Source organism: Dromiciops gliroides, chromosome 2, assembly GCF_019393635.1.
Source record: "Dromiciops gliroides isolate mDroGli1 chromosome 2, mDroGli1.pri, whole genome shotgun sequence".
NCBI lineage: Eukaryota > Metazoa > Chordata > Mammalia > Microbiotheria > Microbiotheriidae > Dromiciops > Dromiciops gliroides.
In genome coordinates this window covers 582,588,489-582,732,667 of record NC_057862.1, presented here as the reverse complement: position 1 = coordinate 582,732,667, position 144,179 = coordinate 582,588,489, and the positions used below count along the sequence as shown (strand labels likewise).

The window sequence follows — 144,179 nt, the reverse complement described above, 5'->3', positions numbered from 1 at the left end:
TGACCTCCCCCTTCCCACTACAACAATCCACCACACTGTTGCCAGACTTAGTGTGGGTACTAGATCAGATTAGTTCACTTCAGCTCAGGAGATCCATCAGGTCCAGTCTCCTCAGGATCAGGCTTCTTACTTAGCCAAGCAAGTGACTCTCCTTGATGGTGGATAGCACTGAGCCTCTTTCAGGGACCCTTGGAAAGACCATAGATTCTTTAGGACTGGAGGAAGGAGAAATGTTGCTCCAATTCTAAAAAATAGAAGGAAGAAGGGAAGGAAGGATGAAAGGAAAGGAAGGGAAAGGAAGGGAAGGGAAGGGAAGGGAAGGGAAGGGAAGGGAAGGGAAGGGAAGGGAAGGGAAGGGAAGGGAAGGGAAGGGAAGGGAAGGGAAGGGAAGGGAAGGGAAGGGAAGGGAAGGGAAGGGAAGGGAAGGGAAGGGAAGGGAAGGGAAGGGAAGGGAAGGGAAGGGAAGGGAAGGGAAGGGAAGGGAAGGGAAGGGAAGGGAAGGGAAGGGAAGGGAAGGGAAGGGAAGGGAAGGGAAGGAAGGAAGGAAGGAAGGAAGGAAGGAAGGAAGGAAGGAAGGAAGGAAGGAAGGAAGGAAGGAAGGGAGGGAGGGAGGAAGGAAGGAAAAGTAGAGTTTACAAACTATAGGCCAGTGAGCTTGAAATTGATTCTTGACAGAATCCTAGAATGCCTTGTGTGGAGGCCAGGGAGATTTAGTTGAGCCAGAATGCAGCATAAAAGAAACAGTGATTTTGTTGCTGACAAATATGTTTCTTAAAGGCAGAAATGTGGACCCTGCTTGCTTCACCTAGCTTTTGTTCTTGTTTCTAATTTTCATTTACTTCTCAATCAGAGAGATATCTTGGGATTGTAACCCCCATTAGATTGAAAACTCCTTGAGGGCACGAACTGTCTTTTGCCTCTTTGTGTAAGCCTGGTGCTTAGTGCAGTGCCTGGCACATAAGTATTTAATAAATATTGATTGATTAAAGTAGGTCTTATCTCCCATCCTCTCACAAAGGTCCTGTGAGGTTTGGGGGTGAGAGGTAGGGAGCAGAGTTCAAAAATATGTTTTGGAGAAAAAGACTTACAATCAGGGCTTTAATGGGAGTTATGATGAATGTTCTAACCCCAAATCAAGTAGTTGTCTGGCACTAAAGTCCTAGAGTCAACACCAGAAAAGGGTAGTTAAAAGAGCAGTCTTTAGCCTGTGGCATTCTGCAGGGTTTGATTGACTATCTGCTTGCCTGCCTGCCTGCCAAAGAGCACCTGCCTTCCCTTGTCAGGGAAAGGCTTTTAGTCACTGCACCTCAGTGGAAAGAAGCAGGGAACAGTAGAGATCCCTGAAGATGAGAAGGTTAACGGGAAGGAGCAAAGAGTAGCTTGGTAATCATGAAACCAATGGAGAATTAACACAGCACCTAACACAGACAACAGGATTTCTGGCAAGAATGGAGCACCAGAGAGCCCTTGGAGGTATGCCCTCTGCCTATATTCCTTGGCCACATGTGTGCCCTTCCCTTCCCCTCTGGAAAATTGTGGTAAAGTGTCCCCCATGTGTACATGGAAGTAGCTTTTCTTATTACTACTTTATCCGCTAAGCTGCTTGATTAAATATCTTTTGTTTTGAGCTAATGTATCCTCTGGCTAGCTAGTAAAAGGAAACACATCTGTTGGGGCTCATGAACTGTGGCTTTGAGTGTTCACTGATTCAGAGTATTTCAAACCTGAGGCAGCTTTTCTGGAGGACTAAGGGACTATATACCATGAAATGGATAGTAAACATCTTTAAAAGAAAGTGTTGATCGCAAAGAGCTAGCATGGCTTCATTGAGAACAGGATATTCTAGACTAACTTCATTTTTGACAGAGTTACTAGGTGACCTCTGAGGTCCCTCCCTTGTCTGAAATTGCGTAATAATGACACCTGCATAGCACTGTATAGTTATAGAGCACTTGCACAATCCTCATTCTCTGAGGAAAGATATTTTTAGCTTCATACTTTACAAATGAGGAAATTGAGGCTCAGAGAGCTCAAATAACCTGCCCAGTCATACAACTAGCTAATGGCTTATCTGGGACTAAGGGCCCAGGTTATCTGGCTTCTTTCTTGATACCTTTGGGTCTGGTCCTTCCATCAGTTTGGTTGTCTGTAAATGGACCGAGGTGAAAGCTTTTTGTCTCACTCTGTTTCTCTATATCTCTGTCTCTCTGTCTCTGTCTTTGTCTCTCTCTGTCTGTCTGTCTTTGTGTGTGTGTGTGTATCTGTGTGTCTCTCTGTCTCTATCTAGGTCTCTCTGTTTCTGTCTCTGTCTGTTTCTCTCACTCTGTGTGTCTCTGTCTCTTTTTCTCTCTGTGTGTTTCTCTGTCTCTGTCTAGGATTCTGTTTCTGTTTCTCTGTGTGTGTGTGTGTGTCTGTCTGTCTGTCTGTCTCTGTCTCTCTGTCTTTGTCTCTGTCTCTCTGTTTCTGTCTCTCTCCGTCTGTCTTTCTAAAGCATCAGACTAATTCCAATCCTCCAGCCCAAGAACTCCCAGGGGGTGGGGATTGGGGGGTGGGGGGCGGGGAGGACTTCTGGGAAATTATTTGGAAAAACAGGAAAGTCATAGACTAGTAGCAGTACTATTTTTGTTGCTGTTTTTTTAATATATCCAGAAAACTCCCAAACAGGCAACCCAGTGCCAGTCTCCTTGAGCGTGGGCAAAACTAGTATGAGTCACTGCACTTTCCTACCCAAAAGAAAAGACATGCCCCCATCCCTGGTCCATCTGTAGGACGTGCATGTTTTCTCCATTCCCAATGTCCACCCACTCTGCCTCAAGTTGAAGGTGGTGACTACCGCTGGCAGCCCGCGTCCCTATTTCCAGCCCTAGTCCTTTTATGATGAGAGAACCTCCATCCAAATCCAGAATGTAGTCTGTCGGACAAGGACCAAGTTCTGCAAAGGCCACTAGGTGGCGCTCGGCCTCCTTGGTCAAAGCAAGACCCCAACAGAAAGTTCTGAGGGGGGAAAAAAATAGTTACATTCCCAGGCGACTTGTTATTTCAGTTCCCTCAGAGTTTCCCATATTACATATTCCAGTGAGAAAATGTTACCAGGAGCATATGTCCAGGTCCACAGTTGCTGGACACCCTGATTTACAAGCACTTCAATCTGCAAATTGGGCATTTGTGGGGTGTGAGCTGAGTCTGACCCACTACTTTTAGGCTAGTGAACCTGAGGAGTCTTTACTGGGCTGGACATAATTTTAAGAACAAAGAGCCTTATTGAGTATCTTCCCTGTATCCTCATAGATAGAGGTAAAGCGCTCCCTCCCTCTCTCTCTCTCTCTCTCTCTCTCTCTCTCTCTCTCTCTCTCACACACACACACACACACACACACACACACATCTATGTCTCTCTGTGTTTCTCTCTCTGTCTCTGTCTCCATCTGTCTCTTCTGTCTCTATCTCTCTCTCTCTCTCTGTCTCTGTCTCTGTCTCTCTCTCTCAGGACAGCTCTATAGAGCACACATACCAAGAAAACATTGAATGATTTCCAAACTCTGAGCCAAGGACTGGGAAGGACAGCAGGCCTTCTTCCTAGAACGATTTCTAAAACTGATCCGAATCCCCACTGTTAATACATGAAGGAGACAATAGTTCCTCTCTCTAGCAGAGTGAAAACTAAACTTGAACTCAATAGCTTGACCATTATACCCGTTCTGGGAGGAAAATATGAGTCATAGAACCCACTCTCAAGGGATGGATGGATATGGGTTCATATTTTCTGCCTCCAAGAATAAGGACTTAGGTTGCTGCTAATTGGGCCTAGAGTCCAAGGCCTTGAGTTCAAATCCAGCCTCAGACACTGACTAGCTCTGTGACCTTGGGCAAATCACTTAGCCTCTATCTCCCTCAGTTTCCTCATCTGTAAAATAAGATAATAATAGCACCTACTTCCTAGAGTTGTTATGAGAATCAAATGAAATAATGAACGTAAAGCAATTCACACAGAGCCTGGCACATCATAAACACTATATAAATGTTAGCTATTGTTAACATTAAATTAGATAATGATTATAAAGTGCTTAGCACAGTGCCTGCCACTTAGTAAGTACTATATGTTAGCTATTATTATTAGTCACTATTGCTGTGTTCTTTCCGTATGCTGGAATGAAAGAACTTTAGCCCCTAACTCAAAATCACCATTAGAGTTTCAAGTTTTCATTACTTTTTTTAAACTTTTCTTTTTATTGTGAACTTAAACACCAAATAAAATGGGCATTTTCATATATGTAATAGAACATAAAAAAGAGGGTGGTGGGTGAAACTACATTTTGGGGGGGCAGGGCAATGAGGGTTAAGTGACTTGCCCAGGGTCATACAGCTAGTGTCAAGTGTCTGAGGACAGATTTGAACTCAGGTCCTCCTGAATCCAGAGGCAGTGCTTTATCCACTGCACCACCCAGTTGCCCCAAAACTACATTTCTTTAGAAAAATTTCTAGCGAAGGATTTGCATTCTCTCGACTTGCTATTTTCATTTCATTGAGTATTTGACCTTGTTTGTGTATGTCTAATATTGCTTATTGGGATTCCTCTATTCTTTATGAGTCTTAATTAGCTCACACTATTCCTGGAGAGGTAAGTAAGCAGCATAAAGCTTAATGGACTAATACCCAAAGGATCAAATTGCTTCTGGGGGGAGAAGGATCATAGCTTATGCTATTTTCATCAAAGAAATGAATGATTGAAAAGGAACATGAGCTGGCTATGTAGTGAGAATGAATGACAACTGACACCTACTCTGTGTGTTCCATTGGTATCCTTGGGATATCACAGAAAGTCAAGCAAGAGCCCCAGGTCACTGAATGGAAACTTCTGAGGCAAACATAGACAAGTGCCTGGCAGGATGGGCAAGCACGGATCATAGAACTATAGCATTAGGTCCATAAGGGAACTCAGAGGTCACTTTGTTCTAAAACTTGGAAAACTGAGGCCCAAAGAGGTTAAATAATAGGAATAATTTGAGAAAATCCCATCCCCCCCATACTTTAAAAAAAAATCCTCATTTGAGCCTACCATCCCCACTAGCTTGTATCCTATAGCTTTCCTCCCTCTCAAAGGTAAAATCCATGAGAATGCCAACTACATTCAGTGCCTCCACTTTCTGTCCCCTCCCTCTCTTCCAAACTCTCTGCAATTTGACTTTTGACCTTATTATTCAAATACTCTCTCCAAACTTACTCTTCTATCTCCAAAATTCGCCAAATAATCTCTTGTCGAGTCTTTTCCCAATCTTCATCTTCAAGCATTTGATGCTATTGATCACTTTACCCTTCTGTATGTTGTTTGTTTGTTTCTGATGTGTCTGACCCTTTGTGACTCCATTTGGGGTTTTCTTGGCAAAGAGAATTGAGTGGTTTACCATTTCCTTCTCCAGCTCCTTTTTTTTTTGGCAGGGCAATGAGGGTTAAGTGACTTGCCCAAGGTCACACAGCTAGTGTCAAGTGTCTGAGGCTGGATTTGAACTCAGGTCCTCCTGAATCCAAGGCCAGTGCTTTATCAACTGTGCCACCTAGCTACCCCTCCAGCTCCTTTTATAGATGAAGAACTGAAACAGAGTTAAGTGACTTGCCCAGGGTCACACAGCTAGTGTCAAGTGTCTGATGCTGGATTTGAACCCAGGTCCTCCTGAATCCAAGGCCAGTGCTTTATCTACTGTGCCACCTAGCTGCCCCCTCCAGTTCCTTTTATAGATAAAGAACTAAAACAGAGTTAAGTGACTTGCCCAGGATCATACAGTTAGTAAGTGTCTGAGACCAGATTTGAACTCAGGATAATGAGTTTTCCTGACTTCAGGTCAGGCACCCGATCCACTGCACCAACTAGCTGCTCTCTTCTTCTGTATACCTTCTCTTTACTAGGTTTTCATGACTACTTTCTCCTGATTTCCCTCCTATCTATATAACCACTCCTGAGTTTACTTTGCTAGTTCTTTATCCAAGTTTCACCTGCTAACCATGGGCATCTTCCAAAGCTCCATCCTGGGCCCTCTTCTTTTTTGATCTATACTGTCTGATTTGATGCTCCCATTAGCTCCCATAGGTTCAATTATCCAGCCCTGGTCTTTCCTCTGAGCTATAATTCTGTATCACAAACTGACTTTTAGACATCTCGATTGAGATGTTTTGCAGGCATCTCAAACTCATCATGTCTAAAACAGATGAACTCACTGTCTTCCCCTTAAACCCTCTCATCTTCTGACTTTTCCTATTACTATTGAATGCATCGCCATCCAGTTTCACCCTTGACTCATCACTCTTGATCACCTTAAATATCCATATGTAAACTACGTTACCAAGGAGGGATCCAAATCTCAGTGAGCATAAGATGTAAGAATTGAGAGAGGAAGAGGTTTAAGGTGAAAACAAGTTTGTTACTGATGGAACATGCATTCCAGCTGGCTCAGTGGAAGGAGTAGGTAGCTCTAAAGTAGGAAGCTAGGGAGGAGGCTCAAATTGAGGGGCACAGGAATAAGGGAGTGAGCAATAAGGGTTGAGGAATGAGGTTTGTACTATGATAGCTGGGAGTTCAGATTCACTAGGACAGGGAGAATATGATGAGGTGGGAGTTTGTTAATCACTAAGGAATGAGTGTAGGTAGGTTATGATCATCCACAGAGGGCTAGGAAGACGGGGGTAGAGGTGAGCCAGGCTAATAGGAGAGAGGAAGCAGTGAGGTTGGACCTTTTCAGGATATGAGGTTCCAGGTAGGGTCTCATACCATAATGTGTAGCTGGAAAGTGGGGGGAAATTAGGGTGGGAAGAGGGAGGATAAGCAGGTATAGAGTTGTAACAGGCCAGATACAGTACTAAAAAGGTTGATGAGATGAATGACTGACCCAGGCAAGGATCCACAATAAAGGAAGAATAGTAATTGAGATACTCAGAAGTTCCCATGAGACAAAACACAAGAAAGAAGGCAGTGGTAGACAGCCCATGGCCTCAAATGATTACACACAAATGCCCAAAGTTTAAATAACAAGAAGAACCAGAGATCCTAAAATAAGGAAGCAATTTGGCTTCATACATATCACTGAGACATTGTGGGATGAAATCTATGACCAGATGTACAGTTCTGGTTGGGTATACCTTATCTAAATGAAAACAGGATGGGCAAAGGGGAGAGGTTAAAAGAGGAGAGGATAACATTTTATATTGAGGAAGAAAACTCATATGAGAAAATCCAGGAAACAGAACAGGGAAACACAGTGGACAACATGGAAGTGATTTTGTCGTTGTCATAGAGAATACAGATCACCTGAATAGAATCAGGAAATAGATGGAAAGTGATAGAGTAGTGTCAAAGGACTTTAATTATACAGGCATCTGCTCAGAGTTCTCTCTCTCTCTCTCTCTCTCTCTCTCTCTCTCTCTCTCTCTCCTAAAAACTGGTCAAATAACTTTTTTTTTTGGTGGGGCAATGGGGGTTAAGTGACTTGCCCAAGGTCACACAGCTAGTAAGTATCAAGTGTCTGAGGCCGGATTTGAACTCAGGTACTCCTGAATCCAGGGCCGGTGCTTTATCCACTGCGCCATCTAGCTGCCCCTCAAATAACTTTTTGATTCATCTTGGTGATCATTTCATCCTTCAAAAGGTGGAAGAATTCTATTCTGGGAACTATTTCTGGATCTGATTCTCACTAACAAGAAGGAACTGGTTACTGGGACAGAAATGATGGAAACCCTGTAAAGAAGAAACAAACAACTCTCTCCTAGGGTTCGTGTTAGAAAAGGAGAGGAAGTCCAAGCATGGTCTGACATGTGCCCTAGATTTTGGGAAAGCAGATTTTAAAGACTTCAGAGAAAGGATGGCTAAAGACCTTGTGGTCTAACATTCTGCAAGGGAAAGTCAGTCCCAAAGGGATGAGAGATGCTCAATAATAAAACTCTGAAAACATGAAAGTAAACCATTCTAATGAGGATAAAAAAATGGTATATGTCTGAAGATATTGACCTAAAAGGGGCAGCTAGGTGGTGCAGTAGATAGAGTGAAGGGCTTAGAGTCAGGGAGACTCCTCTTCCTGAGTTCAAATCTGACCTCAGACATTAACTGTATGACCCTGGGCAAGTCACTTAACCTTATTTGCCTCAGTTCCTCCTCTGTAAAATGAGCTGGAGAAGGAAACAGCAAATCATGGCAGTATCTTTTCCAAGAAAACCCCAAAATGGGGTCACAAAGAGTTGGACATGACCAAAACAACTGAACAACAACATTAACCTAAATACACAGAGCAATCACCAACCAACTTAGATTTAAAAAAAAATAGAAGGTGGAAATAAGGCCATGAAGGGACAGCTAGGTGGCACAGTGGATCGAGCACCAGCCCTGGATTCAGGAGGACCTGAGTTCAAATGTGACCTCAGACACTTAACACTTACCAGCTGTGTGACTCTGGGCAAGTCACTTAATCCCAATTGCCTCACCGAAAAAAAAAAATTTAAAAGAAAGAAAGAAGGCCATGAAGATGAATTGAAAAGGGTGGTCCATTCCTATTAAAATTGCTTCAGGAGTGCTAAAGCTCAGATTGTACCAAAGTTGGTGAGAGAAGCAAATGAAAAATACCAGAACTCAAAATGGCCATGAGCCACACAGCAGATCTTCCTAAGAATCAATAACCTGGGGGCAGCTAGAGGGTGTAGTGGATAAAGCACTGGCCCTGGATTCAGGAGGACCTGAGTTCAAATCCCATCTCAGATACTTGACACTTAACTAGCTGTGTGACCCTGGGCAAGTCACTTAACCCTCATTGCCCTGCAAAAAAAAAAAAAGTCAGGGAAGAATCAATAACCTGATTACTTTCTATATCTACATAAGAGAAGGCATAAACCAAGGCCAAAGAAGGTAGAGAAGGGATATCTACATTAGTGGTCTCAAACATGAATAATAAATAACTAAACTGTACATAAAGATTCCTGTAGGTCACATATTGATTTAGTTTTCTTTCTTTTTTTCTTTTGTGAGGCAATTGGAGTTAAGTGACTTGCCCAGGGTCACACAGCTACTAAGTGTTAATTGTCTGAGGCCAGATTTGAACTCAGATCCCCCTGAATCCAGGGCCGGTATTCTATCCACTACGCCATCTAGCTGCCCCTGATTTAGTTTTTAAATGTAATGTTATCTATGTTTTAGTGTATTTTTATTTATTTTGTTAAAGATTTTCCAATCACATTTTAATATGGTTCTCACTGTGCTGAGGAATAGGGTGGGCCAATTGTGGCCTGTGGCTACATTTGACACCTCTGGTCTAGAAGACCTTGACCTCCGACTCCCTTCATTCTTACCTGTATAGACATTATTGGTGCATCCAAACTGAGGATGGGGAAAAGGAAATAGGGTCCATTACAGCCACAAGGTCCTTTGATCCCAAGTAAATGAGCCCTGTCCTCCTCCTCCCACTGAATGCCCAAGACCAGGTGAGAAGGGAAGAGGGGGGAGTGTAGATGTTATGATGCAGGCTGCTCTTCACAATTCCAGTGTGAAAGTTGTTTCCCTAACATGACCTGGAAACCAGCTGAGGAAACTGAACAATGGGTAAGGTCTGCTCTGAGGACCACCTTTCACAGCAACGTAGACACTGGACACACCAATGTGTCCAAGTGTTCTCCCACCCTGGTAGGAAGATGGGTGTGGAAGGAAGGAAGGAAAGAGTTTTTTGGGTTATTTTGTTTGTTTGTGGGTTTTTCGCGGGGGCAATGAGGGTTAAGTGACTTGACCAGGGTCACACAGCTAGTTAAGTGTCAAGTGTCTGAGGCTGCATTTGAACTCAGGTCCTCCTGAATCCAGAGCTGGTGCTTTATCCACTGCCCCACCTAGCTGCCCTCTAGTTCTTTGGTTCTTCTCACCTGGGCTGTGTGTATCTTCATTCAGTGGAGTGAGTTTCAAAGGCTCCCAGAAAATTCTGTGTGATACAGTTTTCACAGATGCTCCCTGCAAAGAACCAAGAGCTTGATGGAAGGAATGACCCCATGGCAAAAGCAATCCTGCTGCCTGACTTGTGGCCAGACAGCTTTTCCTGGTTCCTGGGAGTCTTATATAGAAGAGGGGGGAAAAGTATTATCCCTTTGGTGCAGACACAAGAAAACTGGTGTCTTTCAAGTCTCCTTGGATCTGGACATTTTCCAAATGTTCTTCCTTATCCTCCCAACTTCCTAAAGTGGGAGGCCTATCCTGGAAAGGGAAAAGACTATAGGAGGCTCCAAGGAACACTGATCCTTGCACGTCTCAGACACAGAGATGAGTATTCAGATCTGGTTACACCAATCGGCAGCCAGGGACAGGACCAAGGTCAGGGTCAGTCACATTTTTAGGTGGTTAAAAAGACAGCTTCAGGACTCCCTCCTTCCCCACCCCACCCCCCAGTGTCAGCAATACTAAAGAGATTTTCATGGATTAAATCAAGGTGGTTTTTTTTAGTTTTAATGATATATTCAGCACAAAACCCTTAGCCTGCTTGCAAACTTCATCCTTGAATTCCCTGTCCCTTTGTATTCCTATTTATATATTGCCAAGCTTGAAGCCTCTTCATTTTATTCCTTCCTGTCTCCTTTTGGGAGCTTGCCCAATCATCTATGCTTACCTCCAGAGGCATCATAGCCCTAGAACCACAAGGTCTTTGATCCTAGATAAATAATATATTTAAAACATGATTGCCTACTGTGCTTGCCTTGCACAGAGACAGCACCTAGAAAATAGTTGTAATATGATTAATTTGCTCAAAGTCATTCTTAAAACAATACCGCTATAACTGTATACAATGTTAAGCACTGATAAATACATAGAAATACATATAGAATAATTTTACACACACACGTGTGTGTGTGTGTCTAATGTTATCCATCTCTAGGGAGAGGGGGGAGAAAAAAAGAAAAAAAGAAATTTACATGATAACTTTATTATATATTTAAAAGGAATAACAAGTTGTATATAATACATTTATAATTACATGCGCAATCATCTTTTTATTAAACTATGTTATGAAAATGCTTGTTTTATTCTATAAATTTAAAAAATGTGAAAAAAGAAAATAATAGTAATAGTAGTGACTGAAACAAAAACGATCTCACTTGACCCTCACCTGAACCTTATTTGGAAGTGCTGCAGATGTTATCCTTGTTTTATCGACAAGCAAATTAAAGCTCAGAGAGATTGCAATTTGCCCGTGGTCCAATCCAACAAGTATTTAGTAAATACCTACTATGTCCAAGGCACTGTCCTAGGTCCTGAGGATAAAATGGCAAAATGAAATAGAGCCCTGCCCTCAAGGATTCTACTGCAGGGATAAGAACAGGACAGGAACTAGGAGTAGATCTGTCATTCATCAGTATAAAAATTAGACAGCACTTTCTCTGTCACTTATAGTCAGAGAATCTCCTAGAGCACGGATGGATTAAGTGCCTGGCCCAGGGGGTGCAACATAGGAGCAACATGTGCACATATGATCTACCTATGTACATATGTGTATGTTTGTGAATGCCCGTTTGAAGAGACAGCATCAATGGCTAGAGGGAAGCAGGAGTGGCTTCCTGTGGAGGATGGCCCATGGGCTTAGCCTTGAAGAAAACAAGACATTTAAAGAGGGAGGAAGGAGGACATCCCAGGCATGGGAATAGTCTGTGTGAAGTCTTGGAGGTGGGAAATAAATGTCATGTTTAGGGAAATAACAAGGGGGCAATTTTGACTGGAATTCAGAGTGTACAAAGGTAAGAAATGTGCGATTAGCTTGGAAGTGTGGTCTGGGGTCATATTATAAAGTAGGATTTCTATTTTATCCCAGAGACAATATCAAGCACTTACTGTGTGTCAAACCCCCATGCTAAGCACTAGGGTTACAAATGCCTGCAAACCCCACAGTACCTGCCCTCAAGGAATTTACTAAAGGGTAAGACAATGTATAAAAGGAAGCTAAAGGTAGGAAAGGATGGTTACATTGACTGAGTATGGCAAAGGAAGTGGGCTGGGGACCTGCTTCCTACCCTGATAAGGTCCCAGACTCATCCATCAGAGCTGATGGGAGCCAGGGGTGGAATCCAAGTTTTGGATGGGGTGGAGATGGCTGGAGAGGGAGACCGAAGTATGTAGATTACAGGTAGTGAGCAGCGAGTGACTTAACATGGTGACACTTGTGCTTTAAGAGTATCATTTTGGAGGCTCTGTGGAGAATGGATTGGATAGAAGAGAGGCTAGATACAAGGAAACCAATTTGAAAGCTCTTCCAGTGGTCCAGGCAAGAGATGATGGGGGCCTGAACTCCATATTACTGGAGAGAAAGGGACCCTGGGAGATGGGCTGTGATCACATGGCTATGAAGGGTCAGACACAGTCAGTATGCAGAATCAGGTCTTCCTGACTCCCAGGATGATACTCTAAATGGTTTTTGGGTTGAATTGAAAGATTACCTTATTTGTCCCAAACTCTGAAGTCATGAACCCTCTGTTTCCTTATCAGCATCAAATCAAATCTTGTAAGACAAAGATTTAAGGGGACCCACCCAACCTAGGACCCACTGAATAATATCTGGCTCTGGAAAGGAAGTAAAGAGTTAATGGCCTCAAGCAGAGCTGACTGGCCTTGCCCAGTGCCCAAGCCCTGGTTTGTCTGGGCCAGATTGGCACAACAAGATGAAGCTGGAACTTTGAGGCATGAGGTAGGAAGAAACAAAGACCAAAGAAGAGAATTAAGATTAACTAAGGGCTTTGGGGGATACAAAATACGGGAGAGAGAATGACCCTCTGGACATCATGGGATTGAAATGTTCTATTAGCTGTCGTGTACCCACATCTATTTGAGTCAAGAGCCTGTGCCCCCTTTAAAGTAGAACTACAGCATGACAAGATGGTTGCTTGCCCAGCTTGGATCTGAAGGCGGCATAGAGCTCTATCTTCACAGACTGTCACACACAGGTCTGATTTAGGTGCTTCTGGGAGTCAGGAGTCAGAATGTAATTAATCAGTCGTGTGAGCCAGGTTCAGTCCTAGTTTTTCAAATGCTTGTATCAGAGTCTATAATTGTTACCGCCCAGGTAAAGTGCTCAGAGACATGGGCAGGAGAGGAAGTGAGCTACACCAACAAGGGAGAGCTCTCCCTTTTAGATTTCCTTCAATTCCTGCCTAATTCAGGGTTTTGCATATAGCATGAGCCAAGGTCGGTAGGTTGGTAGTTGGCCATTTTCCCCTTTTCCTTGTCTGAATTCCAAGTGGTTTGAACAAAGGTTGGGCAGTAGGGTACATAGTTACATAGGGACACTATCTTTTGGAGGTCAAAGAGGTAAGACTGGGATAATAAAATGCTGAACGTAGAGAAGGGGAAGGAGAAGGAAATAAACTTTTATATGGTACCTACTATGTGCCAAGGACTTTCTAAGCACTTTTATAAATATTGTCTCATTTGATCCTCACAACAACCCTGGAAGGTAGATACTGTTATTGTCCCCAGTTGAAGGAAATGGAGACAAACAGAGGTTAAGTCAGGGCTTCTTAAACTTTTTCCATTCATAACCCCTTTTTGCCCAAGAAATTTTTATGTGACCCCAGGTATTGTTGCTGTTTGTCCTTTGTTCTTGAAGAGGACCATGACATTGGGGTGATGTCATGATTTGCACTGAATTGGATTTAAGTGAGGGAGGGCTGTGCAAGGTCACCTACTTCACTCCTCCAGAGCTATCTGGGTCCAGTTGCAAGATAGATATCAGGATGACTGGAGACAGCTCTAGATATTTTGTAAGGCAATTGGGGTTAAGTTACTTGCCATGGGTCACACTGCTAGTAAGTGTCTGAGGTGAGATTTGAACTCATGTCCTCCCAACTTCAGGACCAGTGCTCTATCCACAGTGCCACCTAGCTGCCTCCAGGTATATAGTTATATAAAATAAATATACATAACCTTTTACTATTGCCAAATTTTTTCGCAGACCCCCACATTCAGTTACATTTAAGTTTAAGAAGCAAGGGGTTAAGTGACTTGCCCAGGTAGTAAACATTTGAGGCCAGATTTGAACTCAGGGCTTTCTGTCTCCAGGTCCAACACTCTTTCCACTTCACCACCAACTACCTCTGAACATAGGTCCAGGAAACCTGGGTTTAACTCTGCCCTCAGACTCTTACTATCCGTGACCATGGGCCAATCACCTCACTTTTCAGAGCCTTTCTTTCCTCATCTGAAAAATTAGACAAAATTACTTGGATTAGTGATTTCACAAGGTTGTTGTGAGAGAAGAATTTCCCAAACCTTATATTGCACTATACAAATGAGTCGTTATTACTTAACCACCAGGTGGCACTATTAGCCACTATCTTGATCTTGTTTAGCAAAATGATCTAGCCCTGGGGCATTCCAAACTCACCAAGGCAGTTCTGCTACATGACTCTCTTAAGCAGAAATTCCAAGGTCTTTATGGTTCTCAGAGAATAGGATATCTTCTATCCCCCAGTTTCTCCTCCTCTGGGTGGATGTACCAAAAAACAAAACAAAACAAAAACCCTGTTATCTAGGACATATGAATTATACTATGGATTTTCCCATTGAAAATTCAGCTCTTGAACCCCTACCTTAACCCTAACATCTTGCTGTTCTTGCTTTATTTCATTGACCCCTAATAACATGTCCTTGGCCTAATGGAATCACTTTCCCACAAGAACAAACTAAAACATGCTTGGACACTATATTAAGTAAGCCCTTTACACTTGGCACTGAGACCATAAAGGCAGTACAACAATGTAAGGGGCAGCAAGGTAGCACAGTGGATAGAGTACTGGCCCTGAAGTTGGAAGGATCTGACTTCAAATCTCACCTCAGAAACTTACGAGCTGTGTGAGCCTGGGCAAGTCACTTAACCCCAATTGCCTTAAACATCTGGAGCCATCTCTAGTCATTCTGATGTATATCTTACCACTGGACCCAAATGGCTCTGGAGGAGAGAGTGAGGCTGGTGACTGCACAGCCCTCCCTCACTTAAATCCAATTCACTACAAGTCATGACATCACCCTGATGTCATGGTCCTCTTCAAGAAGGAAGGACAAATAACAACAATGTATAATAAAAAAGATGCTATTTGGTCTTACTCCACACCCTATCCAATACACAATCAACCCCCTGATGATATACTAGGTTGCTCCAAACCTAGTAGTTTTAAGAAGTAATCAGTTCAATCAGCTTAACCACCATAGCCAAACCTCCAAAAAGCAGGCAACACGTGTAAACAATGCAACACAATTCCCAACTGATGTTTAACTCATGTACACAGTAGGGCTGGTTGCTTTGTGAAGATTCAAGAACTCTTGGACCCAAGACCTCTAGCGGCATAACACTGGGGGTGAACCCAGAACTCATCATTTGGAACCTCTAATGGTCATTAAAAAATATCTAATTAATGAATTCACCAACTACTTAATTAATTGATTTAGAATTTTCCATTCAGTGTTTAGACATTGGCAAGCGATCACCGGCTGCCTCTTACTATACTCACCCTTCTAGAACAGAGGTTTGGGCAATAGCAGGCCAGAAACAGTAATATTTTCCCTGCTCCACTTGCCAACTTGCCTCCTCTGTCCGCCTCTTGTCTCTGTCCTAGAACCCTGAACTTCAGGTTTCCAAGTGCAAAGAAGTATGCCATATCCCCTTCTAATCAGCAACTAAATTTGACCACTCCCTCCCCAACCCTTCATTCCTATTATCCCACTCACCACTGAAATAGATAACATGTCTGACTACAAGTCAGAAGATTCTACAATCAACTCCTGACTGGAGCCTTTGGAAGGAATCATCTTTATGGGATAGCTACGTGGTACAGTGGATAGAGTTCCAAGCCTAGAGTCAGGAAGACTCATCTTCCTGAGTTCAAATCTGGCCTCAGATACTTCCTAGCTGGGTGACCCTGGACCAGTCACTTAACCCTGTTTGCCTCAGTTTCCTCATCTATAAAATGAGCTGAAGAAGGAAATGGCAAACTACTCCTGTATCTTTGCCGAGAAAACCCCAAATGGAGTGACAGAGAAGACTGAAAAACGACTGAACCGCAACAATAGTAACTGGGTGTTGGGGAGGTTGTGGATGAACTTTTATCCAGGGTTCTAGATAATCTGGTGGTGACCCTATCTATATTCTGCTTCAATTTTGTAACTCATCCCCCAAGGAGAGCAACCCAAAGTCCTAAGTAGTAGGCAGGGGAAAGGTGTCTGTGGCCCCAACCACTACATAATAATACTAATACTATGCATTTGTGTAGCACTTTACAGTTTTCAAAGCATTTTCACATAAATTATCTCATTTAAACCTCATAAAACCACTAGAGGTAGATAGAGTAGGTATTATTAACCCCTTCACACTCTTTTTTTTTTTTTTTTTGCCTGCACCTGAGATTACACTTGTGTATGGAGGTGAGGAAACATTCTACCAAACAAAACACTTGTAAGAAATTCTGGGGGCGGCTCAGTGGCACAGTGGATAGAGCATCGGCCCTGGAGTCAGGAGGACCTGAGTTCAAATCCGGCCTCAGACACTTAACACTTACTAGCTGTGTGACCCTAGGCAAGTCACTTAACCCCAATTGCCTCACTAAAAAAAAAAAAAAAAGAAAGAAAGAAATTCTGGCACATGGTAGGCAGTATGGAAATGCCTATTTCCTTTCCTCCTCTCCCTGCCTCGCCCTGCCCCAAACCCACCAGTGCGGATCTGCAACGTTCTGCAAGTCCAAATCTCAGAGAGTTGCCTGGGACACTGGGAGATTAAGCACTTCGCTCAGGGCCACAAGCCAGGCAGGGTCAGAAGCAGGATTTAAGACCAGGGTATCTTAATCCTGAGGACTGCCCTCTATCCACTACAACCTGCTGCCTCTCATCCCTGTCGTTGGTAGGAGGAAACTGAAGGAAAGAAAGTTGAATGATGTGCTCAAGGTCTTGAGAGCCAAGATACACACCTAGACCTTTGGGCTCCAATTCCTGGGCTCTCTCTACAATACCACCCACAACTCAAATTGCTCCTCTTCCTGCCTCCCAGAGAGCATAGATTTAGAGCTGAAAGTGACCTAAGAGGCCAGACTTTCAAAGATGAGGAAAACAAGGCACAGATCAGTGAATATCTGAGATAAAATTTAAACCCAGGTCTTCCTGACTCCAATGCCATTCTGCTTTCAATGATGACCTTGGTAAAGTTGACCTTCTCCAGGAAAGGAATGGGATGGAAACTTTCCCTAAGAATTCTCTTTTCCTTAAAACTATGGGTCTGATTCTATGGGTCCTTGGCAATATTCCCACTCCATTTTTGCTGCGAGGTCTGGATTGCCCCCAGAGGGTAACTGGGCATTCTTCCAAGGGTCCGTGGGTTGACCTATGCTTTTGGCATTTTTTCCAGGAGGACTGGAACAACCATGGCCTCCTACCCTTGGAAACTCTGTCTCACGGCCTGGCATCCTGGGGATTTGGCAGGCCTGCTTTGCTGAGGTCAATCCACCCAGACCACAGGGCAGGCCAGAGGCGAACCATACAGCTGGAAAATTGAAAAGCAAAGTGAATCACCCCAAATGACACAACCAGTCCTTGGCAGAGCAAGGACCTGCCTCGGTTGCTTCTCTCCTAAGATGCTTTTTAGGCTTGCCCCTGAAACCTTGGGTTAGCCTGTTTCACTTGGGCAGCTCCATGAGGAGGATAGTGACTACCTGTGTGATCACCCCACTGTTTCTGATTCACTGATTAAATCTGCAACAAACTGGGTAGCATCAGGGTGATACCTCTGTCCTGTCTTCTATGTATAAAGCAGATGCCCATGTCACTCCTCAGTCTTTATCCCCCACTTTGCATTAGAGCCTGATCCCCAGGCCAATTAACCAATTAATTAACCAAAAAATATTTATCAACTGCCTGCTATGTGCTAGGCACTGTGCCAAGTGCTAGGAATACCCCCCCCCAAAAAGGGTAAAAGACAATACCTGCCCTGAAGGAGTTTATAATCTAATGTTCTTCAGATTGGGATCAGGGCTCAATGGAAGCAGGGGAAGTTGTAGCCCATCCCTAACAGAGCACATTCCTAGCATGAGCACATAAATACCTTTAGTTGGCATTTAAAGCCCTTCCTGACCTGGCTCCAACTGGTATTTCCAGTCTTATTTTACATTATCCCCCTTCATGGACCCTTTGATCCAGATAAACTGGACTTCTTGCTGTTGTCATTCATCTCCTCTCCTGCCTCCACGTCTTTGCATTGGCCATTCCCTAGGCCTAGAATACACCTAGTACACACCGCTACCTCTCAGAATTAATAATACTAGCTAACACTTATATTGTACTGTTTTCAAAGTGCTTTAAAAACATCATCGGGGAGGCTAGGTGGCACAGTGAATAAAGCACCGGCCCTGGATTCAGGAGTACCTGAGTTCAAATCCGGCCTCAGACACTTGACACTTACTAGCTGTGTGACCCTGGGCAAGTCACTTAACCCCCATTGCCCCGCAAAAAAACAAAACAAAAAACAAAAAAACCCAAAAAACAAAACATCATCTTATTTTATCCTCACAGCAATGTTAGAAGATAGGTACACTATTATCCCCATTTTACAGATGAGGAAACTGAGATACTTGCCTAGGGTCACACAGTTAATAAGTACCTCAGGCTAGATTTGAACCCAGGACTTCCTGACTCCAAGTCCAATGCTCTATTCACTACACCATCCCCTAGTGGCCTCTAGAATTCCTACTTTCCTTCAAAGTTCTACTCAAGGGCTACGTCATAAGGTCCCCCCAGAGGCCAGTACCTCCCTCTACACAATTACCTTGTATTTATTTTATCATATTTTGTATCTACTTATATAGATACATGTTTTGTTCCCCAGTAAAATGTTAACTCCTTCAAGGAAGACTGGGAGTAGTTCACTTTTCTCTTTATTACACCTAGTACCATTAGCACATTATAGACTTTTTTTTTTAATGGGGCAAAGGGGGTTAAGTGACTTGCCCAGGGTCACACAGCTAGTAAGTGTCTGAGGATGGATTTGAACTCAGGTACTCCTGAATCCAGGGCTGGTGCTTTATCCACTGCACTACCTAGCCGCCCCCACATTATAGACTCTTAATAACTCCTTGTTGACTGGTTGATGAACTGCAAGGACACATCATATCCCTAATAGATGAGAAGATCTTTGAGGATGAATACTTGGTTGGTTTTCATCCATGAGTGCCAATATCTATGTATGCCTTCCACAGAGTAGGTACTTGACAAATATTTATGGAATTCAAATGAACTGAACAAAACAAAACAAAAAGAATTCAAATGAACTGGGCAACCCCAGTTGTATATATGGATTGGATTGGAATGCCTTCTCCCCACCTCTCCATTGCTTGTCATTCATCTTTACAACTCTACTTCAGGCTCATGGCTTCCAGAAAGCCCTTTTTGATGGATCTGACCTCCTACTTTGTCTCCAAGTATATTGTAATTTTCTCCAAGGCAGAGGCTATGCTTCCTACTGAAAGACTAAATCAATCATTAAATATTAATGCTCTTTTCTTATGGAGCTATTTAATATTGAAAGGGTCAAAAAGGCATTCTTGTGTAAAGAAAAAGAGTGATATCAACCGGTATAGGATGTAAGTAGAAAAGGAACTTTGGATTGATAAAAATTGCTAAAATATGTGTATGAAGAAATACAATTGTCAGGTAAGATTTGAACAGTTTAGGACAGAAAATGAATTGTGGCACATATACAAAGACTTAAATCACCTTGTGAAAGACATAGGGTGACGTCTCATTTGTTTGTAACAAACTGATGGTTTAACAAGTCAGAGAAAGAAATTTTATTTGTTTAGAACTGGAAAAATTAAAATTGAAGAAAGAGAGTTTCGAGGACACAGAATGGGATAGTAGGCCATATTGAGAACTTAGAGGTATAAAGCATTCTAGTCCTCTAGATCATTTCCATATAACTGTTTTGAGATTCAAAAAAATGAATAATCACACTGAAGAATGCTTAAATAAGTACTGTGGGTTTTATTTTGGTAAGTTGTTATTTTTTAATGAATTAAAAAAATTTTTTGAGGCAGTTGGGGTTAAGTGACTTGCCCAGGGTCACACAGCTAGTAAATGTTAAGTGTCTGAGGCCAGATTTGAACTCAGGTACTCCTGACTCCAGGGCCGGTGCTCTATCTACTGCGCCACCTAGCTGCCCCTAAATTAATTTTTAAATTAAATTTTATTTTTCTAATCAATGAAAATCTTCTCTTCTTCCCACCTCCTTCTTCAATTATAAGAAATACAAAATCTATTTTACAAACATATATGTGTACATATTTATACATATGCATATATAAAATGTGTGTATATGTATGCGTAAACAGGCAGATGTATATACATGGCAAGAGAGGTACCAGTTGGCACTTATTCCTACATCCTACCCAAATTTAGGTCCCCTTTTGTCCTTCATTTGAGACCTCTTCTTCTCCTGTTGCACAGCGCCCCCTTGTGCTTGAATGCTCTACATGCCTCTTCTTGGCTGGACCCCATCCCCAGTGTCCACAAACCTCTCTGTCTCCCTATGCCTACCTAAACTGGAAAAATTACTCCCTCTTATTTATTCTTGGATTTCCTGATCAAACTAGATCTGGTAACTTTTTTTAACTCTTGAAGGAGTTGTGGAAGAAAGTGCGGATGTACTTTTTCCTTTTCTTCTGCTATCTTGGCTCCACCTCCCTTACTTTTTCATTACAAGGTATGTCACTAAGACATTAAAAGATTTAGAAGGCTGAGACTTGTACTGAAGAGTGGAAAACTGAATAAAGTGAAGACTGAAGAAACTGCAGAGAGATAAAAAGCAGCCCTGTCAGAGCTGTGTGTGAAGAAGCAGGTGGAGCAATCATATGATGGAGGCTTGAGTTTCATTCAATTTAATTGGGGAGAGACTCACCTGTATCCAACAAGAGCCTCAGTTACCTTATTGCCCCTCAAGATCCTCCAGAACTTAAGAAAAATGAAGTTTTTCAGAAATCCTTTTTGCTTTTCTTTGCCCCACCGCATACCTCCAAAGTTTGAGAAAAGAAAAAGGGAGAAAGATAGGCTTTAGAACTGCTCCCACTGATGCTAAGATTTAATTAGATGATCCAGAATCCTGGTGAGTAACTATCTGGCTAGACTTGTTCCTCAGAGTCCATTTGAGCTGTGACCTCAGTTTTACTACAATCTGATTGGACAACCCAGTATCCTGGTAAGTGAAGAGCCGGCTGCATTTAGTCTCCATTGCCCGGAAAACACCAATTTGATGATCTTTGCAGTTTTCTAGCTTAAATGGAATGGCTATCCAAATGAAAAGATAGCACTTTCTCAGTGCCTTTTAAAGGGTGATTATAACTCTAAAAAGGATTTGCCTAGCTAGAAGCCATGAGGACCAGGGAGTCCAGTGGTTCATAAGCAAGTAGTTTTAACTAGTGCAGAGGTTCCTAAATGATTAATGACATCACTGTGAGGGCTGAGTTGCCTTAAGCCCATGGGTTTTTCCTCCCTCACATGCTTCCCTGCCAGGTCACTGTATCATCCTACTTTCCCCCAAATAGTTAATATGTTGGTAGGAGAGTGTGATGCAGTTTTATGTATACATCATGATATATTTCATTAAAGCTCTTGCTTTAATATATAACCTATAATATTATTGCTTCGGCATTATTTGTGTTTTGCTAAGGAAATGGCTGTGTTTAAGATCTAAAAGTATTGCTATTGAGAATGGATGGCTTGTGTAAATATAAACATATTTGTAGGGACTCAAGAACCAAAGTGGTAAGGGGAGTGTATCCTCCCAAACAGTGCTACCCCCTCGGACCCATTAGTGTAACCATGTGGTGATGGTCATTCTCCGGGAATCTAGATCTGCTAGTCTGAGAACAGGTTAGACTAAGCAAGCCAACCCAAAGAGTAAGTAGGCGTCCACATTCCTATGTGAGAGGTGTGAGGTGCCACAGAGGGCGTAGACACTCCAAGAATTATAGTAACATCTTACTATTCTATGGATAGTGTGCCAACTCTCTGGATGTTTTCTGGGACAGCCCTCACTTTAAGAAAGGTCAGGTGTTCTTTAACTCCAGCTATGCTTTTCTTTATTCCCAGACCATCTTCTAGCCAGATTCCTTGGCCCCAGACCAGAAGACTCAACTCTGCCAACTCAGAAATGGATTAACCATTTCTGTTCTGGAACTATCATTCTCTAGTCCAGTGTTGTATTAATCGGTGAATACCTCACCATGGCCCTAGATATTGGGAGGGGGCAGCTCTGTCAATGCTTTACTTTGGTCCCTAGCCCTCTACTTCCTTCCTCTTCCACTCCTGGCTTCCAGTTCTGGAAGTATAATCCAATACTGCCATTGCTACTGGAAGGGGTATGTCAGCTACTGCTCTGGCTCCACTCACCATCCTACTAAGTTACTAGTGCAAAATATCACACAATCCCAAGTGGCATAGTAGCTACAGTGCTGGACTTAGAAACAGGAAGGCCTGAGTTTGAATTCTGTCACTGACGCACCATCGCCACCACCACAGTTAAGATTTATATAGTGCCTACTATGTGCCAGGTGCTTTACAAATATAATCTCATTTGATCCTCACAACAACCCTGAGAGGTAGATTTGTTATTATTACCATTTTATAGTTGAAGAAACTGAGGCAAGCAAAGCATATGTGACTCACACAACTAGTAAGTTTCTGAGACTGGATCTGGATTCAGGTCTCCCTGACTTCAAGCCCAGCATTCTGTCCTATGTACCACCTAACTGTATGACCCTGGGAAAGTCATTTAACATCTCTCAGTCTCAATTTTGTCATCTGTAAAATGGAGATAATAATAGCACTTAACTCACTAGTGGCTGCCAGGGTTAAATTAAATAATATATGTAAAGAACTTTATAAACTTTAGAGTTATATAAATGTTAGCTATTCTTCTTATTATTGGCCACTACTCTCCTTTATTTATCTTCTTGAGGACAGCAACTGTCTTCATTTTTGTATTTGTATCTCCAGTACTTGGTATAGTGCTTAACTCATGGTAAGAGGTTAATAGATGCTTTTTCATTCATTTATTCTTTCAATGAGGCTTTACAAAAAAAGGATATCCTTTCCAGAACTGCTTTTTATCCTGCTTTTGGTTTCAGAAACAGTCACCCTATGGAACTGTGGGACATACAAGAAAGTCTAAAACCCACACCATACCCCAAGGAAACTTAGTACCTTATTAGAGGAGTATTCACACATGCAAGTGAAACAAGGAAAAAACAAGATGGCGCCATACAGGCAAGTCAATTCCCATTCATGTCCCTCCCCAAAGGTCTGAAGTCATTAAATTGACTCTGGTTGAGTTTTTGAAGACAATGACAGTGGAGTGCAAGTTACAGTAGGTCCAACTACACTGCAAAGGGTTTGAGGAAGGCCCCGAGTCACAGCCTCTATGTCTGTCATTGAAGGATCAGTCTAGCCGAGTTAGGGAGGCTCATCCCCACATTAACTACAGGGGAATAAATTTTAGATTGTCCTCTGAGCTACAGAGTTGTGATCTCTGTCAGTTGACGTAGGCGTCACCTACAGTAATGAAAGCACAGATACTTAAAGAATTAAAGTCATCATACCCAGTATCAGTATATAAGATGCTGATTGTGTATTTATAAATAGTAAATGCAAAAGGAACTAGAGAAGGGAGAAATGCACAGGAGGGTGGAATGATACAGTGGAAAGAGTAGGGGATTTTGAAGTCAGAGGACCTGAATTCAAGGACCTGAGTTCTAATCACTAATCTACCATTTTAAAAGGGGTGGGGAAGAATTGTGGCTCTGCTATTCCCAAATCATATAATCTCTCTGGGCCTTGGTTTTCTCATCTGTAAAATGATACAGTGGCACTAGTTGACTTCAGAGGTCCTTTCCATCTCTGAAAAACTCCATGATCTATGATCATATTGTCACCAGGGAATGTTTCACAGCTATAACAGAATAGAACTTTTATAAATTGGTTGGGAAATTAAGAATACTTAGGAATACTTCCAAAGCTACTTCAAAACAAATGCAAATTAACTTCGCATGAACTGCCTACTCATTCTGGGGGAACAGCTTAATGGGTTATTCAGAGATGCATATCTCCCCATAAACTGATCACCCCATAAACTGCCCCTTTTTCTTCTCTGCAAATCTAAGGCTTTCCAGTCTCAGGGGGTTGAGCATTTGTGGCTCCCACATGAAAAGAATTAGCTCTTGTGGAAAACTTCTTATTCTTCCTCCCCCCGGATGTTTTTAAAGCACAGTCCTGCTCAACCTCTCTCTTCTATTGATAAAATATTCTAAACAACCAGCAGCTTCAGAATCTAGATTGCTGTCTTACAGGAATTGAGATTTCTATTTTTCTCAACTAGTAGGAATCAATCCTTGAGAAATCCATTCCATTTGTACTTGGAAGATTGAGCCACTTGTAACTGGCCATTCAGTTGGAGGGTAAAAAAAAAAATCAGACTGCAATTCAGACAGAAGCAAGTGAATACAGTATAGGACCAGACAAAGGCCCGATTAGAAGAATCTGGGACTAAGTAGAAACAGGGGGTTTCAGTGGTAAGATAAAGGCTTCTTCAAAAGTATTGCTCTAGATGGATCAGAGACCACAGGTCCATGAAGCAATGGTAAATACATTTTGATTGATAGTAAGCATCTTTATGTACATATCTAAAGTAACTAGGTGGCACAGTGGATAGCACGCTAGGCCTGGAATCAGGAAGACTTATCTTGGTTTCAAATCTGACCTCAGACACTTACTAGCTGCGTGACAAATCACTTAACACTTTGCCTCAGTTTCCTCATCTGTAAAAATGAGCTGAAGAAGGAAATGGCAAACCATTCTAATATCTTTGCCAAGAAAACCCAAAATGGAGTCACAAAGAGTCAGACATGACTGAGCAATAACTGAACATGAAAATGTATATTTCTCAAATTTACATCTTACCCTTTTCTCTTTACGCCCTGGCAGGGCTACCCTAGTCCACAGAAAGAGAAGTCACTATGTAAGAACTTTAGTATCTACCATGCCTCATTAAGTGGCCAGTCCCCAGAGAGGCTCAAATCCCTCAAATCACACTCTAAATTAAGCCGGCAGTAACTGTCCAAAGTCCCTTTGGCAGCAGGAAGTTTGAATATTATTTGTCAATCCCCCAAAATTCGCACTCATTCTCCCATCTAAAAATCATCACTGGCTTCCCCAGGTGCAGGTGCCATGTTCCCTCTTCTCCCCACAATGCCTAGTCTACTTGACCCTGAGAAGAATGCTTTGACAACCCACCAAACTTAACTGGTTTAGTGCCTCCTTCTACCAAGCCCCTAGAATCTCCAGTGTTCTTGTTTCCATAGTCCCTGCCTGGCATCTTTTGTGAGTACTTCCCCTCAATAAGGCATGCTTGCCTTATTTCCTCTCTGCTAACTCCCACTTCATACTGTGTCCTGTCTTGGAGGGCTCCATCCTTCCTTGTACTTTTTAGAATCCTGGACCCCTACTCAAATTACATTAAGTCAGGGCAGGAGATGTGAGGCATGGAATTCTGAAATTCTACCATTAGCAGAGACTCAGTCCTTTGGGTTACCCATACTTCTCTCCTCAAAAACCTCTTTTAAATTATCAACACTTCTAGAATGGGTAACTATTTATCACTAATGACCTTATTTCCATGTGTTAACAGCTTCTGTTCTCCTTTGATAGCAGAGGTCCAGATAACAGGAGTGAAAAAAGAGGATATTGTAAAGAGGGGAAAGGTCACTTCAGGTGAGATGGTGAAGGAGGAAAACAGAGTTCCCAAGGATTCAAACTAGGGCTGGCCTATGTGCTACAGAATCAGGCAGTTGAAGTAGAAATAAGCAATGTTAAGGCTAATTTAGGAAAATGGGTTGGGAGGCTCTAATGGGGCTTTCCTCTTCTCCACTGCAAATTGCTAAGGGGTTACCATATGAATTAAATCTTTCTAACTAGGCAAGCTTTACAGAGCTGAGAGGCCTTCAAGGGATTCAAGGCAGTAGTTTCCAACCCTGGGTTTTTGGCACTTCAAGATGCTCTGGTTACCTGAAGATAACCTATAAAAATAAATATTCCCCTCAATATTTCAAGTACCTGTGATTTAATAGATGTGGGCTCTTTCTCCTCAGATAAGTAAATATGAAAGTATTTAGCATATTCAAAGCATTGTGCAAAGTTCTAGGGAAACAATATTTTTAAAATTTGATAGTCCCTTCCTACAGGGAGATAACAGTCTAATAAAGGGAGATAACAGATATAAGCCAAGGGAAGTGTTAGGGTCATTGGAGTGGTGAACCAATACATAGGGTAGTCATTTACTAAGTCCTTTCCATAGGCAGTGATAGTATTAATTGTATTATTATTTCCAGAGCAAGAAGTAGAATGGAGATGGGGAAGAGAATGCCCATCAAGGCTGATGGTGAGATGACCAAAGTGGACAGCTGGACAGGATGTGACGCATGATCTGGGAAGGGCCAGATCTAGTGGGAAATAAGTAAGTTAACACTCTACTCACACCGTCCCCCTAATCAAGATTGCACATTCCCCAGGGAAGGTGCTCCAAGGTTGTGCAGATTAATTATTCTTCCATCCCTCTCTTCCATGCACAAATATACATTTGGGGGCATGGGTTCTGCAGAAGGACCTGGGAAAATAAAAAACTAGCCTAGATGAATGGCAGCTGCCTCCAACCCCACTGTGTACCTTCTAAACTCATATTGGTCTGATCAGTCACAACCAAACACATTGTACTCAGACTCCAACATTGAGATGTCATCTGTCTTCTCCAAAAACAAAAGATGAACAACAATTGCACTGCAACCTGGGTATGCCATACATAATCAAAGTCTTTCTGGCTTGGTGGGCACTGCCACAGCTTGTCTTTGACTAGCATAGCCTTGCAAGAAACTAAAATCTTCTCCATGACATGGTGGGGCATCAGAGCAAGACATTAGTGGAGAAAAGTGAACTGAGAACACTCTAACTTTTTTAGGAATTATTGGCCTTAATAGTTTTAACCCAGATTAGAGATATGTGTGTGTGTATATATATATACACACACACAATATGACTACAACATTATAAATGAGAACAACCACAAAGCAACAGAAAGTGAAAGCTACAAAATTACAAAGAACTAATTTGGCCCCCAAAGAAGAGACAAAAGAAGATACTCCTTTTCAGAGGTGAGGATCCGCAAGTGTAGAACATTGCATACATTATTAAATTTTCCCCAGGTGTTGATCAGTTTTGCTCAATTGTTTCTCTCTTATTACTCTTTTGAAAAATTATTCATTTTAAGTGACATGGGGGTTAGGACATATTGAGGAATTAAGGGACTATAAAGTTTAAACTGGCCTACTAGACATCAGGAGGGACACACTGAAGAAGTTAGGGGAGATTAAATTCTATAGCAGGAAAGTAAATCAGTTAGGCGTGGCTACTACCTGAGCTAGGAGACAGAGATAACTCCAGAGGCCAGGACTATCATTCCAAAAGAAACTTCCCCCTGACTCTCAAGAATCTTTCCCCACCCCACCCCCAAAAGGAACTTTCCATTGTCAGGTGGTCACCCCATCCGTCCTCTATAAAAGCTTTGGCCTTTCTTCCATTCAAAGAAGCCATCTCCTCCCGGTGAAAGAAAGTCTTTGACTCCCCTCTCGATCTCTTTCTCCATCACCCAAATAAAAGACAATTTTATTCTGATTGGATTGTGTGTGAGAGTTGTAATTCTTTACAGAGGAATACCTAAGGAGCCCTACTCCCTATTTCCCCCATGACATAAGGAAGGACTCTTGGAATGTGGAAGGGAAAGGATGCAGGGTGAAATTTAGGTAATAAAAGAACAAAAAAAAATGAGTCTAATTTTAAAATTTTGTTTTAAAAAGATATAACGTTGAATCCTCATTGGTCCCTTGGTCCCCACCCCACCCCCAGCCTCTTGTAGAGAGGCAGGAGGGTGGGGTGCTGGGCCTTTGACCAAAGAAGCAGCTTTCTTTTCTCTCCCTGTGGCAAGTAGTATACTCTGTCTCTAGCTTTCCTAGCAGTAGGGAAGAACCTCACTGAATGCTGGACCCACTCAGAAAGAACCATTTAAAGGCCTGAAGGACATTATAGAACGGCATTTGGGGGTTGGTTCAATGTGCTCCATCAGCCATAAAAAAACCAAAACAACCTGTCACTGGGCACAGAACACGGCAGTCTAGTGATTCCCAATGGGAGCCCCTTTTAATAAACAAAAAAGTGTGAAACCTTAGGGCAATTTAGTATAATGCTCATAATATTCTGCAGTTATTATTGCTTAAGGAACTTTAATGGGTAGATATTTGGCTCAGTGGATAGATAGAGCACTGGAATTAGAATTAAAAAGACTCTTCTTCCGGAGTTCAAATCCGGCTTCAGACACTTCCTAGCTGTGTAACCCTGGGCAAGTCACTTTAACCCTGTTTGCCTTAGTTTCCTCATCTGTAAAATGAGTTGGACAAGGAAATGGCAAACCACTGAAATATCTTTGCCAGAAAAAACCCAAATGGGGTCACAGAGAGTCAGACATGGCTGAAACAACTCAACAACAACAAAGAACTTTAAGTGGTTTACCCAGACAAAGATAACCACCAGTATGGTAGAAAAAGCACTAGCTCTGGATTCCAAAGACCTGGGTTTGAATGTTGATTTTAGCTCTTAATAAGTCTGTGACCTCAGGCAAATTACTTGGGCTTCAGGTTTCCTCTTTTGTAAGATAAAGAGGTTGGCCTGGTTGATCTCCTCTCATCTCTAAATGCTTTGATCCCCTGTGTGCCCTAGGGCATCTGTTCTGTCTTAAAGCACCAGTGCCCAGACAGGTTTTTAAGATGGCAACCTTGGGTTATAATGGGACTCAAGAAGTTTTCTGGTATGCCCCTCTGGCCCAGCACAGAAAAGATGTGTTCAGTTCATGGGGAAATGGAAGGAGAAACAGAGACGCTTCCACTAAAAGTCAGCAAAGGAGCTGGGAATTACTGTGCCCTGATCCCTTGATCTTGGTACTCAGTCCCACAGGCAGCACTGCCTAACTGGGGTCAGGCTTTGGAACGTGTGTATATGCTGTGGCTTATTACCATGGCAACAACTGCCCCCCCACTTTCAAGTTGCTAAACATCTGGTCAGGGACCAACTGGGCCAGCAGAATAAAAAATGAGAAATTAAAGTCTATCTTGGTGGTTTCTGACATAGCCCTTGCTGAGTTTCATCTGGAAAAGGAATATGGAAAGAATGAGAAAAAGGGATGGAGAGAGGGATTTGATGTGGGTTGTCTGTGGATTTAGGGTGTTAATTTCCTTCTACTCCCCCCGCCAAATTAAGAGCTGGATGTGCAAACATCCTGAATCAAGGACAGGGAGGAAGAGTGGGAAGGGCCTTAGGTGAGATTAAGAGAATTAAGCCCTTTCATAGTCTGGTTAACTATAAACTGAAGGCCTGGTACTATGCATCATTAAACAGGAAAGTGTGAGAATTCTTGAGGACGGTTTTAGGGATTAGTACTTGGGGTAATGACATGAAACCAAGAAACAATTTGTTTGAAGAAGAAAGAGCTGCTCCTTGACAATAGAATGTTTGTTGGACTGTGCGGTGTGTAAAAGTACAAAGACTTAGAAAGAGGTGTACCTAAAAAAGATTGAGTTGGAGAAAGGTGGGGGCAGGCATATGAATGTTATTAAATAACCCAGAGCTATAGTGACTTCTCTATTCCTAGTGCCCTCCTCCCAGACCCCTTGAAATGGCAGTGCTGCCTGTTGGCTGTTGCTCCCCTCTATTTTTGTAAATGACCTCAGGATAACCTTCAGGGCTGGGGGAAGGGTGCTAACTGGAAAGGAGAGACCCTGGTTTGCTCTAGACTCCCTTAAAGATTGTGTCATCAGAACCCTAAGGGGGCCTTGTAACTTACGTGACTCATCTATCTTAACCCCAGGTATTTGAACTAGTCTAGGAATTGGGCTCTAGTTGGAATGACTCTCTCAGACAAGCTAAACATCAAAGTTAATTCACTGAGACTTACACTTAGTCTCTAGTCCTGAGACTGCCCTTATTTGAAGGCCAGAGACTCTCAGAACTATGCATATGTGGCCTGTGCAGCCAGAGATTTACAGGGAGAAGCCCCATTGGTAAGCCACTTGGAAGTTCCATGGCATAAATGGCAATGCTCTTAGGTAAAAGAGGCCTTTATAGTATTGTGACATGTCCCAGCTCGATAAAAACCTATCAAACTCTATTTGGAAGTGAAAAGGGAGCTGGGGTACATGTCAGAGTGCAGTTGTCATGTTCTCTGCATGGCTGACTCTGAACCAAATTAGATTCAACATCACATCCCCAGTGTTCTCTAAGCCAACAGGCCTGAAATGTGGGAAGGGTATTCATAACTCTAGTGCACAGATTGGGCAGAAGGACTGTATTTAAGTCACACAACTGCTCCCAGATGGTCTGGAAATGAGGCCGAAGCAGTCAACAGTGCCGGGGTTTTCCTCCTACAGTAGCTAAATATCTAATAACAATAAACCAGAAGGGTAAGGGACAAACATTTTCCTAGAAACACATGACCTTCTTGTAATCTGTCACTGTTCACCGCGAGCTAACTTCTGCATGCTCTGGATTACGGTCATCCTCATGGCCAGGGATGACATTACAAACCACAAACACTTCTGTTTGTTTGTTTTTGTGGTCACCATGTACCCAGCAGCCCTCTAGATATCAGTTACTCCACAGGCTTCCTTCCTTCTCTCCTTTTCGGTTCTCCTAGGGAGAGGAGGCAGGGATAAAAGAGAGGGCTCACCACAGACTGATAGGAACACTGACAAATATCATACCACGTTGACTTTGTTTGGTATCAAGATGTGTCCTCTTCGCTCCCCTTTACTTTACCAAGTCTTCTTTCTCTCCATGCTCATTGGCTCCTTTGCTCTCTGTGACTCATTCTTGGCTTAAGACTCACTGACATAAGACTTTTTTTGGCTCTTCCACCAAGAGACCTGTCCTGTAACCTACCCTGCCACCCTCCCCCATCAGCCCCAAATTTAAGAGCAAATTAATTAACTGTCTCTGCGTGAGGCAGCACCAGCTACTGAAGCTCAATCAATAGCCAGAGAGGTGGCTACAGGTAGCAGGCCCTGTGCTGTTCTATTTTCTCTTGGTTATCTGATTTGGATTTCAGAAGGAAGTGGGTAGATCAATCTAGTTGTATTACACAGAAATAAAAAAAAGCAACAATGCTCCACCATTCTGTGCTTTGTCATATAGTTAGCCTATCATTGCCAATCTATCCTCCTGACACTGGATCCTCTCTGTTCCCTTCAGTGAATGCTTACTGAGGACGTATTATCTGCTCAGACTCCCTGTATCTCTGTCAGCTGGAGTTAGTCAGACATGGAGCCAGGGGAAGAGGTCTGTCCTTCAATTCAAAAACATTTTCCAACTTTCATGGGAATCTGCAATGATTGGTCAAAGCAGGAACTCAAGAAAAATTCAATAAATGAAAATAATCCTTTCTAAAATTTGGTTTTTGGGGGATAGTTAGGTGGCACAGTGGATAGAGCACCGGCCCTGGAGTCAGGAGGACCTGAGTTCAAATCTGGCCTCAGACACTTAACACTTACTAACTGTGTGACCCTAGGCAAGTCACTTAACCCCAACTGCCTCACAAAAAAAACCCTGTTTTTTGTTTGTTTTCCAGTTCTTGTCCTTCTTGACCTCACTTGTAGCATCAAATGCTTAACTTGCTTATATCTTCCTAGTTGAAGCTTTCTCCTCCCTTAGCTTCCATGATATTGTATCTGTGAATTCCCAGTGCCTAGAATGGTGCCTTATCCCTAGGGCAGCATTGGAGAAGTGGTTAGTAAATTTTAATTGGAATTTTATTGAACCACAATTACTTCTTAGCTTCTTTCCTCATGTTGTCATCTTCCCAATTTTGAGAAGAAAATTTTTTCTTCCAATTACTTTCTCCCCAAGCAATGTGATTGTCAATCACAACCGCCCCAAACTTCTCAAGATGTCCTGTGGCGAATAGTCACAGTGCTAAGGTGAAATTTTTAGCATTTTAAAGAAAAAATTCTGATAATGTTTATACATCTGTGTTATTTAGAGCAGTGGTCACCAAAATTTTTTATGGTATACTCTATTAGTGAGCAGTGGAGTATACCCTCTTAGTGGTTCAGTGGATAGAGTACCAGACCTAGAGACAGGAAGACTCATCTTCCTGAGTTCAAATCTGGTCTCAGACACTTACTAGCTATGTGACTAAGGGAAAGTCACTTAGCCCTGTTTGCCTCAGTTCCTCAATTTGAAATGAGTGGAGAAGGAAGTGGCAAAGCACTCTAGTATCTTTGCCAAGAAAACCCCAAATTGGGTCACAAAGAGTAAGATGCAATTGAAATAAATAAAAAACTAGGGGCTCTGAGTGCTATATTACATTTGAAGCTCTATGATCCTCTACAACAGGTGGTATAGAGCGATGGAGAGGAAACTGACTTGCCATCAGTCAGAATAATCTGGTTTCTAGTTCTTCTGCTTGCTTCCTGTGTCACCCTAGCTAAGCCTCAGTTTTCTTACCTGTAAAATGGGTGTATTAATACATCCTCAGGATTGTTGTGGGCTCAAAAGCTAAGAATAACAGCTAACATTTATAGAGTACTTAAATGTGCCAAGTACTTCACAAATATCACATTTGATCCTCACCACAGCCCTGAGAGGTAGGTGCCATTATTACTCCCATTTTACAGATGAGGAAACTGAGGCAAGCAGAAGTCAGAGGGACTTGCCTAGGGCCACAGAGCTAGTAAGTATCTGAGGCCACATTTGAACTCAGGTCTTCCTGACTCCAGACCCAGCACTCTATTCAATATGCTACCTAGCTGCCTCAAGCTGGCTCAAATGCAATACTATATATAAAACATTTTCTAATATGCGCTGAGGTCATCATCACTAGATAAAGGTAATTAGCTATTGTTCAAAGAAAATATAAAAGATAGGGGAGAAAGATTCTTTTGTGCTCTTCCTCTGACTTGGAAGGATGCTTTTGGAAAATTATTATAAAGATCAGATTTTAAACGTTTAAAAGTTGGCCCAATTACTGGAGGCTAAATATCCCAAACATCTTAGTAATTAATAATAGCATTTTCAGATTAAATTATAATTACATTTAAATGGTCATGAATGCCTTTTGAAATTCTGATCACCCTCTGACCTAGTGGGAGAAGAGAAGAAAAAATCATGTTGCATCACCAGGGCTGATGCTATCATGTCAATGTCAGAGAAATCTATTCCCATCCTTCTGCTTCTACCTCCCTGACTTCCACTGTGTCTACAATCTACAAATACACCCAGGAAAGGCATATTGAGGAAGCTGGGGTGGGAAAAGGGTGGGGAGAGGTGTATAAATATATGTGATAAATTAGCTCCTTCAGCTAATCTGGATAGTAATAATCTTGTTCAGTGTCCACATTAATTACCTGATATATACCAGGGTCTTGACTGAATCTTCCAAATGGTTCTGTAATTCCATGTTTTGTAGTAATATGACATTGGTCAGCAGCTATTATGGTGGTTGATATAACCCGCAGTAGCAGTTCTAAAAGTGTGGTCCATGGACCTCTGGGGTCCTCAAAAGACTCTTTCAAGCGATTTGTGAATTCTTTTTATAATAATACTAAAATATGAATTGCTTGTTAAAATACTCTTCCCCTTTCCAACTACATATCTATGTGAGGCCAGATTTTCTTCATGTACTTCAACGAAAATAACCTATTTCAACAGACTGACTACAGAAGCAGATATAAAAATCCAGCTGTCTTCTATGAAGTCAAACATTAAAAAGATTTGAAAAAATGTATAAAACAATCTTCCTCTTCTCACATTTTTTTGTTTTGGAAAATATAGTTATCTTTTATTTTAAAATGTTATTTAGGTTAGCATGTAATGGGGTTTATTTTAAAATGAACTAATAAGCAAAAAAATTGAAATTGTATTGGTTTTAATTTCTAATATGATGCACATAAATGAAAACTTGGTTTTAATTTCTAATGTATCAAATATCAATAGATATAATCCACATAAACAAAAACTCCATGGGGTCTTCAATAATTTGTAAGAATATAAGAGTGTGGGCAGCTAGGTGGCACAGTGGATAAAGTACCAGCCCTGGATTCAGGAGGACCTGAGTTCAAATCCATCCCCAGACACTTGACACTTACTAGCTGTGTGACCCTGGGCAAGTCACTTAACCCTCATTGCCCCCCCCCAAAGTAAATGTAAGAATATAAAAGAGTCCTGAGGTCAAAAAGTTTGAGAACTGATGTTTTACAATAACTATCATCAAAGCACCAGCAATACACTATTTTTCCTCACATAGTTCATAGCTCAAATTTATATTGTGTTAAGATTTGCAGGGGGCAGCTAGGTGGTGCAGTGGATAGAGCACCAGCCCTGGAGTCAGGAGTACCTGAGTTCAAATCTGGCCTCAGACACTTAACACTTACTAGCAGTGTGACCCTGGGCAAGTCACTTAACCCCAATTGCCTCACTTAATTAATTAATTAATTAATTGAGATTTTTTAAAAAAAGATTTGCAAAGAGTTTTAGATATTTTATTTCATTGATCCTAACAAGCTATTAAGATAAGGACTATTAATTTGTCTACTTTTTGTTGTTGTTCAGTCATTTCAGTCGTGTCCAACTGACTCATCATGGCCCCATTTGGTTAGTTGCGGTTTTTTGGCAAAAGATATTAGAGCAGTTTGCCATTTCCTTCTCCAGCTCATTTTATTTTTTATTTTTTTTTAGTGAGGCAATTGGGGTTAAGTGACTTGCCCAGTTTCACACAGCTAGTTAAGTGTTAAGTGTCTGAGGCTAGATTTGAACTCAGGTACTCCTGACTCCAGGGCCAGTGCTCTATCCACTTCGCCACCTAGCTGCCCCTTCTCCAGCTCATTTTACAGAAAAAGAAACTGAGGCAAAAGAGTGAAGTCATTTGCCCAGGGTTACATAGATAGTAAATGTCTAAGGTCAAATTTGAACTCATTAAGGTGAGTCTTCCTGACTCCAGACCTGGCATGCTATTCACTTTGCCACCTAAACTGTTTTAGAAATGAGAAAATGAAGGCCCACTGAAGTTAAGTGATTTGGGCAGGGTCACACAAGAGTCAGGGTCAACAAATATATGAGACAGGATTTGAATTGTCATCTTCCTGACCCTAAGTCCAGATCTCTATATACGATAGCATGTTGCCTCACATAGTCTAGTCATAGCTGCTTCAAAGCAACTCTTCCATGCCCATGTGAAATGGCATGTGTCTATTATTGCCACCAACTCCCATGACCTTAAATGTCCCCTTAGGGTCTTTACACATCATCTAGTAGCATGTTTTCCATCCCACTGAATTCTAATACAAATTATTGCTATCTAATTTTAATGAAACATATTCAACATAGAATTGTGCCAGTCCAAGGTTTCATTGCTCTTCTGCTACCTCCTCCATTAGCGTGATGGAATTCACCATGATCAGCCTGTCCCCCAAAGTTTGGCAAGGAGAGGTAGTGACTCTCTGCATATTTCACCCAGATGCTATCTAGCTTATTCTCTTCTACTGGTCCAGAAGTACAATGTCTTCTACTCTGACCTCCCTGAGGAAAAAAAAAAAAAGAGTTGTGATGCTAGGTGATCAGTTACCCAATGGGTGGTACCAAGAATCTCACTTCCCAAGGAACACTCTCTGGATTAAGCCTGGACCCATTTAATTTCCCTTTAGATTATGTTACTGTCTGAGTTTATCATTTATCATTCTCCAGTCTCGGAGATGAGGTCATTTAGTTCAGGATGGGTGCGGTCAGTGTGGAGTTCTATTGCTCAGGAATATGGATTCCTTTGCCCATGATAGCCTCCTTCACTTCAACTCTCCTCTGTGCTTGGAAGGTCCAGGTAGATGAATTTTGTTGGGACCCATGATGTTGGTGCTCATTCAGTAGATTTTTTCCAGACCAGGGTTTCCTAATCTGCCAAAGAAGGAAATGTACAGATTAGGTACTAGGATTGTTTAGATTTCCATGTTGGTTGGTTGGTTGTCCTTCATTCTTGAAAAAGACCAAAATGACACTATGTTGGAGTCAAGGTATAGTGTGTCCAGCTGTGACTGATCACACCAATATGAGCTCAGAAGAGATCTCCATGCATTTAGTCATTAAAGGATTCTATTAGTCTTTATCCTTCTTATTGGTGGGTAACACCTATAGGCAGAGTTCTGATCTTTGTGTAACTCCAGTCCCAAAGTCCATCAGTATGGGACAGCCCATGCTACACATATAGGGGATGGTCCTTGATATATATGACACCTCATGTGTACATGTGTCTAAGTGTAAATATGTGACATAGGAGCCTGTTTCTCCCCCAAGAAGAAAGAGACAGAGACAGAGGGAGAAAGACAAAAAGGTGGGGTCAGCTAGGTGGCGCAGTGAATAAAACACTGGCCCTGGATTCAGGAGGGCCTGAGTTCAAATGTGGCCTCAGACACTTGACAATTACTAGTGTGTGACCCTGAGCAAGTCATTTAACCCTCATTGCCCCATACAAAAAATAATAAGAAGAAGAAAGACAAAAAGGCACGTAGAGAGAAAGAGTGCATGTAATATTCTGATAGGGAGCAGTACCTAATTTTTGTCTGGCACTGCCTCCAGAATTATGAAATGCTTGTTGTTCAAAAAATGGTGAGGAGAGGAACCCTCCCCCAATTGTCTGGCCTTCTTCCCAAAAACAATAACAATAATCAAAAAAATAAAAAACTCAAACAACAAGAACCCAACCCCACAAGCACCTAATATTTCCTTCTCTAATTTAGAGGGATGTGTTTTCCTCTTTTCAATAAACATTAGCCAATCTTTGTGGCAGGAACCTTATCTTCTACAGTTCTGTCACCCCTCTGATCTTTGGTCTGCTTAATAATTGTTGAATAAAGGAGTGGGCGGAGGGGAGGCTTTTATACCAACTCGGTGGGAATCCTGCCAGGCCTGGTGTATGTAGCAATAGCTTTGTGAGAATTCTGTCCCTGAGAATGCCACAAATGGAGGAGGAGAGGCTGAGGCATTTCTGGGTTTCCCTACCCTGAGTCCTGCTGCCACTAGAAACCAGCATTTCCAGTTACCTAAATAAATTTGAATTTTGTCATCATGCTAAAGAAAATGAGATCTTGGGGTGTGCTGAGGCCAGCATCTCAATTAGTATCAATCAATAAGCCTCAGTTTCTTCATCTGTAGCATTTATATAATACCACACTTGGCACTTACATAATGCTTTGAGGTTTGCAAAGTGTCATTTCACAACAACCCTGGGAGGTAAATGCTGTTAGCATTTCCATTTTACACTTGTGTAAATTGAGGTAGATAAAGGTTAAACAACCTGCCCAGGCTCACACAGCTAGTAAAGGTCTGAGATTGGAATTCAAGTCATTTTGAGGCACGGTGCTTTGTCCACTGAGCACCCTAGCTGCCTCTAGCCATTTATGACAGGGCTTTTCATTTAAAATATTTTCCCTCTAACTCTGAGGGGCTAGTTTCTTTACTTAAGTTGATTGATGAGTAAAATTCTCTCTGTCCTTGATGCCTTTTAATTTGCGGCCAGCTGGGTTATTTAATTAAAATACAACATCCTAGAGTTGCTGTGATGATCGGATGAGATAATATAGGTAAAGCATTTAGCACAGTGCCTGACCCATGGTAGGTGCTACATAAGTGCTAGTTTTTATTATTACTATTATCATAAGCAGCCTCCTTTCTGTGAGAATTTACTGATGCTTCATTTTAAAAATAAATACTACTAATATCTTATTTTTATGCTACCTTCACTTCCCAATATATCTTTCTTCCCTCCACTCCCAGAGAGCTATACCTTAGAGCAAAAAAGAAAAAAAAACACAATTCAGCAAATCTAATATGCTGACATGTCCTGCCACTGTGTGGGCACAGTGTCATACCCCTAGTTGCCCACCTCTGCAAAGGAGGAAGTGTCTTCTCCTGGTTATTCTTTAAGGACAAGTTTGATCATTATAATTTCACATCATTTAATTTCTATTGTTCTGTGGTTGCTCTTTTCACTTACATTGTTGTGGTCGTGGTGTATACTATTTACCTGGTTCTGCTTACTTTGAATGAGTTCACGTAAGTCTTTCTATGTACCCCTGAATTCATTGTAGTCATTGTTTCTTATATTGAAGTAATATTTCATTACATTGATAGAATGAGCTCGTTTAACCATTTCCCTGTTGATGGGCATCCACTTTGTTTTCAGTTCTTTGGTACTACAAAAAGTCCTGTTGTAAGTATTTTGGAGTATATGTGGGCTTTCTTTTTATCGTTAACCTTTTTAGGGGTAATGCCTAGTAGTGGGATATCTGGGTCAAAGGGTATGAACACCTCAATCACGCTGTTGGTTTAATTCCAAACTGCTTTATGGAATGATTGTATCAATTCATAGCTCCATCAACAATGTATCAATGTGCCAGTTTTCCATAGCCCATCTGATATTGACTATTACCATAGTCCATCACTATTAATAGTAGCTAAATCTTGTACAAAAAGCTAGATTTTGTAGTAGATAGAACATTGGGCCTAGAGTCAGGAAGACCTAAGCTCAAATCTAGCCTTTAACACTTGCTGGCTAAGCGATCCTGGACAAGTAACCCTGTTTGCCTTAAGTTTCCCATTTGTCAAATGAGCTAAAGAAGGAAACGGCAAACCACTACAGTGTCTTTGCCAAGAAGATCCCATATGATGTCAGAAAGAGTTGGACACAACTGAACAACAACAACAAAAACTTTAATATTTATAAGGGACTTAACATATATTGATTTATTTGATCCAATGAGGTAACTACAGATATTATAATCTCCATTTTACCAATGAGGAAAGTGATTACATAGATGGCAAGTGGCGGTGGCAGGATTTGAATCCAGGACTCTTTGATCCTAAGTCCAGAACACATTCCATTGTTCCATCCTCCCTTGTATTTATTAATTAGAGCCATGATGAATCATTATGCTAACCCCAGAGCAAGTGGATTGATAAGGCTTTGAGGGCTGCCTTAAAATTTTAAAATAGAGCCATCGAATGATCTTTTTGACTAAGAAACCTGAGAAGGATAACCACCACCTTCAAAGGAAAGAACATACACTAGTTTACTCATTTGTTAAATGAGCAAATTGTACTAGAGGTAGTGTGGAGTGGTTGATAGAGCGTTCTACTTGTAGTCTGAAAGACCTAGGTTTGAATCTTGCATCAGTCACTAACTCACTGTGTGAACCTGGGCAAGTCACTTTTCTAGACCTTAATTAACTTCCTCATCTATAAAATGAGGCAGTTGGGCTCAATGATGTCTAAAGTCCCTTCCAGGTCTAAATCTATGATTAATAAGCATTTATTAAGCACGTTCTGTGCTAGGCACTGGGGCTACAGGTGTGGAGAAGGAAGCAATCCCTACTCACAAGGAGTTGACATTCACCCTGTGATCCCTCCCAATTCTAAGTCCATGTTTCTTTGAGCCTGTGACAAGCCGGCAGGTTGGCAGGAAGAAAGTGAAACACCTTAAAGAGAAATGAGTGTTTCAAGAAGTGTCAGTGTAAGACACATCTCAGGTTCTACCTGACTTCTTGACTCTCCCCTTCCACACCTGTTCACAGCAGTGTGAACTTCTGCCATAGGAATGTGGGCTCCTCCCTCTGTGCTACTCTCCCAGGACAAGCGCACTACATCCACCTCTGATGAAAGAAGGGCTCTCCCTCCATCCTTAGCAGGGATGCCCTCTCTGCCGCCTCATCTTCTTCCTCATTCCCAAAAGGGTGAGTAACCTGCACTCCTTTTGTGATGCCTGGCATCATTTTATGATCTGAAGTACAACCTTGCCTTCCAGACTTCTTTCCATCAGCTGTGAGGAATTCACTTCCTCCTTTCAATCTGAGATTGTCTTGTGATCACACAATTTCCTTCTCTGTGTCCTCCTCCTCCTCTTTCCCACTGATACGTCTTTCCCCACATCCAGGAGAGACAAAAGGCCACAAAATAGGTGTGGCAAAATTCTAAGTACTACAAAGCAGTTAGCCTGGCAGAGTTTTCAGGGAATCTGCTCCCTCCCCACAACTCTGGGCAGCATAGTTCCAGTTTATTCCTTATTGTCCTTAGGACAAATAGCCAAATGCTGGCTTACCTTCAAAAGTAGTAGTAGTAGTAGTAGCAGTAGTAGTAGTAGTAGTAGTAATAGTAATAGTAGTGGCAGTAGTAGTGGTAGTGGTGGTGGTGGTAGTAGTAGTAATGGTAGTGGTGGTGATAATGGTAGTAATAGTGATAGTAGTAGTAGTAATAGTGCTAGCAACAACAGTAATAGCCATTATTTATATAGCACATCATGGTTGGCAAAATGCTTAACATCTATTATCCCATTTGATTTTTCATGACTCTGTGATGTTGGTATTATTACCTCCCTTTTTACAGATAAGGAAACTGAGGCTGAGAGATTAAGTGATTTGCCTGGAGTCATAGAGGTTTCAAAATGAGATCTTCCTGACTTCAAGTCCAGTACCTCAAGTCTCTCCCTGTTGCAGGCCATTACTTTTACTCTAGAGATCTAAGATATAGGCCATCCTTCATTCAGCAGCCAAAGTGGTCTTTCTAAAGTGCCAGTCTGACTCTGTTACCCACCCAGCTCTGCCCCAATCCAGACACTCAATAAATTCCAGTAACTTGACCCTTGACACTTACTAGCTGTGTGACCCTGGGCAAGTCACTTAACCCCAACTGCCTCACCAAAACAAAAAACAAAAATTCCAGTAGCTCTCTATGATTTCCAGCATTAAAAATAAAACTCTCTCTCTGTGTTTGGAATTCAAGGCCTTTCACAACCTGGGTCCTTCCTTCCTTTCCAGTGTTTTTATACTGTCCTCCCTCCCCTCCTCCATACACTCCACAATCCAGCTACAGTGGCCTATTTGCTCCTCCTCCTACACAACACGCCATGACTTTTCATTGGCGATCCCCAATGCATAGAAGGCTTTTCTTTCTCCCCTTTGCCTCTTGACATCCCTGGCTTCCTTTAAGATTCAATGTTAGTGTTTTCCTTCTGATGTTATCTTCCATTTACAGTTTGTGCATGTGTATATACACACATGCGTGCATACATCTATACATGTGTGTATAGATGTAGCTATGTGTATACACACACATATGATCTTGTACATACATAGTTATTGGCAGCCATCTTCCCCATTTGGGTGTGAATTCCTTGAAGGCAGGGACATTTTGTTTTTGCTTTTCTTGTATCCTTAGCTCTTAGTATAGTTTTTGGGACGTGGTAAGCTTTTTTTTTTTTTTTTTTTTTTTTTAGTGAGGCGATTGGGGTTAAGTGACTTGCCCAGGGTCACACAGCTAGTAAGTGTTAAGTGTCTGAGGCCGGATTTGAACTCAGGTACTCCTGACTCCAGGGCTGGTGCTCTATCCACTGTGCCATCTAGCTGCCCCCGTGGTAAGCTTTTAATCCATGGTTATCAACTAACTGCTCTATCCACTCTACCAAACCTCCTTCTTCCACACTTGTCTTTTTCCTTCCTAGTCTAACTAAGTAACCACTTCTGGGTGCAGAGGGCTGGATTGCCAGATCCACTCTCTCTCTCTGTGCTAAGGGCCCTTCTCCTAAGCACCCACACACTGGATTCAATGCAGTTCAGTCCTGAAGGAGCCTGGCCTCTGATGAGAGGGGTGCCATACTCTTTTTTTCCTCCCTCTTTGGTTCATCCCCCCTCCCCTTGGCGCCTATCACCCAGAGTCTCTGCTGAGACTATGGAAGTGTTAGCTCCCTAGAGTCCTACATCCTAGCATCCCTCTTGCTCTAGGCTGAGGACTCTAATAATGAAGGATGAGACTTAGGGCAAAGTATGAGAAAGAGGAGTTTTGTGGGTGATTTCTGAGATTTAATCTGGACATGCCTTCCCGGTGGAACGGCTGGACTTTTCCCTCTACCCTAGGGTTCATTCCCAATTACTCTGTCTTTTGGGTCATAGAATTACATAGCATTACAGAGCCAGAGTTGAAGGGGACCTCAGAAGCCATCTAGTTCCCTCCCCTCATGATGAAGAAACAAGTCCAGGGAAGTTAAATGTCCTATTTCTCTGTCATTTCAGTTGTGTCTGACCCTTCATGACCCCATTTGGGATTTTCTTGGCAAAGACACTGGAGTGTTTTGCCATTTCCTTCTCCAGCTCACTTTACAGATGAGGAAACTGAGGCAAAAAGAACTTAAGTGACTTGCCTCGAATTCCATGGCTATTAATTTGTTTGAGGCTAGATTTGAACTCAGGTCTTCCTGACTCCAAGCCCAGCAGTCTATTTACTGTACCACCTAGCTGCCCCATCCTACAAGGAATTAGGCATCAGCGGCAAAATTTGAACCCAGATCCTCCAACTCCAAAGCCAGTATTCTTTCCATTGTCTCATGTTGGCACAGCTTCATGAGACCTATAAGTCACCGTTCTGAACATGTCCACTGCCTTTTGACTGTGAAATGCCAATGGAAGTGAATACAGGTTTTCTGAGGTTTGTGTTGGGTGTGTGGCAGAGGGATCAACCTGTAGACTCAAGGAGATGGGAATATGAGTCTCCTTTTTAAAAACCTCTAAAGAATTAACTTCCAATAACGACCGATCAAGTTCCATGACCCTTGTTTTTGTCTCTTCCTCACCCTTCCACCTGACTTCCACTTTTCCTTACTTAGTCACTATCATGACGACATTCACCATGGGGACCAAAGCGTGCCGGAAGGTAAGACATCCAGGATCCGTAATGGAACTCCTCTGCCTGACTTCATTGCCAAAGCCAGCCTCAATTCCTGGCTCTCGTTCACTTTACATATCCGGTCCCTGAGGAAGTTTGTTACTTCTAGGTCCACGACATCTCTCCTATGGATCCCCCAGCCTCTACTCTTACAGCCACAATCCCCGTTAAGGCACTCTTTGCCTCTTGCCTGGACCATTGCAGTAGCCTTACAGTGGTCTCCCCTCCTCAAGTCCCTCCCTGCACCAGTGCATCCTCTCCTCAGCTGCCAAGGTGATTGTGCCAAAGCATAAGCTTGACCACACCACCCTCTCCTACCTCCCACCCTGCTCTGGAAGCTCCAGTTGCTCCCTATTACTTCCAAGCTATGTCTCCTAACACCTCACTCTCCTCCATATACTACAGTCCCAGCCTGCTTGCAGTTCATTTTACAGAACACTACTTCTCATCTCTCTGAATGCTTTACTCCTTCAACACCACCTCCTAGTTTTTCTGGCTTCCTTCCAGGCTCGGCTAAAAGCCTACTCCTTATGGGAAGTCTTCCCCATTCCCTCGGTGGCTAATGTCTTCCCTCTGAAATTATTTTCCATTTGCATTGTATATATCTTGAAAGTACAGAGCTACTTCTGAGTAGTCTCTTCCATTAGAGAGTATGTCCCTTGAGGTCAGGGACTGTGCTCTTCAAGGCACTTTCCTCTCCTTTCTTTGTATCCCCTACACTTGGAATGGTGCCTGTCAATTAATAAGTGCTTAATACATGTCTGTTTGATCTAAATTAGGACAGCAGACTCTTTTGGAGCCTTATGCCTATATTTGCAAGTCACATCACTAGGCCCGAACTCAGAAAGAAGCTGGGAACAATTTGGTTTTACATATATTTTGGAAAATAAAATTCTATTCAATAAAAAAAATTTTTTAAGCATATGGGGAGCTTCATAGAAAGGAAAGTCCTAAGGTATCCCTGACTGTCTGTGATTGGAGAGTTGAAGAGGATGGGTCTGATATCATGGAACATAGACTGAGAATGAGATGCTGTTACTGAAAGCTTCATTCTGCATATTTAGATGGGAAATCGGGTGTTTGACTCCACGTGGAAAGAAATCATAGCTGGATCTGAAGTGGATCTAATCCCAATGGGCTACAGTAGATCCCCAGGCCAGCCACCAAGAGAATAATGAAAAGAAATGGAGACAACACAACTGACTCTTCATTCACCTCATCTGCCCACACACTGAGGGATAGCGGCACCACCCTTTCCTCCGTCTTCTTCAAGCTGTTTCTTCCCTATCCAATACCTCCAAGAGCTGAAGGGAGATTGCCGATGTGTATAGGGAAGTCACAGAATAATTCTACTGCTTTATTCTCGCATTATTCATATTGTATTTGGTGTTAATGAAAAGCTTAGTTCTTGCATGGTCTATGATGGGAAATGTTGCAATAGTGGGGGCTCATATACAATTCATAAAACTGATTTTCCAAAATAGCCCACACCAAATCTTGGAAAAGTAGTAATGGATTCTAGAACCAAAGTAAGAGGAAGATCTAGTACTATATAGGCAAAAACCTTTAAGACAGTTTGTAAATGCCAGCCCCTTATCTTCTGGGGCATTAGTTATAAGGAAGATTACTTCACTGTGGCTAATTAACAAGACCTTAAGCCTTTGGTCTAATGTTTCCATAACCTTTGCTATCTTCCTCCAAAGTCTGTCTTTATATTTGACATACATCCAGATAGGTTTGATCCTGTCTTCTTAAATTATTGTGCATCCAACTTGTGAGCTTCTAAGTCAACAACATTGCCATATTCCCAGGAATAAAGTTGTTTCTTCATCAAATAGGCCTTCATTAGCAATGGATGAATGTTTCTAAAGCATTGATTGTAATAATGATTTCTCTCTTTTCTGTCTCAGGAGGCAATAAGGAAGATGCTGAGCCTGGGTGTATTTCTTTGCGCCCTTGATGTCACCCATAAGATGCTACAGCCAAACACCTGAACCAAAGCAAGCTTTTCTTCATCAAGCATGCAAAATAACTAGATGCCACCTCCAGTTAAACAATTTGAAAGGATGACAATAGGAGAGTTAGTTTGCCTTTCAAATGACCTGAAATTATATACATTCTCTTTCCCTTAGTATTGAAGCAGAGTTAAGGGAGGGGCAAGAAAGAGAGAATGAAAGGAGGAACCAGTTAATGTGTTATAGTCATTGGCTATTGACTATTTTGTTACCTTGTGGACCTGTCCAGATATGCCACTTTAGGTGAATCTTATGAGTAATTCTTCTCCTAGAACAATGGTCCCTTCTATAATTAGTCAAGTACAGCCGAATGGGTTGGACCCAGCATTCTGCTACATTCCAAAGGGATGAGCCAACTGAAGGCTGAATATGAGAAACTCAGCTACTTACCTGTCTTCCCTCTCTCTCTCTCTCTCTCTCTCTCTCTCTCTCTCTCTCTCTCTCTCTCTCTCTCTCTCTCTCTCTCCTCTCTCTCTCTCTCTCTCTTTCTCTCTCTCTCTCTCTCTCTCTCTCTCTCTCTCACACACACACACACACACACACACACACACACACACACACACACATACACACACACACACTGCCCTTGTAGAAAGAAGCCAGGGGGGATATAGCCATTGTTGGTAAGTAGAAACAATGGTTCATAGCCAGTTGGAGTACACCAGCTAAGGGCCCACAATTGAGGTAGCAGGTTTCACACTATTTTGAGTATGCCAAGGTCCAGTTCTATAAGTTTGCTCAGCTTCAAGGTATGGCTTTAAGCTCCCTGAGCTCAGAGCTAGACTCACAAAATCATTTCTGATCACTCTCACCACACCACCTCCTCCAAAAGATCAATTGTTAGACTAGAAAAAGTAAATGTGTGGGCAGCTAGGTGGCACAGTGGATAGAGCACCGGCCCTGGAGTCAGGAAGAGCTGAGTTCAAATCTGGCCTCAGAAACTTAACACTTACTAGCTGTGTGACCCTGGGCAAGTCACTTAACCCCAATTGCCTCACTAAAAAAAAAAAAAAAAAAGTAAATGTGAATCTAGCAAAGGAGCTCCTTAGGAAAAACAATCCACTTCTGCCTCTAGAGTCAGACAATCCTATGCCTCTTCCTTCTTCACTGGATTAATTAAAATAGGCCCTCTTCCATGCAGAAGGAATGAGGAAAGAAGAGCTTCTCATGAATATACATTGCCACCCATTTTCCTCATTGGTGCTTTGGGATTTTAACCTTCCTCTCCTTGATGGACACTCTGAGCTGCTTCCTTGAGATCCCCTGAACCCCATGATTCTGTGGGGAAGGTAAAGGGAAGAATATCATCACATATTTCTTAGTCTATTCCCCAGGTCAAACTACAAAGCTAGAATAATCACTTGAACAAGAGTGTCTTCAAAAAGAAAGGCCAAAATCAGAAAGATGCAAATGGTTGACTAGATTTAATGCCATGTCTATATGAATTTTGAAAGGACAGGTTTCTGAAATAACCCACCCGTAGTCATGAAACAAGATTATTTAATCCTAGCCAGGTTGTCTATTTCCAGGCTTAGGTTCAGAGTAACCTCTATCCCCTTCCTAGAAAAGGGGCATTTGAGCTGGGTGAGGTTGAACCAAGATGCAGGAAGAAAAGCTGTGACTCTCCCAGCTCTGGAAAATCTGTTCACATACCTCCAAAAATAATGTGATAAGACAACTCTTGGAGCAGCATAACCCACATAAGAACAGAGTGAGGCTCTTTTCCAGCCAAAAAAGGCTTAATTAGGTGACTGGGATCACCTGCTGTTCAGGCTGAGAGAGGAGAGTAGCGTACATAGCAGGACCAGCTTAGAGCAGGCAGTGCCTCCAAAGACTCAGAATCTCCAGCTGCTTCTTCTGAAGCTCAGTTCTTGGATGGGTGAGGTGGTCCAGTGTTTGGGGGGAATAGCTGGGGTCTCTGCTGGAACTGGGGTGGGGCACCCATGTTCTGAACCAGCAATCAAAGTTGAGGACAGCCACTCAGTGGGGGAGGGGCACAGGCAGACCAAGCTTCTGCCCATAGAGAATCAGATTTCAATCAGACTTCTGTTTCTGGGTCAAAGAGAAAGTGGGTCTTGGTTACTCATGGGTCAGGCAAGCTGAGAAAGAGCCCAATCACCCCCTGGGCCAAGCTATAGCTTGGAACAGTGTGTCCTGGAATCAATGCTACACTTTAAGAAGGCATTAAAAGCCAAGAAATAGGGGATCAAGATGAGTAAGCAGAAAAAACAGCAGACCGTTGAAAGCTCCTTTGGGGGTAAGCTAGACCATAATACACCCCTCAGCAGAAGATAATAACAGTTAAAGCTCCTGCATCCAAAGCTTCCAAAAAAAAAATATGAATTGGTCTTGGAAATGCTCAAAAGGGACTTTGAAGAGAAAGTAAGACAGATAGAAGGAAGATTTAGAGAGGTAGAGGAAAGAATGGAAAGAAAAAATGAGAGTGATGCAGGATAGTCATGAGAAAAAAGTCAATAGCTTGAAAAGCCAAATGGAAAAGGAGATACAAAAGCTCTCTGAAGAAAATAATTGCCTAAGAATTAGGATTGAACAAATGGAAGCTAGTGACTTTATGAGAAACCAAGACACAGTAAAGCAAATCCAAATGAATAAAAAAATAGAGGGCAATATGAAATATCTCCTTGAAAAAACAGCTGGCCTGGAAAGTAGATCCAGGAGAGATAATTTGAAAATCATTGGACTACCTGAAAACCATGACCAAAATAAGAGCTTAGTCACCATCTTCCAAGATATTGTCAGGGAAAATTGCCCTTATGTTCTAGAAACAGAAGGTAAAATTGAAATTGAAAGAATCCACTGATCACCTCTTGGAAAAGATCCTAAAAAGAAAACTTTCAGGAATATTATAGCCAAATTCCAGAGCTCCCAGGTCAAGTGGAAAATATTGTAAGCAGCTAGAAAGAAGTAATTCAAATACTGTGGAGCTCCAATAAGGATAAAGCAAGATCTAGCAGCTTCTACATTAAAGGACCAGAAGGCATGGAATATGATATTCCAGAGGGCAAAGGAACTGGGACTACAACCTAAAATCACTTACCCAGCAAAACTGAGTGTAATCTTTCAGGGGAAAAAATGGGACTTCAATGAAAAAGAAGACTTTCAAGCATTTGTGATGAAAAGACCTGAACTGAATAGAAAATTTGACTTTCAAATGCAAGACTCTAGAGAAGCATAAAAGATAAACAGGAAAAAGAAATCACGAGGGACATTAAAAGGATAAACTATTTACATTCTTACATGAGAAAATAATACTTCCAACTCATAAGAACTTTCTCAGTATTAGGGCAGTTGAAAGGAATATACTTATACAGAGGGCACAGGGGTGAATTGAATATGAAGGGATGATATCTGTAGAGTATTTGTCCTTGTTTTTTATATGGCAGGCAGGGTGGGGTGGCTTATATATTGGGTTGGATTTGGGCTCAGGGCCTCCTGGGTCCAGGGCTAGTGCTTTGTCCACTGTGTCACCTAGCTGACTCATGATGACATCTTCAAAATGAAGTTAAGGGACAATGGCGGCAGGAGGAAGATGGAGGCCCACCCCGTGTCTGCGGTTTTCCAGTCTGTGGGGCCTCTGAGCCTGCTCCTCCTGCTCCTGCTGGGCCTCGACACCGCCAGCGCTAGTGCCGGACCCCGCCACACCCTCGTGCTGCTGGAGAACATCAACCTGCGTGAGACCCACTCACTGTTCTTCCGGAGCCTGGCCGATCATGGCTTTGACCTCACCTACAGGACTGCTGATGACCCTAGCCTGTCCCTTATTAAGTATGGGGAGTTCCTCTATGACAATCTTATCATCTTCTCTCCTTCTGTGGAAGATTTTGGAGGCAATATCAATGTCGAGACCATCAGTTCTTTTATTGATGGAGGTGGCAGTGTCCTGGTAGCCGCCAGCTCAGACACTGGTGACCCACTGAGGGAGCTGGGCAGTGAGTGTGGGATTGAATTTGACGAGGAGAAAACAGCTGTCATTGACCATCACAACTATGACATCTCTGACCCTGGAGAGCACACACTTATTGTGGCAGACACAGAAAATCTCCTCAAGGCCCCAGCCATCATAGGAAGGACATCCCTTAATCCCATCTTGTTTTGAGGTGTTGGGATAGTTGCTGATCCCGATAACCCTCTGGTACTGGATATTCTGACAGGCTCCTCTACCTCATATTCCTTTTCCCCAGATAAACCCGTTACACAGTATCCCCATGCAGTGGGGAAGAACACCCTCCTGATTGCAGGGCTCCAGACCTGGAATAATGCCCGAGTCATCTTCAGTGGCTCCTTGGACTTCTTCAGTGATGCCTTCTTTAACTGAGCAGTGCAGAAAGCCAGCCCTGGCTCACAGAGGTACTCCCAAATGGGCAACTATGAATTGGCAGTTGCCTTGTTCCGATGGGTGTTCAAGGAGGAGGGTGTGCTTCGGGTAGGGGCTGTCTCTCATCATCGAGTAGGGGAGAAGGTCCCACCTAATGCTTACACTGTCACAGACCTTGTGGAGTATAGCATTGTCATTGATTAGCTCTCAGAAGGCAAATGGGTGCCCTTTGACAGAGATGACATTCAGCTAGAGTTCGTCCACATTGATCCTTTTGTGAGGACTTTCTTTTTTTTTGTTTGTTTGTTTGTTTGGGTTTTTTTTTTTGTGGGACAACGGGGGTTAAGTGACTTGCCCAGGGTCACACAGCTAGTAAGTGTCAAGTGTCTGAGGCTGGATTTGAACTCAGGTCCTCCTGAATCCAGGGCTGGTGCTTTATCCACTGTGCCACCTAGCCGCCCCTTGTGAGGACTTTCTTGAAGAGGAAGGGTGGCAAGTACAGCGTCCAGTTCAAGTTGCCAGATGTCTATGGGATATTCCAGTTCAAAGTGGATTACAATCGGCTGGGCTACACTCACTTGTACTCCTCCACTCAGCTGTCTGTGCGGCCCCTCCAGCACACACAGTAGGAGCGCTTCATCCCCTCAGCCTTCCCTTACTATGCGAGTGCTTTCTCCATGATGGCCGGGCTCTTCCTCTTCAGCGCTGTATTTTTGCATATGAAAGAGAAGGGAAAATCTGATTGAAGGGGCAGAGCCCTTGGACCTTCATGGGCAGTTGGTTTGGCAGGTGTGGGTGGCCTGGTTCTGCCTGCCCTCTGTAGGAGACAATTGGGTTACCAGGGGTGGGACATCATTTCTCCTCCGGCAAATCTGCCCCTGGATCTTTGGTGGCTGCAGTCACCCATTCCCACTTGTGAAATAAAAATGGGTCGCTGCCCTAAAAAAAAAAAAAAATGAAGTTAAGGGGTAAGAGGAATGCACAGGAAGAAAGAGAAAGGGAGAGGTGGAAGGGTGTAAAGTAACTCAAATAAAAGAAACAAGAAAAAGCTTAAGAAGTGGAGGGGAAAATGGGGAAGGAGTGGGGGAGTGAGTGAGCCTTACTTTCATCAGAATTGGCTCAAAGAGGGAATAACATAAACACTCAAGTGGGTATAGTAATATATTTTGCCCTGAGGGAAAGTGGGAGGGGAAGGGGAAAAGGAGGGGAGAGGTAAAGGAATAGAGAGCAGATTGGGGGAGGGGGTAGTAAAAAGCAAAACACTTGGGGAGGGATAGGGTGAAAGAAGATAGAAAATAGAGTAGATATCAAGGGGAGGGAATAGAATGAAGGGAAATACAGTTAGCAATAGTAACTGTGAAAGAAATGATGAGCAGGATGCTATCAGAAGGATGTATGAAAAATGCAAACCATCAACAGCAGAAGAACTGATGGTTTTTGAATACAGATTGAAGTATAATTTTATTTGTTAGTTCCTCTTGCTAAAGTTATTCTGTCTATTTTCTTTCACAGTGAGTAATATGAAGATGCTTGGCATAATTGCACATGTATGACATATTGAATTGCTTGATACCATAGGGAGGGTTGAAAAGGGAGGGAGGAAGAAAATTTAGAACACAAAGTTTTTTAAAAATCAGTGTGTAGAAATGACGAGCAGTTGGATTTCAGAGAAACCTGCAAGGACTTACATGAATTGATGCTGAGTGAGATGAGCAGAACCAGGAGAACATTGTACACAGTATCAACAACATTGTCTGTTGATCAGCTGTGTTAGACTTGACTCTTCTCAGCAACACAATGATCCAAGATAGTTCCAAACAACTCATGATGGAAAATGCTAAGTCCAGAAAAAAAAAGAACTGTGGAATCTGGATGCAGATTGAACCATATTATTTCTACTCTTTTTGTTTTCCTTTTATGAGGTTTTTCCCTTTTGCTCAGATTCTTCTTTCATAGCATCACTAATGCAGAAATATGTTTAATGTGATTGTACATATATAACCTATATTACATTGTCTTGGGGAGGGGGGAGGGACGGGAGGGAGGAAGAAAGATTTGAAACTAGAAATCTTATAGAAATAAATGTTGAAAACTATCTCTACACATAACTAAAAAATAATAAAATACTATATTAAAGAAAAGGGGCATTGTTAGGTCTAAAAGACCCTGATCCCAGTTTGTTTCTATGCCTAACCTAGGAAAAATAGTTCTTTTCAATCCTGCTCTGAGAACCTCTGCATGCTCAGCTGAGAGAAGTTCATTATCACCTTCTGACCCAGAAGTGGTTTCACTAGGCAATGTTCCAGATGAGATTGGCCTGGGAATTGACATTGTGACCCCTTGAGCTAGGGTTTATCCTGGGTTAAACACCTTGACTGGAGGTGCTTCAATCAGGATAGGGCTTGCCATTTGTAGGCGTCTGTGGGGCAGGTGCCCCACTTAGTCCTTCTGTTCCTCTCACCCCAGGGAGACACCTGTGCCCCAGGCAAGCACAGTGATATAATACAAGGACCAGAAATGTTTGCTTACTAACTCACATCTGATAGGAGGTGAGTTCCCAGGGTACCCCAACTCCTGTCTTAGCAAAGTGTATTCCTCTAATGTCTAGGAACCATCAGCTCTTGTGAGCTGTCAGGTGTCCTTGTATTGAAGAAGTCCTGCACCAACTCCCCAGATTGGTTCACTGGGCAAAGTATAAGATGGTCCCCTCTTCATTCTCCCTACTCAGAATTTGTCTTCTCCAGCTTGTTGGGAAGCATCAAGATGCAATATGACTGACTTTGTCTAGATGTGAGATTGGAATCTTGCTAAAAAGCGCTGTCAGGCCAAACAAACCAGCTTCTCAGGGTATCAGGGTGGAGGAGCCCATCTCCATAGCAACAAAGTGGTAGTGTTTTATATTTATGAAGAACCACAGCCGCCCCTGGTGTGTTTTTTTGTTTGTTTGTTTGTTTGTTTTGGTTTGGTTTGGTTTTTTACCAGTGTAAAACAGAGAAATCAACAAAGCAGAACAAGGCTCCCTCTACAAAGAGCTAGCATTCCAGAGGCGGCCCTATCCCAAGAAACAGGGTGTGTGTTTGTGGCTTTATTGAGGTTCAAAGGCACCAAAGATAGGGAATCCAGTATGATCTGAAGGAGGGAGCAGACAATGCCAGAGGTGTCATCGGGATACTGGAGGTGGGTCAGGAGATTTGTGTGGTTTTAGAGATCCGACAATGGGCACTCCCACGGCATTTTTAAATGTACACCGGTTTCACAAGGAATGCAGTCTGCTGGGAGATGGGGTAATATCCTTGATGAATGTACGCTGGTTACCTCATCACCCCCCCACCTCTGGAGACAGGGATCAGGGGACCATTGTAGATGATGAAATATAGATGGGTTCTAAAGTTCTTCCAGCCCCGCCAGTTATTTCCCAATGTCTCCTTAGTGCCATGACCTTATTGAAGACAATGGGTATATACATTGGCACCTGAAGACATCTGTCTTTCACTTAAAAAATAAACAAAACAAACAAAAAAAAAACCTTTCTTACCTTGAGTTGACCCTTTAGGCTCAGATTGGTTTTTCTCAGGCAATTCTGTGCTATTTAGAAAAAGTTTACTAATTATTAGAGCTATCCAGAAGAGGAAAGAACTGCCTAATGAATTAGTGGATTCCCCCTCCCTACAAGTCTTCAGACTGAGGCTAAATGACAACTTGTGAATCATATTCAAATAAAGATTCTTTTCCAGAAATTGATTGGAACAGATGGTTATGGAAGTCCTTTTCTACCCTAAATTTTGTGATTCTTTATTAGAGACAATTAGAGACTAATTACAATTCTACTTTATCCATGATGTTTCCCAAGGAAAGAGACATAATGCCGACACCACTTACACTTTAATGGAATAGCCATGCCATAATGATATGATTTCTACCTTCTTGCAGTGTGGTTGGAATGTTTATATGATTTATGGGCAGAAAGGACCCTGAGACCTGGCCCACTCTCCCCCTTCATCATGATGGCTATCTTACGACAGAATAGAACTATACAATATAATCTGAAGGAACTGAGAAATAATACTGACAGAGAGTAAGAGGCTGGAGATGAGTTGAGTTGTTTGAGTTGCTTAGTTTCTCTTAGATGTAAAACAAGAAAGGTAGATGAGCACAGATTCTTGGAATCATAATTTTCCATCTTACAGATGGTGAGTGGATGGTTTGGTAGTTAAGCTCAGAAGTTTAGGGTATCACTTGTGCTCTCTAAGGCACCTGAAGAACTGTCATTAAGGAGCCAGATTCCTTCTAGAACTTAAATTGCTTTTAGGCAATAAATGATTTCAGTACTTACAAAGATCTGTGATTTTATCAATGTGACCACTCCCTCTATCAATGCAGACCACACACCCTGTCACACCTCAGATAATCTTCATGAGTTACTGTGACTAAAACAATTTATCCACCACTGATTACAAGTGATAAGAATTTGGGGGAAGTGGAGAATAGAACCAATTGAATTGTTAGCTCCTCTTCAGTGGACTGAGCTATGGATCAGGTTCTCCATTCTAGTTTCATCTTAAGCCTACCTTGCAATACTATTCTTCCATTCCCTGTTTTCCCATCTCTTGGAACTATAATATAATTTTCCATCTCTAGGGACCTATTATGACCATTCATTATAAAAAGGGCATGTCAGGGGACAGCTTAGGTGGTACAGTGGATAAAGCACCAGCCCTGGATTCAGGAGGACCTAAGTTCAAATCCAGCCTCAGACATTTGACAAGAGCTTCATGACCCTGGGCAAGTCACTTAACCCTCACTGCCCTGCCAAAAAAAAAAGGGGGGGGCACGTCAAACAAAGGCCAAGAATCTCAAGGGAATGAAAAATAGTAGAATGGAAAGGAGACAAACAGTACCAGATTTCAATCTATACAACAAAGCAGTAATCATCAAAACAAAATTCTTTGTCATGTGGAAACAATGTGGAAAAACATAGGCAATGTAAAATACACATATACATATAAAATACATACACATACATAAATAAAAGAAATATACATATATGTCATTAGCCATTTATTTTTTCATGATTTAATGATCAATGATAGATAAGATGCACAACATACAGAAGGAAATGGACCTAATAGTCTAATGTCTGATAAACCTACAGACCTCAACTACTGGAGTGAAGACTCACTCTTAGACAAAAACTTCTTGGAGAAAACTGGAAATTAGTCTGGCAGAAATTAAGTTTGGACCAACACCTCATACCATCCCCCAAGATTACCTCTAAATGAATATATGACTTAGATATAAAAAAGATTACATTATAAAAAATTAGAGAAATAAAGATGAAATTTCTTTTCAGATTTATGTTTATGATCAAATAAGACATTGAGATGATCATGGAGGATAAAACGTGCAATTTTGATTTCATAATGTTTTTTAAGTTTTTGCATAAAAAATTAATGCACCTAAAACTAGAAAGGAAATAGTTAACTGGGGGATAATCTTTGCATCATGTTTCTCTAATAAAAATTTCATTTCTGGAAAGAATTGATTGAAATTTACAAGGAGAGTCATTCCCCCATTAAGAAATGAACAAAGGCTATGAATAGATAGTTCTCGAAACAAGAAATCCAAACTACCAACAGATATATGAAAAAAATGCTCCAAATCACTAATAATTAGGGAAATATAAATTAAAGCAACTCCAAAGTTTTACCTCAACACCCACCAGATTGGCAAAGTTGACCAAAAATGGCAAATGAAAAATGTTGGAGATGCTGAAGAAAACTGAAACACTAATTTGATGTTAATAAAGCTTTGAATCGGTAGGATCATTCTGGAAAGCAATTTGCAACTGTGCTCAGTAAGTCACTAAATGGAGCATACCCTTTGACTCATTAAAACCTCTACTGGGCTTCAATGACTCAAAAAGGAGAGAGTGAGGCTGATGATTTTTGAGAGACTCTGTTTCACTTAAATCCAATTCATGGGCTAGTCAAGACACCATACTGATGACATCATTGGTCCTCTTTGAAAACAAAGAACAAACAATAGCAACAACTTATACTCCAAAGAGATCAAAGAAAAAGGAAAAGAGCCGATATGTAAATATATGTATATATATTTATATTTATATTCGTAGTAATTTGGGAGGGCTAGCAAAGAACTAGAAACTAAGGGAATGCATATAAATTGGGAAAGCGCTTAACAAATTATGGTATATGAATGCGATTAAAAATACTCTTGTGCTATAAAAAATGACAAAGGGTTGATTTCAGAAAAACTTGGGAAGACATGAAATGACACAGAGTAAAGTAAACAGAACTAGGTAAACAATTTGTAAAACAACAACAACCTCATAAAGACAAACAACTTTGAAACAATTTTGAACTCTGATCAATGCAGTAACCAACCATGATTCCAAAGGTTTGATAAGGAGCTATGCTATCCACCTCCTCATAGAGATGCAATAGATTCAATATGCAGAATAAACCCCACATTTTCGGGTGGGTAATTTGGGAATTTTTGTTTGACTTAATATTTGGCACAAAGGTTTTGTTTTTCCTTTTTTTCCCCCCAATTGGGTAAAGTGGGAAGGAAAGAAAATAAGCATTTATTTATTTTAAAAGAAAAAATGATTTTTTAAAAAGAGTATCCTGGGGGAGCAGGTAGGTGGTGCGGTAGATATAGCACCCATCCTGGATTCAGGAGGACCTGAGTTCAAATCTGGCCTCAGACACTTGACACTTACTAGCTGTGTGACCCTGGGCAAGTCACTTAACCCTCATTGCCCTTAAAAAAAGTATCCTGTGACTTCCCAGACTAAAACATTCTTCCCTAGCTACTAGTCTTTAGTATGCTTTGGTTTCCCCTAAAAAGCCCTTTGAAGACAAGGACAAGGTCTCAGTACCCCCAATGCTCCCTGTAATAGTTAGCACTTAGTAAATACTGAATAAATTTCATTCATGCATATTCACTTGCTGCAGGGCTTTAAGCAAAGCCCTGATCCTCAGTCTCTTGCCCATAATCAGAATGACTTCACAGCAAAGTGTTCTGACTCCGCCTCCTGAGACCTGCAGCCCCTTTTCCTGAGATCATCTTCAGCATCTTTGAGGTTCTTTCCTATCCTTACTGGCCCGGGAAGTGGGTAGCGACGTGTAGCGATGCCTGCAGGTAACTAGGCCAAGACGAACCAAAAACATCACACTTGCCGCAACCATCAGGACAACTATAAGACAGACATAAGAGTGAGGTCAGGGGTAGAAAGGATAGGTCCTGTTGTCTATATTGTAGAAAGGAAGGAGATGACCCCTGACAGCCAGAAAAATGGAAGGAACAAAGGCTAGGTGTGCGCCCTCGGGCTTCATAGGTGTGCATGGGAGGGAACTGGAAGTGTAGGTCAGAAACGGTTCCACACAGGCCTTACGTAGACCTGGAATAGAGCTGAATACAGCAGGGATGAAATTTAGACATCAGCTAGTCTGTACACCTTGTATTTATTTTTTTGTTTGTTATTACAGAATTTGAGAACCTGGGAACTGAAATGAACCAAAGTCATAGTACTAAGTATTTCCATCTTCTGACTCCAAAGCCAGTGCCCTTTCTACTACCCCACACTCTATATACCTTTGCATTGAAAATCAAGGTAAATAAGAGTGGTCGTCTCATTCCAATGGTTTGTAGGCATGTGATAGAGGTGCACCAGATGTTGGGGATGGCTTATAAGACATTTACCTGCAAAGATGTTGTTTGTGCTTGGAGCAGATGTATTATAGTGCTGAGCAATATTTCCAAACAATGCAACCATGACTACCGGGTACACAGTGAGGATGTAATGTACGTATTTATCCAGAAGGAAGTTTTCCAGGTAAAACCTAAAGGAGAGAAGCGGTGACAGTACTTATGCAATAAATACCTTTGTAATTCTCCCAATTGACTTTCTGGACTTCAGCAGAGCATCAATCTATTAAGTGCCTACTATGTGCCAGGCACTATGCTAAAGGTTAGGGAATACAAAAAGAGAGAAAAGATAGACCCTGCCCTAGAGAAACGTACAATCTAATGCAAGAGACAAGAAGCAAATATATACAAAAAAAGTTATATACTGGGTAAATAGAAAATAATTAATAGAAGGGAGGCACTAGAATTAAAAGGAGTTGAGAAAGACTTCATGTAGAAGGTAGGGTTTTACTTGGGACATAAAGGAAGCCATGGAGGTCAGTAGCTGGAGTTGAAGAGAGCATTCCAGGCATGGGGGACAGCCAGAAAAAAATGTTTAGAGCCAAGAGATGGACCATCCTGTTTATGGAACAGCCAGGAGGCTAATGTCACTGGATCGAAGAGTACGCTTTGGGAGTGAGGTATAAGAAGACTGGAAAGGGAGGAGGGGACTTGGTTATGAAGGGCTTTGAATGCCAAAAACATCAGTGTTGTCAAGGAAAAGAACCAGAAGGGCTTTGGGGAAGGGGGGAAAGATTGTTATTTTTTCCCTGTTTAAAGGACAGCCCACTGTGTGGCAGAGAAGACCTGCATTCTGGATGGGGAGTTGGGAAAACCAGTGCCTATGCTATCTCCTCTCCACAGTAACCAGTAATGATTACTTTCTTGAGGGGATGTCTTAGGGATGCCCTTAAGTTCAAGAGTTTGGGGATCAGATCTTAAAGAGCCAGGGTCCTTAACCTGGAGTTGGTGGAATTTAAAAATATACAGATAGATAGATAACTATTTCAATATAATTGGTTTCTGGCTGTGTGACCCTGGGCAAGTCACTTAACCCCAATTGCCTCACTAAAAAAACAAAAACAAAAACAATATAATTGGTTTCCTTTTATCTCTGTATTTTGTTCTATGCATTTAAAAACATCATTCTGAGAAGGGATCCATAAGCTTCACCAGACAACCCAAGGGGTCCATGACACAGAAAAAGTTAGGAACTCCTATTCTAGAGAAAGAACGGTATTTCCTGAGCAGCATTACCTCTTAGGAAAAATTGAGGATCCTGTGGCATCATACTCTTCAACTTTCCCGTGCTGGCCCTCCCCTTCATAGCTAGGAGAGCAGTAATAGGGATTGAGGAAGCAAAGAACTTGGAACTTGCTATAATGGTGAGTGTTTCAAACAGCAAAAGTACAATAGGAAGGAATGATGCTTATTCAACTTAATATGATTGTCTTATTGGGGAGTTCATGGGCAATTTGAGTGCTTTATTATATTTTCTATATCCGCTTATTGGTTCTTATGAGTCTTTTGCATCTTTTGTATATTCTGTGAATTGAAATAAAGACTTTCCTGAATGATATGAATATATTATCTGGAGTGTTTGCTCAAGAGCTTGAGACCTTGTTGTCTATATTTGAAGAAACCTAGATAAGAGCTATTCCTAAGCTATATTTTGAGATCTGCAGGCAGGTGAGAGCATAAGGAGCTAAAGAAAGAAGGTGATCCAGGTTGGACCTGATCCACTAGGACCCAGGGACTTTGGGGACCATAGGCTACAGGTTACAACATCAAAAACATCAGAATTTAGAACAAATGCAGTGATCAATACTGTTCTAGAAGAGTTCTACATTATACATTAAGGAAAAAACAACTGACCCAATGAAAATTAGTTGGGAAGTGATTTGCCAGTATTGGGAATTTTATATTACACTGTAAAAACAAAAGCAATCAACAAAACATTTTTGGAAGAATAGAAAAGAAAAAACTGGAATTCCTTCCTTCCCTTTCAGCCTTCTCCCTTTCCTTCTCCTTGGCATTCCTGACTGGCTTAACCCAGTCATATAGGAACTGGACATTTTCACATCAGAGAGTGAAGAGTCCACTTTGGTCAAAAATGGAGCCAAATGGGAGCCCATAAGTTAATTGTTGTTATATAGTAGAGCTAGATATAGCCATCTCTGAATCTAATTGATTCCATCTAGAGCTAGACAAGGAGTTTTGAAATGAAATTTCCTCCTGAGAAAAAGGATAAGACACCATCCTTCTCCTAACTCTGGTGTCCCAGCCAAGAATATTATTGAGCTTTGCATGTAGATGAAATAGGAGTCACTTTCTCACTGGAGGAGATGCAAAGCGTGAAATCAGAGTTGAAGGGAATAATCAGGAATGAATAATATGGCTGAAATTCCCATGAAGGAAGATAACAGATGACAAATAACTGAGCCTGGCATGTAGTAGACACTTGAAAAATGCTTGTCAATTGATTGACTGGCAGAGTGAAAAGGCTTTATTTTCACTAGGGTCACCTTGGGGTCAGCAGCCTTGGAACAGAGGGGCAACAATATGACTGATTGGGAGAGGCCAGTGAAGGAGATTTTAGTTTTTCTTTTTCTGACCTGAGCCTGAACACTGGGCCCAATGTCATTCATGGAATTCCTAAATCTAGAGCTGGAAGAGACCGCAAATGACGTCTAATCCAACCCTTTCATTTTACAGGCAGGGAAACTGAGGTCTAGAGAGGTGAAGTCATTTGCCAAGGTCGCACAGCAATACATAAGGTCCAAAAAGCACAAACCCATGGTATAAATGCCAGAGATACCAAGGAACAAATTTGGAGTGGGGCTTTCATGGCAATAATCTTGAAATAACCCTAAACCATTTCTAGGTTCTACCAGCAGCCTATTAGGAATTTATCCACACCCTACTTGAACTGATTTATATTTTCAATCCATGATGTCTGTTTTACTATCCCAGAACATATCTATTTCTCTGTGTTTAATACTTACTATGTAAATTCACCTTTAATTATCCCACTTTCAAACCAGTTTCAAACTTTTCACAAAGCGTAGTCTGGTAGAATGGAGTAAGCACTAAACTTAGAGGAAGAACACCTGCGTTCAAGGTCACCTGAAGACCTGTCACTAAGTAACTATGTGACCTTGAGCAAGTCCCTTGTAACAGGGCTGTAACTTCCTTATCGGTAGAATAAAAGGGGTGGATTAAACAAGCTTAAAATTTTCCCTGTAAAACCTGATAGAGAAAAAAAAAAGGATAGCACTTCTCACACACACACACACACACACACACACATATATATATATATATATATATATATACACACACATTTTAAATTTTTCCTAAACTGAACTGGCCATGTGGGATATAGGAAGAAAAACCTACAGGAGAAATAATCTTAGTGCTGTGGAATTTAAGGAGTGTCTTCCTCAAATGAAACAATATTTGCAAAGTGCATTTAGCAATGCCTGGAACATAGTAGGTAATTAATAAATATTTATTCCCTTTGTTCCTTCTCCTCTGGTTCTAGAAGCATTGGAATTTGGTGCACAAGTTGGTGTTAACTCTATCCAGATCTTTCATGATTCTACAGGCTTCAGTTCTATCACTTATCAGTCTTTATCTTTCCAGGATTCACAATATGCAGCATCAGTCCTAGTCTATGAGATGCAAAAATTTTAAATAAAATACTAGCAAAGAGATTACAGCAATTTATCACAAGGATCATATACTATGACCAGGTAGGATTTATACCAGGAATGCAGGGCTGGTTCAATATTAGGAAAACTATAATTGACAATATCAATAACAAAACTAGCAAAAATCATATGATTATCTAAATAGATACAGAGGGGACAGCTAGGTGGTGCAGTGGATAGAGCACCAGCCTTGGAGTCAGGAGTACCTGAGTTCAAATCCGGCCTCAAACACTTAACACTTACTAGCTGTGTGACCCTGGGCAAGTCACTTAACCCCAATTGCCTCACTAAAAAAAACAAAAACAAAAACAATAGATACAGAAAAAGCCCTTGACGCAATATAGAACCCATTCCTATTAAAAACACTAGAGAGCATAGGAATAAATGGAGCTTACCTTAAAATGATAAGTAATAATTATCCAAAACCATCAGCAAGCATTATTTGTAATGGGGATAAGCTAGAAGCCTTCCCAATACAATCAGGGGTGAAGCAAGGATGCCCATTATCACCACTATTGTCTAATATTGTACTAGAAATGTTAGCTATAGTAATAAAAGAAGAAAAAATTAAAGGAATTAGAATAGGCAATGAGAAAACAAAACTATCACTCTGCAGATGATATGATGTTATACTTAGAAAATCCTAGAGAATCAACCAACTACTTGAAATTATTTTATTTTTTTAGTGAGGCAATTGGGGTTAAGTGACTTGCCCAGGGTCACACAGCTAGTTAAGTGTTAAGTGTCTGAGGCCGGATTTGAACTCAGGTACTCCTGATTCCAGGGCCGGTGCTCTATCCACTGTGCCATCTAGCTGCCCCTGAAATTATTAATAAATTATTAGCAAAGTCGCAGGGTACAAAATAAACCTACATAAATCATCAGCATTTCTATATATTACCAACAAAGACCAGAAGCAAGAGATAGTGAAATTCCATTTAAAATAACTGTAGACGATATAAAATACTTGGGAGTCTACCTGCCAAGACAAACATAGGAACTATATATGAACACAACTATAAAACTTCTCACAAATTCTCACATAAAGGTCAGACCTAAACAACTGGAAAATGTTCATTGCTCATGGGTAGACTAAGCCAATATAATAAAAATGACAGTCTTACCCAAATTAATCCATTTATCTAGTGTTATACCAACCAAACAATCAAAAAATTATTTTATAGCTCCAGAAAAAAATAACAAAATTCATCTGGAAGAAAAAAAGCTCAAGTATATAAAGGGAATGAATAAAAAAATTGCAAAATGTGGTCTAGCTGTACCAGATCTCACACTGCTTTTATAAAAAAAAAATCAGTAATTATCAAAACAATATGGTACTGGCTAAGAAATAGAAGGGTGGATCTGTGGAATAGAATGGGTACAAGTTGCACTACAGTAAATGATTATAGTAATCTAGTATATGATAAACCCAAAGATCCAAGCTTTTGGAACAAAAACTCATCATTTGACAAAAACTTCTGGGAACCCAAAGGGCTATGGGGCTGTGCATACCCTTTGACCCAGTAATATGACTACTAGGTCTGTATCCCAAAGAGATCATAAAAAAGGGAAAGGGATCCACATATACAAAAATATTTATAGCAGCTCTCTTATTGGTGGCAAAGATTTGGTAATTGAGGTGATGCTCAACTATTGGGGAATGGCTGAACAAGTTGTGGTATATGAATGTAATGGAATACTATTTTGATATAAGAAATGATGAGCAGGCAGATTTCAGAAAAACCTGGAAAGATTTAAGTGGACTGATGCTGAGTGAAGTGAGCAGAACCAGGAGAACATTGTACACAGTAACAGCAATACTGTGCAATGATCAACTGTGATAGACTTAGCTCCTCTCAGCAATACAATGATCCAAGACAATTTCTAAAGGACCCATGATGGAAAATGCTCTCCACATCCAGAAAAAAAGAACTGTGGAATCTGAATACAGATTGAACTTATACTATTTCTACTCTTTTTTGGTTTTTTTTTCTTTTTTGAGATTTTTCCCTTTTGTTCTGATTCTTTTTTCACAACATGACTAATGCAGAAATATGTTTAATGTGATTTAATGTGATATATAACCTATGTCAGATTTCTTTCTGCCTTGGGGAGGGGGAGGAAAGGGAAGGAGGGAGAAAAATTTGGAACTCAAAATCTTATAAAAACAGATGTTGAATACTATCTTTACATGTAACTGGGAAAAATAAAATACTATTAAGATTGAAAAAATACTCCTGGGAAAACTAAAAAACAGTACACCAGAAACTAGGTATAGACCAACATCTCATACCATATGCTAAAATAAGGTCAAAATGGGTACACAATTTACACAAAGGATGATACCATAAGCAAATTAAGAGGGCATGGAATAGTTTATCTGTCAGATTTATGGACAGGGAAAGAATTTAGGACCAAAGAAGATATCGAGAGCATTACCAAATGTAAAATAAAGAATTTTAATTATATAAAATTTAAAAGATTTTGCGCAAACAAAATCAATGCAACCCAAATTATAAGGCAAGCAGAGAACTGGGAAAGAATTTTTGTAACAAGTATCGCTAATACAGGCCTCATTTCTCAACTATATAGAGAACTGAGTCAAATTTATAAAAATACAAGTAATTCCCCAATTGACAAATGCTCAAAAGATATGAACAGGCAGTTTTCAGACAAAGAAATCAAAGTTATCTATAGTCATATGAATAAAATGCTCTAAATCAGAGAAATGCACATTAAAACAATTCTGAGGTACCACTTCACACCTATCAAAGTAACTAATATAACATAAAAGGAAAGTGTTAGATGTTAGAGGAGATGTGGGAAATCTGGGAAGCTAATCCACTGTTGGTGAAGTTGTGAACAGATCCAACCATTCTGGAGAGTAATTTGGAACTGTGCCCAAAGGGCTATAAAACTGTGCATACCTTTTGATGCAGCAATACCACTGCTAGATTTATATTCCAAAGACATCCCAAAAAAGAGGAAAAGACCTATTTGTACAAAAATGTTTATAGCAGCTCTTTTTGTGGTGGCTAAGATTTGGAAATCAAAGCGATGGCCATCAATTGAGGAATGGCTAAGTAAGTTGTGGTATATGAATGTAATGGAATACTATTGTACTATAAGAAATGACAAGCAGGATGATTTCAGAAAGTCCTAGAAAAGCTTAGATGAACTAATGTATAGTGAAATGAGCAGAACCAGGAGAATGTTGTGCACAGAGACAACAATATTGTTTGAAGAAGAGCTGTGAATGACAACTATCCTCAGCAATACAATGATCCAAGACAATCCCAAAGGCCTAATGATGAAGCATACTGTCCACCTCCAAAGAAAGAACTGATATTGATTGAACACAGACTGAAGCATGCTATTTTTTGTTTTCTTTCTTTCTTTCATTCTTTCTTTCTTTTCTTTCTTTTCTTCCTCCCTTCCTCCCTTTCTTTTTTCTTCCTTCCTTCCTTTCTTTTTCTTTTATTCAGGTCTTCTTATGCAAAAGGACTGATATGGTAATGTTTTACATAATTGTACACATATAACATATATCAGATTGCTTACCATCTCAGGGAGGAAGGGGGGGAACAAAGGGAGGGATACAATCTGGAATGCAAACTTTAAATAAAAATGTTTATTAAAAATTATAATATTAATTGCTTAATATTAGTTAATTGTGTTTATGTCATCCCTCTGCTAGAATGTTAGTTCTAGGAAGGTGGGGACCATACCTTAATTCAATCTTCAATATCAGTATTCTACAAATAGTCAGCACTTAATGTTGAAACGACTTGATTTGAATTGACTGGCGTTGAATGGAAAGCCAGAGCCTTACTTAGTCAACGAGGGATGAATTACTCACCAGAGCACCAGCAGCACAAGAAGAACAGACAACACAACAGTAGTGGAAGTTTGGTCGGCCATTCCCACAGTGTATATCAACACAACTGCAAAGTTCAATAGTGTTGCCACTGTGGTCCATGTAGCATAAAGTGCAATCCCATTCTGCACCTAGAATGATAATGTGATTTTTTTAAACCCACACCCAGACACAAACCCTCCAGCCTGAGAGATTTATAACAAAAGTTTTTATCACAAGAGGTTGATGTTGTTATTCACCAGACCTGTGATTTCACTGAGTTCTCTATGAAATCAAAGTGAGGAAACTTCCTTCACCAATGCAGATTGCGACTTGCAACTTAGAGTCAGAGAGTTGCCGGTGGGACCGAAAATTTTAAGTGATGCAATCAGCATCACACAACTGGTATGTGTCAAGAACCCAAGTCTCCTTGCTTCGCTATTAATTACTACAGTACAGCTGCCTCTCCTGCTATGATTACTAATGATAATAGTTTTGGTCTTAATCTGTGATTTTATTAGTGTGGGGATCACCTAGTGTAACCACTACCTGACTAATGCAGATCTCTGTTATTTATGCTCTTAGAGAGAAGCCTGGGGCACCATAAGGTTAGGTGACTTACCTCTGGTCACACAACTACTAGAGGTCAGAATCTGACCTCACATCTTCCTGATTCCTATTGTGGCCCTCCATTGGCTAGGCCCTGATAATGCTCAATGATTTTTTTAAAAAATAGCTCATGTTTACATGGTGCTTTAGGGTCTACAGATATATTCCTTACAACAATCTTGTGAAGTAGATAGCACTAGTTTTTTTAAATTATTTAACAATTAATTTAATTGATATCTTTTATTTTTACATATCCTAAATTTCCCCCTGTAAGCCTCCTCCTCTCCCTTCCTAGAGAGCCATCCTGTAGTATATATCGTAATTTTCTAGTTGAGAAAATTAGGGGTCAGAGAGGAAAAATGACTTGTTTGATCATGTAGTTGCAAGCCAGTGTTCTGTCTCCAAGTTTGGGGTTCTATCCTTTACCGCAGGCTGCCTTCCTTAGGATGTATCAGGTCATGGATATGTGAAAAGGTTGGATTATGTGAGGGAGGAGGCTTCCAACTTCTTTCCCAAAGAGGACAATGGAATCATTGAAAAGTCCCGTGTTGCATCAGATAATTTGGAAAAGGGCGGAGGAACTTTGGGGGCCCTGAAGCATTGGTTTTGTGTGTTGGGCATTGTTCAGGGCTAGCAAAGGACAGTTTGAGAAGTTGCTTGGATAATAATAATAATAATAATAACAACAACAACAATAATAATAATAATAAATACCTCTAATTGAATTTCACCTGCTGCCATTTCAATAAATGTAAGCACCTTGAGGGTAAGAGCTATTTCATACAGTAGGCACTTTATAAAGGTTTATTGATTATTTATCATTATTTATATTTCATTTATTAGTTATATATTATTGATTAGAGAGTTTAAAAGGACGCAGTTTGATATGTTCAATTCAATATAATTCAACAGATATTTATTAAGCCCCTACTAAGATTAGCCATGCCAGGCCTACTATGTGTCAGGTAGTTTTCCATCTCTTTTTTATAACCTCTAATTCCTACTCTTTGTCCTTCAGATAATCTTCTTGTGACCTTAAACCTTACCCTTACTTTCCACCCCCAGTCTTTGATCCCTCTCCCTTTTCATTGTCTCCAGCCAACCCTTGCCTTTGGAAAAGTCTTCTGGAATATAAATAGCATCTCTTATTAGTCACTGACACCATAAACTTGGAGTTTGGCTTCAGATCTCAAGCAAAGTGAGACTGGGTTTGCTCATAGGGCCGGCTGGTCTTGGGTTTCTGTACCATGACTGATGGAGCTGACACAGGATGAGATGCAGATTCTAGCATTTGTATTGTTTTGAGGGGGCATGAGACATAACTATGTGGGTTGGTATGAGAGAAAGAGAATCAGTACTTTCTCTAGCTTATCATTAAAGTCCTGTTGACCCCCTTTTTAAAAAACTATTTATTTTCACCATTCTTTTCTTTTTAAATGTCAAGTTCCAAACTCTCTCCTTCCTTCCAAACCCCTTCCCCGCCCACTAAGAAAGCAAACAATATGATATGAATAGTACATGTGAAACCATGCAAAACATTTCCATAAATCCTATTGACTCCTATTGGTGTAGAGCCAAAATGAAGCCAAGATGAAGAAAAGCAACATGGGCAATTCCTGATTCATATATTGAATCTCAATTGATCTGCACAACAAGCTTGAGATATAGATGTTATTGAAATCTCCATTTTAAAGAAGAAGAAACTGAGTCTGAGAAATTAAAAGACTTACCCAGGACCACACAGTTGAAAAGGATTTGAGGTATTATTTGAAATCAGGTCTTCCTGATTATCCATCTAGATACTTCAATGAGAGGAAGGGTACTTCCTCTCTATTGTGCCCTCCCTTACCTGAAGTCCTCCCCACAGTCTCCTTTCTTGCTTCACAATCTTCTGCTAGCTTGCAATGCTGCCATGCAGTGCATCCAACCATGGGCCACACACTGCTCCAAGCCAGGTCCTGTTGCTGTGGTGCCCATGGGGTAGAGCCACCTCCCCCCAACTTCCATGGAGGCAAAGGTCTCTCTCCCAATATAAATAAACCCATAAACAGAATGTCCTCTCTGCAGACAATCTCCCCTCCCTTCATCACATATCCCGCCCCTCTGCCCCCCCCCCCAAGTAAAAATAGTTCCATTCATGCCTCTGTTCTGCAAGACCATAGCTGGCCTACCAGAATGCGGAGGAGCCACAGGTCCGTCCTGCGGTGATTCTGAAGCCACGTTCTATGGGAATGGAGTCCTTGACAAGCCAAGAAGAGAATCACGCAATTGGAACTGGTGAGCCCTGTGAGGACAAGCAGAGCAGGGCTGAGGAATCTGAGAAGGAGAAAGAAGCCATGAGACGCATTGTACCTGCCCAGCACCCTGCTCATTTGCAAAGAAATCACCTGAATTTTCAGACTAATCCAAAAGATCTACACTGGCATTTCAACAGTTAACTAGAACCAATTGCTATGACAATTCAGTTACTAGGCCTGAACGGTGTGTGTGTGTGTGTGTGCGCGCACGCGCGCACATGCGTGCATGCGTGCCCTTGACGATCATATGATAATAAAAAGTTGGAGCTAGAAAGAACCTTAGAGATGGTCTTTTATGAGTCCCAGGAGGTAAGGTGAGATATTTTCCCTGAAGCCACACAGGCAGCAAAGCCAGGATTCAAATTCAGGTCTTTTGACTCCAAAACCAACACTATAATTCTTATCCAAAGCTCAGAAAAGGCTGTAGTCTGGTGTCTCATTTACAGAAGTGTCATCTTCCAATGATATCAGACGATGAAGGATTTGGCAGCTCTGCAGTAAGGCTCTCTACCAACCCCTGAGCACACATGCTTCTGATGGGGAGGGGATGATCTTCCTTTACCGTCAGTAACAAACGCAGTGCAAGTGAGAGCAAGCTGACAAGGAGGTCTGTTGGGTTGGTCAGGCAGAAAAATCACAGATGTTTTTGATGGTGATGATGATTCACAGTCGAAAAACTTAACAGTCGGAAACATATAATGGAGGATTAGGAAGTGTTGAGTATTAGTCAATAAACCTTTATGAAACACCCACTTTGTGCTTAACATTATATAAATGCTGGGGATTAATATATATGTATGTATATTTTTTTTTTAGTGAGGCAATCTGGGTTAAGTGACTTGCCCAGGGTCACACAGCTAGTAGGTGTCAAGTGTCTGAGGCCCGATTTGAACTCAGGTCCTTCTGAATTCAGGGCCAGTGCTTTATCCACTGCGCCACCTAGCTGCCCCGGTGTCTTCTTTTAAAAATATTTTTATCAGGGGGCAGCTAGGTGGCGCAGTGGATAAAGCACTGGCCCTGAATTCAGAAGGACCTGAGTTCAAATCGGGCCTCAGACACTTGACACCTACTAGCTGTGTGACCCTGGGCAAGTCACTTAACCCAGATTGCCTCACTAAAAAAAAAAAAATTAAAAGAAGACACCTCCTGCCCTCAAGGAACTTGCAATCTAAGGAAGGGGGAAGACAAGACACAAAAGGAATCTGAAGAGTGAGGTTGGGTTGGGAGAAGTTATACAAAGGGGGGCATTAGGGAAATGTCCAGAGAATTCCAAATGAGTGCAGCTAGGTGGGAAATAAGGAGGTGGATGGGCTGGACCCCCTCCTTAAATGGAGTTTCCATATTTTTAGGCATAGACCTATCTGAAAAGATCCTTAGAAGTGACTTGCCCAGGGTCACACAGCTAGTAAGTGTCAAGTGTCTCAGGCCAGATTTGAACTCAGGTCCTCCTGAATCCAGGTACAGTGCTTTATCCACTGTACTACCCAGCTGCCCTACAGCCCCCTCATCTTGCAGAGGAGGAAGCTGAGGCTAGAAGAGGTAAAATGATTTATACAAGGTCATGTAAATCATTACCGGCAAAGTCAGGATTCGAACCCAGATCCTATAACTCAGAAGAGAATGCTCCTTCGCCAAATTGGCTCCTCAAGATTTAGTTCTATTGACTAATTTCTAAATTCTGGTTTGAGGAAAAGTGACTAACAGCCCCACAGTCTCATGATGAGAAGCCTGGGGGCCCAATTCCAGTCAAACCAGTTTATTCTCCCTTCTGTTATCCTGCCCTTTGGCACCTCCACCATCATAATAATGATCCTGAAGTGCCTTCTGAATCATCCACAATTAAGTTGCTTTCATTATAATTTTAGCATTAAGCAGATTTTATAATATTCTCATTCTTTGAAAATTAGAAATCATAGAATGTTGGAGACCTTGGAGGTTGTCTTGTCCAACCTCTTCTTTTAATAGATGAACCCCAGAAAGATGAAATACTTTGCCCGAGGTCACAAAGCTTTTAGTAAACAAACAAACAAAACATTGGCCTAGACTCCAGGTGTCCAAACTGCTGGTCCAGGTCCTTAGAGAGACAGTGTTGTATGGTGGAAAGAGCTCTGGATCGAGAGTCAGAAGGGCTACAATGAAATCCCACCTCCGCTATCTGAAGTTATTTAACCTCTCTTGTCCTCAGTTTCCCTATCTGTAAAATTATGGGGTTGGACTAGATGACTTTTAAGATCCCTTCCAGCTCTAAACCTATTAACCTAAGTGTATGTAGGTATCTAAAATCCCACCTTCTACAAGAAGCCTTACCAGATCCTCCTTAATTCTATTGTCTTCCCTTTGACATTATCTCTAATTTGTCCTGGAGATAGTTTGCTTGTAATTAAGTGTTTTTATTCTTTTTCCTGCATCATTACACAGCGAGTTCATTGAAAGATTTCTCTTTATTGTATCCCCAGCACTTAGCACAATGCCTAGCAGACAGTAGGCACTTAATAAATGCTTACTGATTGACTGACATACACACATATCTTTAGTCGGGTCCATGATTTCATCAGTGTAATGGAGCTCCTGGTATGTAAACTCCCTCCAACACTGCACCACCAATTGACTTAGAGAATTACTTAGGTCAATGGCAAGTTAAATGATTTGCCATGGTGACACAGCTAGTGAGTGTACAGAAAGGATTTGAATGCTGGTTTTCCTGACTCTGAGACCTGTTCTCTTTGTATGATGCAATGGTATGTATATATTTGTGTGTATGTGTAAATACATACATATATGATTATGACAGAAAGGTTTGGACAAGAGTCACACAGGATGAAAAAGCAATCAATCAATCAACCAATAACAACCAATAACAACCAGCCACTGTTCTACCCACCTTACAAATACATCATTGGATCCTCACAACAACCCTGCAACGTGAGTGCTATTATTGTCTCCATTTTACACTTGAGGAAGCTGAGGCAAACAGAAATTAGGTGACTTGCTGAAGATCTCACAGCTAGTAAGCAGCCAAGACTGAATCTGAACTCCTTTCCCAATTCCCCGCCCAGTCTTCTCTTCACTGTACAACCTAGTTACCTCAATCAACAAGGATTCATTAAGCAATTAAGCATCAACATTATTTTCCAGGCACTTTATCTGACCCAGAAAATGCAAAGAAGAAAATGAAATAGTTTCTGTTCTTAAGGAGCTTACTCTACTGGAATAAACACTTTCACAAATGTCAACTAATATCGAGTATGCATAAAGTAAATACATGTAAAGGGTGGGGAGAGAGAAAGGGACTGGCAGCTGAGAGAATCAAGAAATGCCTCATGCAAGAGCTAATTCTTGAGCTGAACTTTGAAGGAAGGGAAAGTACCCACACCGTTTAGAAACACTGAAGCTCCTATATGTATAAAGAATGCTGTTTGCATGTATATATATGTGTGTGTGACTGGGTGTGTGCGTTCAATGGCGTAGGGAATTCCTAGTGAGAAACTTCCTCTCTAGCTATAAAAACCAGCAAATTCTCCACCACTTTGCAACTTAGAAAGTTGATTTGGGACACCGAGGGGTTAAGTGACCCACTCTGGGTCACATGGCCAGGGTGCTTCAGAAATGGTATTTACACCCAAGTCTTCCTGACTCTGAGGCTGAGGGACTATTCACTATGTCATGCTGATATAAATATGTAATATTTATGTATGTATGTGTATATATACAGATTTGTATGCATGTAAGTATATGCATACATATGCATACTGTATGGGCAGCTAGGTGGTAGAGTGGCTACAGTGCCAGGCCTAGAGTCAGGAGGACCTGAGTTCAAATCTAGCCTCAAACACTTACTAGCTGTGTGACCCTGAGCAAGTCACTTAACCCTATTTGCCTCAGTTTCCTCATCTGTAAAATGAGCTGGAGAAGGAAATGGCAAACCATTCCAGTATCTTTCCAAAGAAAACCCCAAATGGGGTCACAACGAATTGGATGTGACTAAAATGACTAAACAACAACACATGTATATGTGTATGCATATGTGTATGTATATGTATTGTGTGTGTGTATACATAATCTTTTAAATGCTTTATTAAGGGGGTAGCTAGGTGGTGCAGTGGATAAAGCACCGGCCCTGGATTCAGGAGTACCTGAGTTCAAATCCAGTCTCAGACACTTGACACTTACTAGCTGTGTGACCCTGGGCAAGTCACTTAACCCTCATTGCCCCACAAAAAAAAAATGCTTTATTAAACAGGTGTTGGATTAAACAGAACCCCTGTTTCCTGCCTATACCAGACAAAACTTTGCAATACCATTTGAAAGATGGTACATGTGACAACAGAGGCCCCAGGACCAGGAGTCTGTGAAAGAAGCAGTCATAAATGTATGGTTTATTTGATTATTGCTTTGTTTCGTTTCTCCCATGAGGTCAAACCTCCTTAAAGGGAGGGATCATATCTCTCCTTTATCACGTAATCCAAGAACGTGGACTCATGGCAGTGTTTTCTACAGAAACTGCCCAAGAACACATGACCCCAATTCCTCCTGTTGCTGGCCTGAAACATTCTATCCCCTAGCAACCACAACCCAGCCTGTAGTCTAATACCTCCCTCCACCTGACTCGGTAGACTGAGCCCATCTTTTTCAGTGCTGCCAAGGGGTGACTGATACCCACAGGACAAATACTGTCATCTTGAAGACTAAGGAAAAAGAACAGCCAACACTACAGAGGGAGACTGAAGCAGGGGCCACCACATCCACTGCTGGAGAAATAACAACCTATATCTAGTATGAGCACTACAGATGGGCCAGTGGATGGACCAGGGTTAGAGCAGGAGAGGAAGGAGGTGGGGCAGGTTTACATCACTTTTGAAGACCGTGCTTTCAATCAGCCTAAGAGACTTGCAGCTGCCAAAGCCTGTCTCTTTGACGCCAATGTTTCTCTAGCAACGTGACAAAGTTGTGAAACACACAATAGCAGCTAGTACCTTCTCAAGAATCAAAACTTCCAGAGACCTGAGGACAGGGGTTTTTAACCTGAGGTCTCTGAATTTGGGAAAGGAGTCAGAGACAGAGAGGGAGACAGAAACAGAGGGACACAGAGACAGAGACAAAAAGAGAGACAGAGACACAGACAGAGATAGGGAGAGGGTGAGAGAGAGACAGAGACAGAGAGTCAGAGACAGAGATAGACAGAAACAGAGTTTTTTATGCTTACATATTATATTGTATATGTTTGCATATATTATATGTATATATTCATTTCATATCTGTGTATATATGAATAAACATGTATATAACTATTTCAATATAATTGAATATGTAACTATTTCAATACAATTGGAGAGTGAAGTATTTCAATATGACAGGCTCTTTTACAGACTTATGTATTTTATTTTATGCATATAATTCTAAGAAGGGGTCCCTAGCCTTCACCAGACTGCCCAAGGGGTCCATGACACAAACTAAGGTTAAGAATCTCTGCCCTAAGACAATGACAAAGTGCATGGCTGATGTAATAAACTACAGCACAATATTCACAACGACACATGTATGTGAGGAGGCCCAAAAAACATCATCAAATGCATGTATGAAGGGCAAAGGGAGTGACCATGCTCACCATCTCTACCAACCACAGTGGGGTAAGAAGCTGCATGTAGTTGTTTTCTCCACCCTGAGCTGGATGCTCTATCAGAGGAGATAAGTAGCTGAAGAGATACCATGGAAGACTGGCCTCAACACAGCCCAGTGATAGGACACAAAAACATGCATTGGGATTCATTATAGTTTTATCATTCGCTCACAGTCATACTAGTATGAAGAAAATTTTCCCCTCAGAAAAGGATCCTGAGGCCAAGTTCTCTGGAAGGTCAAGAGTGACAGGAATGGGTGGAGCCCCAGTTGCACAACTTTAGATTTAAACGGAATTTGGAACCATAGGACCTGGATTCAAATTCTGACTCTGTTGCTTACTATTGATGTCACCTTGGGCCAATCCCTATACTTCTCTGACTCTGTGTTCTTATCTGTACCATGCAGAAATTGGACTATTCTGTAATAATGAGACACACGTATCCCAACACATATCGAGATGAAAACAGGGTGAAAGCAGGAGAATCCGGCCAGTCTCTCCCAAATGATTTTCTACAGAAGACAAAATGTTCATAGTTACATAATTTGCTGAAAGGTGTATAGACTATAAAAGCCTATTTTGTTTATTTATTATAAAACCACAACACGTGTTGACTTGATAGAGAAGAATGAAATCTTTCAGGTGCTCCTCTAAAAAGATGTTAGGATCAATACGAATTTTGACTCTGCTAACTGTGTGGCTATGAACGTATCATTTAACCTCTCTAGAAGACTTGGACTAGATAAGCCTTCAGACCCCTACCAACTCCACATCATTCATCTTATCACATTCTAAGATCCTTGATCATCAATTCAGACTTCCAGAAACTGTAGACGGCTGCACTTTTACCATATGCAAAGTTGTTATTCAACCACCCAAAAGATGTAATAGATGTCCGGGTGTGGTGGCCCACACCTTCAACACCTGATGCCATGGAGGCTGAGACTGGTGGAGCCTGGAAGCCTGGGAATACTGAGCAGCGTTGGGGTGGCTGAGGAGGGCTCCACGCCAAGTTTGGCAGTAACAGAGTGAGCTCCCTGGAGCTCTTCTGGGCTCCCAGGCTGCCTGAGGAGGAGGGAACTGAGCCAGGAGGGAAACAGAGCAGGTTAAAGATCCCAGGATGATCAGAGTGGAACTGGCACTCCGAATGGCCACTGTGCTATCAGCCTGGGCAAGATGGAGAAACGCCATATAAAAAATATATATGCATGTATGCACATGTGCATGTATGTGTGTATGCATGCATGTGTGTATAATTTAAAAATAGATGTGTTTTTCTCTAGCTATCTTTTAAATTAGAGATCAGGAAGGAGCTTTTGTGTGAGTCTGAGTCAAGTACGGTCAGGAATATACTGCATGCGGCCTGCTTGTGCTGACTCTGGAGAGCTGGTTTTTAAATGTTCGATATAAACACTTTACACCCCAGAAATGGACAAATGCTTACAAATCAGGGCTTGAGTCATTGGTTTGTTTATTATCTTCTTAGTGGTTTTTTGATATCACTAGGCTCTTGGTTTAAAATTGAAATCAACAAGGGATCCACTATACTATGCATAGGGATCCCTGCAGCCACAGGGCTCCTTAGCAAACTATATAACATTATTTATGCTTTATTGTATTTTATTTATTTGTATTGTGTTTCCCAGGGGTTGGTTTGTTGGTTTGTTTGTTTGTTTGTTTTTTGCAGGGCAATGAGGGATAAGTGACTTGCTCAGGGTCACACAGCTGGTAAGTGAACTCAGGTCCTCCTGAATCCAGGGCCAGTACTTTATCCACTGTACCACCTGGCTGTCCCACCACACACAGTTATATTTCAATCTAATTCAGTCTGGGGAGTGCTGTAGGCCAAATGGGACCCTCTGGACTTGTATTTGACACTTCTGGTTTAGGCTTAATTGTTGGAGAAATTATTAACAATGCAGATTAAGCTTAAAAGTGTATCATGCTGGGGGCGGCTAGATAGCACAGTGGATAAAGCACCGGCCCTGGATTCAGGAGTACCTGAGTTCAAATCCGGCCTCAGACACTTGACACTTACTAGCTGTGTGACCCTGGGCAAGTCACTTAACCCCCATTGCCCCGCAAACAAACAAACAAAAAGTGTATCATGCCTGCATCCTCCTATGTCTGGAGAGTTATTTGTTAAACATTGACTAGCACACCTGTGAACACATTCTTCCTTCACCATTATGCTGAATTTCTTCTAGCATACTAAACTTGGAGTGGTGGGACATGGGTTCCAGTGCTGACTCCTCCACTTACTTGTGTGACTTTGGATAAATCACAACATCCCTCCCCCAAGCCTCATTTTCCTCATCTGGAACAGGAAGAGACTGAAGTAGGACCTCTAATATCCCATCTGGCTTAGAATGTGTCATATGCTACACAAAGAGATTGAGGCAAAGGAAAAGCTAAATCAGATTCCTCTTGGTAGCTTTACTGAGGATGTATCAGAAGGCTGGGAGAGGCTGGGATCTTTACCCTTGAAGTGCTAATTCGTCTCAGAGTGGTTTGATGGCCATAGTGCTGAATTTGGTATGAAGACCTGGATGCGAATATCAGTTCTGCCACTTATTACCTGTGTGGTCCTGTGCATGTCACTTAACTTTCTGGACGTCAGTTTCCTCATCTATATGTTTAAAAAAAAGGAGGGAGGGGAAAGGGATGGACTAGATCGGTGGCATCAAACTCATATAGAAATAGATCCCTGTAGGCATATATTTATTGACTTAGAAAACCACAAATTAATGTTATCTATATAATGTGTTTATTTTTTTAAAAACAAAACAAAACATTTCCCAACTGCATTTTAATCTAGTTCTGGAGGTACAACCTGCAAGGGAGAGTTTGATACCTTTGGACTAGGTGACTTCCAAGGTCCTTTCCAATTCTAAGTCTAAGATCCAAACTAACTGGGCCTAGGGTCAGGATAAACTTGGAGCTCTATGATTACTTAGGTCTACACTGCCTATGGCAGATTTAGTTTCAGATTTAGGCACCTTTCTGGGAATCACTTCTCATATCACTGCCACTTACTCTTTGTCCCACAGAAACAGCCACCCAACATTCAAGGCGTTATTCAGGATCCACACCAAGTAAAACGGAGTTGGCAAGACATTTGGTTTCATGTAGAACCATCCAAGTTCATTTCTGGCCAAAAAATAAAAAGAGTCCATTCAGCAAGACTTACAGTCAGCTCTCATTGGATGCAATGAACCCACCCACCCCTCACAGATTACCAGTTCAGTGACTTACACACATTCCATTTCGTCTTAATAAAATCTGCTGGGCTCTGACTGGAGGCCATGTACAGTACTCACAAACATGTTTTGCCTCTGTGCAACACGTCTCAGGATTTATGTTTACGGTGAAACCACCCTGAAGGACCCCACCCCCAATGGAAACTCCCTGACTTTCACAATTCAGTCCTCAGGTTCCCTATTTGACTTAGTAATAAAGATGAAACTCTCCCAAACAACCTGTCCCTTTGGTGATGGCTTAATTATCTCGTGTAAAACACGTGTGAAAAGATTCAAGTGGGTGGGATGACCACTTCATAGAAAAGTGGCTCTCAGACATTTTTTGCTCCCTATTTAAGGACATGAGGACTCACACTATGTTATGGGAGAGTTGAGGGACTTGGCCAAGTGATCAGAAGTGTAAGTTCCAATCAACTTTTGTTACACTTGTATCACAACTCTACCTTTAAAAGTCATTGATAGAGAAGACACAAAACTATCACTTAGTTAAACCCAATGGCACCTTTTGTATGAGCTGTCTTTAAAAAAAAAAAAAAAGATGCTCACCACAAAGATTAGTCATCTTCCCATGGTGCTAGACCATAAGGAAAGAGATTTGGGGGCTAGGGGTAGAAGAGACAGAAGACACTTCTCTGCTATCCTTCCATGCATAATTAGCATTATAACAAAAGCACAGGTTATCCTGGATTTCTGAGAGTTCAGTGCTTAACATTCTTAAATGTACCCTAAATTGTTCCTCTTGGCTCCACTCCTATGCTGTGTAGAAATGGGTTTCTCTCATTTGAGAATCACTGATTTGGGGAATGTTGGAAATTCACAGTACCAGCACCAACAACCAGAGAGGTCCTGGTGAAAAAACTTGTCTGATCCAGACCCTCTTGGGGCCCTCCCAGGGTGGGAGGGAAATACTACCTGAGGTTGGCTCCTTTGCAAATACAGTACCTTCTGCAGATTCCAGAGAGAGCGTAGCCAAGCCAAGCTAACTGCCACAAATAGATGACATTCCAAATGAGGAAGGTCCAGCCAGCTGGGGTCAAGTCAGTATTGTACTTGTTGGAGATGTTTCCAACGGTTCTCTGGAATATACCTGAAGCAATTGACATGGCAACAAACAAACATTGCAGCTACTAGACACAAGACCCAACATTTCCTTCCTCATCCTCCAACTGTGGGGGCTTCACTCTGCCTTGATATCAACTGACCCTTATTAGAGCACAGTTACATTGGGCTCTGACCTGATAGGTTGTCTCTAGGTAGCCAGATGTGGCTATATAATACTGATTCACATAAATAGGTCCAATTTTAACCAAGCCATGCCCAGAAAAAAATAGAACCACATGCTAAATAATAATTAAAACTAGACAAACCAGCCCCGCTGGTCTCTCAGATGAGGGTGCAAAGAAACTTCAGAGAGTCAACAAATGGAGTCTGTCAGACTGAAGCTTCAGATTTCTCAACCATGTCCACTGAACCACAAGATCGAATTCTATTAGTTAGGTGATTCCCCAACGTTTACCCATTTGTGATATCTTGATCACTCTTCCCCTTTGTATGGGTAGGAAATCTTTGAGCAGGAGGTTGGTAACCAAGGATTTTTTTCAAGTAGTTGGCTGAAACAGCCAGGATACAAGTTTGACTCAGATACTTAAAGTGGGAAGAGACTTTAGAAATCATCTCATCCAAAGTCTCCCCACCCCACCCATGTCCCTCTACATCATCCCTAAATATACAGCCACCCATCCTGGACTTGGATATTTCCAGTGATGGGGGGAGTTCACCACTTCACAAGGCAGCCTATTCATTTCATCGCTGATGAACCTTAGTTGCTTTCATTCAATACGCCCTCTTTTATGTAGCAGGCACAAAGGTGGTCCCTATGTTGGGGTGAAATCTGCTTTCCTGTCATTTCTATATATTCACTGGTCCTAGTTCTAGTTACAGAATTCCTTAGACTCCCAACCCATCGGTAAGCTACCTCCAACTAACTGCCTTGAAACAAGCATTGGGAGAAATGTACCCACTGTGACATGGCTCCAGCTGAATGGATCAAGTAACTATGGAAACGTTCTATAAAAGCTAAACACTGATCATTCCCCTACCTTTGAAGGCTCCAGAACCTGCTGCACCATTCATCACCACCATAACCACAAAAGTGGCCATACTCAAAGAAATGAAGAAAACTTTGGCCTTGTTGTGTGTAGACATTTTGGAGACTGAAAAAAAGCCAGAAAAGAGCATGGAATCAGTGTCATTGGAATCACACTGTGTGTTCACCCAAGTCAGTTTCCTATGTTAATGGGAGGAGGCAGATGAGCTGTTGTTAAAAGGCTTCTGATGATCCATCAAAATGACATGTGCCATTTATGTTTAATTGGAATATGATCTTTTGTAATTATGACATTGGGAGAATTTCATTGAGTGGAGCAGAGGTGCTGCTTGGAGCTAATCTTGGGGGGCAAAATCTAACTGAGCCCATATCCCCTTAGGATAAGATGCTCAAATTTCTAGGAAGTGCCCATCTGAAGAAGGTTCCAGTTGGGTGGAATAAGTCAAAAGTATACTCTGATTCTCAATCCATAGAAAATATATGAGGAGGGGCAGCTAGGTAGTGCAGTAGATAGAGTACCAAACCTAGAGTCAGGAGGACCTGAGTTCAAATCTGACCTCAGACACTTGACACTAGCTGTGTGACCCTGGGCAAGTCACTTAACCCCAATTGCCTCACCAAAATAGATAGATAGATAGATAAGGAGAAAGGAAGTATTTATCAAGTACCTACTATGTGCCAGGCATCATACTAAATGCTTTATAAATATAATATCATTTGGTCTCTGTAAGACAGGTATTCTTTTATTTCCATTTTACAGTTGAAAAAACTAAAACTCAGAGTCTGAGGTCACATTTGAATTCAGGTCTTCCTAACTCTAGGCTTAGCACTCTGTCCTCTGAACCACATAGATGCAAACCCATATTCAAAATTAAAAGAACTCTGTACAGAAATCCAAACTTACAACCTAAATCAATTAGAAAATGCTTTTCAATATAAAAAAACTTCTTAAATGATTTCATGTAATATTCTTTTAAATAACAAGCTTTACTGAACTTAAAATATGAATTATGAAAAAAGTTTTCAGGCTCTCTTCTATTACACAGAATGAAACATACCTACATTGCAATGTTTTGGGGAGAATGTCGAGCAATTATTTTCATAATTGTAAGGATAAGGCACCATAGTATAGCTTAATGAATTATGGTCATGGAGTCAGAAGACCTGAGCTCTCCTTGACTCTGATCCTTAGTAGCTATGTAATCCTATGCAAGTCACTTTCCCTAGTGGAGACTTTATTTCTTCATCTATAAAATGGGCATAAAAATGTTTGCACTCCTTTCCCACCAGGTTGTTTGTGAGGAAAGTTCTACGTGCAAACTTAAATGTCGATGAACATGTGATATCAAGTGGGACACTTGAGTTACATCCTTTACAAGGATCATCCTCATTCATTCTGTGTTTCTCAACAGAGATGGTTGGCAGTCAAATCCAGGGACCCCAAAGAGAAGGTGTTAGAAGTCAGATCCACTGAGAGCAAACTCTCAGCTCCTCCCAGAAATTTAACTCCACTGGTTGCCTCCCAATTTCCTGAGCACCTACAAGCAGGGATGAGTGGTTAAGAGATACTGGAAGCCAGCCTTCTTGACCTCTTGAGTTTGTACATCCCTTTTCCCTGTGCATAAATGCTTAAACACTCAGAAGGCTTCTCTAAGCAATATTTCCTTCTTCTTCTTCTGTAGGAGACCAGACTTCCAAGTTCTGCTTCCAAAAGAGATTTCATCACTCAGAGAAGTGAAATGGGATCTTTGTTGCCATTTGTTTCTCAGAACAAAGTCTCTCCCAAAGAATTTAGGACCATGGGTTTGCTCAGAATTCCCATTCCTTAACTCTAACTGTAAATGATTTAGAAAAACATACCTGGGTAATTCCAATCTAGTGTCATTTTGGGAAGAAGAAGCCCTGTGTTCTCACCTTGGCTGGCTGTTAAGTCCTGTGTCGTTTGAAATTAGATGGGGGTGCCTATCTCAGTCTCAAGTTTTAGGGAATTTAGCTGGGGTTTCAAATATATGGTTACTTAGAAATTAGATGCTATAGCACCAGTTTGGGGCATTAAGCATTTGCTAAAGCATATTAAATATTAGTAGAGAGAACACCTGGTTCCTAAAGTTTAGAAGCCCTACACACCTAGGATAGAGAGCAAGAGCCAGAGGGCAGCATGGGAAAGGGATGAGCATGCAAAAAGAGGGCAAGAGACCCCTCTCAGGGTTTTTAACCTCTCGCAGGTAGAGGTGGGTCACTTTACCTTGATTCAAGCTAATTGGCCAGTAACATTCAAGTCCATGGATTGACTTGAGAGTATTCTTAGGTGAGTTAACTTCCTTTAGTTAGTCAGGAAGGCTGATCTACATTTCCTTTGAAATTCTCCTGGGGCAGCTAGGTGGCACAGTGGATAGAGCACTGGCCCTGGAATCAGGAGTACCTGAGTTCAAATCTGATCTCAGACACTTGATGCTTACTAGCTGTGTGACCCTGGGCAAGTCACTTAACCCCAATTGCCTCACCAAAAAAAAAAAAGAAAGAAAGAAAGAAAAGAAAAGTAATTCTCCTGACTCTGGACTGGCCCTGCAAAACCAGCCAGAGTTCCTGTGTGTGTGTGCGTGTGTGTGTGTGTGTGTGTGTGTGTGTGTGTGTGTGTGTGTGTATGTATGTGTATGGGGAGGGTCTCTGAGTCCCCAGAATACACCACTATTAATAATTTTCTCACAGTCCCCTTGCTAGTGATGTTGGGATTCCACTAGGTGTGAACAGGTTCCTCTTCCTCTTTCTTTTGCTCCCTCAGCATCCTTTGCTCCAGAAAAACTTAGAAAAATTTAGGAATGTCATGGTGGGCAAGGGAAAATCAATAGTGGTCTTGGTTTTCTAAGACTTCAATGAAGATTCTGAAGATTAAAATGGAAATCTCCTTAGGATTTTTTTGGGGGTGAGGCAATTGGGGTTAAGTGACTTGCCCAGGTTCACACAGCTCATAAGTGTCAAGCGTCTGAGGTCGGATTTGAACTCAGGTCCTCCTGAATCCAGGGCCAGTGCTCTATCCACTGTGCCACCTAGCTGCCCATAGGGTGCATTTTTAAAACTTGCACTGGTACCAGAAACTTAAGAATTAGAGAACTCGGGGCACTGCTTCCTATTACTAGAGGACACAAATCCTATACTTCTGCAAGAGATAATCTGTTTTGAGAAGACCAGCTCCCAAAAGAGGGGTCTTCTCTACACTGGATGGGCAAGCAATTCTGTTAGGTAAGGCATTGGGAGCCAAAATCTGATAGTAGTCTATATATTAACTGACTTAAGTCTGGGAAACTAAGAAATAACATGGCAGGAGTATTTGGGGAAAGTAAACATAAGAAAATATACTTAAAGGTGTCTCTTCTCACCCCTTTTCCTAAAACTAGACAGAGGTGGTATTTGATATTGCGTTCATTTGAGTTCATTTGTACCCAGGATGCTGAAGGCAACAATGGTCATCTGGACCCTAAATTTCCTTTTTGATGGTGATGGAGGGAGAGATGGGTGAGGTAGGATGAGAAGTAGACTATTCTCCTTTGTTCTCCACCCAATAGTGATATCAACAGTAGGAAAAGCATAGAATCAAACTGAGCTTGATTCTTGAAGAGTCATCTGAGACTGTTAGAATCATGAGAATCTAACTATGGCCACTCTTTCCCCACCAAACCAAGGGAATGACATGGCTCCACTTAGCTCTCACACTTAGCACTGTGTACAACATTGAGCTCATGTGGGACAGCAGGGTCATTGTCAGGCGTCTTGGTCAGCATCTTGCCCCTGGACTCAGATGGCTCCAGAAGAGAAGGTAACTTTGCACAGCCCTGCCTCACTTAAATCTAGTTCACTGCAAGTCTAGACATCACCTCCCGATGTCACAGTCCTCTTTGAGAATGAAGGACAAGCAACAACAACATGTGGGACAATATGGAGTAATGGATGGAGTATGCCTAGGATACCTACTTGCTGTGTGACCTTGGGCAAATCATTTAGCCTCTCTGCAGTTCATCTTTAAATGAGGTGGTTGGACTAGATTATCTTTAGAATCCATGTCGTTCTTACTTCACAATGGTATTATGAGGCTTAAATGAGATAATGTGTATAAAGCACTTTGCAAACCTTACAGTACCATGTAACCATCAGTTCTTATGCTGTACTCAGTAAGGAAGTTCTAACCTTCCCCCACACACACACTTTAGTGCCAAGAGGTGGTTAATTGAAGCAATGGGTTTTTTTGTTTAAGGGGAGAACAGTTTAGCCATTTTGAGGCAGTTGGCCTTCCTTTTTAGCATAAAGAAGGATTTATTTAACTTTTGGCATAGGCTTAGGAACAGTATGTTTAGAAAAGGCACTTTCCCAATTTGTGCCAAGATATGACATTTGTACAGTGTAACCATGTGTTCCAGATTTTCCATGGCCATACTAATTACAAAGGGGCAGCTAGGTGGTTCAATGGCTAGAGTGCCAGGCCTAGAGTCAGGAAGACCTGAGTTCAAATCCAGCCTCAGACACTTACTAGTCAGGCAAGCCTAGGCAAGTCACTTTACCCCATCTGACTCTGTTTTCTCATCTGTAAAATAAGCTGGAGAAGGAAAGGGCAAACCACTCCAGTATCTTTGCCAAGAAAACCCCAAAAGGGGTCATGAAGAGTTGAACAGGACTAGAAACAACTAAACAACAACTAATTACAAACTACCGATTGACTTGTAATAGGAAGTTTGAAAAAAAAAATACTTTGTCAAATCATGAATTCTGTTTGGGAAAATATGGTGACTGTAGGGCTACAGGTAGACACAACTTGAAAAATGATATCATCAGCACCACCACCATCCTAATGTGTTACCAAGGGCTCAGTTAACCTTTCTCATATCAGTTTCCTGATCTATGTATATTCCTTGGAAGGGATGGGAGGAAAGGGAAGGACACTCCTGATCAATTTGATTTCTCCCCAATGAAGCTAATGTAATCAAAAAAGGAAGACAAATAACTGACAGCAAGGCACTAAAATAAAGTACAAACACTGCCTGTGATTTGATCTGTTACCCTGTCATGACGTATGAAGTTCTCCTTAATGGAAAGAGGAAGTGGCTAGCTATTGGCTGGTGGAGAATAGACCAAGCTCTTGGGCCACCTTTAAGAGGCGAGACAGAGTGACTGACCTTAGCCATAGGACGGGCAATGAAGCAAGCTGTCCATCTCCTAACAGACAGATGGACAGATTGTGGACTCAGATGCAGGGGACATGAATTTTTGGACACAGACAATGAGTGAGTTGGTTTTTGTCTAACTATATTTGTCATAAGACCTATTTCTCTTCTGTTTTTCAACTGAGGGAGGGATTTGGTGGCAACAGGAGCTAGTGATAATGTCACCTCCCCCCTCAAAAATAAAGAAAAGGGGGCCTTTGAAGCATTAAAAAGAAAAGCACAGAAAAGAACAGAAGGAAATGCATAGAGCAGAGCAGTTTTGAAAATAGCATTGTTGTTGAATTTAAATGAGATCAAACGGGATAATAATTTTTAATGTGTTTAACAGAGTGCCTGTCACATAATCATTGTTATATAAATGTAAGCTATTAGTAATTATTATTTGTAGTAGTTGAGTTTTAAGCTTTTAATAACAGAAAACTACACTAAAACTTGGGAGGCCCTAGATTACCTTTGTTAAAAAGCAAGCCATATGTAATAAAGATTGACAGACTCACATACAGTCATTTTTTTGTTGTTGTCGTTATGGATTTTTTTTCCTTTGGTGTTTGTCTATAATAAAATATTTTTTAAAAAAGACATTTCATTATCATAATTCAATAGGGAAGAACTTCTTGGATATTACATATTTTTGTAATCTGTATTTCACAGATTTCTGTTTTCTCTTGCTTTGTCATTACTAGCATGCTGTACAGTCAAATGAAATGATTGTAATGTTGCCAAAAATAAAAATGAAAAATCAAAAGCAGGACACTCTCTCTAGGAAGACAACAGTCAAGGAAAGGGAACAGTGCCCAGCAGTGGAGAAAGAACTCGGCTCATAAGAGGGAATCAATTCTTTGTCCTTTGCTTTGCACTTCTACCACAGAGTCACTGTGGAAGAGGGGATTTCTTCCCTCCCCCCTTCCTCCTCCACACTGGCCACAGAACACTGTGCAATGTAGCTACTCCCCTAGTAGAAGTTACTGCCCCCAACACTGAGCTGACGCAAAGAGAGTCAGTCAATTAAGACAGCTCCGAGGAATGTGACCTTTGGCAGTACAGAAGAGAGTTAACCCTAGCAGCTGGTACCAAGCGACAGGCCCAGAGTGTCCAGCTGATGAACCTGCCGGGCAGAATGCTACAGCTCTGAGAGAGGCGTGCAATGATACCTCAAGAAGCTAAAGGATATCGAATCCCCGTAGTACTGGAGATGTGAAGGCCTTCTCCAATAGGTGCTCTCTACCCAATACCTCTCTACCTGTGTATTCTGTGTATGAGGCCACACTTGTCACTGAGGAAAGTGTGCTGCAGATTTATATGGAGAAGCACATTCCTATGGGGGAAAGAGAATGGTTTTTAGCTTCTGTTCTTTTTTAAAAAAAAAAATTTATTTATTTGTTTGTTTGTTTTGCTGGGCAATGAGGGTTAAGTGACTTGCCCAAGGTCACGCAGCTAATAAGTGTCAAGTGTCTGAGGTCAAATTTGAACTCAGGTCCTCCTGAATCCAGGGCCAGTGCTTTATCCACTGCGCCACCTAGCTGCCCCCTTAGCTTCTGTTCTTAACATGCCATCTCAGTAAATGCCTGTTTGAATAATTGCGTGTACTGACTGCCTACTAATGAGAAGCATGCTGGTGGAGGCTAGTGAGCATGTGTGGACCTACAGAGTACCTTGAACCTGGGGTAATAGTCCTATAGATCCAACCTGTACTCTGCCAAGTTGGGAGAGGAGGGAGAACCTTATGGGTTAGAGGTGACCAGGCTTGTTGGTCATTGAGGTCCTTCACAGTTCCATATCTTTAATCCTACAATCTCTCTGGGGCTCTGTTTCTTAATCTGTAAAATACTGGTTGGATTGGGTTATTGCATGAGGTTCCTTTCAACCATAATTCCTATGATGTTCTGAATCTTCACTGTAACACATAGAACGTGGCAACATGTTGATGATTCTGTGATCTCATTAATGGGAGTATATCCCCTAAATGTACAAATTGGGACCTGACCCTGGCTTCTTACAAGGAAATTAAGTGATACAGTGGATAGATTGGAGGGTTTAGAGGCAGGAAGACCTGAGTTCAAATCCTGCCTCAGACACTTACTAGCTGTGTGACCCTGGGGAAGTCACTTAATCCCGTTTGCCTCGGTTTCCTCATCTGCAAAATGAGCTGGAAAAGGAAATGGCCAACCACTCCAGGATCTTTGCCAAGAAAACCCCCAGTGGGGTCACAGAGAGTCAGATGGGACTGAAACAACCAAACAACAATGATAGACCTGAGTTCAAATCCTGCCTCAGACATTCACTTGCTGTGTGACCCCCATGCAAGTCACTTACTCTCTATCAGCCTCAGTTTCCTCAACTATAAAATGGGAGTCCTAATAGCTAGTACTTCCCTCTCAGAGCTATTGTGAGGATCAAAAGAGATAACAAATGGTAGCTGTTATTAGTAGCTTTTAATTCGCCTTATGCAATTCTGGTTCATGTCATTCTATAAATCCTGCATGGAGAATATAACTAATGAGCTCAAGACCTTCCTGGAACTTTTTAAATATTTCACAGATACTTTGTTCACTAGGCTCCCGATCTACAATCCATCATTATCACCATGACTGGGTCAACTCCTCTTCAGACCTGATCTGTGACAAATAGTCTTTAGACCAACTTTTCCATGTAAGTCATCAGTGGCAATGTGACCCCACTGACCAACACCCTCCCTGGATCTTTCCATTGCCCTTTTGGGACACCACAGTTTTGAATCTTCAACCATCATCAGCTGCATCACTGGGAGAAGAGTGTGTGTGTGTGTGTGTGTGTATGTAAGGGAGGAGTTTGGGATTAATCAATCAATAAACATTTATTAATTTCCTACAGTGTGCCAGGCAGCTAGGTGGCCTTAGACACTTACTAGCAATATGATTCTAGACAAGTCACTTAACCCTGTTTGCCTCAGTTTCTTCATCTGTAAAACGAGCCATAGAATGAAATGGTAAACCACTCCAGTATTTCTGCCAAGAAAACCCCAAATGGGATCATAAAGAGTTGGACATGACTGAAACAATAGAATAACGACATGTGTTCCAGGCACGATGTGCTGGAGTACTGAAAATACTGTATAATTTCCTCTAATCAAATCCAGCCAGCTCTCCCCCTCCTCTTTAATTCTTGGCCGTTCGTTGTCATGCAACTTGATATCACAAAACAAATACCAAACATGGAGTAAATATGACTGAGCGGAAGTTTGTTAATCATTGACCAATGAGTTTAGGTGGGTTAGAGACATTCCCCAGCATAGGACTCCAAGGGAGAGTCCTCTCATGGTGTTAGGCAGCTCAGGAGTTCTGAAAAGTTGCATAAAGTAAATTTGTGTTGAGCTGAGCTGTTTCCCAAACACTAGGGGAGCTCACTGCTGCATATGGAAAACAGATTCTCTGGTAAAGCAACTAGGTCTTCCGTGATGCAAATGATTAGCTTCTAGCCCGCCTCCCCTTTTCATTTTATTTTCATTCAGATTTTTATCGGTTTTCTTCTAGGATCATGGCATGCCAGAGCTGGAGGCTTAGCTCTCATCATTTTGCCCACATGCCTCCTATTAAAGATCAAGAAAGTCAGCCCCCTCCCCCAAGACAAGATGGGCCTTGACCAAGAACACAATTATTGTCCCATACACCCCTCTGTGAATTCCTACCTGGAGCCAGCTAGCTTATGCTTCCTCAAATGTGGTGGGAAGGACAAAGAGTGGATTTTTGCAAAATATGAAGGGGATATTACTAACTGCATATCTTGCCCTTAAATGTTTGCTCGTTGTGAGGCCTTTGTGCTAGGTGGCCTCTTTGAGAAACTTCCCAGGCTCAGGGAGCTTTTTATTATCTAGATGTATAAATGAAATAGAAGGATTTAAATTTCTATTAGCTCAGCCATTCAGTTAATAACTCAGGCCAGAGGCAGATTAAGACCTTCTAGGCCCCTGAGCAATAATAAGAGGCCTTTCTTCAGCATTAGTAAATTTTTTTAAATACTGATCTTTTAAAGCATTTTAAAAATGGAAAAGTCTTGTTATTCTCTTTATAAATATTTAATGTCCTTTTATATTTATATTAACATTACAGAATATCAGATATGGAAGAGACCTTACAGGCTGTACTCCAAAATGTGACCAAACAAAAATGACCACACTATCTATCTGTCATTGGGGCATGGAGGTAACCCTGAGTCCTTTAAGACTATGCAAGCAGAGCACGGTGAGGTGAGTAAGAGCCAGTATTTATGTAGCATTTTAGGGTTTGCAAAATACTGTGGATATTATCTCATTTGATCCTCACAACCATCCCAGGAGGAGGTAGGTGCTTGAGGAAACTGAGGTAAAGAGAGGTGACTTGCCCAGGGTTACATGGCTAGTAAACGTCTGAGACAGGATTTTAACTCAGTGGATAGAGTGATGGCCCTGGAGTCAGGAGGAGCTGAGTTCAAGTCCAGCCTTAGACACTTACTGTGAGACCATGGGCAAGTCACTTAACCCTGTTTGCCTCAGTTTCCTCATCTGTAAAATAAGCTGTGGGAGGAAATGGCAAACTACTCCAGTATCTCTGCCAAGAAAACCCCCAAATGGGGTCACAAAGAGTCAGACACGACCGAATAACAACAACTTCCTGACTCCAAATCTACGACTTTATCCACTAGTCCAGCTCCTTAGCTCAGGCATTTGATACAATATTGGAAATCTCTGAGTACTGGCCAAATTAGATAAACCACATGTCTCTTGTCTGAAGACCAAACTAACTTAGGACTCATGGCCAGGTTAGCCAAATGGGGCCTTTTGGGGGCACAGCAACCCTTAAAGGCCATTTTCTGGGTTACAGATCTACTCTGTGATCTACTCTGGCCAAAGGAGTACCTACGTGGATAAAATGACAAAACCTTTATGTTTTGAAGTATTAAATTCATATCTTAAGATTGAAATTTTTAAATAAGCCAATAAATAGCTCTATTGTATTTTTAGACAATAAGACTTGCAAAATTGTAAAAATTCTATATTTAGAATATGTAGAATGCTAATGATTTTGTTTTTAAATGTAAATTTTAATTAACATCAAAGAAAAGTTGAAAAATTTGACAAGCATTAAATGAAATTTTAAAATCTTGACAAAATAATGTACTTTCCCTAAAATAACACAAGAATAATGCTCACACATAGACAGAGGACTGGAAAAATATACAGTATATAAAATTAGTTCATTAGCCTTAGTATTAGAAAGTCATAGCACATTTGACCCAGTTCATATGTCATGAATATGTGATTGTTTTGCATATAAAATTCTATAAAATCACAATTTAAATGGATGTATTGTTTTTATTTTCTACTGTAAATTTAAGAGAAAACCTTTTTAAATGCTTTTTAAAATATCTTTCTCATAACTTTTGATTCCTTTAATCATCAAAGCCTGTAGAAATTCCCAGATAAATACCAAAGTCTACAAACCAGAATTCAGGTCAAAGCTATCCTAGTTATTCTTGGAAATGTGCCAACGAGATAAGTTAAGGTGTAAACAACTTCTCTAGGGAGATGGCTGAACAAATCCTATGTTGGTCCAAGGGTCATTAACAAATATCCATGCAACTACTATGTTTATTCCAGACCAGGTAAAGGTCTTCTGTGTCAGGTACACAAAGAATAGACCATTTAAAACCTGTACCTCTCCCCAGTAACTCCAATACCGACCGCGTTATTACCTTGGAAAGGCCTACTCATGATTTTAACCTTGAAGGCTCTAGAAGTGTCACCAATGTTCTCTTTGACTCATTTATCTCTGGCTCAGAAAGTCCTTGCACTTGGGCTTCCATTTGGGGTGCAGGTGGCTGATACTTAAATGGGGTGAAGTGTTGATCAACACAATGACCAACTACAGGGCTTCCAATGAAGCATTCCACTCACCTTCTGGAAGAGAGACAATGGTTTCGGGGTGCAGAATGAGATGTATTTTTGGACAGGGTTACTACAGGAATTTATTTTGCTTGACAATTTGAATATTTGTTACGAGGATTTTGTCCCCTCCTCCCCCCCCAGCCCCCCCCCCGCCAAATGGGGTAGGAGAGAAGAGAGGAAGAGAAAATAATTTCTATTAATTGAAAAAAAATAATAAATGGAATGGAGTAGTATTTGTTTTATAAGGCCAATTGAGATGAAAAGAAAAATACACTCAGTGTTCTTGCCCGAGTAAATATGTATGTGTGTGTGTATATATATATATATATATATATATATATATATATATATATGTGTGTGTGTGTGTGTGTGTGTGTGTGTGTGTGTGTATGTGTGTGTATGTGTGTGTATACACACATATGCTAAGTGCCTTACAAATATCTCATTGGCCCCTTTCTCTTCTGTTGTTGTTCAGTGGTTTTCAACCCTTCATGACCCACATTTGGGGTTTTCTTGGCAAAGACAGTGGAGTGGTTTGCCATTTCCATTTCCAGATCATTTTACAGATGAGGAAACTGAGGCAGAGTTAAGTGACTTGCCCAGGGTCACACAGCCAGTAAGTACCTGAGGCCAGATTTGACCTCACATTTTCTTGACTCCAGGCCTAGCGCTCTATCCACTGTACCACTTAACTGCTCCTTCTTTCTCTTCTATCTGCCTGTTTATCTAAAGGCTTCAGTAATCAGAGACAGAGAGAAGAGAAGGGAAAGAGGGAAGGTAGGTTGAAACTTCTTTAGAGAATATCCATTGCTAGTTTGATGCTTATCTACTCCTGGTCACTTCACCAGAGATGGCACCAATCTCTGAAATCCCCTTTGTGGCCTGTCACATGGTTTCTGTCAGCAGGTCAAGAAGGACCTGACCCTCCAGGACTCCTATTTCCCTTTGTTCAGAATCTGGCACACACACAACCTGGCTGAAAATCAAGACTGCTCCGTGAGCCTCTAAGGGCCTTGAGAGCTCACCGGGAAAGAGGACCTTCATGGGAAACAGAAAATACCAACCTGACATTCCTGTCTTCTGCTGCCTATTTTAAACATGCTTCCTCAGTGCTGTGAGCGGTACAGTAAACCTGTTTCTAACTTCATTCATGTCCTTTTTAAATTTGATATGACTGAAGACTCTGTGTGTGTGCACATGTGTATATGCGATGTGTGATTTTTAACATTCTGTCTATTGTCTCATGTAGGTTATATTCAAAGGGTTTTGAGCCTTTTGAACTTCCCTGGAATTTATTCATATTCTCGTATGCAACCCTGGCCTGGGACATATGGGAAGAACAGCTGATAACTGTCCTACCCTGGGCTTTTATAATCGTTCCTAGAGTCCCACCTTAGCTTCACTAACTAAAGAAAATTGCCCAGTCCCAAAATAAACAAAAGCCCAGCTGGTCATGGGAAATGAGCCAGGCTGCTGTCTCTTGGTTCCTAGTTCAGAAACACATATTCCTCCCAGATGCAGAAGCTCCTCTCTCCCCACCTACCCAATCCTTTTTTAAATTTTGGCATCTCAGAGTCTGATCTAGTTCCCTCCCTCCACCTCTGAGCTCTCTGTCCAAGAAATACTTGACTTGCCAGAAACACTTGGGGGAAGACCAGAGTTCAAATCTTGCCTCAGATATATACTAGCTATGTGATTCTCTGTACCTCAGTTTCCTGACCTGTAAAATTGGAGGGGTTAGCCTTTAAGATTCCTTCCAGTTCTAAACCTGTGATCCTATTATCTTTCCAGTACCAGCCTGCCCAACCCCTGGCCTCCTCTGTGTGCCAGTTTTAGCCGGGCGGGTCTACAATTCATGACAAATAGGGTGGTGGAACTACCTTAGTCCTTGGATACCTGAAACTCTGAATCCACTTTGGAGTGATCTGTTCAGCAGCCCGAGAGCCCACAATTCCCAGGCTCCTCCCAAGGCCTTTGTATCCCTGGGGATGGGCAAAGGCAATAGTGACTTCAAACTAGAGGCATTGGGGGTGGGGAGTGGAGAGATCTTAAGGAAATGTTGTTTTTCCTAGCTGCTTCCCCTCAGTCTAGGCTGGCCCATAATAGCTTTAACTCTTTTCCTGGTTAATTATTTGTAGTAGTCTTCCTACTCCACTGCCAATCTTCCAGCAGTTTAAAAAAAAGTTACTCACAGTATTTCCTTTTCTCCTCCTATAGGACGATGTTAAACACCCTCCAGCTTTGGTTCAGCTGCTTCTTCCCCGGTTACTCAGACTCACTAAGAGCTGCACCTCCCAGGCAGAACTTTTGTCACTGCCCCCCCTTCAACCCATCTCTTAGGAAACTCCCATGATGCTTCTCAAAAAAATATCCTTTTGTCAGATTCCTTTGGGGAGGATAGTCTCTGATTGACTGAAAGAAAACTCTGAACCACAGGAAACTGGATCCTTAACTTGGATCCAGGGCCAGAGCCTAGATTTCCTTTTCCCAAGAGGCATGGTTAATACTATTGCAGAGCATTCTCAAGGCAAGACCATCAGATGGTCCTGTGACATTCCTTTCCTTGGAAACAAACAACTTTGGGGAGTAATTGTACTTAAGAGGATTGGGAAGGGCCATGTACATTAACGAGACTGTATTAGGTGTATATAAATCATTCCGAATTTCTTGCGTGTTAATTTCCAGGCTGAGCTTGTTTAACAGGGGGAAAAAATGATGTTTCCAGTCACTGTGTCTGCTGGTCCCCTCCCCCAAATCCCTCCACTTCCGTTATTCAAGACACGCTGGAAGGAACAAAATGTTCCTGAAGTTAAAGGGGCCTGCCAAATCCCTCCCACTTTCCAGGGAGCTTGTTTTCTTGTTTTTTAAACTGAGTTCTGTAAAAAGCACAAGCTACAACACAAGGGTTGTTTCTCCTCTACTCCCTCCAGTGACTCAGGGACACAGCCTCCTTCACTCCCTAAATGCATTACTGCAGTGCAGTATTCCTGGCACATTTGCCAGGAGCGACTTCTCCATGCCACAGCTGCATTGGGATCCAGGCCAGGAAGTGAGATGCCTGAATTTGCTGATGCAGAAAATTTCAGTAGAAACCTTTGCCACCCATGTGGCAGAGAGGTTTTCCAGCCCTTTCATTTCCTCCTCTCCTTTCCTCTCCTTTCCTCCTTTTATCCTCTCACTCAATCTGAGGGTCAGAAGAAAAACCGTGGTAGGTTTTCTAGTCTTCTCCCCCCATTCTTGATCACAGACACAATTAAGCCATCCTGAAGAGAAAAGCATTTTTTGTTTGTTTGAAAAACCTCCAAGGGGGATTCCACAACCTTTGCAATTCAGTTCCAAGATAACTTTAAAATATAATTAGATGAGACTAGAATATAATCATACCCCACTTCTGGTGCCCATTAATAGGACCATACTCCAGTGAAAGAATGACAAAGTTTGACTTCATTAAAGGAAGGTAGCTTGGTAGTGGATGGAGTGCTGAAAGTAGTGAAGAGATCTGTGTTCAAATCCTGACTGATATTTAGTAGACATGTGATAATAAGAGGAATCACTGTAAAATGAAGATAACATACTTGCACTTAATACATTCCAGTGTTGCTGTGGAGAAAGTCTCAGCTAATGTCCTGCCTTCTATAAAAAGCCTTTCCTAATCCTCTTTAATCTTAGTGCCTTCTTTCAGAGATTATCTGCAATTTATCCTGTATATATCTTGTTTGTAAATAGTTGTTTGTATGTTAGACTGTGAGCTCCTTAAAAGCAAGGACTGGGCTTTTTTTTCCCCTTTTTTGTATCCTCAATGCTTAAGCATAGTGCCTGGCACATATTAGTCATTTAATAAATACTTTTTGACCAGACTTGGGTAATTTCAGTGTTCTACATAATACAAAAAACTTGGATTACATTTAAGAGGATTTCTCACCTCTCTGTTTTCCTGTCCTCAAACAGAAAATCTGGGAACTTCACTATATGACATCACCCAGTATGTTGTCACCAATGCCCCCTTGCAAGCACACCATTCACAAAGCCCAAGGGAGAAAAAAGTTGATACCTATAGGACAAAGGAAATAGAGCTCATATTAGAGCTCATGGAAAATATCCACTCCACTGAAAAAGCAGCTCTTCCAGACCTATATAGATTCGTTCATTGATAGTCATGGAACAGTAACCGATACTCCAGCAGGCATTGCTTCTCAGGGCTCCTTAGCATGTGCTGTCTTCTGCAGCAGCTGTAGGAAGTAGCATTTCTAGCCCTCTTCCAGAAAACAGGCTTTGTACAGTGGACCTCCCATCTCGGCATGGCTAAGTGGAGATACTTCAATTTCTTCATTATTGCAAGAGATACAAGTCCTCTCTCCATGTTACACTTCAAATATAGCTCTAGACCAGAGTGCCTCCACTCTCAAATATTCCCTTAAATTGTGGTTCCTACAACTCACTGCTGGTCTCATGTGAAATATCCACCCCAGAGTCAGGAATACACCCTGCTGCTTTTAGTTCTGAGCTAATCACTAGAACTGATACTGAATCAGAACATAATATGTAGATTACATAGCCTAATGTTCTTTTTTACTCAACATCAAGTGCTGTTTCCTATCTACATCGGTATTTCCCCCCAAAAGCTTGACAAAGCATCCTAATTTCTCTCCAATGATCTCTCAAGTCATAAAAGTCCTTCCAGACTGGTCAGGGTTATTCAAATTATATGGGACTGCTTCCTGTGACATCCAGGGTAAAGACACAGGAAAAGAAAACCAAGTTCTCCTCGTGTGTTACCTAGCACTGGAAATAAAAACATTCAGTACCCATTAGATTTATAAATCTTAAAGCATGATATCGAGGCAGCTAGGTGGCGCAGTGGATAAAGCCCTGGCCCTGGATTCAGGAGGACCTGAGTTCAAATCCGGCCTCAGTCACTTGATACTTACTAGCTGTATGACCCTTGGCAAGTCACTTAACCCCAATAGCCTCACACACACAAAAAAGTATAATATCAATATGAGTTATCATGAGAAATGTGGTAATAAAGAGAACACTAAGAAAAATTAAACAAGAGCAAAAAAAATGAGGAGTTTGGATTAGAATTTAGGGGTTCTTAACTTTTTTGTCTCATGGTATCCTTAGGCACTGTGATAAAGTCTATGGACTCCTCAGAATAATGGTTTTTTTTTTCTTCTTAACTCTTTTTTTTTTTTGGTGAGGCAATTGGGGTTAAGTGACTTGCCCAGGGTCACACAGCTAGTAAGTGTCAAGTGTCTGAGGCCAGATTTGAACTCAGGTTCTCCTGACTCCAGGGTCGGTACTCTATCCACTACGCCACCTAGCTGCTTCAGAATAATGTTTTTAAATGCATAAAATAAATCTTTTGGTTTACAAAGGAAATTAATTATATTGAAATAAAGATATAATGGGGTTTTTTCCATCTAAATTCATGCAACTTCCAAAAGCCATCTATGAACCCCAAGTTAAGAACCCCTAGATTATATGATCTTACAAAGTTCCTTCCCACTCAGTTTATGATCCTGACCCAAAGATAATTTTAAAAGAAAAACAAGAGATCCTCTGAGCACACTCCAGAAATCGTTTCCCCAATCCCAGACACTGGAGATAAAAGAATCAAGAGCTGGGAGGTAGACAGCTGCACTTACAGTTGAAGGGACCTCTGAGGCAGGTTGAAGCTCAGTTATTAACCTTCCATTGGCCCAGGCCTGTGTTTCAGGTGCCTAGTTAATCCCTTCCATAAACCAAGGGCTTCCCTCAGAAAAGGAAATCCCAATCTTGGTTCAGTTTGGTTTTTTTTTTTTGGGGGGGGGAGGTTCAGTTTGAATGAATGAGTTTGTTCCCTCTTTGAACTATGAGCTGTTTCAGTTGTTACAGAGGCATCATATAACAAATTATAATGTGTCCAAAATAGAATTTATTCTACTTCCTAAAAGAAACCCACCTTTTCCTAACAATCACCCTTCCAGTCTCCCAGGTTTTACATCCTCCTAGAACTCTCCCTCTCCCTCACCCCACATATCCAGTCAGTTGCCAAATCCTAATTCTACAACATCTCTCACACACAACATCTTGTACAGCCAGCTTGACTCTACATTCCTTTTCTAGGATTATATATTATTCTCCTGCACACACACTCTGTTCCATTCAAACTGACCCTTTGCCTTTTCCTCACATATGATTTCATCTCCTATCTCTACACCTCTGCACTGGCCACCCCTCATGCCTGAAATGTATTGTGCCCCCTCTTCCTCTTAGAATCCTCTGCTTCCTCCAAGATTCAGTCTAAGCAAAACCTTCTGTTCAAAGTCTTTCTGCTTCCCCACCCCCTCAGTTCTACTGCCCTTCTGCCCTGAACCTCATATTTATTTTGTGCTGTGGAATATTTTGCAGCTAGGTAGTACAGAGGATAAAGCACTGAGCATGGAGTCAGGAAGACTCATCTTCATGAGTTCAAATCTAGCCTCAGACTCTTACTAGCTGCATGACCCTGGGCAAGTCATTTAACCTTGTTTGTCTCAGTTTCCTCATCTTAAAATGAGCTGGAGGATGAAATGACAAACCACTCCAGTATCTTTGACAAGAAAATTCCAAATGGGGTCATGAAGAATCAGACAAGACTTAAAAACAACAGAACAACATATTTTGACATAAATGCATGTTCTTTTTTTTTTTTGCCTCTGTATCCCTAACCCCTAGCACAATGCCTAGCAAACAGTAGATGCTTAATAAATACTTAATGATTTATAGAACTAACTTATTTAATGTGATGGGAAAACAGCAGAAGGAACCCTCCATATATTGGCCTCATACCAGGGATCTTCCTGAAAGATTGTGGCTATATCAGAGTGTATTGTCCCCTCAGGGCTTGCATGATCATTACAGAAGTCATTTGTCTTCATTGCCTATCGATCTTGCTTTGGCCAAAGGCACCTAATATTCAAACTTCCAGTTTCTTTGCTCATCACCCTCTCTCTGCCAAATAATTCACAAGAAATTCCAGGAAGGGATCATAGAGATTATCTAATCCAAGCCCCTCTTTTTTTTTTTTTTTAGTGAGGCAATTGGGGTTAAGTGACTTACCCAGGGTCACACAGCTAGTAAGTGTCAAGTGTCTGAGGCCAGATTTGAACCCAGGTACTCAATGACTTCAGGGCCAGTGCTCTATCCACTGCACCACCTAGCTGCCTCTCCAAGCCCCTCATTTTACAGAGAAGGAAACTGAGTCCCAGAGAGGTACTGAGTTGGCCATGGTGGGAGAAGGAATAAATGGATGAGAGAACATTTGAACTCAAGTCCTTGAACTCCAAATTCAGTGTTCTTTATTAAACCATGCTTCCTTTCTAATGATTGTGAAACAAACATCTTCAAAGTAAATGTAGGGGCAGCTAGGTGGTGCAGTGGATAAAGCACTGGCCCTGGATTTAGGAGGACCTGAGTTCAAACTCAGACTCAAACACTTGACACTTACTTGCTGTGTGACCCTGAGCAAGTCACTTAGCCCCAATTGCCTCACCAAAAATAAAACAAAACCAAACAAAAACCAAAGTAAATGGATATGTAAAAAAGGAACCCTTGTGAATTGATTTTAAATTTAAAAGCTTCTCTCTTGATGCCCTTATGTGGATTTTCTTAAGATGGCTACTAAGGAGGATTAAATTGTTGTTCTCAGGAAGGAAGAAAATCCAGAGGACTGAGACGGCTAAGGGGGTTGAGTTTTTGTGTATCTGGTTTCCTATGTAGAAACCACACTTTCCACCAGTATGCCGGCCCCATTGTGGCCTTATGGACTCCCTGAGGTCTCTAAGGCCTTTTTCCTATAGTTTCAAGTGTGCCGGTTGTATGTAAGTCATTTTAAGTACATGAAGTTCCCTCATAGCCTTTTACTCAATTGTTGTTCATTGATCCCACAAAAATGCCATATTACATCAAATGCCTTTGCAAGGTTCATTAGTTTCATAGAAATAAGGTAAAAATGGGCAAATGAAGTAATGGCATGGGGCAAGAAGAGGTTGACAACTTTACAACGTGGTTTGGTTACACTATATTAACTGCCCTGATTAGGACAACCTTATGCAGTATATGCCCACATTTCTTAAATCCTTTAACCTCTTCTTCTACAATTAAGTTTTTCTGTCTATTGTTTTACTTTATACAATTAAATGACAGGTCACTTCTCCTTCACTATGCAATTCTCCCCTTATATTTGTCCATTCACAGAAATCTTGTAATGTTTAACCCAAATGACTTCAGTGCAAAGGCAGACATAGGGGAACAGAGTAAAATATAAGTTGGAACAATGGCTTTGTATCAAGAAATAAAAGGGGTCAAAAGCCTATAGACCAAACATAATCCTTATTCCTATACGTCATACTTTTTTTCAGAAGAGAGTCATGAGGCACTGGTTGTGGTAGACACCAAATAACATCACCAAAAAAAATGAAATTGACTAAATCTTTTTTTTTTTTTTGCAGGGCAATGGGGTTTAAGTGACTTGCCCAAGGTCACACAGCTAGTAAGTGTCTGAGGCTGGGTTTGAACTCAGGTCCTCCTAAATCCAAGGCTAGTGCCCTATCCATTACGCCACCTAGCTGCCCCCGAAACTGACTAAATCTTAACAGTAAGGAAACAACTGGTTGACAATATGGGACTGATTTCCAAATCGGATGTCTTCATCAGTCACCCCATTGACTTGTTATGACAAAGAATCAACACCAAATTAGAAACATGTATTTAAAACAGCTCCAATCAGACCTAAAAAGCTATTGAAATTTAAATAAGGGAATTGGATAAAGCAACAAACGTTTAGATAGCCTATCACCATTTCCTAAGAACTTTTAACTGATGTAAATCTATCACTACAAGGAGAAGGCTAAAAGAGCCCAGATGAATTTTAGCCAGCAAATACAATCTCCTTGCCAAGTAGAGAAACTAATGCTAATGCCAATGGAAAAGAGAAACTTATTTGTAAAATCTTACAAAGGAAGCACAATCAATTAACCAGCATTTATTAAGTGTCCACTATGTGTTAGGTACTATTATAGTCACCAGGGATACTAAGAAAAAATTAAATCCAGCCTACTCTGAAGGACCTTACATTATATCAGATTAGACATCATGCATGTACAGAAATATATACAAAATACATACATAGTAAATGCAAAGTAATTTGGGAGAAAAAAACAACAGTAGCTTGGATGGTCAGGGAAGGTCTTAAGTAGGACAAAAATAGGTGAGCTGAACTTGGAAGTGTGAGATTAAAATTGGATATTAGATCATAAATCTACTCTACTTAACCTTTCCCTTAATTTATCTCCCAGACTAGTAAATGGAAGAAGCTTCTGGTTTTCTAGATAGAGCCTTTATTGTATGGTAGTCACAAGGTGATGTTGATTAGAAGGATAGGAAAGTCGAAATACAATACAAATCGTCTTAAGTCTAGGCTTAGTCTATATTCTGTATAAAACTCACCAAAAGCAGAAGGCCACCTTTGGGGAGAGAGACCGAGTCAAGCACGTGCTGTTAACCGAGAGCCGGGCCGAGTCATACTCCAGTCCCCGTCTGTCTGTGCAGCGCAGCCAGGAGACCAGCGGAGCAGGAAAAAAAAAGGCCCCACTTCCGTTCTCTCCTTGCCTTTTAAGCTCGCACCCCGGAAGTCGAGTGCTCAGCAGGCAATCTGGCGTGCGTCGCAGGCGGACTGGTGTGCGTAGCTCATGCTGTTGGTCTCCTCCCCAAAAGGATGGTCCTAAAAAAACCTGGCGTCTCTCCATTATCTAACCGACTGTTAAAACTTTTTACCACAGAAGAAAACTAGTGATTCTAAGAGACAAAGGTGAGGAGTAATTTCCAAGCATGGGGGACAACTTATATAAAGGCATAGAAATGGGAAGTGGATGTTGTGGGTGAAGAACATCACAAAAACTGGTTCTGAGGTACCTTGGAGTTCTTGAGAGAAGTCATGGATGATAAGGCTGGAAAGCTATATTGTATGTAGGTTGTGAGGTGATATAAATGCTAAGCAGAGGAGTTTGTATTTGATCTTAGAGGTAATAAGATGTGGTGTTTATATACATTGTCAGATTTGTGCATTAGGAATGTCACTGTGGTAGGTGTGTGGAAGATGGATGGAAATGAGGAGCATCTTGGGTCAGGGAGGGTAATTAAGAGATAATTATTAAAAAACCCGAGAGATAATTGTAATAGTTTAGGTGACAAAGACTTGAACTAGTGTTGTGGTTGTAAGAATTGAAAGAAGAGGACAAATGCAAGACAGGTTGTGGAAATAGGATCAGCAAGACTTGACAATTGATTGGATATATGGGATAGGGGAAGTTGAGGATGACTTGAAAGGTGGAACTTGGGTGACTGGATGAGTGATAGTACCCTCAACAAAAATAGGGAAGTTTGGGGGGCAGCTAGGTGGCACAGTGGATAAAGCACCGGCCCTGTATTCAGGAGGACCTGAGTTCAAATCCAGACTCAGACACTTGACACTTACTAGCTGTGTGACACTGGGCAAGTCACTTAACACTCATTGCCCCGCAAAAAAAAAAAAAATAGGGAAGTTTGAAAGAAGGTTGGATTTAGGGGAAAAGATAATAGGAAAAAGTTCTGTTTTGAACATATTGAGCTTGAGATACCTATAGAATATCCAGTCTGAAAAATCCAATAGGCAATAGGCAATTGATGATGCAAGACTAGAGCTGAGGAGAGTGCCTACGATTGAATATAAAGTCCTGAGAACCATCTGAGTAGAGATGACAAAAACCCATTGGAGCTAATGAGAGAAAGTAAAGAGGAACAGGATAGAGCCTTGGTGTACACCTAGTTAGAGGAGCAGTCAGACAGGTAGGAAGAGAACGCATAGATAGCATTGTCATCTAAAAACCAGGGAGAGGAGAATATCCAGGATGAGAGGATCTGGAAGGAGATAATGGAAAATTATGTATTTTATCACCTCAAAAAAAGGAGAGGAGGAGAAAAAATCATTTGTAGAAAGCTTGGCATAAGACTCAGTTAAGTCAGATCACTCCAAAAGCATTTAAGAATGAAATTGGGCCAGGGGGAAGCTAGGTGGCACAGTAGATAAAGCACTGGTCCTGAATTCAGGAGAACCTAAGTTCAAATCCAGCCTCAGACACTTGACACTTACTAGCTGTGTGACCCTGGGCAAGTCACTTAACCCTCATTGCCCTGCCAAAAAAAAAAGAAGAGTGAAATTGGAAGACAATAGTCAGATAAAAATGGAAAAAGTATTTACAGATTTCCAATAGTGAAACCTTTTCTTCATCAATAGCATTGTAGCTTCCACAGCTGAATTCTAATATCACAGTCCCCAGTGTACTACATGAAAAAAAAAAACAGGAAAGTACTAAAAAATATTAATTTAAAAATTTTAAAACCTTGAACAGATAAAGTATATGTAGAGAGAGGAATTCTGTGCTGAGTGACATAATGTCGAAGGCACTAAGGGATAGCTTTTCAATACACCTAAAAGGAGAAAATTATTGAATGATTAGGGAGGAAATCACAGATATTACTATTAGAAAAAGGCAGCTGAGTAGATATATATAGCTTCTAACCTCTATGTCTATTGACTCATCACTTATTAGCATACTGTATACATATATCAAGGGTATCTTTAAAAAATATAAGAAGGGAGGCAGCTAGGTGGCACAGTGGATAGAGTACTGGCTCTGGATTCAGGAGGACCTGAGTTCAAATCCGGCCTCAGACACTTAACAATTACTAGCTGTGTGACCCTGGGCAAGTCACTTAACCCCAATTGCCTCACAAAAAACAAACAAAAAATATATATATAAATATATATATAAGAAGGGGGCAGCTAGGTGGCACCATTTTTAAAAATACCCATCCTTACTTCTACTACCCAGCAGAAGACACTTTGCAACAAGGATTTTGAATGCATTTCAGCAAAACCAATTAACATATTAACTATAGCTGACAGCATATACAATATTTCATACCCATAATCACCTACCTTCTTCAAAGAAGAGAGGGTGGTGCATTTTCTCTATTCTTCTCTATAGCTAAGTTTATTCATTATAATTATGCATCTATTTGTAAGGTGAGGAGGAATTATTCTATACTCCTATCTCAATTAATATAATGTGTTCAGTCTTATTGTCATTTTAAATGTGTAAATACAATGGTTTATGCTCTATGATCACTTTATGAGGTGGGAATTCCTTTGATTGGATGAAGAAGGGAATCGGTGGTTATCTAATCCAACAAGTTAACCACCCTGCTGGAGGTTTTAAATAGCTGAAGGTTTTTCAGCAGAAGTTAGTGGTACAGCAGTCAAGCAGTAAAGGATTCCGGACTCAGGACCGCCTTGAAGAGACCCTTGTACCTGTATCCATGTATCCAAAGAGAAACCCACCAAGGACAAACATGGACATAAATAGACACAAAAGAACACAGATTCAGAGAGTGTGACCTCTTACAGTAGAAAGAGTGATGGCTATGGATTCTAGAAAAGTAAGTGGCTACCCTTTTGTATCTGTCTGTGTCTCTGTCTATGTGTGTCCTTGGTATATCTTTGGATGTACTATCTGCTACCAGTCCAATCTTTCCAATAACTAGTGGGAGGGAGCTTTATTGTGGGTTTTACTTTATTGTATTGTTGGGGGGGTTGCAAGCCCTCCTCATGCTATATTATCACTTTTATTTTGTTTGCCATTATTCATATTTTTGTGTTATATCAATATGCATATACTGTTAAGATTCATTCATGTAACATATATCCTGCATATAATCTAGATTTGTAGGGACCAAAGCAGCTTGTCAAATTGTATTGTATTGCATCTGTTGCATGTATTGTTTATGTATATTTGATATGAACAGCACTCTGAAGTGATTACCGTGGATGCTGAGTTAATCATTCCTGTCCTATTAAGTGCCAATGAATTTTTTTTATGTGATACTGCATAATTTCACATCAGGTATCATCCAGATAATTATGCAAGGGAATGCAAAACAAAAACAAACAAACAAACAAAAAAGATTTGTAAGTTCAGAGGTACAAACATTTCCTTGCAACCCTGAGTGTTATTTGAACTACAGTGATTCTTGAGGTAGCTAGGAAAGGGGCATGTGGTATATCCAGGAATTTCAGAAGGGTCAGACATAGCCTGTGAGAAAACAAACTAAGAGGAAGGAGTAGGGTGGCCACATCCCCAGACCAACCTTGCACTTCACAAGCTGAACCATAAAGTTTTGGCGGTACAGGGGCAAAAAGTAACAGACAACACGTAAGAAACTAAAGGAAAAACTGAAAGGAATGTAGAGCTTCAGTAGAAAAGTGAGAGATCAGATGGGCCATGGGGATTCTAAAGGCATCTTAGAACAAAGGATGAAAGCTGAGGCTACCAATTAAATTCAACTCTCCAATGACAGGGAGAAGTCCCCCAAAAAAGCTCCACTCTTTATCCAACTTCCCCACCACTTGCCTTTTCAGTAAAACACTGTTCCACTTGATTTTTTAACCTAAATATTTCCTGTATACTGATTGTACCTCAAATACAGAGAAGCCATGGGTTAGCTGGAGATACACAAAAATTTAAATTAGGGTGGAGAGCAAAACTTCTGCTTGAATGTTAAGAATTTTTCTAACCGGGGGCTCTGAGTTATTATGATTGCAGTACTAACTTCTCATTTACACAGACTCCATAAAAGAATAAAGATGGGGAGCACGTGGGCCTAAGGACCATAATATTGGTCCTAGAATAAAAATTCAGTTAATTGTTATAACAGAGTATGGCTGAGTAAATTTCCAGAGAGAAAGGGAGTAGGGAGGAAAGGGGAGTAGCTCAAGAGGTCACATCCTAAACTATCTCCCAAGGAGGAAATAGAGAAGACCTGAAAAGTATTCAGTTTTAGTCCTTTTAAGGAGGTGAGAGAAGAAAGGATGTAGTACCAACCAGCCAACTATTCATTCTGTAGTGATACTCACCACAATTCCAGTTCAATTCCTTTTTTCTGTTCCTTCTATGCACATGAACAAGTAGAATTTTATTCATGATATTCTACTGCAGACTAGCCTTTACAATTCCACATTTGACTGAAAGGTGAAGTAAATACAGTATCTTGCTATGCTTGTAATATTTACTTACAATAAAAAAGTGATGATTCAGTATAGCATAATTCAGTCTTAAAGACTCTCTTCCAATAAGGTATTGCTCATAAACATCTTAATTCCTAACAAACTTCCTTGATAGATACAACAGACATAACTTTGTTCATCAATCCATTGATTATTAATAGGAAGTTGAGCATAAAATGAAGAGATGTATATTTGATGAAGGTATTTGCTACCGTCTTGGTACATGTCTAGAAAAGAGTCCATACAGAAGATGGATTCCCTATAGATGGTGAGGTCCTTTTGATATCCTTATTTTCAAATTATATTATGGTTATTGCATTAAAACCCAGCCTACAACAGAGTCTCTTAAACAAGATCTATAATTACTCAAAAATGTTGTCTTAACTATCGAGAGAAAAAAATAATGGGTAAAGAATGTCTAATTTTTGGATGATTATATGCATAGATATATCATTGGGCAGCATATGAGATTGGTCCACTAGTACATGCATCTTGGACAGATACTGAAGAAGGACTATGAACCTAGAATTCAATAAGAGGAAAAGAATAGAATAAATGACATTTGAGTAATTATGTAGTATTTTTAGGAAGAAACCAGGAGTTATTGAAACTAAGCCCTATCTTTTAAACATTAATAGTCATCAAAATCAAAGAAGGCCAAAACCATCAAGGAATCAAAATTGTAGGTCATTAAAATAGCATAATGGCAATAGAGATGCCTGTGGTGTGTATATACACATATAATAAATAGGTAGGTAGATGTGCTATAGCATATTACTAGTGACAAATTACAGACAAAAGTAACATGAAAGATGTTATTAAAGAGGCATGTAACTGGAAAAGGAGGTGGTTGATCATAAAGTAAGAGGGAGGAATAGAAAATGGAAAACACTTTTGTTGTCAGTACCCTTGTAATATCAAGAGACCCAGAGCAAAGATGCCAAACAGGTGTCCAGGATGCCTCATCACAGTCCACAACACTTCCAGTGCAGCCTGAACCAGATTAAAATAGAATTGGAAAATATTTAACAAAATAAATAGAAATACAATGGAACTTAGATAATGTTAATATGTGATTTTCTAACCACATATTAAGGATTCCACATGTCAGGGGATCCTTATATATGGCTTAGTGGTTCATTTCTATCTGAGTTTTATGCCACTGACCTAAAGGAAGGTCTTCAGAGCTTTGAAGGGAACCTGTGTGGAGGATTTATAAGCAGACATAGCAAAGAGTTAGAAAAAGAGATAGAAAGATATGATTGGGTGGAAATAGACACTTTTGGAAGAAGTAGCCTCATCAGTGAATTTAGAGATTCAATGAAATGTGCTATTTATCATTACTTTTATAACTGGTCTAAGTTTCCATGGAATATTTAGAGATATAGTCTACGAAAGATGTTAATGTGAGGAAAGTTGAATATTGCTTGAATTGAATTCAATTGAATTGAGTATTCAGGAGAAAAAGGATGAGTTAACCAATTAGGCAATGTAACATTTAGTCTTACATCTTGTTCACATTTTATCTGCTCTGAGAAACTCAGTTAGCTGGTTGAACTGAAGTTGCATGTTTGAGCCCCACAATGCACCTACCATGAGCTTGGCAGAACAGAAACCAATGCCCCTGATTTTTGGAAACCAACATCCTAGCAAAACCAGATGAGCAACTATTAAGCGAACTCTCTCATGTTTTGTGAGTTTAGGGTGGGTGTTTGCTGGTGTTTCGGGTTTTAGTTTTATTGGGAATTGTAGAAAGGGTGGAGGAAAGTAGAATCATCTGTCATGCTTTATGGAACAGGAATTCAATTGTCAGGGTGCTCTCTGAGGTGAGCAATATGACTATCACATCAGATGCAAACCTTTCTTGCACCCTCTAGGCCCTGTCCTGAACCGTGAGTAATAAAATCACATGCATAGAGGTTTTTGTTCATATGCAGCTGACGGGAATTCTAGGAGTTCATCTTAATGAGGAAACAGAAACTCAGAAGTGAAAGGACTCACTCATGATCAGAAAGCAAGACAGGAGCACGGTAGAGAGAGAACCTGAATTCTAAATCCTTTCACCGCTCTGTGCTCTCTTTCCCTATTCAGTCCTGAATCATCCTGCACCCTACTTTTCCTAATCCTACTCTTCTCCCATTTTTGTCTTGCCCCTGCTTAAAGTGGGGGCTCCCCTTATTGACCCCTCGTCGGCTCTGGCCCCTTATACACACAGCCATTTTTCTGTGTACACCTGTAATTCTAGAATTATATAATGATACCATTAGACTGAATTCTTTCCCTGAAACCTTTAAGGATTAGGGGAAAGGGAAAAAGGAACAAATATTAAACACCTGCTATGTGCCAGGCACTGTGCTTAGTGTTTTATAAATATTCTCATTTAATCCTCACAATCCTGTGAGACAGTTGCTATTATTATCCCAATTTTATAGTTGAAGAAACTGAGGCAGACAGTAGTTAAGTGACTTGCCCATGTCGCCAGTCCTCCTGACCCATGTCTTGCCACTGGTCTCCAATGACTCTGGAGGAGAGAGTGAGGCTGGTGACTTTGCACAGCCCTGCCTTACTTAAGTCCAATTCACTTGCAAGTCAAGACATCACCCTCCTGATGTCATCAACATCATCTTTGAGAATGAAGGACAAACAACAATGACTTACCCAGGATCATACAGCTAGTAAGTATCTAAAGCAAGATTTGAACTCAGGTCTCCCTGACCCCAGTCCCCGTGCTCTATCCATTGTGTCACCTAACTAATTAGAAATCGCTATTGGTCTGGGATCACTTTAAAATCTAGTCCTGCTTGGGGGCATGGAAAAGGACTAACTCATTAACTCAATCCTAGTTCTATAGTTCTTTCAAGTCACCCACCAGTGAACTTCCAAGAGAGCTCATTGGTGGTATTCTTTGTAAAATATGAAGTCAGAACATATCTCTGCTGTCAGTAATTAGAGATGGAGAGCAACTGATTAAAGGCCCAACCGAAGAATGCGATTGCTTTCTAACTTATAAGAACTTGACTATTATCTTGATCCTAATTAGTTGTGGTATAATCTGTCAGCTCCAAAACATGTGGGGTTTTTTGAGGTCAAGAGAAGTACACTCATTACTAACTCTCCAGAAGATCTGTTGCCATCTGAACTCTGAGAATAGTCTCCTCCAAGCCTTTTAATTCCTGCCTTGTTCATTGTCAGGTGGGGATGTCCCAAGTCTGATCTCTAGGCAATTCACATGTATTCAATCATCTTTCACGGGAAGCTAAGCCTCAGGCAAAACCCTCTCATCAGGGGCTTCTGAGTAGTTTAAGGACCATCCTATGGGATAGCTAGGTCATCATAAGAGGTTGTATACAAGCTTTTTTGTGTTGCTTTTAAATGATACACCCATCCTACAACAGATCGGTGATTTTATCTAGACAGGTAAACTTGACACAAATACCTATTAGCATCTCTTCATGCTTTCTCATCCTACGCACTTCTTATTCATGCCCTTATACACAGACTCCAAGGAAGAACTATCCTATGTGTTGGATGTCTTCCTCTAGGCCTTTTTCTATTTTATGGGTAATCATGCAGTTTTCTAGCAGTCCATCTGTTAAAATCACACTCTCATCACATGAACCACCTGCCATCTTTTATGATCATTCCGTCCCTTTAAGAGAGTTTGGTGTCATGATATGAAGTCAAACAAGACCAAGGTTTAAATCCTATATGAACTTCTGCAAGTCACTAACCTCTCACCTAATTATAATAATAACTAGCATTTATATAGCACTTTAAAGCTAACTTTACAAACATCTCATTGGATCCTCACAACAAACCTGTGAAATAGATGCTATTATCATCCCCTTTTCAGAAAATGGAGGCAAACAAAGGTGAAGTGACTTGTCCAAGGTCCCATAGGTACTAAGGGATGGATTGAAGTTCAGGTCTTCCTGACTGACTGTAGGCCCAGTGGCCCATCCACTATGCCACCTAGCTGCCTAAAAATGGGGATAATAATACTTATGCTACCTCCCTCATAGTGTTGAGGATTAAACAGGGATGAGGAACAAATGAGACTATGGATGTGACATGCTTTGTAAACTTTAAAGGGCCATATAAGTGTCAGCTATAATTAATATGTCAAAACCTCAGTTTTCTCACCTAATAAAAGAGCGATAATACTTGCACTGCCTACCTTAAATGGTCGATGTGAGGAAAGCCTTGTATAAACTTTTAAGGGCTATATAAATGAGTGAGTCGGTCAACAAACATTTATTAAGCATTTGCTATGTGCCAGCCACTGTGTCAAGTTCTAGGGATAGAAAAGAAAAACACACAATCTCTGTCCTTTAAGAACTCAGATTCTAATGGGGGAGACAACATGTAAACAAATATCTGTATGCAAGATGTATAATGTCAGTGGGCAATAATCTCAGATGGGAAGTACTAACTATAGGGGAAAGCTCTCTTACAGAAGGTAGGATTTGAGCTGAAGGAACCTAGGGAAATCAGGAGACACAGGTGAGGAGGGAACAGGCTCTTCCAAAATATGGCACAGAGGGGCAGCTAGATGGCACAGTGGATAGAGCACCAGCCCTGGAGTCAGGAGTACCTGAGTTCAAATCCGGCCTCAGACACTTAACACTTACTAGCTGTGTGACCCTGGGCAAGTCACTTACCCCCAATTGCCTCACTAAAAACAAAAAAACAAAAACAAAATATGGCACAGAGATCTCAAGGGATAGAATGCCATTTTCCCAAGTAAAAAGGAAACCAGGTATTGCTAGCTGAAGTGGTTTCTGGATTCTTTTGGCCTCATCATTATAGCAATTGTTTCTATATCCGTTAGACTGCTGTTAATAAATGGTCATAATGGTTATAATCAAAATCTATTTTTTAACTTAATCCATTTATTATTTTTCAAAGACAGCAATTTTAAGATATATGTTGAGTTGCAATTATTATGAATGCATAGTGATGGCTAACTTCCTAATGTAGAATTGATTTTGACCTTGGCTCTAACTAGTTGGTGGTTTGACTGCACATGGCAGTGTGGGCATTCTGAAAATCTGCCACATCAGTAACTGGTCATTTCTTGTCTGTTAAGATATAGTCAATTTCTTTTTTTTTAATTTTGGTGATCAGTCCTTGCCATGGACAGTGCCCTCTGGCTCTCTTCTTGAAGTATTCATGATACATGGTTTAAGATTTCTAATATTCTGTGAAGTGCTGGCCTCTTCCATTTCCTAATTCTCAATCATATTTTCCACTTTTTAATGTTCTTTCCTTGAACCATATTTGCATGAGCAGTCACTGAATATCAAGGTCGATGTCAACTTGGTTTGAAGAATCTTGTCAAGTTCTCCATAGAGTTTTTCTATTTCACCCTGTGCAAGAGATGTTAACCCAAGAAATGAAACTGTCTTCCTTATATCACTTTTTCTCACACTCATCATAAACACAGCAAGATATGCTGTTCAAGTGTCCATTTAGATGACTTCTCTTATTGCCTTTGGGCACACAACAAAATCATCTCCTTTATTCTGCTCTCCAGAGAATCTGTGAGCTGTCCTTCCATTCCACAGCTATTTATTTCCAATATAACAAGAATGTCAACATTGATGTGGTTCATTTCTTCTAGAAGTATATCAAGGCATTATCCTTGGACAAAGAGCTCTCGTTTAGAGAACCAACAAATTAAGGTTTGGAGAGTATCTAAAAGCTGAGTGATTCTCCCTACCCCCTATCTGCTATGCTACCACCATCACTGCAAAAGCAAAAGGGAACAGAATAAGACTAAGGATCCATCTGCATTTTCCTCCATTTCAAATATCATGGCCAATGGCTTTATCATCTAATATACCCTAGCTTCTTAAACTGTAACTGAATGTAGAGGGTCACTAAAAATTTGGCAACAGTAAAAGGTTATGTGTACCTATTTTATATACCTATATACCGGGGGTCACATAAAAATTTCTTGGGTGAAAAGGAGTCGTAAGTGGGAAAAGTTTAAGAAGCCCTGGTTTAGACTCTTCATGGTCCCATATGGAGTTTTCTTGGCAAAGATGATAGTTTATCATTTCCTTACTTCTCCAGTGGACATTAAGTGACTTGCCCAACTAGTGGGTATCTGAGGCTGGATTTGAACTCAGGTCTACTTGACTGCAGGCCTATCAATCTATCCATTAAGCTGTCTAGCTGCCTCCAGGTGCTATTATTATCCCCATTTAACAGTTCAGAAAACTGAGGCAAACAGAGGTTAAGTGACTTGCCCTGGAGTCACATAGCTAGTAAGCATCTGATCTTCCTGACTCCAAGTCCATTGCACTATCCACTGTGCTCTCCTAGCTGCCTAAAAATGAGAATAATAATACCTGTGCTACCTCCCTCATCAGACTGAGTATCAAATAGGGATAAATATCCAATGAAACAATACATGTAACATGTAAATATTAATGGGCTAAATTTTCAAGGGAGAGATTTATAGGGTCACCAAAAATATTCCGAGTGGCCTTTATGTGCTGAAGTATCTACCTGAGAAACTCCTTTGTTTTCTGCTAAACAATTCTTACCATTTAAAATAGAAAAGCAGTGGAGAAAAGAAGAAAGAAAAGGAGAGGAGAGATGAGAAGAAAAGAGGGAAGACAAAAGAAGACAAAAGAAAAGGGCAAAGAAAAAGAAAAGAGGGTCTTCATTCAGGACCTTTCTTCTCCCTTTATGATCCGCACTCCAATTCCAGTCTTTAGCTCAGCGTCTGTGGGCAGCTTGTTTCTTTAAACGGCTCTGGAATCACTTTTACATTAAGGGAACCCAGAATAAATTCAGTTCCTAACTAATAAAAACACCAGGCGATGACTAATTCCATAAGAGCCATGTACTTGGTTTACACCATTGTTTTAATGAATTCATCTTTCCGTTTCCAAAGTAAAAATAGAGAGGCTCCAAATGGAACAACTCATATGCTTCTAACTTCTCAGATGATTTCAGAGCTCAAGGAGCCAGAGCTTCCTGGTGGAACATTCACAAGGTTTTCCCCCAGAAGCCTCAGACCCATCCTTACATGACTGTACATGATGATAAAAGATTATTCGTGGCTTCAAACTTTCTAACTGGGGATCACTGGCAACAGTTGTAAAGGTCTAGCCTTCTCTTTCTCCCGTGTGAGGATGAATCATCACACTACGTGTGCCAGATATTGAGTGAGGCAACTCTTTTTTTATCAGTCAGATGGTAATTGAACCAATGCATATTGATCCCCTACCATGCCAAGGCATTGTGTGAGAAATGCAGGGGTACAAAAGACAGGTTTGCTGCCTTTGAGGAACTCCAAGAATAGAAAGAAATGAAAAGAACTCTGATCAATACAATGATCAACCATGATACCAGAGGACTAATGCCCACCTCTTGACAGAGAAGTGATGGACTCAATATGTAGAATGAGATGAACAGTTTTTGACCTGGCCAATAATAGAAACTTGTTTCATTTAACTTTGCATGTTTTTTATGAGGGTTTGGTTTTTCTCCCCCTTTCCTCCCACCCCCCCCCCGCCCTGCCATGGAAGAAGTGAAGAGAACAAGAAAAGAAATTAAATAAGTACCTGTTAATTGGGGGGAACAATTAAGAAAAATAGCTGGGGCATTGTGATGCAGTGAAAAGGACACTGGAATTGGAATTGTCAGCTAAGGGGCACAGTGAATAAAGTGCCAGGTCTGGAGTCAGGAAGACTCCTTTTCCTGAGTTCAAATCTGGCTTCGGATACTTCCTAGCTATGTGACCCTGGGCAAGTCACTAAACGCTGTTTGCCTCAGTTTCCTCATCTGTAAAATGAGCTGAAGAAGGAAATGACAAACCACTCCAGTATCTTAGCCAGGAAAACCCCAAATGGGGTCATGAAGAGTAGGACATGACTGAAACAACTGAACAACAAAACCTGTGTGACTTTGGGAAAGACAGACATATCATTTCTTTGGGCCTCAGTTTTCTAGATATTTCTGTGTTGCTTCCCAGCTCTCAACTGACGTCTTAATGTAATGTAGATAATCAGGTATCCTGATCTGCTAAGATGGGAGCCACCCTACGGAAAATGTTTTAAGGAAGGGCCAGTAGGTCCCATTCTCCTCTTCCCAGATAGATCCCATTACACTAAAGCCCTGGTGGCTTTGCTTCCAGACATTGCTACTCTGATTCAATGACCTCAGCTGTTTCAGTTCCTAAGGCCTTCTGACCTTGGAACATCCATCAGCCCCTGTGACTTTCTCACCCTAGAACATCCCTCCACCATGCTGGGCCCTTTATCTAACTGGTGAGTGCCCCAAGGCCTTCATTTTGAAGACAGGCCCAGGTCAGCGGTCCTCCATTTGCTGCCAGGCTTTGCTTTTGGTTTTCCTAACGTCAATGCCGTGTACTCTTTTTGGGGAAAAGGCTACCTTCCCCTAGCTCTTTTTAGCTCCTTTTTCTGTGTTGTCTCCCGCCCCCCCATTAGTAGGGAAGCTCTGTGAAGGCAGGGATCATCTTTTTTTTTTTTCTTATAATTGTATCCCCAGTCCTTAGCATAATGTCTGATACAGTATACGGCCTTACTAAATCAACCTTGCCTATGAATAACAATAATTGCTATTTGCACCACACTCTAAAGTTGGCAAAGTGCTTTATATGTGTTATTTGTTAGGGGATACAAATACCTATATTTGGCCCATGAAGGCCATAAAACATAAGATCCACAATGTTAAAGGAGTTCAGAGAAATGAGAGATGACTTCTGGCCCTGGGAGGAAGGGGCATTTGCACAGAACCTGTCCTCAAATTATAGGTGCAATGGAGCTATCTTGTAAACGTGTAGATCTGACTTACACCTTCTGACTGGCACCAGAATGTGTGTGTGTCTGTGTATGCATGTGTGCATGTACCTGAGCATGGGTGCATGCATGTGTCTATATGTGGATGTCCCCGTTCTATCACAAATGGGACATCTGAACCCTAACAACCAATAGAACCCCTTCATGTCCAGCTCAAAGCACTCAAGCCTGGGGAACCAGTCCCCTGACCAGTTTGTACCTGTCCCAAGGTAAAAGAAATAAAAACCAAGTCAGGGATAGGCATTAGCATCATTCCTAGAGCCAGCCCAGAATGTGAGGGCTCCATACACTAATCTTCTAACAACAGTTTAACATGTTAATCTTCCACTGGGTTAATCATGGGAAGAAGGGGACCTTGGTTGAACAGATTAAGATCCTTGGGCTGCTGCCCAGAAAGAGATTTGACTTAATGTTCTGAACAAGAGAGAACATCCAAGAATGAAGTGGACAAAGGGAAATAGAAAAATGTGATTAAAAGGAGTAGGAGGGGAAAGGAAGACACTAGACTTTTTTAAAAATACTTTGGAAGTAAGTCTCCAGCCTGACTTTAAACCTGGAGGTTGAGACTTATGTGCTAACTTAAGAGTATACATGAACTTTGAACACATCAAAGGAGACAGAGCTTTAAATAAAAGATTTTTCCTGAGTAATCAGCGGCAATCGAGAATTAAGAAAGTACCTACTAGGCATGTGCTAGGCTGTGAGACCAAAGACAATAACAGAACACCAGAAAAATGAAACAATCCCAACTCTGAACTGGAAATGAATGAATTTTTAAAAACTATTTTTAAAGTGCTTACTGTGTGCCAGCCACTCTGCTAATCAATGTGACTTGGGTCATAATATCACTGTATCAGGGGAAATTGGCCTTAAACACTCTTAAGCAGAGGGTTTGTATGCTAATAAAAAAAAAAAATGTCTCTGACATATTTGGCAAAAACCCAGGGTGACTAGTTACTGAATACTATGGATTGTTTTTTGTTTTTTTCCATATTGTCCACTGACCTAATTAAGGGCTCAGCATCACCTCTTGCCTGTATTGTTGTAATGGCTTCCTACTCTGATAACATACTGCCTGTGTGATCCTTTGTCTTCCAGGCAAGCCTGTTTTTTTATTATTATGAACCACACAAACATCAACACTGGACATTTCACAACACAAAGATGAACAGAAAAAATAGACTGGTGTGTGAAACTAAATCACTACATACAGTTTGGTTTGGAGTGTTTTGGTGTACTTTTTCATATTTCCAAATTGGCAGTTCCATCATTGGCTTGTATTGTATTATGGCTTTCTAAACTTCTCTTCTGTACTTTTTAAATTGTTGACACTTTTTAAAATATGGCTATTACTACCCCACTTTCCCACTTCCATCTCCCCACCACCAAAAAACGAAAAGCCCTTGCTTGCAATAAATGTTGTTGTTGTTCAGTCATTTCTTTTCAGTCGTGTCTGAATCTTCATGGCTATATTTGGGGTTTCTTGGCAAAGATACTGGAGTAGTTTGCCACTTCCTTCTCCAGCTCATTTTACAGATGAGGAAACAGAGGTAAACAAGGTTAAGTGGTTTGCCCAGGGTCGCACATCTAGTAACTGTCCTGGGGTTGGATTTGAACTCAGGAAGACGAGGCCTAGTGTTCTATCCCACTGAGTCACATAGCTGTCCTATAACAAATGTAGACTCACACAGAACAAATTCATACATTCTCTTTGACCTTTCTTCTCCCAAGTCCTACTTAATTTGTTGTTTGGGGTTTTTTGTGGGTGTTGGTTTGTTGTTGTTGTTGTTTTGGTAAGGAAATGGGGTTAAGTGATTTGCCCAGGGTCACACAGGTAGTAAGTTGCAAATGTCTGAGGCCAAATTTGAACTCAGGTCCTCCTGACTCCAGCTGCCCCCCCACTTAATTTTACTAAGATAACTGAGCCATTCACCATGTTCCTTCTTCTTTCCTTATCCTCATAACAAAATCCTTTGATATCATCCTTTACTCTCTCTTCCTTTTCTCCAGCTTTTAATAATGAAGTAGTCCGGGCAGCTAGGTGGTGCAGTGGATAGAGCACGGCCCTGGAGTCAGGAGGACCTGAGTTCAAATCCGACCTCAGACACTTAACACTTACAAGCTGTGTGACCCTGGGCAATTCACTTAACCCCAATTGCCTCACCAAAAAAAAAAGTAAATAGCTGTCCAGCTAGGTGGAGCAGTAGATAAAGCACCGGCCCTGGATTCAGCAGGACCTGAGTTCAAATTCGGTCTCAGACAGTTGACACTTACTAGCTGTGTGACCCTGGGCAAGTCATTTAACCTTCATTGCCCTGCAAAAAAAAAATGAAGTAGTCCTTCTCCTTGCCAAGGCCAAACCCTCTACACACACCTTTGATCTTATTATTTCTTATCTCCTCCATTATATTGCCCTTCAATCACCCACCCCAATCTTCCAGCTCTCCTCTACTGATTTCCAACATACCCATTTCTTCCTATCCTTAAAAATCCTTGCTATGCCCTACCTTCCCCTCAAGCTATCATCCTAATCTCTCCTCACTCTTCTCGGAAAAAAACCTCCTAGAAAAAGCTATTTGCTATCTCTACTTCCTCTCTTTTCATTTGCTCCCCAATCCTTTACAATCTACCTTTTAACTCGTTACTTAACTAAAAATGTCCCTCTAAGGTGACCGGCGATCTATTAATTGCCAAATCTGACAGCCTTTTCACAGGTCATAGCCTTCTTGGTCTCTTAAACTGGTGCATTATATCCACATCATGCCCCCAAATACTGAATCTACTTCAAAGCTTTATCCTGGACTTTCTCTCCTTCTCTCACTAGTCTTTCTCTTGATAACATCATGAGCTCCCATGATTTTTAATCATCTTCTCTACGAATACAACTCACAGGTCTATAGATCCAGCCTTGGTCTCTTTCCTGACCACTGGTTCCACATCAGCAACTGCCTATTAGACACTTCAGACCAGGTATGATAGAGACATCTTAAACTCAACATATCCAAAATACAACTCATAGTCTTCACCCGTATCTCCTACCCAAATCCAACCTCTACCATGCTTCTACATTTCTAACAAGGGAACCACCATTCTTTTTTTTTTCTTTTTTTTTGGGGGGGGCAATGAGGGTTAAGTGACTTGCCCAGGGTCACACAGATAGTAAGTGTCAAATTTGAACTCAGGTCCTCCTGAATATAAGGCCAGTGCTCTATCCACTGCTCCACCTAGCTGCCCCCTGGGAAACACCATTCTTCTAGTCAACTAGGTTCAGAATCTTGATGCTCTTCTTAAGTTCTCACTTTTCCTCCTTCATATATCTAATTCATTGCCAAACCTTTCCATTTCTACTTCCACATCTTCTCTCACATTTAACCCTGTCTCTCAATTCACACATTGTTATTTAGTCATTTTCAGTCATGTCTGACTCTCTGTAACCCCGTTTGGGGTTTTCTTGGCAGAGATACTGAAGTGATTTGCCATTTCCTTCTCCAGCTCATTTTACAGATGAGGAAACTGAGGCAAACAGGCTTAAGTGACTTGCCCAGAGTCATATAGCCAGTAAGTATCTGAGGCTGGATTTGAACCCAGGACGAGGAGTCTTCCTGGCACTCTATCCACTGAGTCTCCTTAACTCAAGCCCTCCACCTCTCAATTTGATTTTTGCAATGGTCTCTCAATTGATCTTCCTGCCTTGAGTCTCTGTCTGCGGCAGTTCATCCTCTACATAGCTACCAATGGGATTTTACTTGAGTGAAAATCTGACCATGTCATTCTCGTACTCAATAAACTCTCGGCCTAATGCCACTAGTACAAAATAAAAACTCTTTGGGGTTTTATTGCCTTATATAACATGGCTCCAACCTAACTTTCCAGTCTCATCATATATTATATTATTACTCCCTCTTCCCATATTCTGTACCCTCTGCGCCTCAAACATGACATTCCTCTCATGTCTATGTCTCTGCACAGGCCATCCCCCCTGCCTGGAATGCACACCTCCCTTTCATAGAGTCTCTGACTTCCTTTAAGGTGTGGCTCAAGCATCCACCACCTTCTATGTAAGGTCTTTCCTGACCCCCCCCCCCAACCCTTCATGCTCTCCCTCCCTATCTTGTGTTTATTTTGTATTTGTTCTGGATTTATTTCTTCTCTCTGCCTCCTGTCTCTCCTGAATTCCTTCCAGTCCCGACTAAAATCCCACCTTCTACAGAAGGCCTTTCCCAATCCCTCTTAATTCTAGTCCCTTCCCTCTCTTATTTACTTCCTATTTATCCTGCATTTAGCTTGTTTGTACATAGGTGTTTGTTTGTCTTCTCCCCAGTTAGACTGTGAACTTTTCTTTTCTTTACTTTTCTTTTTTTGTGAGGCAATGATGGTTAAGTGACCTGCCCAGGGTCACACAGCTAGTAAGTGCCAAGTGTCTGAGGCTGGATTTGAACTCAGGTCCTCCTGAATCCAGGCCCAGTGCTTTATCCACTGTGCCACCTAGCTGCCCCCAAAGACTGTGAGCTTTTCAAGGGCAGGAACTTTTGCTCTCTTTGTTGCTCTAGAGCTTAGCACAGTCCAGGGCACATAGTTGGCACTTGATAAATGTTTATTGGCTGACTAGCTGGATGTAAGAATGCAAACTCCTTGAGAATAAGGCTTGTTTGATTTATTTTGTCTTTTCAGAACTAGCACCTAGTTCAGTGCCCAAAATAAACAGGTGCTTAATAAATGCTTGATTAATTGGTAGAATGATTGAGCACCAAGAAATATTTCTCTTGGGTTGTGAGAAATACCCAGAGGGGTTGAGACATTGGCTTGCCATTGCTGTTATATGGAAACTGATCAAAAACCACTTTCCTGACAACTGAGATAGATGACTCATGAATTCTAGCACTCAGTAATATGAAATAGACATCCAAGTAATTAATGCAAATACACAAGTAGGCATGCTCAAATACATACATTGCACCTGCCATCCCAAGCATTTCCTTGTCTGTGAAACTTTCTTTTTGAACTTAGTCATAATAAAAATATAATATAAAATAAAGTTTTGCTTCTTTCTGATGTGCCTTGAAGCATGAAATCACTAGGTTGCTTCAGTTCTGAGAAACATAACCTGAACATTTACACTACTGTGATCTTATTGCACATATTTCAGTCATGGTGATAAAAAAAAACAACCGAGCCACAAGCAAAAAATATTCTTGGACTCTACCCCACTGTTCATTTAAGGAGCACATTGCTTTGGAGGTTGGAGCTTAGAACAAGATGAATGAATGAGTGCATGCATGAATGAATGCATCATGAATGAATGAATGAATGAAAAAAACACTTAAATGCTTACTATGTGCCAAGCCCTGCAGATATAAAGAGAAAAAGAAGACAATCCCTTCTGTGAAAGAGTTTAGATTATATTAGGAGGAAAGAACATTATTTCAGCTATAAAGCAGATGGACAGATCTGACTCTTTGTGACCCCATTTGCCATTTTCTTGGCAAAGATGCTGGAGTGGTTTGCCATTTCCTTCTCAATCTCATTTTACAGATGAGGAACTAAGGTAAACAGGGTTAAATGACTTGCCCAGGGTCATACAGCTAGTAAGTGTCTGGGGTCAAATTTGAACTCAGGTCCTGCTGACTCCAGGGCTGGCACTCTATCTACTGAGTTCAAATCCTGCCTCAGATACTCACTACCTATGTGACTCTGAGCAAGTCACTTTTCTTAACCTCATTCCTTTATGATATACTGAGTGTTTTCATGTGTTCTGACTAGGGCCCTCCAGGTACCAAGCTGGCCCTGATGGAAAACCTAAGGCCAAGTAATTTCTTTACAGATTTTCCTTCCAAAATCTCTTTAATTCTTTGTTGATCTCCAGAAATTTAACCCAACACTAGTCATGCTTTAGGTTAATGACTGATAGTTGAAGCATTTGCTTTGGGAGTTAAATTTTTTTCAAAGAAAATAGATGCCTTTTAGCTTTGCATCACATTTATTTCCAAATATTCCCCTCTCCCCCCACTCACCCTTATAACAAAGATTTCAAAAGAAAGAGGAAAAATAAATAGTTCAGCAACATCAACAAATCAACCACATCTAATATCATGTGCAATATTCCACAACTGTAGTCCCCCACCTCTCCAATGAGAGGAGGGAGGTACATTTTCTCAACTCTTCTCCAAGGTTACACAGCATTCTTTCATTATTGTTCTTTCTGTTCTTAGTCATTGTGTGTATCGTTTTTTCCTGATTCCAAGTATTTCACTCCACATCAGTTCCTGTAAGTCTTCCCATACTTCCCAGGAAGGTTCCGGGGGCAAAGTCCAAGGTTCAGGTGGATCAGGGGTGAGGCTGATGAGAATGAGGGCAGAAGCATAGTTTGAACATCTGTGAAGGCAGTTTTGCTCTGATTTTCTCCTCAAGGAAAGCCTTGCTGCATAATCGTTACTTAGTAAGTGCTTACTACCTGTGTGATCTTTAGTGAGTCATTTAATCTTCCCTGGCCTCAGTTTCCTCATCTATAAAACCAAGGGGTCAGACTCGACATCCTCTGAGGTCCCTTCCCACCCTAGAGCTGTGATCCTAAGAATCTCTGAAAAAAATTCTCCTTGTTTCCCCCTCTCCGTATATAATATCTTGATTTTTTTTAAAAAAGATATTTTATTTTTCCCCAATTACCTGGATATGTATTATCTTGAAACAAAACTCAAATGCAAATCTAAAGGAGGAAGAAGGTAGCTAGGAGGCACAGTGGATAAAGCGCTGCGCCTAGAGTCAAGAAGACCAGTTCAAATCTGGCCTCAGACACTTACTAACTGTGCGACCCCAGACAAGTCACTTAACCCTGTTTGCCTCAGTTTCCTCATTTGTAAAATAAGCTGAAGAAGGAAATGGCAAACCACTCTAGCATCTTTGCCAAGAAAACCCCAAATGGGATCACAAAGAGTCAGACACGACTGAAAAATGACTGAATAACGACAACAAAGAAGGAAGAATGGAAACAAATCAAAAGGTCCCTTCCGTTCCTGTGATATGGAATATTTATGCAAATCTGTTTGCATGCATAGATAAAGCATCTCATTTTGGTTCTTTTTTTTTCTTGTGCTTTGTGTTAGATTTTGGCAGAAGTAGACGCAGAGTATTATCACATACAGTAGGGCTCTGTTAGCCCTTCTGTACTTAAGCTTATTTCCAATTGCCTTGTGCTTTTCCAGTTTATGAAAAGTTGCAGGATATTCATTGAAGTGAAAAAAATCTTAGATCCCCAAAGAGCCTGCCCTTCCCAATAACAGCAGTTTGGCTCCATTTTTTTTTCCTGATTGCCTCTGGAGCACAGCTTTCACAATTTGGCTTTCTTTTTTGGCAGTTACTGTCCTTTCCTAGCATAGTTATGGAAATACAGCAGTTGCAATTCTCCTCAACTTGCCCAGGGGGTGTGGATTGTCATGAATGCTTAGAAGACATCCTTACATACCCTCAAAATGAGGGGAGTATCATTTCTCTGTAGCCAGCATGGAGCAACAGTACAACTGCTTGGCATCCTGTACATTGCTGAGTAAGTAATCTACAAGGAAGCAAGGGGAGACAGAAAGCTGCTGTTCTTGCAATCATGCCGTAGGTGACTCTACTCAAAGGGGAAAACCCATATTTATTTGAACTAAATGTGGGATTCCCTCTGTTACAGAAATCTGGCTGGTAAAAGATTGGGGTACCACTGCCACCCTGGCATTATCTCCTCTGGTCAGTGATGCCTTTCTCCTCTATACCCGAGAGGATGCAGAACCAACACCTTCCTAAATGCAAAGGAAAGGATGGATGGCAGTGTGTGAGGCATTAGCCCTCACAAGCTTCTCCTTTGTAAAATGGGGAATGACAAAGGTGTTGCTACCTTACATTTCAGACCTACTGGGGAATATTAGAGATGGAGAGAGACAGAGAGAGAAGGAGAAAGACAGAGACACACAAAGAGAGAGACACTGAGAAATGGAGAGACAAAAAAAGACAGGGAGACAAAAAGAGAGATAGAGAAATGGAGAGATAAAGACAGACAGAGACAGAGAGAAAAGAAGAGAGACATAAAAAGACAGAGGTGAAAAAAATTTAATTTAAAAATTTTAAATTTAAATTTAAAAAAGACAGAGGTGAAGAGAGAACAAGAGGGAAGGAAGAGAGACAGACAGACAGACACACACACACACACACACACAGATGACTTAAAGTGAACAAAACCCCAATTGCCTCACCAAAAAAACCAAAAACAAACAAAAAACTAACAAAACCTTAATTTACAGAATAAACCACACAATCCAAAGACTCCATCTTTTTTGTTGTGTTTTTTTTTTTGTTTGTTTGATGGTTTTGTGTTTTTTTGTGAGGCAATTGGGGTTAAGTGACTTGCCCAGGGTCACACAGCTAGTAAGTGTTAAGTGTCTGAGGCCGGATTTGAACTCAGGTACTCCTGACTCCAGGGCCGGTGCTCTATCCACTGTGCCACCTAGCTGCCCCTAAAGACTCCATCTTATGTCCAAATTCTTGTAGTATCTGTGGATGGCCTATCTCTTTGGCAAGTTCAGGGTTGTTATTTGTGATGACTGTCCTGTATCAAGATATTAATGTGTTCTGGGGGTCCTGGACGAAGCAGTCAAAATTACTGAACAATTTCAACTTGTTTATTCGTTGCTTTCTTTCTCACCCTACTCTCTTTTTTGAGATTTGGAATGAATTTATTAGAAGTTTTGCTGACAAATTCCTTGAAGTAAGGAATAGATTCTGCTTCCCAAGTCCCTATACAGGGTCGAGTGGCATTAAATTTCATTTTACTTTTCAAAGAAATCCAAAGTCAGAACTTGCCCACAAAACCTCAGATCTCCAACTTCTTACTATCATTGAAGTTTGATAGCATTTGTTTCAATAATCCTATGGATATAAGGCGGTAGAGTGGATAAAGCAATGAATCTACAGTCTGAAAGACCTGGATTTGATTCCTCCCTCAGTCACTGACTGATTTTGTGATCTTGGGCAAATCATTGAACTTCTCTAAGCCTCAGTTTCCTCAACTGTAAAATGGTGGTTATGATAGCACCTACCTCACAGGGTTGTTTTGAGAATCGACTCAGATAACATATGTAAAATGCTTTGAAAATCTTAAAGCGATCTTATTAATAGTTATGGCTACCCTCTTCAACAATGCAAATCATAGCCCATCCATACTCGCCTAACCTAAGAAACTCTCATTTACAACCACAAGTAATTTCCCAGAAGGATCCACACAGTGTGCTGAAGGCTGCCTTCCCCTAATCCTCTTGCCATTGCATAGATACCAGTGGAGTATACTGGTCTTCTATTAATTATACTATGTTCTTGCTATACAAAGTGCCTCAGAAATCATTATAAAAGTTTACTAAAGCTTAAAACTACCCTGAGAACCTTTGAGATGTCCTATGTAACCAACCCATCTTTTGTTCTGGTCAGCCATTTCATTTGTGGTAAAAATGTTGGGATTGACACCATTCAGTTCCCTCCAGTGGTGTGTCATCTTGTTAGTCACTAGACCAGGTTTATACATTGATGGTACCAACAGCTAAGAATGGTTATAGATGGTATAAAAAGATGTGTGGTTCTTAGGACCCTTTGCCCTATTTTTTCTGCAATTCTGCCACCATCTTTGTAGAAGGGAGCCATGCAGGACTGTATTTTTGTTTGTTTCATGGGTTTCCTTGGTCCAACTATTGGTGATCTACTGACCAACCTAAGGATGATAATAAGCCTCTTCACACTTCCCTTTCCTGATCCTCAGAAAGCATGCTTTGCTTGTTGCTAGGACTGTACTGGAAGCCTTTTCAATATCGTAGACCCTGCCATGGCTAGTGCTCCACTGGAAGCTTTTGAGAGCACAAGATCAGCCTCATAATGAGAAATCAATGTAGAAGTGTGTGGAGGTCCATCTCATGAACCATCCTAAATTATAACAACACTAGGTTATCCTACCCTAGTCATTGTCAATCTATGCATCAATAAAGAACCAAGGGGAATTCCCTCTAAGTCATTGGTTAGAAAAATATAACTTTATAAGACTTAGGAACTCTAATCAACACAGTGGAACCAACCACAGTTCCAGAGGATGCATAATGAAACATGATCTCAGCATGAAGATTGGAACGTGGGGTTTTTTGGACATTGCTAATGCTAGAATTTGTTTTGCTTGACTATGCACATTTATAATAGGCTTTTTTTCTTGCTTTCTTAATGGGTGAGGGAAAAGGAGGTGGAATTGAAAGAAATCAGATATGGAAATTTAATTAAATTTTTAAAAAAGAAAAATTTAACAAATACATGGCCACCAAGTCCATCTGATTGCTAAAAAACAAAACAAAAGAAAACCCAAAACAAACTAAATTGGCCCACTAAGAACTTTGTGATCCACAAAACATACTTTTAGCTGAATAAGTATGTTCCAGAAGTCAGTGTATTCCCAATTCATGGGCACTCACCCAACTACTTCCTGGAATTGCTATTTTCTTGCGCTTTGCATTACACATCTGGTCCAGATAAGACCCTCCCACTCTAAAGCAGATGCCACTTGATGTAATATCCTACTCTTATGTGTTTTAATTCCCTGATTGGTTTATTTGTAACATAATTACAAGACTGAATTCTATAATGTTTGCTTATGATGAAAACACTCTGTAATGCTTTGCTTAAGATTGGATTCCTTTGTGATGCTAATAGCTGATTGGTTTAGGATTGTGATGTTTACTGACTCATGATGCCAAAAACTGTATAGAGATTTATCAGATCACCCTTTGCAGCACCGCACCTTGGAGAACAGCTTCTGGAGTTGGGTATCAAGACCGAAGGAAAAACTCCAGTGGCGGCAGAATCTAGACCAAGCTGTAATACCACCTACAGTAGTAGCAAGATCCAAATGAACATTCTACCAGTACACTACAGATCACTAGCCCCCATCAAAAGTAGACAGCATGTTGTAAATACATCTCAATTTGTTAGGGAATCTGAGGAGCCAGAAGTGACTTCAGGAGAAGAATATGTTCCCATTGGGCATCTGTGCCCAAACACCTTTGATCAACTGAGTGGTGATCCCAGACTCCTTCCCTGGTGAGTCAAAGTCCTATTGTACTGGCCCCCCTACTTACCGGTTGCTAGCACTTTGCTAGCACAGGGACTGATCTAGGGTGATGATAGTATGATTAGAAAGAAAAAGATGAAAAAGAGAAAGGTTTCAGAGATAGGAGAAACAAGATTTGGTAAATAATGAGGAGTGGGGACAAAGAGGAAAAGGAATAAAAGAAGACTCTAAGATCTTGCCAAAAGTAATTGGAAAGATGGGAATGTCACTACAGAACTAGTAATGGCAGGAGAAGCAGGTTTGGAAGATAACTAATGACTTCAGCTTAAAACATGTTGAGTTCAAGAATATTCAGACTAAGATTTCCAAGAGGGAGCATGAACTATGAGCGCTGAGCTCAGGAGCTAGAGATTTGGGTCACCTTCCTATACAGGTAAGACTTAAAAGCATGGGATTAGACAAAATCAGCAGATAAAAATATATAGACAGAGAAGAATGCCAAGAAAAGCCCTGAATTGCAATTGCCTGGTAGACATTTCCACTTAGTTATCCTATCTGCAACCCAAACCCAACATGTCTAAAACTGAATTCACCATTTCCCCACCCCCATTTAATAACTCTTTCTCAAATTCAGCATTCTGTCTCCTGGCTCTCTGCCTGCACATAATCTGTCTCCCTTGTTCCCCTCCTCATCTCTACCTCTCAGAATCCTTATCTTTCTCCAGGGCTTAGATCAGGTACCACCTCCTCCACAAAGCCTTGTTCAATTCTGCCTTACCTCTCCCCTCAATATTGCTGCTTCCTCCTCAAATGACTTTGTATTTATTTAATCTATGTACATGTTGTATTCTTCCCCAGAAAGAATATCAGAGCCTCAGCAGAAAGAATTAACTCATTGTTGTCTCTGTCATCCAGATTTAGCACAGTGCCTTGAAGATGGTAGGTACTTACATGCCTTTCATACTTGTTGAATAGAATTGGGTTACTTGGGAGAGTTTGGGGAGAAATCAGACCAGAGAAAGAAAGCCCTGAATTGCCCAAGAAACACTCTTAAACTACATCAAGATGTTCCCTTGTTCTCCTATCCCCTTGGCAAGAAGGGATGCCCTATGGGCTATGCTCATCATTGAGGGTTACCACTGAGGTTTAGTTGGGACTTCTTCCTTTTCAATAATCCAGTGGACCCTTAGGAACATCAGTCTTCACAAAACTCCAAATCCATTTAGATGTTGTACTAAGGAAGTTGTTCCTTCTGGGACTAAGACTCCTTTGCCAGAGATGATTATATACTGGAAAGTCAGAACCATGTGAGAAAGAACAAAACTGCTTATTCTGATCATGTTAACTCTTGCATCTTTCAGGTGGGGGTATCCAAAAAATAAGGTGTGTAAATATTAGAGTGCTGTATTTCGCCACCGGGTCCTCATCCCATCCTATCCTGTATTCCTACAAAGCCTCTAGAAAAGCTTTGTAAAGCATCATGCTTTGTAAAGTCTCTCTATGGAAACAGCATGGTGTACTGTGGAAGTGTCAAACTAAAGTAGAAATGGGGGTCACTAAACCATACATAAGGATCTTTGCTGGCCACATAGTGACTTACAAAAGCAATATTTATTGATTTTGCTAAATATTTCCCAATTAATTTTTTTTTTGCACGGCAATGAGGGTTAAGTGACTTGCCCAGGGTCACACAGCTAGTGTCAAGTGTCTGAGGCCGGATTTGAACTCAGGTCCTCCTGAATCCAGGACCAGTGCTTTCTTTATCCACTGTGCCACCTAGCTGCCCCCTCCCAATTACATTTTAATCTGGGTCAGCCACAATCCCAGAGTATGGTCCACATGCTGCTGCCAGAGGGCTCTATGCTTGACACCATTGGTGTAGTCAATAGACAGCCAGCCTTAGAGTCAAGAAAATGGAGGTTCAATCCACATCTCTGCCACATGCTGTCTGTCTGACTCTGGGGAAGTTATCTAACCCCTCAGTGCCCCAGACAATATACATTTCTTCACTGGAACTTTCCTGCCTGATGAAACCACAGGTTCACAATGAACAAAACAAGCTTCTCTAAAGCTTCTCTAGAGTTCAACAAAACTGTTCACTTGGGGCAGCTAGGTGGCACAGTGTATAAAAGCACCGGCCCTGGATTCAGGAGGACCTGAGTTCAAATCCAGCCTCAGACATTTGACATTTACTAGCTGTGTGACCCTGGGAAAGTCACTTAACCCCCATTGCCCTGCAAAAAAAAAAAAAAAATGTTCACTTACCACTGAAAGGAAACTTAAGATATTTGAAATATAAGGACAAATACACCAGAAAACTGGACATATTACTAGAGCCAAAAACACTCATCTGAAATTACTTTAAAATCAGGGATGTGACATATGTATGTATTATGTATGTGTGTATGTATATGTATGTATGGCCATTAGATCTGATTATCAATGAATAGTCCATTCATTCAGTTGGGAGGATTTTCTTTCTCTTTTTCACCTAGACTACAAACATCTGAATACACATTGATATTCTGAATGAAAACCATGACAAAGATGAAGTGCCCTGCAAGAGGGTAGTAAAGAAACCTAATAGCCTTTACTATGGACTATATGTTATGGTTTTAATTTAGAAGCTTAGCTAAGTTTCTGTTACAACCTTCATGATAATTAATATTTACATAGTGTTTTAAGATTCATATTAACATTTTCTTCATAGCCCTGTAAAGTATTTAATGTAATCCCATTTTACAGATTAAGAAACCAATACTCTGAGAGATTAAATGTTTAGTTCAAGTTATCACAGTTAGTAAGTATCAGAGGCTCAAGTTAAACTCAGGTCTTCTGGTTCTCCAAGTCCAGCATCCTATCCACTACCCCATACTGCCCTTCAGTCTTACCAATAAGACCAAGAAAAAATAGCTTCAGTGGCTGCAACTAATTGGACTAGCTAAATCAGAAACCTTATCCTTTTTGTAATGTTCCTAGAGCAGGAATTCTTAACCTATTTTGTGTCATGGGGTATTTCATTTTTACTTATTCATTATAAGTAGACTATATAGGAGTACAAAGAAAACCAATTACATTGAAATATGATTATCACTTTTTTGAGTTTATGAGCTCCAGGTTAAGAACCCTGCCCTAGAGAAACATTTGTTTACTATGTTACTTTCTTTTTAAAAATTTTATTCTTATTGTGAATTTAACAAACATCAGCAAACATAAAATATACAAAAAGCAAGAGGATTGTATAAGAAAATGTAAATCTACTATGAATAATTTGGGTTTTTAAAGTACATATTAAGCTTAACAAGGTAGTAACAAAACTGCTCATTTGTTCCCTTCTGTGATTATTTTTTTTTATTCTTCCATGCATTGCTAAATGTTTATTGATGCTTCCCTGCCATTTCTATCACTACCTACTAATTCTTGGTCTCCGCTTTCCTATCACACCCAACTCCAAAGGGAACCCTGCCTTGTAGCAAATAGGTAGGCCTCCACCAGTTGCGGATGACCATGGATCAGCACCTTGAAGAACCACAGGCCACAGTGTGGCTGTGCAGTCTGATGTGGGAGCCACAGCTCCTGAGTGACTTATAACCGGTAACTGCCGCATATCGTGTAGTATCTGCCCCATAAGGAGTAGCAGGAGTATCATCTCCAGGGGCCTGGCCTGGGCAGATCAATATGGAAGACAAGCTATTGCCCATGCAGCAGGTTTTCCCTCTCCACGACATTGGTGGATCCAAAGGAGAGGCAGAGCCAATACAGTTTGGCACCGGTGCTGCTGAAGGAGTTGCCAGAGGGATGTGATGTCCAACATCCAACTGCCTAAGGGACTCGGACTCCTGATTTTTCCTTGGGGTTAACTCCCAAAGCCTTTCCCATATATGGGTATAGCCACAAGGCAGCAGAGGTTTAAAATCAGGGTTCCTTCCCCTAGGCAGGTTGCCTGCCAAGGCTAAGGAGCCCCACCTGCCCAAAGCAACTGTTTTTAAGGCACCAGTGACTTGCCTTCGCCCCTTTTCCTGTTGGTAGAAACAGTTCTGCCACGAGAAAGCCAGGAGTTGGGCTTAGGTTGTCAGAGGCTATTTGAGACACACACCATTGGAGCATTTTATAGAAAGTGGGAGTCTTTCAAAGTTGTTTTCATTTACATTATCACGGCCAGCCTAGCCTGACAAGCATCTCCTGGTTTTGCTCATTTTGCTCTGCATCAGTTCTTACAAATCTTCCCATATTTCTCCGAATTCATCTTCTTCACCAGGTCTCACTGCAAGCCTATTTTCCAAAGAGTTTTATTTCTGTTTCCTTTGTGGCTTTCCACCCTCATGCTGTCACTGTGAGCCAAGAGAAGTGAGCTGGCATCTTTTCCCCTTTTGTGATTCAGGCCCAGTAGCTCTTTTCAGCAGCACTTGTTAATCTTGTTAAATCTTAAGTGCCTCTTGGTTTTATGATCCACACTCGCTTTCATCCCCAGCAGTCATTGACCTCTTACTATTGTGTAGCTAAGGATGTCATCTAATGAAAGAGGTGTACAGTTAATTCTAGAACAAAGGGAGGGTGTCTCACAATCCCCAGGTGGGATAAGATAATGCAATGCATTAAATGCCTATTGAGCCAGTATTTAAATATATTTACAACTTATTTTGTTCCCTCTCTCTTAGTGTTAGAGCTGTTGATCAGGGAGTTTGGGTCAAAGCACAGAAATCTGCTCGAATTCCCAAAGTTGGGTCAGTGCAGCAAGGTTGAAATCAGACATAAAATCACTGAATTTTGAGAGTTGGAAAAGACCTTAGCAAACACAGAGTCCAAGAAAAGAATCCCTACAAGAAGATCTGGAACACGTAGCTATCCAATCTCAACTGGAAGTCCTCCAATAACAAGGAGTTCGCTATGTCACAAAGCAGATCATTACGTTTTTGGACAACTCTAATTGTCAGGAAGTTTTTCCTGACCTCAAATCTAAATTTGTCTCTTTGTAGCTTTTGCCCATTTCTCCTGGCTTCCCCACCCCCACCCCCTCACCCCCACCCCAGGACCAAAAAAAAAGAACAAATTTAATTTCTCTTTCACCTGTCAGTTCTTTAAATCCTTGAACACTGCTGTAATATCCCAAGCAAGAAAAAGAAATCAAGAAAATTATATTGCAATTTGCACTAGTTTGTCAGTTTTCTCTGACAATAAGAAGCAAGAAACAAAGTGAAAAAGTATGCACTTATCAGCACTCTGAGTTTATCAGTCCTCTCTCTGGAGTTGGATAACATTTTTCATCATGAATCTTTTGGAATTGTCTTGGATCACTGTATTGGTTATGGGGGAAATGGTTGGTGTGGGATGTTGGGGTATTCCTCTTTAAAGAATTACACCCTCTCACACACAAATCCAATTAGAATAAAATGATATTTTATTTAGGCACTAGAGAAAGGAAACCAAGAGAGAAGTCATGCTTCTCTCACAGAGAGATAGTTTCAGAGACCTGGTTCTCTGAGATATCTATCTCCTCGAGCAGGAGAAAGACAAATACTTTTATAGAGAACCGATGTTAGAGGGATGGATGGGGTGATCATCTGACTGTGGAAAGTTCCCTTATTGAGGGTGATCATGGGAGGGTATGACATCCCCCACTGGTGGTGGGCTCAAGGGAAGCTGGGCGAGAAGTGGCTCCCATCTCTCAAGCCATCATCCCGTGCCCCCGTGGCTGGTGCCACTCAGGCAACAGCCACACCTAATAGACTTATCTCTCTTGCTTCCAAGTGTGTCCGTCTTCTCAAGGAGAAGACCTCTGTCAGCTGGCCAGTTTAAACTTTTAATACTGCTAACCCCATAACAGTATTGATCAGAGTACCAAGTCTTTCACAGTTGGTCAACATACAGTGTTGCTGTTACTGTGCCCAATGATCTCCTACTTCTACTAATTTCACTTTGCATCAGTCCATATAGGTCTTGCTATGTTTTTGTTTTCTTGAAACCAGCATTTTCATATCATTTGACCACTTATCAATTGGGGAAAGGCTCTTATTTTTATAAATTTTTTTTGGTTGTTGTTTTTGGGTTTTTTTGTGAGGCAATTGGGGTTAAGTGACTTGCCCAGGGTCACACAGCTAGTAAGTGTCAAGTGTCTGAGGCTGGATTTGAACTCAGGTACTCCTGAATCCAGGGCCAGTGCTCTATCCACTGAGGCACCTAGCTGCCCCTTATTTTTATAAATTTTGCTCAGTTTTCTATGTAGTCAAGAAACAAGGCCTTTAGCAAAGAAATTTGTCCTCATTTTTTTTATATTATTTCACCATTTACGATACCTTTTTTAGCAAAATGTAGTTGCCCTAAGAATTGCATCTTTCAATTCAGCTCAGCACTCTGGCTTGTCTAGTTTTTTTTAATCCTTTGTCTCTACTGTCCTCAATTTTAGCTAGTCCTACCTACAGATAAAATTCATTTAGATCTCTAGTTCATATATGGATTGATTTAATGGACCATGAACAAAAACTTCACCTTCTTCCAATTTGACCAGTCATGTAATAGCACTTAAGATGAACCTCATTTTGTTGACTATGATCTGTTACAATGATTTCACACTTTCAAGCCACAAGAATCATATTTGGGGTTCTAAAAGCAGCTCCAGGGCTTGAGAGAATGCCAACATCCTGGTCTCAAACCATTCCAGCATCCTGGATATTGCCTGTTGTATGCTTTAGACTGGATCTTGCCTGTTCTCTTGAAACAGCTAGATAAACATAGTGAATAGAGAGCAGGACCAGGGGACCTAAAGACGAGTTCAAGATACTTACTGGTGGTATGACCTTGAACAAGTCACTTAATTTCTCTCTGCCTCAGTTTCCTCTTCTACAAAATAAGGTAAAAATAGTATCTACCAACCTCCCAGGGTTGTTGTGAGCTCAAATAAGATAACATATGTAAAGTATTAAAATTTAAAGTAGTATGTAAATACTATTAGTATTACTCACCACACCCAACTTCACAGACTATATAGAAATAGGGCAAAGTATTGCCTTGTACACAGCACGTACTTAATAATGTTTGTTGAGCTCAATTCAATTCAGACTTATACAGATAGAAACAGGGCTAAGTATTGCCTTGCACACAGAAGTTACTTTATAAATGTTTGCTGGGGCAGCTAGGTGGCACAGTGGATAGAGCACCAGCCCTGGAGTCAGGAGAACCTGAGTTCAAATTTGGCCTCAGACACTTGACAATTTACTAGCTGTGTGACCCTGGGCAAGTCACTTAACCCCAGTTGCCTCTCTCTCTCTCTCTCACACACACACACATACACACAAAAAACCCCACAACAACAACAACAACAAAAAACAAAACAACAAACCAACAAACCAACAACAACAAAAAAACCCCAAAACAAAATATATGCTTGTTGAGCTCAATTCAATTCAGAGCTATCAGAAGCTGCTGCCAGTGTAACTATGTGCTTATATTGTCTGTCTTGCAATCAGTATTTTATGGAAAGAATGCATGAATACCCTTAATATTATGTCTATTATGAACCATACTTGTTAATGGAATGTTTCCATACATTTTGATGTAGCCACAGCTTCTCATCCTGGTCTGTTTCAGAGTCCTCTGACTATAGTCGTCTCTTGTCAGTTTCCACGAGTTCAATTACCCTCTCTATGCAAATGTCTCCCAGATCTATATAATCCAAAGTGAGAATCTGTCCTGACATCCCAATTCCACAGTGCCATCTTCCTATTGGATATTTCCAACTGGATGTCTCATAGGCATCTCCAACTCAATGTGTTGCAAATAAAACTCAGTATCTTCTTCTCCTCCTTACCCCCATGTCCTCACATCTGTATAACTTTCCTATGTGTACAGGAGCAGCTGGGTAGCACAGTGGATAGAGTACCAAGCATATCTTCTCCCATGTGTACTTTCTCTGATGTCTGTTTTGCTATCGACTTGCCTAATGGGTTTTTTTTACTATTTGCTCTATAGGTGTTCATTGTGGAACTGGTATTTGGTGGGAAGGCAGTCGGACATTGGTTATAAGCTTGTGGCTTTCCTCTCCTCCCTGTTAGGGAATAATTTTCAGGAGTTTACTTTGAACCTTAAAGTAAGGTCCACGAGTCTAACAATATTTAAGGGAGAAGATGGATATAATTCTAGCCTGGTTTCCCTGCTCTCTGAGGAGAGCAGTGACTGGCCTCAACCTCCTACTTCCCCTCCTGGCAGCAAATCCAATCTCCCTTGAAGAAGGCAGGAAGCAGGCACTAGAGAAGTCTATTCTTGCCTCTCTTGAGACCATACAAGAAAAAACTTCAGGTAGACTGATCTGATTTCAGCTGCAAGAACTATTTCCCTTCCTGAATGGGATATTTCACAGGCGGCCAAGTGGTACAGTAAATAGAGAGCTGGATTGCAGTCAGAAGGATCTGAGCTTGAATCCTGCCTAAAGGGCTGAGTGACCCTGGGTAAGTCATCTGTCTGCCTCAGCTTCCTCTTCTGGGAATGATAACAGCACCTACTTCACAAGGTTGTCATGGGGATCAAATTCAATAACACGTGTAAAGTGCTTTGCAAGCCATAAAGCACTATATGAATGCTACCTATAATCATTATCATTGTCATTATTATTTCTTTCCAGGCAATGATTTCTGATCCCTAGCATTTTAAAGACAGACTGGCTGGTAAAAGAACATTTTCTGAATGGAATCCTGAAAGAATTCATTTGCCTCCAAAGAGACGAACAACTTGCTCCAGAGAATAATTAACTCTCTGTAAAACCAGCCCCGTTGTTTCTAAGAGGGCAGCCCAAGAGCGTTGCAGAATGATACCGGATGCTATGTTTGGCTGCAATTCCCTTAACTTGTTAAGCAACCATTTTATACACCCATATACTAGCTGGGCTTTGTGAATTATTTAGCTTTTTCATGGTAGAAAACAGGACATTTCTTAAAAGAACTTTGCATTATGAAAATGAACAGATACATAAATCATGACAGCACATAGCTGCTGGAGTGATTAAAAAAAAATCACAAAGGGAAGAATCCGTCAACATCGCATCAACAAGGTCAGTGATGATGACATAATCTTCTCAGCTCTGGGAGTGACCTGGATTCTGCTCTCACTCAGCCTGAGTCTCTCAATCCCCTGGCTCAGAAAGAGTGAAAACACTTGACAGAGGATGGGCTGTCTCCAGGAAAGTTCATGTATCATTTTGTTCACTTGTGCTCCTGTTTTGTATTCTCAGGAGGAATATTGTACCCTTACAATCACACCTTCTCCAAGCCAGGGGTTGTGTAAACATCAGGCACTTAGGCATATTAGTGCACTGTTGATGGAGCTGTGATTTGGTCCAACCATTCTGCAAAGCAATTTGGAACTATGCTAAGAAAAGTGACTAAAAATTTGAATACCCTTTGATCAAGGAATTCTCCTGCCAGGTACATCCCCCAAGGAGGTCAATGGGAAAGAGAGAGAGAGAGAGAGAGAGAGAGAGAGAGAGAGAGAGAGAGAGAGAGAGAGAGAGAGAGAGAGAGAGAGAGAGAGAAAGAAAGAAAGAAAGAAAGAAAGAAAGAAAGAAAGAAAGAAAGAAAGAAAGAAAGAAAGATCCCAAAATTATCAAAAATGTTTATAGTGGTACTTTTCACAGTAGCAAATAACTGGAAACAAAAGTAAATGGGAAATAGCTATACAACTTGTGGTACATTAACATAATGGAATATTATTGAGCTACAAGAAATAATGAATATATTGAATACAGAAAAGCATGGAAAGATTTATAATGAGTAACTGATACAAAGTGAAGTAGAACCTGTAAAATAATATTCACAATGTTTACAACAGTGTATATGAAAAGAACAACCACCCAAAAAAATCAAGACTGGAAGCTGTAAAATTATAATAAGCAAGGTTGGCTTGAAAGAAAAGATAAGAAAACACTTTTCTCCCTTGTCTTTAGAGGTGAGGGGACTATGGGTATAGAACATTGTATATAGTATTGGACTTGGTTGATGTGTTGATTAGTTTTGCTGAACTCCCCCCCTTTTATTCTTTATGAAGGATATTCCTCTGGTTCTGGGAGATATATGTTGGAGAAGGTAGGTGATGTAAAAAAGAAAAGATAGCACCAAAGTTCTTAAATTTTTTTCTTTTCTTTTTTTTTTTTTTCAAGGCAATGAGGGTTAAGTGACTTGCCCAGCTAGTAAGTGTCAAGTGTCTGAGGCTGGATTTGAATTCAGGTCCTCCTGAATCCAAGGCCAGTGCTTTATCCACTGTGCCACCTAGCCGCCCCCCAAAGTTCTTAAATTTTAAAAAGGCTAAAAAATAATTTTATAAACCATTTGGACTAAGATGACACCAAAACTAGAGAGGGATTGCTATAGAGGGATCTAGAGAAGGGGCAAAAACAAACTACGGAAAATGAAAACAAAATGAGAAAGTCTGGCTTGTGCTAAATATCTCAATAATGTTGTCCTCTGCTATTACATAAGTTCTCCTATTATAAGACTATCATAGTATGCCAATAAAAAATGCCACGTGTATATCATTTATCACCTATTGGTGAGGGCAACACCCCACCTTTTTAATATATACCAAAAGACCACAGGTTTTTGTAATCATTTCCTGGAAGGAAGGAAGGAAGAAAGAAAAGAAGGAAGGAAAGGAGGGAGAGAATGTGGAAAGAAAGAAGGGGTTATAAGCACTTGTGTCAGGCACTATGCTAAGTGCTTTGAAAATATTATCTCATTTGATCCTCAGAACAAACCTGAGAAATAGGTACTATTATTATGAGGAAATCACAGAACAAGCAAGCATTTGAGGCCAGTGCTGATCATACAACTGGGAATTTAATACCATAATTTAAATTTTTTACCTTTGTTTTTCCTTAAATTCTTTTTTAAAAATATATTTATTTTTAAATTCAATTTTATTTTCAGTTCCAACTTTTCTCCCTCCTCCCCCAACCATTGAGAAGGCAAGAAAAATGAAAAACATTACAAATATACCACCACAATTTTTAAGAGAATTTTGAAACACTGAAAATAGATGATTTGTTTCTATAAATTCAGGACATAGAGAAGGAGAAATGTGAAGTTGTTGTTTACTTCACTGCTCAGAATAGATTCACCTACATAAAACTAAAATGGAAACTTAGCACCATCATGGGCTTTGATCAGTTGTATGCTGCATAATGTAATAATAGAAATGCCTTGCATTTGTGCTGTTTTCCTCATCAAGTGACTACAAGCACTTTGCTGATATTAGCTGGGGATATATTTCAGTACCTTTGTTTTACAAGCAAAGAACCAGAGGCCCAGAGAGACTAAGTGATTTACACAGAGTCATTGACAAAGTAATCAGCTGCCTGGGGAAGAGAATTTTTAAGTATCCCAGCTGGCCTCCACCTATCCACTCTCCTATTCTACCTCATGCATATTGCAAATCACTTTTGTCATCCATTCGAGAACAACTATAGGGGCCTTCTATATGGCCTAAAAATAATAATAAAGCCAGAAGAGATCCCTAGAAGTTACTTTAATTCTTCCTTGCTTTTAGTTCTCATATTCATCATTCTTTATTTCACAGTATTATTCCATTACACTACAGTTTGTTTTTTTAGTTACTTCTCAATTGCTGAGTACCCATTTTGTTTCCATTTCTTTGCCAACAAAAAAATGTTCATATGTATTTAGCATAGTGCCTGGCACATACTAGTTGCTTAATAAATGCTTTGGGGGTGAATACCGGGCTTTTGTTTCTATCTTTGACCACCCTGAGTCATAGGAAGGAAGGAAGGAAGGAAGGAAGGAAGGAAGGAAGGAAGGAAGGAAGGAAGGAAGGAAGTAAGGAAGGAAGGAAGGAAGGAAGGAAGGAAGGAAAGGAGGGAGGGAGGGATTTACTAAAAGCCTAATATGTGCCAGGCACTGTGCTAAGTGCTTTATACAACCCTGCCAAGTAGGTGCTTTAATGATCCCCATTTTACAGTTGCAGAAACTGAGGCAGACAGAGGTCACGCAGCTAGAGTCTGAGGCCAAATTTGTATTCAAGTCTTCCTGACTCTAAGCCCAGTGCTCTAGCCATTGTACTGAGCTGCCTCTAAGTGCCCAGTCAAAATATTTGTGTTATAAAGGGAGTTCAAGGAGGACTAGCTAGCACCTCTGGTGTGAGGGCTGCTCATCTACCTTTGGTGTCCACCTACCACCCAATTCTCTCTTTTGGCTCCAAGAAGCTGTAGCATTTGTAGCAGCCACACCCTGGTAAACAGTCTCAACAAACTAGCTAAACCAGGTCGAGGGTAACCGACAAGGCTGAATGAAACCCATCGGTGAGTTAGGGGGATGTCTACCCCAAGCATGTGAAGACTGCCCCAGCAGAATGGGCTGATGAGAACAAGTTGTTCCAATGGCCACAAAGGCAGCAAAAGCAGGCACTGTGGGGCACTTAGATCTTGGTCAGACATCAAAGACCCACAAGGTCACTGCACCCTAAGGCCATCACCAATTGTCCTGACTTTTGTCTTGCTACTGGACTTCATGACTCTGAAAGAGAGAATGAGACTCTCAACTTTGGGCACCTCTGCCCCACTTAAATCCAATTCATGTTCAAGTCAAGACATGCCCCTGTGATGTCATTGGTTCTCTTCAAAAACGAAGGACCAACAACAACAAAGTGTATCCACATTTTCATAACTTCTTTTGAATTATTACAAATTAATCAACAAAATGCTTGGATTGATTCAAGTTCCACCAACAGGGTATTAGTTTGACAGTCTTCCTATAGTTCTTCCAGCAATGACTATTCCTGTTGTCATCTCTGCCCATTCTCAGGACATGAGTTAAAACCTCCAAGTTGTTTTAATTTGCATTTCTTTATTAAAGATTCTGTTGTTGTTGTTCAGTCATTTCCTGCCCCTATTTGGGAGTTTCTTGGCAAAGATACTGGAGTGGTTTGCCATTTCCTTCTCCAGCTCATTTTACAGATGAGGAAACTGAGGCAAACAGGGTGAAGTGACTTACCTTTCCAGTAAGTGTCTGAGGTCTCATTTGAACTGAGGTCTTCTTGACTCTAAGCCTGGCAGCAACTAGCTGCCCTTTTAAATATTTGAAGTATGTCTTTATATGGTCACTTGCCATTTGAAATTCTTCTTTTGAAATGTGCTTATCCTCCTTATCTATTTATTATTTCCCTCACCTTTGGATGGAGCTATTTGTCCAAATAAATTAGGCAGGGGGCAGCTAGGTGGCACAGTGGATAAAGCACCGGCCCTGAATTCAGGAGGATCTAAGTTCAAATCCGACCTCAGACACTTGACACTTGCTAGCTGTGTGACCCTGGGCAAGTCACTTAAGCCCCATTCCCCTCCCCAAATAAATAAATAAACAGATAGATAATCAAACAAATGAATGAATGAGTGAGTGAGTGAGTGAGTGAATAGATAAATAGATAGATAGATAGATAGATAGATAGATAGATAGATAGATAGATAGATAGATAGATAGATAGATAGATAGATAGATAGATAAACAAGGCAGGTGGAAATTGTATACCATTATGCCACATTAACTCACAGTAAACCACTTCAACAACTTTTTTGGACTTTAAGAAATTTTCCTTGTGTATTAGTCTTAATTTCTACCAACGGCAAATTTTAAACCTATTCCTTTTTTCTAGAGATAGAAAATTTCTGATCACTTTCTATGATAATAACACTGGAGATTTACTTGGAGGTCATTGATAAGATGCCCGTTAGCTTTCAATGTTTGGCGATCTCACTTGTTGAAAGGTGACATCCTCATTGCTCAGCTCTCCTTGGAACCTGTACATGTTATGGTTAATGTTTAACTATGAGCTAAAGCCAGATATCCTGCACAGTGGTTTAAAGTTTAACATAAACAAAGAGCAAATATACTATTATAGTATTATGCTTCTGCTTTATTAATTTTTAATTCTTCTTCTTGATAACTGACCTTGCAAATGATATTGCTCATATTTCATGTGTGGTTTTTCTTTAGTTTACACTAAGTCTTACACAGCCCCTGTCACTAATGTCTAGTGTTAATCACCCAATGGTCAAAATTTGCTCGAATGCAAAGCCATATCAATGAAGTATTTGACCTTTTAATGGAGGAAACTAAGGAGAATGATTTTTTAAAGACCATAATCTTGCTGCTTAAAAAGTAGCAACTAGGAAAATCTTTCTATGGTATAGCCTTATTGGAATATCAAATTTGGAGCCAGAGAGGACCTTGAAGTTCAGCCAATTCAACTTCTTAATCTTACAGAAAGGAAAACTAAAAACTAGAATTAACAATAAGCATTTACTAAGTACTTAATGTGTGCCAGACACAGTCTTAAGACCTGGAAATACAAATAAAAGCAGAAAAAGTCCCTACCCTCAAGAAACAGACAATAACGCTTTAGCAGAGTTTTGAACGAAACCAGAAATTCAAAGAGGTAGAAGAATGAATTCTAAGGATGGGGGACAGCCAGGGCAAAGATGAAGAAATAAATGTCATGCGTGAGGAAGAGCAAAAAGATCATTTTGACTGGTCCATAGAATAGATGGGGGAGAGGAACATGGGGGAATGCTGGAAAGGGAGAATGGGACCAGGCAGTAAAACGCTTTAAATGTAATAGGAAATCACTGGGATTTATTTAGGAGTGTGGCATAGTCATACTTACATTTTAGGAAATTCACTTTGGTGATAGTGTCAGATGGATTAGAGTAGAAAGAAACTGGAGGAAGAGAGATCAATTGGAAATTTATCAAAATAGTTCAGGTGATGAGTCACAAGGACTTGAATTGGAATGTAGCTATTTAAGCAGAGTTAATGGTTCGTATTGAAGAAATGTGGAGGTAGAAGTGATAATATTTAAGAATTAATTGTAGGGGCAGGTAGTTGGTACAGTAGATAGAGCACCGGCCCTGGAGTCAAGAGGACCTGAGTTCAAATCCGGCCTCAGACACTTGATACTTACTAGCTGTGTGACCCTGGGCAAGTCACTTAACCCCAATTGCCTCACTCAAAAAAAAAAAAAAGAATTAATTGTAGGAGGGGTGGGGAGGGGAGGTCAGCTAGGTAGCACAGTGGATAAAGCACCGGGTCTGGATTCAGGAGGAATTGAGTTCAAATCTGGCCTCAGACACTTGACATGTACTAGCTGTGTGACCCTAGGCAAGTTACCTAACCCTCTTTGTGCCATCAAAAAAAAAAAAAAAAAGGAATTAATTGCATATGCAAGGTGAATGAGAGTGAGGAGTCAAAGGTGACAGATAATTTTTGAACCTGGGTTACTTCAAGGATGGTGGTACCCTCAATAAAAATAGGAAAGTTCAAAAGTGGGTGGTTTGGTGGGGGGTTAAGAACTATGTTGAACACTTAATACTTAACTAGCTGTGTGACCCTGGGCAAGTCACTTAACCCCAATTGCCTCACTAAAAAAAAAAAAAAAAAGAACTATGTTGAGTCTCAGATGTCTTTGGGATGCCTAGTTCAAACTATCTAGTAGGCAGCAGGTGCCACTGGAATGGAGATTGGGGAGAAATATATATATGTGTGTGTGTGTGTGTGTGTGTGTGTGTGTGTGTGTGTGTGTGTGTGTACATATATATGTATGTAGATAGACAGACTTGGACCCAGACAGGGAGATAGATCTGGAAGTCATTTTCATGGAGATCAGAATTTAACCCAAGAGAATAGATGAGGTCACCAAATGACAGGGTAAAGAGAGAAAAGAGAAGGGGACCCAGGAAAGAGCCTCAGAGAACTCTCCAAACTCGTGAGAGTCATGGATGAAGATCCAGCTAAAGGGACCTGAAGGTGTATTCAGACAAGTAGAAAGAGAACCAATAGGTGATCCAGCATCCAGATGGTGATCTGAGTGGCTACTTGCTAACCAGACTTGGGTAACAGTATATATTATATTGTATTTAGGAATTATCCAGATTTCTAAATGTTTATTACATATTTCTCTAAGAGCTGTTAAAAAGATTATATAGTTATCAGCTTATAGATAGATGATATAGATACATGTATATTCATACATATACATAATGTATATATACACATATAGGTATATGTTATATACCTGTATGCATATATGCTATATACAAATATACATATATATCACCTATAAAGTTATCCGCCTTATTAATAGGTTTTGGGGATTGATAATCCTACAAAAACATTTGGTGCAATAGATAGACCACCAGGCCTGGAATCAGGAAGACGTGGGTTCAAATCTGGCCTCAGACCCTTACTAAGTAAGTAATTTAACCTTTGTTTGCTTCAGTTTCCTCATTTATAAAATGGAGATAATATCACCTACCTCCCAGAGTAGTTGTAAAGATAAAATGAGATGCTAATTATCAAATGCTTAGCACAGTTCCTGGCACATAGTAAGCACAATGCTGCTGCTGCTGATGGTGTGGTGCTGTTGCTATTTACTAATCTTACCCACAATAACAAGCTGGGACTTCACTTCTCTTTGGGACTCAGTTTCTTCAATGAGGCTCATTTATGATTTCAAAGCCTTCTTTTAGTTCCTGGACTCCTAAGCCTTCTCCCCAAAACTATCCTTTCCCATCATTCCTCATCTCAGTAAGCTGAGGTCATTTGGGAGGACGTGAGCATTGGGTAATTTGTTACTTCTAGTCGGAAATACATTGAACAAAATGATGGATTTGGAGTCAGAAGAACTAGTTTCCAATCCTGTTGCTTAATACTGTGTGACTTTGGACAAGCCCCAAGCCTCTGTGGGCCTCAGTTTCTTCATGTTGGACTGCATAGTCCCTAGGATTCCTTCTATCTCTAAATTCATGATTCTATGACTTCCTTTCAGTTGCATCTTACCTGTGATGCAGTTCTGTGATACAGTGAAATAACATTTGCAGCCATCATTAGTCCTGTTAAAACAACAGGAAAAGGGGCGGCTAGGTGGCACAGTGGATAAAGCACCGACCCTGGAGTCAGGAGTACCTGAGTTCAAATCCAGCCTCAGACACTTGATACTTACTAGCTGTGTGACCCTGGGCAAGTCACTTAACCCCCATTGCCCCACCAAAAAAATAAAAACAAACCCAGGAAAAGAAAAAGGTAACTGTTGGCCTCTAAAAGGAGAGGAGACCCTTTGCCTACTTCTACAAGGCTTCTTCCCTAAAGAAGAAATGGGTGACTGGGGTTTTTTCGATGTTTTTTTCTTTTTTCTTTCTTTTTTTTTTGTTCAAACTGAGTGGAAAATATCTAAAAAAAAGATTATGGAAGAAGTCTCTAGGATGCTAAAGGAAGAGGCAAGGCCATTGGGTGGGTGGAAGAGTCCTCTGAAGTGATTAGGATAAAGTTAGGAAACCTCTGCGCTGGGAAAGTTGGGATGACTCAGTCAAGAAACCACATTGTATTTGTAGGCAGGAGCCTTTTTTGTGCTTGGTGCTAAGGTAAAGACTTGGTTGTAAAAAAAATTTTTTTTAAACACTTCTTTGTAAATTGATGAAACTATACTGACCCCCTTGCTATTCCTCTCACATGAGGACACATGATTCTTCATCTCCTTTTCACTTGTTTTTCAGTCAGTTTTTCAGTCACGTCCCACACTTTGTGACAATGTTTGGGTTTTCTTGGCAGAGATACTGGAATGGTTTGTCATTTCCTTCTCCAGCTCATTTTACAAATGAGGAAACTGAGGCAAACAGGGTTAAGTGACTTACCCAAGGTCACACAGCTAGTAAGTGTCTGAGGCTGGATTTGAATACAGAAAAGCGAGTCTTCCTGACTCCAGGGCCAGTGCTCTATCTACTGTGCTGCCCCCTCCCTTTTTCACCAGCTGGCCCTTATTTGAAGAATCCACTCCCTCCTCACCTCTACATCCCAGGTTTTTTCCAGACATAGCCCAAATACCCACCCCAGGCCCCTTTGTGATTATCTTCATTCGCACTGTATATATCTCTAATGTACAGAGTTTGCATGTTGTCTCCCCTATTAGAAAGTGAACTCTGGGAGGAGAGAAATAGTTTTTACTTTTCTCTGTGTGCTATACACTTGACACAGTGCCCGGCACATAGTAAGCATTGAATAAATGTTTATTGACTGATTGCATAAAACTCGAGTTTCAGATTGTAAGGGAAATGCCTGTGAGATAGAGAAAGCTTCAAGGGATGGGAATTGAATTCTTTGCCCCCTTTCCTCTGCCAAAAGACAGATTAATTTCTTCCCTTTCGTTTGAGTACTTTCACCCAACGAATAAATGGGACAAAACCTAGATAGGATCAGAAACAAGCAGAGATCATGGGCTATTCCCTTAACTGCATTTAAGGATCTGCAGCCTCCCTAGGGTGAGTAGGAGCAGACTGGGAGACCTCTAAAACTTAATCTTTGAGAATTGTTGTGCTCCAAAATGTGCCCACACCACCATCAGTCCAGGGATGAGCTGAGAGAGGCTGGTCAGCAGGTAGGATAACCCTGTGTCTAGCTTGGGAGGACTTGACAAACCTTGTGTTCTAATAAAGAGCATCCATAGCCTCGAGACCCCTGGATCAGCTCCATGCCATGATGAGACATCAAAGTATGTGTTTAATAGAGGGGTTTTTGTTTGTTTGTTTTGTGGGGCAATTGGAGTTAAGTGACTTGCCAAGGGTCACACAGCTAGTAAGTGGTAAGTGTCTGAGGCCAGATTTGAACTCAGATCCTCCTGAATCCAGGGCTGGTGCTCTATCTACTGCGCCACCTAGCTGCCCCTAATAGAGGGTTTTTAAGCAAAACATAACCCCCAAAATCCATACCCGACAGACAATCATAAAAATCTTGTCCAATTAAAACATTACAAGTAGAGTTTTTGCATCTTTGAATGGAGAGCTGGGTGGACAAATTCTGGTGAATTCCAAGCTTTATTAGTCTCAATCAGTCTTTAGGTTTAGGTGCACACCCAAGTACAGTCTCCAAAACCAACTGAGGTTATATAAATAGACATGAAAGAAACTGAGTTTTGAAGGGCAGATGACTATTTGGAGTTTTCCATCTCAACTCTGTATGAGCTGGAAGGAACTTTAGAGGCCAATTCCTTCATTTTACAGGTGGAGAAACTGAGACTCACAAAGGTTAATTGACTTGCCCAGGACTGATACAAAATGAAGTGACCAAAACCAGGAGAACATTGTACACAGTAATAGCAATATTGTAATGATAATCAATCATGGAAAGCATAGCTCCTCTGACCAATACAATGATCCAAGGCAATTCCAAAAGATCCCGAATGAAAAATGCTACCCACCTCCAGAGAGAGGATTGATAAACTCTGAGTGCAAATTAAAGCATACTTTTTTCTTGCTTTTTTTGCAACATGACTAATGTTTAAATGTTTTGCATGACGTCACATGTATAATTGATATAATATTGCTCACCTCAGTAGATGGGAGAAGGGTGGGAAGGAGGGAGAGAATTTGGAAATCAACATTTTTTTAAATGAATGTTTAAAACAAACGGATGGATGGATGGATGGATGGATGGATGGATGGATGGATGGATGGATGGATGGATGGATGGATGGATGGATGGAAGGATGAATGAACAAAGAAATAAAGATGAGAAAGAAAACCCAAAGGATTTTTCCTATATATATATATATATATATATATATATATATAATGTATTTAATAAATGTTTGTTGACTGAAAAAAATTGACTTGCTCAGGACTACACAGTCTTTCACTGTGTAAACTGAGCCAGAGGAGTGAGCAAATCATAAATATTCCAAATCAACATGTGCTTTAGCCAGATAAAGCAAACTTATTCTTGAACTATTTGGAGAAGAGCCTCAGACATTCATTTCATTGACCATGAAGACATGACTAGTATGGTGGCATTTCTAAGATAACCTCAGATCCATTTTACATATTGCCAGCCAAGAGAAGCAGATAGCAAAATTTATGAACTAAAATGGAAGTTGGTCTGAAACTTGGAAGAATATCAGAGGTGATGTCCTCCATAATATACATTCAATGAGAGGTGTGTGTGTTTAAATAAGTAAGAAACTACCTAACCAATTGTGGCATTTTTGACAGACATCACATTTAGTCTGTCACATTTGGGTGCCAAATTCAAATCCTTTGTGGTTTATCTTAGCTATTACAGGCCCCTGGAAATCAAAAGCAGTTTTGTCTGGGCTAATTCTTGTTCTTTGCTATTTCCCATCTAAAACACTTTAATAATCTGTGTCACTCAAGTCTGTTTTCTCTAGCAATTAAAACATGGCAATCTTCTTCCTGTGTTTTTTTGCTCATTAGTCAGGATTCCCAGATGATTGCTAAATCAGAATCTTGGTCTGTTTCCACCCAGTAACTCAGGGAAGTTTCCATGAAACTAACAAAACTAAGAAACACTTCATACTACTTGACAGCAATAAAATAAAAACAGACAATAAAAGAACCATAAACCAGAAAATGAGAATAGAAATGTCAAACATAATGAGGTAAGAAATGTAAGTGTAATTAGGCCTCCCAAACGCTATGCAGTCCTGTTCACATTCCTTGTTAGTAGGAGAAAGCCAACAGATACACCTCCTGGAATTATCAAGAAGTATGTCTAAGAATATTTTACACACACACACACACACACACACCCCTTGCCTTTCAGAGCCTGCTGCATCAGCCTGTTGGGAACAATCCCCAAATATCTTCCCTTCATG

At 40.9% G+C, this 144,179-nt stretch overlaps 1 protein-coding gene, 1 long non-coding RNA gene and 1 pseudogene across 2 annotated transcripts; 2 read left to right on the top strand and 1 right to left on the bottom strand.

Annotated features, from left to right (window-relative positions):
• The first annotated feature begins 48,397 nt into the window (after positions 1-48,397).
• Positions 48,398-50,172, top strand: LOC122739331 (annotated as a pseudogene).
• Positions 50,173-55,927: 5,755 nt separating this feature from the next.
• LOC122742932 lies at positions 55,928-91,826 on the bottom strand. The gene is made up of 8 exons (XM_043987535.1): positions 91,690-91,826; positions 78,378-78,491; positions 77,221-77,365; positions 76,055-76,168; positions 67,276-67,420; positions 64,499-64,647; positions 56,942-57,081; positions 55,928-56,435 (listed from the first exon to the last, which is right to left on the bottom strand). Exons 2-8 carry the CDS (start codon positions 78,481-78,483, stop codon positions 56,308-56,310), a joined length of 927 nt encoding a protein of 308 aa, XP_043843470.1. The 5' UTR covers positions 78,484-78,491; positions 91,690-91,826; the 3' UTR covers positions 55,928-56,307.
• Positions 83,564-93,238, top strand: LOC122742933. Its single transcript, XR_006354963.1, has 4 exons — positions 83,564-83,658; positions 86,153-86,247; positions 87,684-87,820; positions 91,715-93,238. It is a non-coding gene; the product is annotated as an uncharacterized LOC122742933 (long non-coding RNA).
• Positions 93,239-144,179: the final 50,941 nt, after the last annotated feature.

Excerpts from the sequence above, each read along its gene's own strand:
- LOC122742932 (XM_043987535.1), bottom strand. The coding sequence starts at position 78,483 with ATGTCTACACACAACAAGGCCAAAGTTTTCTTCATTTCTTTGAGTATG. Across the intron at positions 64,648-67,275 it reads TGTGGCTCCTCCGCATTCTG|GTGCAGAATGGGATTGCACT; the intron begins GTAGGCCAGCTA and ends TTATCATTCTAG. Across the intron at positions 57,082-64,498 it reads CTTGTGCTGCTGGTGCTCTG|GTTTTACCTGGAAAACTTCC; the intron begins GTGAGTAATTCA and ends TCTCTCCTTTAG.